The sequence below is a fragment of the Sebastes fasciatus genome, chromosome 16 (genome assembly GCF_043250625.1).
Source record: "Sebastes fasciatus isolate fSebFas1 chromosome 16, fSebFas1.pri, whole genome shotgun sequence".
NCBI lineage: Eukaryota > Metazoa > Chordata > Actinopteri > Perciformes > Sebastidae > Sebastes > Sebastes fasciatus.
The window spans coordinates 9,750,845-9,893,301 of NC_133810.1; the positions used below are offsets into that span (position 1 = coordinate 9,750,845).

Genomic DNA, 142,457 nt, shown 5'->3' on the forward strand with positions numbered 1-142,457 from the left:
GACCAGATCTAGGTAGAGTAAGTCCCAGTAAAACACTGGGTAGATAAGACCAGATCTAGATAGAATAAGACCAGATCTGGGTAGGACCAGGTCTGGGTAGAATTGGACCAACCTTGGTAGAATAAGATCAGAGATGGTTAAAATAAGACCCAGTTAAACACTGGGTAGAATAAGACCAGATCTGGGTAGAATAGGACCAGATCTGGAGAGAATAGAGCTGGATCTAGGAGGAATAAGACCAGATCTCTGTAGAATAGGACCAGATCTGGGCAGAATAAGACCAGCTGACTGGGGAGATTTACTTCCTTTGAGCTTTGTAACTTTGCAGACCTTTTACATGCACAAGAAACTATACAACACACTACAGGAAAAGCACAAAAGCATAATACATCCCCTTAAATTTACAATGATTTGAAACAGAGAAAGGCAGCAAATGGTCACATTTGAGAGATTGGAACCAGATCATGTTTGTCATTTTCCTTGATCAATAATTTAAACAATTAATGGACTGAATGTTGTCTTCTTACACCCTCAGCTGGAGCGCTCCTGCGTCCCACAGAACCTCGCTTCCACCTCGATCTCGACAGGACAGAGCCGTGGTCATCATCCTCGTCTTCCCCGAGACCGTCGCCCTTCCTGCCGGAGGCCTCGGGGCTCGGCAGCCGCTCCCACGGTGCCACCCCAGAGAGGAGGGGCTCACCCCTGCCAGACTGCAGCGGGTCACTGGGAGGCTCTCTGGAGGACGACATCGGGGGGATCCGACAGAGGCCGAGAGGGGAGCGGGCACCAGACGACCTCAGCGGCTCCCCACGCCGAGGCCTCCAGAAGTACCTGTCCCGTTTTGACGATGCCATGAAACTGCGGACTCAGCTGGCCAATGAGCAGCCGGCCCAGGAAGGAGGCTCTGAGGCGGAGGAGTTTGACCCCTTCAGAATCTTCCGGCTCATCGGCAGCGTCCTCCTCGCTGTGTTTGTCCGGGTTTTTGTCTGCAAGTTTCTGGTGAGTCATTTTGACGTTTATTGTTTTTATCTCTGAGCATTTACTCCAACTTAACCTGTACCGATATAGATTACAGTTTTTAGTCATTACTTGAAAATAAAAGCTCAAGTGTCACGACATTTTCTGTTGCTTTTTCCATGATTGTACATTTTGTGAGAATGTCACACATTATGTGCTGTTGCAATCTGATTTATTACATTTAATAATAATGCATCTGACTACCAGAAACATGATATTGTTCTGTGTCATTCTTTTCATTCCAGTCAATATTTGCCCCATTTCTGACCCTGGAACTGGCCTACATGGGGTTGTCCAAATACTTTCCAAAGGTGAGTTTGTATTAGATATTTTATGATCCTTCTCCCATTGTTAGAGACTCAAATTCAACATATATGCAGAGAGTGAGACTTGGATGCATTCGTATATATATTTTAGCTGATTTCCAAGAAGTAATGATCGACGTAAAGAGATACTTTGGAGGTGCTGGGGTGGAATATTTAAAGCAGTGGCATGCATGATTTAGATGAAGGTTAAGTAAGGTTCTGTTGTAATTATGGTTGGTTAACAATCCACTTTTTATTTCATTTATTTAATTTCCAGTTTCTCACAAGATTAGGCATGAGTTTTGACATCTTGGGATGGGACGATAAAGGATTTTATCTCAAATCGCAATAAATAAATAAAGGGAAAATAATCATTAGTTGCCATGCGTCATAGTGTCTTTGCGTTATACTCCTGTTGCTCCAGGTAGAGAAGAAGGCCCAGACCACTGTGCTGACCGCTGCCCTGTTGCTGTCCGGCATCCCCACTGAGGTCATCAACCGCTCCATGGACACCTACAGGAGGATGGGTGACGTCTTCGCCGACCTCTGCGTTTACTTCTTCACCTTCATCCTCTCGCACGAGATCCTGTTGCTGTATGGCTCAGAGACTCCCTGATGCACTAGGAGGATCTCGGGAACCAGTGTGTTATTTATTATTTAAAGATTACATAGTCTCGCTTTAAATAACTGATTCACTGAAAAGCCGATAGAGAATAATATTGAATTATCGCCCGGAGTCCTTCTACATCCTAATAATCTCCAAAGATGGTGCATAAGCTGGGCAGGGTGTCATGTTCTCAGCTGTTATGATGCGGACTTTAGAGGAAGTTGATCTCCCAATTAGTATACAGCATTATGAATATCTGTTTTTCATATTAGTCAGCCCTGCAGTGTGTCCGGCAGGGTTGGAGTTAGTGCATTTTCAGGTTATGCCATTCAAAACCCTGAATCTAACACTCCCATAACTCTGATAGCCAGCTGGATAACGGCAGCCTTTTAGGGTAAAGCTTCATAGAATTTGTAAAAAAAACAAACACTACTTGACTTAAAATGTAAGTAAATTGACGACAACTTTGAAGTGAGGAGGTTTATCGAGGCTCTTGATCCGTCACGATTGACAGTCGATGACGGGAGTATCACCAGGAGTGACAGAGGCAGGTGGTTTCTGTTCCCCTCATCGCCTCTGCACTTCAGGCAGTAGACGAACTTGAGGCTTTGCAGTTGTGTCACAAATAGCAACCTCATGGAGGTCCAACAAAAAGTTTCCTTTTAAACAAAAGTGTAATCACATAGAGGTTTTGCACCATTTGAAAAAGGTGTGTTCTAGGATTAGTTTCTGACTTTATTCTCAGGATTCTGACTTAAATCTCTGAATTATTTCTTCTTTTTTTCATGAATTATGTGATTAAACTTGAGATCTGACTTTTTTTTCCACATATGGTCCTCTTCTCTGCCATCAGTTAGCAAGAAAAGTAGAGTACTGTGGATACAGAAAATAAATTAGTATGAATTGATTGAGGACAAATGACACATTTTTTTGCATCCCCTCAAAATTCAAACTTTGTTATTTGTAGGTCCCAAAGACATGGCTTTAGTTAGTTAGAGATTAAAAAAGATAGTTTGAGTATTTAACAGTATCCAGTTCCTGACGATTTAGTTAGTGTCTTAGGAACTTGAACTCTTCTTTTATGACTCATATGTGTTTGTGTGGTGGCAGATTTCCTCATAGGCAGTGCTTTAAGTCATATTTTCTGTTGTCATCCAGCGCTCAGAAGGGTCCACCCGTGTTATGAACAAGTTTTCTCCCTTTCGTTTTTAAGTTGTGAAGTCAGAAGAAGCATTTAGTCCTTGAATGTGGAGTGTATTATTTTGCACGGCTTATGAGCTTAAAACGCAGTAAACTTCATACAGTATATGTACGTAATTAAAAGTGTGATGAACGGGAATGTTTTGGGGTTTTACTAGAAAGTACTGCTGCAGATCTATGTGGGGCAGAGGGTGTTTATACGCTTCTTTGTGTTGAGTAATTCTGGTGACGTGTCCTGCTTTGCTTTGTTCGAGCCTCATTCATACATAACTTCATATATACTCTCTGTGCTGTAGTGTCCTCTCTCCAGACTTTCAATTTCATCCAAATTAATTTATTAATGTAAATTTTTTTTTTTCCCTTGTAAATTAATTGGTGTGATTTATCCTACAACTTGTCTGACCTACTTGATTGTTTTTGATAAAGTTTACAAAATAACCGTTTTTTGTGGCTCTCACAGTAGCTTCAGTAACAAATTCAGTGTTGACATGATGTAAACAGTTTCTGATTCAAGACATATACAGGAATGAATAACCGGACAATTAAATACCAAATAAATACAACTTGTGTGACATACTCTGTTTTGACTCTCACTTTATTTCTTTACAGGAACAGTGCACATTAATAAACATTTTTGAAAACCTACTTTCCTGTGATATTTAGACCATCCTTTAGAAAAGCCTTGATTTGAGCTAATCGGTACTTTATATATTTATCTGCCTATAGGGCCCATGCGGAGATCTCTATGTCACTATTTCCCAATTCATTATCAAAATGTTCCTAGTTTGAGGAGGATTTACAGCAGGGGCTAATTCAGTATTATTGTTTCACATGTAATGTAATTTTGCATACATTTTACGTATCAATCTATCTATCTATCTATCTATCTATCTATCTATCCATTTATCTATCTATCTATCTATCCATCTATCTATCTATCAATCTATCTATCTATCTATCCGTTTATCTATCTATCTATCTATCCATCTATCCATTTATCTATCTATCTATCTATCCATTTATCTATATCTATCTATCCATTTATCTATCTATCTATCTATCTATCTATCTATCTATCTATCTATCTATCTATCCATCTATCTATCTACAGTATCTATATCTATCTAAGAAAAAAAATGTAACTTTATATTAAGACTATATCTTCTTCAAAAAACAAAAAGGCTACTGAAATGATGACTTTGTGCTCCCATTTTAATGTTTTTACTTAAGTTACTATTATTTTATTTACATTAACCTCTGGCATATTTTGTGTTTTGTTATTTTATTTATTTATTTTTATATATTTTATATTTTATCCCTTAATTTCCTTATGTATTGTTTATCAATGTATTGATTGAATTGTTCTTTGTACTGTTTACAAATATAAAATAAAGACTATTGAAAAAATTAAATTAAATTAAAAAAAAGTTCTGACCTTGATGTGTGAAGTAATTTTGATGGCACTACATTTTATAAAAGTGAATTTATTGAATATTTTTCTCTTTCAAAATTAAAAAGAATTATGCAATATAATATTTTTTCCAAACTAAGTGTTGTAGTACAACCATGAGGAGATAGTTGATGTGTGAAGTAATTTGGGTAGCACTACACTTTATAAAAGTGAATTTATTGAATATTTTTCCCATTAAAAATTAAAAAGAATTATGCGATATAATATTTTTTCCAAACTAAATGTTGTAGTACAACTATGAGGAGATAATTGATGTGTGAAGTAATTTTGATGGCAGTACATTTTATAAAAGTGAATTTATTTAATATTTTTCCCTTTAAAAATTCACCAAAATTATGCAAAAGCATATTTTTCCAAATTAAATGTTGTAGTACAACTATGAGGAGATAATTGATGTGTGAAGTAATTTTGATGGCAGTACATTTTATAAAAGTGAATTTATTTAATATTTTTCCCATTAAAAATTCACCAAAATTATGCAAAAGCATATTTTTCCAAATTAAATGTTGTAGTACAACTATGAGGAGATAATTGATGTGTGAAGTAATTTTGATGGCATTACGCTGCATAATACTGAAGTTATTGAATATTTACATTACATTTTGTAGATGATCCCTAGTGTTGTAGTTCTGACCTCCCACCACGTGGTGTCGCACTACTAAGCTCGTCACAGCACCAGTTAGTGAACTTTAACCGTCGCAGTTTTTGTGACGCGCAGGTTGAAAGACACAAACAAGCGTTCATCGCACAGCAGTCGTTTCTGTTTCTGTCTGTGAGCTCATTTAACTTCTTCTTTTATCAGATATAACCTCGTGGAAACAGCAATGGGACGTGAGTCGAGGTATGTTCGAAATATCTGGTTAATTTGGTGGTTTTAATCTGAACTTTTAAGCTTAACTTCGATTCGCCTGCTAGATACAACATACAGATGCTAATGCTAACAAACCAACAACCACGTTAGTCTCATAAAGCTCCTGGATAGATCAATTAACACGTGTTTCATTAATGTAGGGGGTTTTATTCTGGGGGAAATCTGCAGCAGCTTTTGGAGGTGGCCACAACATAAATAAATATATTTTTTTATTTTTTTATTTTTAATTGTTATCATATATGCTAAGTTTATTCATGCAATTAATCAATCAATGTGTATTGCTTTCTGTATTGATTGTGTTCTATCTTTTTGGGGGGGAAAAACTCAATAAATATATTGTTTAAAAAAAGAAATAAGAAAATTGCAACTGTGGTTTGACAGAAATAAATTGTCATTAAATTTGGAAATAAGACTAAATTTATGTTGTATGGAAACCCCAAAAAATAGACAAAACAAGTACAAATGAGTGAATATTGAAAGAGTATATGTAAATACATTCCTGGGTGTAATACTGGACCACAAAATCTGCTGGAAACCTCAGATAAATTATGTAAGAACAAAGCTGGCAAAGAGTTTTAGGGAAAACAAGACACATACTGGACCATAAATCACTGCACATTATGTATTCTTCACTTGTATCACCATATCTGTGGAAGTTTGAGGTGTAACACTTATAAAAGCAACTAACAACCATTATGCATACTACAAAAGAGAGCAATCAGGATAGTAGATAATGTGGGATATAGGGAACACACCAACACACTGTTTTTTAAAGTCACATGCATTGAAATTCATGGATTTGGTCAAATTTAAAACCGCAATAATTATGTTCAAAGCAAGACATAAGCTGTGGAATATATGAATAATGTATTAATTTTGTTCTGGGGAAAATCTGCAGCAGCTTTTGGAGGTGGCCACAACAGAAATAAGAAAATTGCAACGGTGGTTTGACAGAAATAAATTGTCATTAAATTTGGAAATAAAACTAAATTTATGTTATTTGGAAACCAAAAAAATAGACAAAACAAGTACAAATGGTAATAGATGATGTGAATATTGAAAGAGTATATGCAAATACATTTCTGGGTGTAATACTGGACCACAAAATCTGCTGGAAACCTCAGATAAATTATTAATAGTGTCAAATCAGAGAGAGAGAGAGAAATAAATAAAACTGGGATAGTTTATATATTATATTATCATTCTATGATATATCCTTTTCAGACACTATTACTCTTGCTTTGTTGGTTATTATTTTGTATCTGTTTTTATTTATTTTTATGTTCGAAATAAAGTCTTTCATTCATTCAATGTAGTTTGAGGTCAACAGTTTGTCAGCTAACGTGTTTTTCTTTTGCTGTTTGTGTCCTCAGACACTACAGGAAGCGCTCCGCTTCTCGGGGAAGGTCAGGCAGCCGATCAAAGAGTCGCTCCCCGGACAAACGCTCCAAGAAGGACGAGCGAGACCGGAACAGGAGGGAGAGGTCACGGAGCCGGGGGGAACGCCGCAGGTCCCGGTCCAGAGACAGAAAAAGAGCCAGGTGGGTGTTAGCGTCTGCAGCTGTTTACATGTAAAGGAACCAAACAGAACAAGAAGAGGCATGGAGGAGAATAAGTTTGCTACAGCACCCATCAAAACTACATTATGGAGCTTGTACCTCATCTACCACAGTTCTGAATACCGGTGCTCCACAAGGTTGCTGTCTCAGTCCCTTACTGTGTAGTCTGTACACATATGACTGTGTGGCTAAACATCATACAAAAAGCATTGTGAAATTTGCAGATGATACAACAGTGATAGGGCTCATTACTAATAACAATGAGATGGCATACAGGGACGAAGTGAGGAACCTGACCATGTGGTGTCACAACAACAATCTGTCCCTGAATGCGGAGAAAACTAAGGAGCTTATAATTGACATCAGCTTCAAGTTCCTAGGCATCCATATTTCTGACTCCCTCTCCTGGTCGCTGCACATCAGTTGTGTCATAAAAAGGGCACAACAGAGACTTTATTTTTTGAGGTGTTTAAAGAAACATGGTATGTCCACAAAAACCCTCAACGTCTACCGGTCCACAATAGAAAGCATCTTAACTGCATGCATACTGGTATGGTTTGGTAACATTACATCATATGACAACAAACTCCTGATGACGCCAGTGAAAACAGCATCTAAAATTATTGGATCACCATTACCACAGTTACAGGACATTTTCACCACTCGCTGCAGGAAGAAAGCACTTTGTATCATGCAGGACACAAGTCATCCAGCATATACTCTTTTCTCTTATCTCCTTTCAGGGTAGCACCTAAAGAGCATTAGAGCTCGGACCTCTTGCCTCAGAGACAGTTTTTACCCTCAGGCGGTCAGACTACTGAACAGTAGCACTAAATGACTGCAGAGCTGTGGATTGTTTTATGGATGTTTTTAGGTTGTTTTATAATTTTATTTTCAGGTATTGTCTTATTTATTGTAGTATTTATCTAGTGTACTATTTATAGATTTTAAGGGCTGAGAGAGAGCCAGGGTAAAATGCATTTCATTGCATTTCACTGTACACTGTACTTTTAAATGCATATGACAAATAAACTTGGAAATTGAAACTTGTACCTGTCATAATGATAACATGATGTTTGTGTTAATTGCAGTTCAAATTGTAAAGGGAAATCCCACAGTAGGTTGGACCTGTGTTGTGTTTTCAATGGACAAATCAGTTTAACCTCAAATCACAATTAAACAACTGCAGTTTATTTTAGCAGGGTCTGATCTAGTTTGAGCTCTAACAATGCATGCTTTCGGTCATAGTTTGAAATCACTTTAGATAATGAAATGGACCAAGTGTGAAAATGTTCATAGAAGTGAAAAAGACTAATATTTTCCTCCCTCTTGTCTTGTGTGTTTTCATGTCATATGTTTGCCTTGGCTGTCCAGGCGCTCCAGGAGCAGAGAGAGGAGGAGGTCCAGAAGCCGAGACAGGAGGAGGTCGGGCAGCAGGAGCCGAGCACGGAGGTCCCGATCTGGTAGCCCCAGCAAGAGCAGGAGGCCAGATGAAAAGTGAGACTTCTTGAAAAACATATCAAACATCTCCAGACATAGCTGACAGCTCTGGTAATCAAAACCATGCTACTGTTTTTCTTCTTTTCCTTATTGTCATCTTCCCTACAGGTCAAGGAGCAAGGAGAAAGACAGTGTTGATCCTTTATCTGAAAAGAAAAAGATTAAAGAGGAGAAAGAGGATGAGAAGATTGAGGATGTAAGTTCAATATATTCAGTTTCTTGCTAACCTCTAAAAAGTCCCTACATAGTAGATGAGGCAGTGTTTCTGATCTTTCCTTTGTGTCCATGCAGCAAGACTTTGACCAGAACAAGCTGGAGGAGGAGATGAGGAAGAGGAAGGAGCGTGTGGAGAAGTGGAGGGAAGAGCAGAGGAAGAAGGCCATCGAAAACATTGGAGAGATCAAGAAAGAACTGGAGGAGATGAAGCAGGGCAAGAAGTGGAGCCTGGAGGATGATGAGGGTGAGGAAGCCCCGTTGAACATAACCGACACAGTTTGATCCCCCACGTGTTTTTTTTGTTGTAGAGAAATATGGTGTCTAAATGAGAATCTAAATTCTTTTAACTCCCAAAAATGTACCAAAACTACCCCCTCTCCAGGGATTATTTTTAATTGTTAATTGAACCATTGACTACAAGTTGATGTGATGTTTTACTAGTAAGTATAGAATTTCATAATGGATTCTACCGTTTTTAAAAATAACTATTTGTATTGTGAAAATGTTGGTATTTTATACTTGATAAATAATTAATTCAATCAATTCAAAGACCTTAGCTTTAGCGCTGCAGAGCCTTATAACTGACTCCTCATTTCAGATGACGACGAGGATATTTCAACTCCGATGGAGGGAGACGATGACGAAGATGGGGATGGGAAGGGGGAGATAAAAGAGAAGGAGATAAAGGAGGAGAAGAAAGAGGAGGAGGAGGAGGAGAAGGAGGAGAAGAAGGAGACTCCCATAGAGCAGCTGGCCGAGGAGGACGACGTGGATCCTCTGGACGCCTACATGGAGGAGGTGAAACAGGAGGTGAAGAAGTTCAACATGGGAGGGATGAAAGGAAATGATAAGGTGAGTCCGAGGGGAAAATACTGCATCACTTACGCCTGGAGGCAACTCCTCCGATGTTTAATGTTGTCAGGGTTATGACTAGAAATGTTCCGATTCCGATACTATTTTTTCCTTCCCGATTCTGATACCTGAACTTGCGGTATCGGCCGATACCGCAATCCCATACCAGCGTGATAAAAAAATATATATATATATATAGTTATTATTATTATTTAACAGTTGTTTACTACTGACCATGTATGGATCTGATATGATTACTGTCTTTGCTGTATGGCCTGGCTCAGGTTAAACCCTTTGTAAAACATGAACAAATACATACAGAGAATGAATGCAATAGAACTTTCTTTTATTATTCAGTTTATCAGTTACAAAGAACATAAATAAATTAAGCTAGGAATAAATAACTAATAATTCAGTATTCTCTTAGCTGTCTCCTCAGTGGAAAGCCTGTGTGCTAATTTGTCCTGCAGAGAAGCCTTACACCCTGTACATATTGCCATTTTACTTGTTGAATTTTCCACTGTGAAATGTTGCCATATAGCTGACATTTTCCTCGCTCTGACTACCGTTACACTCTCCACTAGCAGTGGAGCACTGTTGTTGTTTGCTATCGTCACGTGACAAACTACCTGCAATCGGTTCTTCCTCACTGCTCTAAAACATTAGTTGCCAGTGGCACAGCACAGTGAAGGCAAAGAAGAATTTATTTCCGGTTAAACAAGTTGATTTATTTCTGGGTTAATAAATTATGTAATCGGATCGGTGCATAGACTGGTGTACTCGCCGATACCACTCTAATTATGACGTATTTTTGACGTTAATGGACAATTTAGCTAAAAGTTAAAGGGGCTTTAAATGATGTATGTTGACTTCTATTATTATAGTTGTTAACATCCATTTGTCTACTAGTGTTGGACTGCATGTCGTCTTTGTGGGTGTTTTCTTCCTCTGTTTTGTCAGATGACCTGCATGTATTTTTCAACAGAAAGGATCAATGACAGTAACCAAAGTGATGACAGTTGTTAAAACCAAGAAAGGACCCAACACTCACAAGAAGAAGGGTGAGCTGATGGAGAATGACCAGGATGCTATGGAAGTGAGTTGTTTTTATAATGTTTTTGAACTCTCATCAATGTCTTGTGTGTGAGGGAGGTCACACTTAAATATGCATTTCTTCAATACTGATGGCCTTTCTTTCATCAGCTAAAAGTTCTCCTAATTCACCCAAACAACCCTGCTCTTCTGTCAGATTTAAATCACATACCCATAAAACAATATTTCAGTTTTCGTGGTGATTTAAATACAGATTCTGCTTTAGACTCTCATCAGGCAAAAAGCTTGACAATTTCATCAAGTTTTTCTCGATGGGACACACTGCTTACTATCCAAAATGTCACTGTTTTACAGTACTCATCAGAGGAGGAGGAAGTGGATCTGCAGACGGCTCTGACCGGCTTCCAGACCAAACAGAGGAAGATCCTGGAGCCTGTTGACCATGGGAAGATCCAGTACGAGTCATACCGCAGAAACTTCTATGTGGAGGTCCCTGAACTCGCCAGGATGACTCCAGAAGGTCAGTAAACCGAACACGGGAGATGGAGATTCAGTCAAAGAACGTATATTGCTAAGAAGTGAAAGTCAAATGTTCAGTGGCCGCCGCCGCATGCGGTGTTGTCAGCCCATCTGTATTACCTGAGAACTTCTATTACTGCCTTGTACTATTCAGAATATGTGTCTTTGTAAACCTTCACTACCCATCTAACATCTTCCTGATTGGCTGTTTTTTAATCAACACAGATGTGAACTCGTACAGGCTGGAACTGGAAGGCATTAACGTTAAAGGGAAGGGCTGTCCCAAACCCATCAAGACCTGGGTGCAGTGTGGAGTGTCTATGAAGATCCTCAGCGCAATGAAGAGGTGAGTCGGCTGGTGTGACGGGCTAGGCAACGTTTTGAGGGCAATTAAGTCATTTAGCAATGGTCTTGCTAATGGAACATGAGAAAAGAAGATGATCACTTTGGCAGTCGGTTTTAGTGTAAAATGTCTCGAGCACTAATTCCAGTTCATGTTTTTTAAATGTGAAATAAAGTAATTCATATTCAGCTGGACATGAAAATGCAGGTAATGCAGCTGTATCGATACACGTCTGTTAAAACACTTGCATTTGAACAGTGTGTGCGTGAACCTTTTAAACAGTATAACCACTCGTATCCCATTTAGTCTGCCCTTTGAAATGTATATAAAACATAATGGCATTTTTTTTCTTTCTCAGATCAGTAGAAAATCATATTCAGATTGTACATGACTCTTGAATCTTTCTGAACAGAAACCGACACTTCATATTTGTAATCATTTCTTTCTCACAAATGTACCCAGGCACAGCTACGACAAGCCCACCCCCATCCAGGCCCAGGCCATCCCTGCCGTCATGTCGGGCAGAGACCTCATTGGCATCGCTAAGACCGGCAGCGGGAAAACCATAGCCTTCCTACTGCCCATGTTCCGACACATCATGGACCAGAGGCCCCTGGAGGAGTCTGAAGGACCAATCTGTAAGGAATAGATCATTTTCTACTTTAAAGTCCCCATGAAATGGAAGGGATTTAAATCAAGTAACTCGTATTTGATTGGGCTGCTAAAAAGTGGGCGGGCTTAGAGTTTAGCTAAGAGTAGTTTAGCAGCAAAACTCCACCAGTCGTTTTGCATCGTCATCCGGTGGACGTTCACTGCATGTATTGCCGCGCTGCAGTGACACAGAGTCGGTTGAAAATAGGCAAAGTTTCCCTTGAATGAATTAGACCCACATTGTTTTGGAAATGAAAACACATCTTTTCCTGTCTCTCTCCATAAAGAGTGCTCCAGGGATGGTGTATTTTTGTAGGCCAACAAGGAAGTTAGCATTGCCCTGGTTCCCTTGACAAAAAGCCAATGGGATTTTTCCATTGGATTTTGGATTATTGCAGAAAATAAACTCTGTGGCAAGGAAACGTTTATGATACTTACACGTTTTGTTCAGCAGGATAATCTCCTCAAATGAGCACCACTTTTATGACTTTTGAAGTGTGAATGTGAGTGGGATATTTACTGATATATTTTATGTCGTAGAACAAAGCGTTAAAATCTCTTCAGCTTGTGTTAACCACAGACCTCTATTGCTCTGTTAGCTACTTCGATCAAAGAACGTGTATTGATTCGATCCACAAACGATTGGCCAGCTAGTCACCCAAAGTCTCATTTGATTGGATGAATTTTTGTAAATGCCCCAAAGTGCAGGATGAGTCATCATTGAAACCGTTTACAGGAAGAGAAAAGACCGATTTTAATGTTAAAATACTCTCATACTGTTTTGTTTTTTAAAACATATTTGGCATATAACAAGAGCTAAATTATCACAGGATTAAAACTGTGAAAATGTATTTTTCATGTCATGGGGACTTTAAACTTTAGGCATCACTCATTTACAGAAATGTTTCGTATTTATATTGACTATATTCAAATTGAATAACTGAAGAAAGTAAGGACTGGGACTGTGGGAAGTGGAGATGAGATGAGATTCAAATGTAGGTCAAAGGAAGACTAAAATAGGACCCATTTCCACTTTGGGATAATAACCCACTGGCTGTTATGCTTGCACAGCATTTCTAATTAATCATTTATAAGCCATATGAACGGTCATTAAAGTCAGGTTTCCCCCGGTTAATGTTCTTGGCAAAAACGTTACGTGGTGCTCCAAATAATAAAAAAAGATAAAAACCTGTTCTCTGTTCTCATCCTGTTTTTGTCCCTCTCCCACAGCTGTAATCATGACTCCTACCAGAGAGCTGGCTCTGCAGATCACCAAGGAGTGTAAGAAGTTCTCTAAACCGCTGGGACTCAGGGTGGTGTGTGTTTATGGAGGCACAGGCATCAGCGAACAGGTAAACACACACTAATGTTACGGGTTCACGTCAAGGGCTTTAATTGGCTTACAATTATACACTTAGAATGATTTGATTTTTCAATTAAAGTCCATCTAACACATCAGCAAACTAGGGGTAAATACTGCACAGTAATACACAATGTCATTGTCGTGGTGCAGTCCTTAATAAATGATCTAACCAGAAGGCAGAAAAATATTATGCATGTTATGTGATTCATCACACACAACTGGACTTCAGGTCCCTCATTCATTTCCCGTTTTTTCTCCTTTTGCCCATCTATAGTTTCACTAACAGGGTTAAAGAGCAACTCCACTCTTGGCAGAAAAAAAAACTCTGAGGTTGCTCTCTTATTTTGTTGTTTCTTGCTCTCCTTTCATTGAGTATATTTAAGTCCTCGGTACGATATCCAGAGCATTAATATAGCAGTGAACAACTATTTACTATGTAAAGATATAGAGGAGTATTGTCTACCTGAGCAGAGAATGAAGTCTCAATCTCTCTCTGTGTGTGTGTGTGTGTGTGTGTGTGTGTGTGTGTGTGTGTTTTTGTGTGTGTTTGTTGACATAGCCGGGCCGGCCCTTTTAGTGCATTTGAGTTTGCCCCACTGGCTTGCTCACAGCTGTCCCTCTGCACTGAGCTCATACGGCGATTACAGCTGATAAAGGTGTCCCGACCGACGGTGGCATTGCGGAAGCGTAGCACCCACGCTCCTGTTCCTCCCCAGGTTAACACTGTTAGCAGTGTTGCTGTCGTTTCCACATTTAGCGCCGTCAGCTGTCAATAGAAATGCTCCCAATCTCGCATTTAGCACTGTTAAAATGTTTTCACTTATTATTTGGCTATAACCTGAGAGTTGCGTACGTTCCTAAATACCTCAAAGGAGAACTTCGACATTTTGGGAAATATGCTTCTTCACTTTCTTGCAGAGAGTTATATGAAAAGATCTCTACCACTCTTCTCCTGTATAGTAAATATGAAGCTACCATTAGCTGTTTAACTTAGTTAGTTGATCTACTGTAACTCATTCTGTAAGCACTATTATTTTTGGACAACTGTTGAACTTTGAACGTTGCATTAAAACTTTCAGTTGTTTTTGGCTTCCAGATTGCTGAGCTGAAGAGAGGAGCCGAGATCATCGTGTGCACACCGGGGAGAATGATTGACATGTTGGGGGCCAACAGCGGTGAGTTAATTCACTTTGACCCTCTCACTTCTTTATTCTTATAGGATGTCAGTGCAAATATGCATTTTTTGATGCCTTGTGAGCTTTTTGTTAATTACCTTGCATGGAATAAATGTTACAATATGATAAAGCACATAATTAACCAAGTCAGTACCACTTACTAAACTGTTGAAATTATTTGACCACCCGTGGGATCAGTCATATCTGCAAGGCAGTGGTGCGTTTCCTGAAGATCAGGGCAAGTACAGGTAGGTGGACCTGGTGCTGCCTCCGTGGTTCTTCAAACTCCAAGCCAGAGACGATCAAAATGTTTGATAAGTGTGTTGTAACGTGGGTGTATCAGGATGTGTAATTATGTTATATTAAATGAGAGTAGTCTGAAGGCTCAACCAGGGTTCTACAGTGTTGTTGTTTTCATAAATATATTCATATGCATCTTGATATTCAAAGCACAGAGAGAGATTTTCCAGTTATTTTCACAGATCACACATCCGTAATATCTCACCCGTCTCCCTATTATTTTTAATTTGGAGCTCCTGTGGCTTCTGGGAATAAATATCACCGTAGAGCCCTGTACAGCACTGAGCATTTGCATACAAATGTAAAGAAATACTGGAAATGTGTTTAGAAAGCAGTAGTTGTTATATTTGCTGACACTTTTGTGCATTGTGTAAATCCTTTCTGAGCAGTAATTATAATAGAAGGGTTTTTTGTTGTTTCCACACATGCGAGGTAATCTGTAATATGTTTCCCTTGTAGGTGAAAAGGCGCTTGGTCAGATAATGCTTGATGGGGCTCCATCTCTTGTATTGTATCTTGAGGTTTTCTGACTTTTACAGGTCCCTCATGCCCCTAAGATGGTACGCAAGACCAGAGACTACCAAAAAAAACGTTTAAAAATATAAATAAAATAAAACCCTGGCCACTTGAAACTAGTCCACAGAACAATCTGCTGAAGTTTGGATGACTTGTTTTTATCATCAATTAATGTCAAGTAGTCTTAACCTGAAAAATGTCTCTGTGTTTAGATTAGTTTCATGTTTTTTTTGAAGAAGGCAGAATGCGTATGAGGACTGGATTTTCTTGACGTTAACTGTTTTCCCTCATGCTCCCCTCCTTTGGTGTGTAGGTCGAGTCACCAACCTGCGCAGAACTACATATGTGGTGTTGGATGAAGCAGACAGGATGTTTGACATGGGCTTTGAGCCACAGGTGGGTATCTCCGAGATTTATATGTTAGAATTAGGGCTGTCAATCAATTAAAGAATCATTTGTGATTAATTGCAAATTAACATTTTTTTATCTGTTCAAAATGAACCTTAAAGGGAGATTTGTCAAGTATTTACTGTAATACTCTCATCAACATGGGAGTGGACACATATGCTTGCTTTATGCAAATGTATGTATATATTTATTATTGGAAATCAATTGACAACTCATAACAATGACAAATATTGTCCAGAATCCCTCACAGGTACTGCATTTAGCATAAAAAATATGCTCAAATCATAACATGGAAGTTATGTTAGTGTGCTGACTTAACTATGACTTACCCAAAACTGAATGTGATTATCATAAAGTGGGCATTTCTGTAAAGGGGAGACTCTTTGGTACCCATAAAACCCATTTTCATTCACATATCCTAAGGTCAGAGGTCAAGGGGGGGTCCCTTTGAAGATGGCCATGCCAGTTTTTCCTCGCCAACATTTAGCACAAGTTTGGAGCGTTATTTAACCTCCTTCGGATTCCTTAGGTGTTCTACTTTCATATGATACCAGTATCATCACTCAGCTTTAAAAACGAGCCCGCTACAACCTAGTTGTGCAAGTTGCTTTAATGCGTTAAAGAAAATTAGTGGTGTTTAAACGAAATTCACTAACCTTCAGGTGTCCGTGGTTCCCCTACCAGGTGATGCGTATTGTGGACAACGTGCGTCCAGACCGTCAGACGGTCATGTTTTCGGCCACCTTCCCCAGAGCGATGGAGGCGCTGGCTCGGAGGATCCTGGCCAAGCCAATTGAGGTCCAGGTGGGAGGCCGCAGTGTCGTCTGCTCTGATGTGGAACAACATGTGGTAAGTCATCTACGTTTCATCTCTATTCATTGAAAATTGTTCATGTAAAGGGCACGTTTGGCTTCTTAGTCTTTGTCTCCTTTACTTTAGTTTTTGTTAGATTGTCCTAATGGTAATCCAGTCCAAATCTGACCCCTCATCTCTCACCGTCTCCCTCTCTGCTTGTCTTTTTGTTACTGTAGCTGGTGATTGATGAGGACAAGAAGTTCCTGAAGTTGCTGGAGATTTTGGGTCACTACCAGGAGAAGGGCTCGGTCATCATCTTTGTGGACAAACAGGAGCATGCAGACGCACTTTTAAAAGACCTGATGAAGGCCTCATACCCCTGCATGTCACTGCACGGAGGTAGGGAGTCACATTTGGGATGCACTGATTACCACTTGGTGATAGTTGGATATCTTTAGGGGCTCTTCATATTTTGTGTATAAAACTGCGTGGTAAACACCAGCCATGCCAGTTTCATCTTTTTATCCATTGTGCTTGTGAGGTTGTCCACTGCCAGCCAAATAGGGTCAGTGTGTCCTCATATTAAGTCTCAAGTATGAATGTTTCTGATTCATGCGTTACCATTACAACTCATGTCTAGTATTTGCTCTTTCATATATTCCTTTCCTGTCGTCCTCTCAGGAATTGACCAGTACGACAGAGACAGCGTCATCAACGACTTTAAAAATGGAGCATGTCGTCTGATGGTGGCCACCTCTGTGGCAGCCAGAGGCCTGGATGTCAAGCAGCTGATCCTGGTGGTCAACTACAACTGTCCCAACCACTATGAGGACTACGTCCACAGGGCCGGACGCACAGGCCGAGCAGGCAACAAGGTCAGTTACTTAAAGGGCGGGTCCATCTGCATTTATTTGTTTTTTTCAAATGCAAACACCCACTCAGCCGTTGCAAAAAACAGCAACGTAGGCTAATAGGTAAGCTAATAAATAAGGTTATGAATAATGTGAACGCTAGCACTAATGAGTCAAAGTCAGCTGTGCCAAGTTTGGAAATAACTGAAAGGGTTAGTCTGGATTTTTTTGATGTGGGGTTGTATGTATACTCCACATTCTGCAAGGTAAAATGATTGGCTTTGAAGAGAGCGGCTGTGGACGACAGCAGCAAAAAAACATATTTTAGCCACCTGAAAAAGTAAATTTCAGTTCAAGTGCACGTTATATTTAGATTATTTTCACCGCTTTATCTCGCCATCAGACAGCCCTTTCTGACGGGGAACGGAAGACGTTATATCGCAATCTTCAAGACCAAACCAGACTCCATTCACAAAAACATATCGGGACTGGAAAAGTCGGATCGGTGCATCCCTAGTTAGCTCTCAGTTAATGGCTTTAATATCTTATGGAAGTTTATATCTTTACACGTCTCTACATCTTGTTCCTTCTTCTAGGGTTTCGCCTACACCTTCATCACAGAGGATCAGGTTCGCTATGCTGGGGATATCATCAGAGCTTTGGAGCTGTCCGTTTCTCCTGTCCCACCTGAACTGGAGCAGCTCTGGGCCTCCTTCAAAGACCAACAGAAAGCGGTAAGATGAGGGAAAGCAAATCTGAATTAGCAAGTAGACTCAATTAGGTAATCTAGAAACTTGTCAATAATAGAAATTATTGTACTGCTTTAAAAATGGTCTGTGTGAGAATTAAATCTAAACCCTTTTTCATCCCTGCAGGAGGGTAAGACCATTAAGAGCAGCAGCGGCTTCTCAGGAAAAGGCTTCAAGTTTGACGAGACAGAACACGCCTTGGCCAATGAGAGAAAGAAGTTGCAGAAAGCTGCTCTTGGACTGCAGGACTCTGATGATGAGGACGGAGCCCTGGATGTGAGTAATGTTTGAATTTCACTGTTGATTTAAAATGATCATTGAATTGGCAACATAGAACAAAATGCAGCACTCATCTCAATCATCTCCCCTTCTTTTCCTTCCTCCGCAGATTGAGGAGCAAATCGAGAGCATGTTCAACTCCAAGAAGAGGGTGAAGGATCTGTCTGCTCCCGGGTCGTCCGCCGGTCCTGCAGGAGCAGCTTCCAACGCAACATCTGTCCCCGGAGGGCTGCCGGGCGTCGGACCCACATCTGCTGGAAACATCCAGAAACTGGAGATGGCCAAGAGGCTGGCGCTCAAGATCAACGCTCAGAAGAACCTGGGCGCCGAGGCTCAGGTACGTCAAACAGAGAGGAAATGTGTTGATGCAGGTGTATCTGTCTTCACTGGCATGCCAGAGGAAGAATGGAAATGGAATCTTTACTTCTAAATGTTACATCTGTAAATCGTCACATATTGTTCTTAGTGTCTTTCAGCAAGTTGACCGTTTGTCAGTTTGACACCAGCATTTAGACTCATGCTGTAATAACATGTTCACTCCTAGACGTGACCTAAATTGAAAAAACATGAATCTTTAATTAATTCATTTTCACCATTTTTATTTGTACATATCACAATAACTACTGAAGTAAGATGCAAGTCATTGGTATCACAACATACAGTACTTATATCACCACCCTCAGGTTGTTGGTCCAGGTAGCCATAAACCTAATTAAAAGATACCTTAAGTTCTTTTGTATTCCTCTTAAAGGTGCAGTGTGTAACATTTAGGAGGATCTATTGGCAGAATGGAATATAATATTAATAAATATTTTTTCTTTAGTGTATAATCACCTGAAAAAAACAATCGTTGTGCTTTTGTTACCTTAGAATGAGCCGTTTATAACTACATAGGTGAGCAGGTCCTCTTCACAGGTCGTGTCTAGAAGGTACGCTTAGGTAGGCTTAGCATACGGGAGAAGTTTCAGTTGGTTGCAATCTGCAACCTCACCACTAGATACCGCCAGATCCTACACACTGCACCTTTTTAAACTTAAAACATGATAAAGCTCTTCATCTAATGCATTGTTTCTTTCATCATTTTCTGCCATTTATTTCATGTTTCTCTTGTGTTTTTTGTATTCTCTGGTCAGTTTGTTTCATGTGTTGTGTCAATATTCATTTCCTCCCCACATGGACCAAAAAAAGTCAAACTGGTTTTCTCTTCATATACAGGATGTGATGCAGCAGGCCACCAACGCCATCCTGCGGGGCGGCACCATCATGACACCCTCAGTGTCTGCCAAGACCATCGCGGAGCAGCTGGCGGAGAAGATCAATGCCAAGCTGAACTACACCCCCGTGGAGAAGCTGGAGGAGGAGCGGCAGGCGGCTGAACAGGCCGAGACCGTCAAGAGATACGAAGAGGAGCTGGAGATCAACGACTTCCCTCAGGTCAGCAGCCCACAGTGCAGTGTGTGCTGTACTAAAATATTCAGCAGATTCCCTTTTTTATTATTGATCTTTTGAGCTGATCTGCTTCATCGGGACTGTATGTGTGTGGTTTGATCACATTTAATTGACAAAGGTGGCAACACAAGCAAGTAAGTGACATCACTAGAGCTGCAACGATTAATCAATTAGTTATTTTATAGGTCTGTCAATTGATTCAAATAGTTAAATCACGATTAATCAGTTTTTATCTGTTCAAAATGTACCTTAAAAGGAGATGAGTCAAGTATTTAATACTCATCAGCATGGTAGTGGGCAAATATGCTTGCTTTATACAAATTTATTTCTATATTTATTATTGGAAAACAATGATAAATATTGTCCAGAAACCCTCACAGGTACAGCATTTAGCATAACAAATATGCTCAAATCATAACATGGCGAACTCAAGTCCAACAGGCAACAACAGCAAAGACAAAAGACTTCTTTTGGTAGCAATTATTTAAGAAAACTGCTTTTTTTGTTTTAATTTTTCCTTGCTGAAGAATCAAGCATCTTAAAGAATTTTAATTTTATTCTGAGAAATTGGTAAACTGTTTTTTAATTTGATGGAAACTGGTGTAAATAACAAAAGAATCTAGTAAAAAGTCTTATAAAACGTAACTCATTCTGTTCTTCCCCAGACGGCCAGGTGGAAGGTGACATCTAAAGAAGCTCTGCAGAGGATCGGTGAATACTCTGAAGCCGCCATCACCATCAGAGGAACATATTTCCCTCCAGGCAAGGAGCCCAAGGAGGGAGAACGCAAGATCTACCTGGCTATTGAAAGTATGTGTAATTATTTTTCATTGTTAATTCTTACACTTTCAAAATGCGACTCACACTCTTTCTTTTAGTGTCCTTTTAACTACCTCCGGGCTCTGAATCCACTCCTATTGTCTTGTGTTTTATAGAACTTTATATAAATGATGTGTTTGTTTTCTAGGTGCAAATGAATTGGCTGTGCAGAAAGCCAAAACGGAGATTACGCGGTTAATCAAGGAAGAGCTCATCAGATTAGTAAGTATCTTCTGCCTCTTGAAATCAATAACCAGTACTGGATCTCATGCTGATATCAGATTTTTAGAGCAGGAAACATAAAACATGGCAGGTTGTCTATGAAAGATGTCGCTTATTGTCTTTTCCTTTCCAGCAAAATTCCTACCAGCCGACAAGCAAAAGCCGGTACAAAGTGTTGTAGAGGAGGAACAAAGGCTCACTGGAGGAGTTTCCGTCTCTCAACAGTCCCCTGTCATCTCTACAGTTTCATCAAAGTGGTTAAGGAATATTTTAGTTTATATTTTTAATAATGTTCCCTTCAATTACCTAAGTTTAGTCTATGTTGTCATCCTTTTTTTTCCTGTTTCCTGTGATTTTATACCTACAGACCACAAATACCAAAATGTCTGATGCAGTTTTGACCTCCAGTGTCATTGAACCATCACAATCTGCTCTTTTAATGTTTTCTTTTAATGTTTTTTTTTTTTTTTTTTTGGTCAGATTTCACCTTGTTGTATGTACAAGCAACATCCCAACCATAATCTTTATGAGGAAATAGTCGGATGAAAGATGTTTTTACTTTTCCGCACAATAAAACGTGTTGCTAAGGAAATAAATTTGTCCAGCAGTTTGCATTAACAAATGTGGTAGATACTGTGTACTCATATGGAATGCAAATTAATTCAATATTAAATAAATAAATAAATACATACATAAATAAATAAATACGCCTATGAAATAAATCCTAAAATAAAATACATGAGGAAATAAATATTTAAATAAATGTAAATATAAATATATACATGAGCCAATATCGTTCAATAAATAAATAGTTTTAAAAAAAGGATGTTTTTCAAAGGAATTAAAAGAAAAAATTTCCTTTTTAAAATAAAATACCTCTATGTATATATCTATATTTACTAATTTATATATGTTTACATATATTTATTGCCTTGTTTATTTCAGGATTTTTTTTCTCAGGCATATTTAATTATTTAATATTGAATTAAATAGCATTCCATACATATTCTCCTCCCTACTGTTTTAATTATTCAATAGCCTCTCCTTTGTATATTATTCATCATTGTAGGAGAGCTGTTTGGTAAGCTTTGGAACTGGATTATGGCTCAATTTCAGGACAATGTCATTAAAGAAAAATAAAAAGCAGGGTTTTTTTGCAGCTTTTTTGGATGCAAATAACCAGTTTTGTGTATTTGATGAGCGGTTCAGGTTCAGAAGGGGTAGGAGAGGAATAAACCTCTTTGCATCCCCCTGTTTGGTGTTCTGCTCATCCCCTAGTTTGTAGTGATGGGAATTCAGGCTCTTTTCAGTGAGCCAGATCATTTGGCTCAGCTCACCAAGAAGAGTCCTCTTTCGGCTCCCAAACGGCTCTTCGTTTTACCACTTCTGCCTTTTATAATTCAGCCACATTTAGCGCTGTTTTGAGCTTTGATTAGTATGTGTGCACATATATATCACTTAAATTATTCAATATAATTATACCAAACCTTATAATTTCCTGAATACCATAACTTTACATGCTGCTTCGTTTCCGACTGTCACTCATCTTGTCTGCTATTCGCGCACCGACCGCACCGCGCTGCACTCCTCTCTCTTTCGCTCCTCCTCTTCCTCCTGCTCTGTACCTGTAGACCGTCAGTGGGCCACGCACCACCACCCCTCCCTGCTTGATGGTATTATGATCCTTGTCCGTCATCACCTGATTGGTCGCACGGACGTCAATAACTCAACATTCAGTCAGTGCATGGAGTGCATGTGGCGCGGAGAAGATCGTCCTATCTTTCTGCCTTGAATTAAAGGGACTGTTTGTAAGATTAAGAAATGCTTGTTAACAGCGACACCTGTGGCCGTTAAGTCAACAAAAGTCAGCGTAGGGCTCGCGCTTGCTCGCTCTACATAGACATGAACGACCATTGATCAAAACAGTGAGGCGACACACATCAGCTAAAACCACAATATCACTTTATTTCACCTGCTTGGCAGTAATGTTAGCTGACCAGACAAAAGTCTCTCCATGAATCGCTGCTGATCCTAGTGTCGGCTTTTCCTGCTTCAACCCAGGAGGCTGAAGCAGGAAAAGCCGACACTAGGATCAGAAGAGAAACGTTATCGTCTCCGACCGACAGCCGGAGGGAACAGGGGAGACACGGCACCCGGTCGGAGACGATAACGTTTCTCGCTGCGGAGCTCCGTCACTTCACAAGACACAGGAAACCTCTGTTGGTCTGGAGGAGCTGCAGCATTTATTTCCGCACAAACGTCCACTATACGTTCACTAGATATTCTCAGAGCTAAACTAACTCTTCTGCAGTGTGGAGTGTGCGCGCATAAACATGAGGTGGAGCGAGAACGAGCGCATGTGTGAGTGAAGGCAAGCAGGCAGAGGAGCAGAGTACAGCAGAGACTCCGGCCCTGGAGACCAAAGCTACGGTCTCCCCCGCGTACCACGACCGCCGCCAACGCTGTTTTGCAAGACATGCTTCACTAGATATAACTGAGGTTTTGGTGCTTCCGTGTAGTTTGTGTTGGAGTCTGAGTCTGAACAGCGTAGCCACATGCGAGCGCGCATGGGAAACCGACCCGGTAGATGTATACGTGTAAGAAGTTACAAACAGTCCCTTTAAAAGAGCAAAGCTCAAAGAGCCGGCTCGTTCGCGACATACACATCACTACTAGTTTGGTGTTCTGCGCATGCTCAGACTGCGCATCCCCGTCTTATTAAATATTTAATGGAAAATGGCTGCGTTTCTTATCCAAACCTCTGGAGCTGGGCGATAAAATAAAAAAACAAAACACCACACCGTCTAAACGGAACCATCTCGCGGTCTGGTTAACGTCCAACACACCGAAAAACAATCCTATGCGGTGATTTATCCGCCAGCTAGTCGACGTCCTGTCGACGTCTGAAAATGGATCGAGGGATGAAAGATCATTTCTCTCCTTAATAACCCTTTCTGCTCCCGAGAATCTGCGAAACAATCGAGGTACAGTAACCTTTAGAGCTAACGTTGGTGGCGGGAGGCTGTATTTAGATCAACTGTGGCCTAAATGTGAGCAATTTAATGGGATATCTGCACACTTTCCTGCCTCTTTCGTTCACATGTTTCGTCATCATTTGACGTTCTGTCGTTCTAGAATTTGAAATCCATGTGCATTTTTTTTTTTTTTGTGAATGAATATTACTACAGACTGTGTTTGTGATAGTAAAGTCCACACCTCCTCGCATCCTGGTGTCCTCTGCAGGAGATCTCATCATCAGCAGCCAGCAGCAGCCTGTCCTTTTGCCTCCTTCCAAGTATTTATAGCCTTTATAATTAGTTATGTGTTGCTGAAATTCAAGAGCAGCTATGTGTGTGTAAATAAATTGTGTTTATGTTGGAAGTAATGAAAGAGAAAGTAGTCCTCTCACTGTCCACATGGAGGTCAGAGGTCAGAGGTCAGGGTGAGCTGCAGACCCACAGACTTCAGCATCACTTTAATAAGGTTTATGCTTGTTCTCAAGGTGTTTAACCCAGACCCTTTTTTTATCTCCATAATTCATAATTTAGTTTGTTTATTCAAAATCTGAACATTATTTTTGACCATTTGACCTTTTTGACCCTTTTTTATTTTTTGGCTTGTGAAGAGTCAGAATGTAAAACAAACTAACTAAAGAAAACCGACCCTATTTATTTGGATTAGACACCCAGGCACGGAAAAAAACGTTATTCGTGCCAAAATGAGGCTACATTCAGCCGTTGGTGTTGTTACGGTAGACGGTACTATTGTGTATATGACAACAAGTAATGAAGGAGAAAGTAGTCCTTTCACTGCCTCCTCTACATGGAGGTCAGAGGTCAGGGTGAGCTGCAGACCAACAGACTTCAGCATCACTTTAATAAGGTTTATGCTTGTTCTCAAGGTGTTTAACCCAGCACTTTTTTATCTCCAAAATCATTACCCAACCTACATCACCTACCTCATAATTTAGTTTGTTTATTCAAAATCTGAAAAAAAATTCTTGACCATTTGACCTCTTTGACCCTTTTTTATTTTTTGGCTATTGAGGAGTCAGAATGTAAAACAAACTAACTAAAGAAAACCGACCCTATTTTATTGGTTTAGACACCCAGGCACGGGGAAAAACAGCATAATACAACAATGAGTGTGATCTTGGATCTGCGAACAATATATCAATATCTGCAACTCTTTCGTGTTCGTTAACATTTTAAACCCTTTTCTTCAAAACTGTTATCCGTGCCAAAACGAGGCTAAATTCAGCCGTTGGTGTTGTAACGGTAGACGGTACTATTGTGTATATGACAACAAGTAATGAAAGACAAAGTAGTCCTTTTACTGTCTCCTCCACATGGAGGTCAGAGGTCAGGGTGAGCTGCAGACCACCACACTTCAGCATCACTTTAATAGAGTGCTACAGAGCTAACAGAGTCCTAAAACCCAGAAATGAGTTAGCACTGTAATACTTCCGATTCCCTCGTCTGGAAGTCAATGGGTTTTTTGAATGGGTTTTTAATTTAGGTGCCTTAACACAAGATGAAGAGATTTTAACGTTTTGTTCTATGACATAAAGTACCTCAATAAATACCCCACGTACTTAATGTGTCTGGCTGTGTCTCAGACTTTCCCCCAGGAGACCGGTGTTGTATGTGAAACATAGTCATTTATTGTGTTTTCGTTTTGTTTTTAAGTCATTTTAAGCCAAACCATGATGTTATTTCCTACTGTTTAAAACTGCGACCGTAATCCGGGAGAAAATAGGTTTCCCTCAAAATGTATTTTGGTTATACAGTTTTGTTATATCGGGACGCAATTTTGTGGGAGATAGGGTTGCCACTTCTTATATACAGTCCATGGCAACACTTCACACCTTTTGTCGCTTGTTGAAGTTTGTTTTTTAAGTATGCAATGGACTCATTGTTGCCCCCTAGTGGCTGTTGGCTATTACGGCCACGGAGAAGGAGACAAAGAAGACGCAGCTCTAGAAAACTTAGTTGGACAAGTGACACAAAGCTGCGATTTATGCTTAATGAGAAGTGTTTCAAACTGTATTTTTTACACACATAGGCTAACCCTAGGCTTTCTTTAAACTATGCTTTAGGTTAGCTTCAAACCTAAGAAATATGAGGGGGCAAAGCTCTAAATGTGTTCAAGTTTCTTTTCTTTATGTAGGTCAAAATATTGACATCAATCTTTATTGCAGATTTGAAGATGTTTTGCAGTTCGTCTGTATGCTGTCTTCAGTTTAATTGTATTTCTTCCTGGTATTATACTACCCAGACAACACTGACTCAATGCAGAGATATTAGAGTCTGTGTGTTAATAAATAATACAGTTGCAACTTCTTTCCAACCCCCAGCAGAAGATGATGCGCCAGGTGACAAGCAGTGACTTCTGCATGAATAGCAGGCCGTCATGCCTAGCAGAGGACGGCCACCACCCCACGCCCCACTTTGACCTGTGCACCCAGGCCAACAAGTTTTACCCTCCTCCCCCTCCGTCAGCTCTTCAGATGACGCTGGCTCCCATGGTCTTACCCACCCAGAGCCACAAGGCCATGGTGTGCCAGAGACAGGACGTGCTCGGGGGCTCACCTGGAAAAATAACCAACGTTAAAGGCGCCGATCAAGCGCCGGAGGACGGCAAGAAGAAGAACAAGGCTGCCGGGAAGACGGGCAGACGCGGGAGGCCTTTGGGAACAACCAAGCTAGCCGGATACAGAACCAGCACAGGGCGACCCCTCGGCACCACCAGAGCTGCGGGGTTCAAGACGAGCCCGGGGAGGCCGCTGGGCACAACCAGAGCGGCGGGGTACAAGGTCAGCCCCGGACGGCCTCCTGGCAGCATTAAGGGCCTCTCTCGCCTCAACAAACTGGCTTATGGTAGCACCTGCAGCGGAGCGGCTTTCCCCTATCCGCTACCACACAAGGAAATCCTCTGTGAACCTTCCTGCAAAGAGAAAACAGCTAATGAGTAAAGGCTCTACGCTGTTTCCACTCACCCTCCATCAGTCGAATCAGACGCATCATGTGTACAGGTTTCCTGCCAGATATCGGGGGGTGGGGGGGGGGGGGGGGGGGGTGATTGTAATCTTTCCCAGTCTGCTGTGAGGCTGAGAGGAGGAGATTTTATTCGTGTGGGTGTCATCTGTGTGCCTGCCACCTGATCTAATACTGTTTCAGTGCTACTGCTGGAGATCTGCAGTGTGTGGAAGGTTTCACTACACATTGCCGAGGGGGAAAAACTACCAGATGTTCATTGAGCGAGGGGCTTTTATCTTTGTAACAACTGTGGTGGTAGGTCATGACAAGTTACATTTTTAGTGTACTTTATGTAGCATTTAACAACAAAACATTCATTTTAAAATGTTTTATTACTGTAAACAAAATGAGACCGTCGTGAGAAGATTGATAACAATTGTGTGAAATCTATTGGGCTGCTTTACAGCACAAATATGTAAAGCAGCTGCTTTACAGAGCATACAAATTGAACTTTGTTCATCACACTACAGTTTGAATTACATGTCGTTGGATACAGCGTGCTCCAGGGGTGACGTATTTTTGTAGGCGAACCAGGAAAGTTGGCATCGCGCTGGTTCTCTCGACAAAAAGACAATTTTTCCATTGAGTTTTGGATTAATGCAGAAAATGAGCTCTGTGGCAAACACACGTTTATGATACTTACATGTTTTGTTCAGCAAGATAATCTTCACTAATGATTTTTGAAGTGTGAATGCAATCGCCAGATGTAAAAAGTTAACACTAGGCTACAGAAGAACTACACAAGGGTTGCATGAGCGCCATTGACTTCCAGACGAGGGAACCAGAAATGCTAAAGTAAATGCAAACTCATTTCCAGGTTTTAGGACTCATTCCTACTCTATTCACTCCTGTTTTTAATCTTTAAACTAACACATGCAAATCAAGAAAAGAGGAGAGAGAGGCACACGTAGCAACATTGTCTTTGCAGCAGGAAGTGTGTTGGTCTTTAATTTAAAAAGCAAAATGTTACATGTACTGTAGCACCTTTTTATGTGTCACATTTGTGAAATGGGAGGCATCTCACTCTGGATTGGGGGTCAAGTGCCTTGCTCAGTGGCACTTCAGTGATAGATGTACAGATAATCCTCCAGGCTAACGGCACCCCAAAACGGAAATCCAATTAATCCAACTTCCTCCACTCGGCTGCAGAATTAACACGACTCCTGTTCACTCTCGTAATGTCACCTTGCGAAATGTCTACATATTATTTGCATGCAAATGTCATCAAAGTCAATTTACAGGTTGTTATCCAAGTTTTAAGTATTTTTTTGTATTTTTTTTTACTGAAAATATAAAACAAAAAAAATGCATTAACATTGACACCAACTCAGTTCACCTCCTGCTTTGCTAATAATCGACCAGGCCTCTCTTGCCTCAACAAACGGTGGTCTGCGGTTGGTTGAACAGTGTTTGTATGTATTGGTTTTGGATCACTCATCATTACAGTGAAATTTGAGTTAATTTAATGGTTCCCAAACTTTTTCACGTCAAGGACCTCTAAACTGACACAAATTAGACCACGGACCACCGTCTGAAAGGATTTATGCTTTAAAGGCCCTGACACACCAAGCCGACGGTCAGCCGTTGGACAGTTTGGGGCCGTCGGTGAGCGTCCGTCGGATGAGTTTTTGCGTTGTGTCTCGCACCGTCGGCTCTAGTCTGCCCGTGTTGGAGTTTTTTCAGCCGATTCAGCATGTTGAATCGTTGACGGCGTCCGTCGGTGAGAAAAACCACTCTGATTGGCTGTTCAGCTTAAACGAATCAGTGCACGAGAAGACAAAACGAACGTGAGGAAAGCAAGCCAACAAGTAAAGTCAAGAGGAAAAACACAGAAGGCTCCTCTCATTTTTCATCTCATCTGATCATCACACCGTTTTGTTTCATGTACGTATCATAACAGCGGCTTGTATATCCGCCGTACTCGGTCTTCCGGTTTCCCTTTTTGAATGACGAATACAGACTATCGCCACCTGCTGGTGTGGAGAGTTGTTTCCTCTCACGCAGGCGCGGAACGTACTCGGTAACTGGCCGTCGGCTGTAGTCTTTGCGGTGTGTTTGGGTGAAACTTTGTCGACCAAAACAAAGGCGACGTGAGGCGATGCAACAGGCGGCCTTCGTCTCCGCTAGTTCTCTGATGTCGGGGTCGGTGTGTCCCCAGCTTTAGTTGTTTTATTACAAGTGTATGAAAACCATGACCAAAATAATCATATATTATGTCATCGTGTTACTTATGGATGGAATTATAGTGAAATTAAATGATTTCCCTTTTAGCTGGGGACCCCCTGGGACCCTTTCAAGGACCCCTGGGGGTCCCCGGACCTCACTTTGAAAACCACCACACTAAAAGCCCTACTCACTGGTGGTGTCCCTGCAGAAACAGAATATTTGTTAGCTTATTCCTGGTAGAAATGTTTTTTCTACACAGATTTTTGACAGCTTGCCGAGGGCTGGGTGTCATTTAAAAGGTTTCAATACCAATACATGACATTAATGTTTAATTTTTCAGGAAATATCTGATCATAGATGAAATTAACAAAAATCTGAGCAGACATTCAATCCCAATTTTTGATGCTTGACAGTTTTTACAGACATATTTTGTTTTGTTCTCAAAAACTATTGAATTTTGACACCCAGATCTGTCTTTTTTATTTTGTGCTTACAAATCATCAAATCTGACCAAAAATTTGGGATTTTTGTTTTGATGTCCCAACTCATACAACAAAATCTGACCTAATCAGGTCATTTGTTTTTTTCACATTGATGGGCAAGTCTATCACCCAAAGAATTACTCTAAAACTCTTTAATGCTTTAATGTTACATTTGTCCTAAGGAAATCAAATATCAAATTACAAATCTTATCTGTAACACGAATGTGTTGCTGAATGCACTGACTATGATTGATATGGCCGTTAACATTGTAGTTATAAAACCAATTAACATTTATTTGATGTGATATTTGCGTGACAGACATTTACCCCCAACTAAAGCCTCAAATATCTTATATGTATTCTTGCTCACAGATAAATAATACTTAAGATACCTGTTTTATTTGCATTTGAATGCTGAATCATGAACAAATGAGACCATCACTGACGCCACTGCTCGCCTCTTTTCTGCAGTTTTACACTGTGAGCCACCAACACGTTCTCATCCTGACGTCACATACTGACGCTTTGTCAGACCTCTCGGCGTCAATTTGCAATCGAACACCGCTACCATGACAAAGCGTCGGTATTTGACGCCCTTGGAATGAGAACGGCCTGGAGCCACCAGGTCGTAGTTGGTGTAAATCTGCAGCAGGTGGCGCTGTTCCTCCAGAGCAAACAGCCAAAGCTGTAGGAGTTACACCAGAAGCAGAGGGAAGCCGTGAACGGGGCGTTGGAAAAATCACTTTCATTACTTTCATTGCCTTTAATACATATGAAGAGAAAAAGAACAACTAATAGCCACATTTGTTGAATGTTATGGAGCACTTAGAAACCACTATATCATCATCTCAATCATGGTCTCATTTGTTTACAGTGATCACACTAAAGTATAGGATTTTAGATGTTTTCATTTCTACATTGTAATTCAAGTTTTAATTTGAACAATGTCACCGTCTGTGTTTTTATGTTATTTATTATGTTTTTTTAGGTACGTTAGCCCTTCAGATCACTTGAGTGTGACTCCTGGGTAAGCTGGTGTTTTTGTGAAATGTAAAAACAATTTAGTGCAAACAGACAGAAATGGAAGATGAAGTAGTTTTATTGGTTTAATATTTGTCATTTCACAACATGCTTAATGCGCCGTAAATACAGTAGATCACACATAGTCAAATATGGTTTAGATCCAATATGACTGATATGCTATTTGACTACTTGTCACGGTATTCAAGTTTTATTATTTAAAATTTCAATCTTTGCCCTGATGAACATTCAGGTTTTTGGTATTATTGTTATTATTATTATTCTTATTATTATTATTTATTTACAGGCATTTCAAATCCTGAGAGTGAAGAAATAGTGTAGCTTCACTGAGTTGCTCTCTCACGGTGAAATATAAAATTGTTAAATTTGGTGCAATAATCTGTTGTATGTATGTATTGTACTGTGGAAACTTTGATACTATCACTTTTTATTATCGTTGTATTTTTATACCTGTGTACAAGGCCTTCTATCACTTGTTTTGTTCATGTGTGTAGTGTTAATAACAGGTTACAAACATCCTTTTCACCCTCCTTTACCAAAGAATATGACGTTATCTAACTGTAGGCTATTTGATTTTAAACATATTCCAACATCTCACAAAATAACCTTAGCATGAAAGTTACTGTGTAAAATGTAAATGAAAAAGCACTTGGACATCCACTATCCCATTAAAGATGGTATGATTGTTTGAATTAGTAAAAAAAAAAAAAACATTTTTAAATTGATTAAAATGCCAGTTTCTTGAATGCATTGTAAATTGCTATACATTAACGGTGTAAACTTAATTCCTTGCATCTTATCGTATTTAAATCATCTGTTATTCAACTTTGAAAGTATTTCTTGTTTATATATATAATTCTTATGTAGCCAAGTTTGATATTTAATAATTATTTAATACTTTTTTGTTGAGTTTATGGCTGACATATCGCCTGTTCGGTTTTATTTTCAGTGTTTGTGTTATTTTCTTTATTTTACTCATTTTGTTTTTAAGGCTCCAGATGAATATGATAATGTGGGATAAACATGCTGGCAGGATGCACTGTGAGCTGCGTAGTCCCTTTTTCACAGAAGACATTTTGACATGTCACGGTACGAAAAGCACAGTCGCTGTCGCACTGTCATGGCGTACTGAGACACTTGAATAGATCCTTAAAGTTACTCGTAACACCTGTCCTCCTCCTTTTATGATGAGTCAAAACATCTGCTGTGAAAAGCTGAAACATGTTTGTTTTTTTGTCCATATTCCAGGCTATCTACTCCTGTACTGAAAAGCACCTTGTCATGTAACAAATGTAAAAGAATGATTATTTTGTCAATCTTCAACAGCCACAGCTCCCATGAGGCGTTGACATTGTGCTATAGTGGAACAGTAACTACCACTAACTTCTGTTAATCCATGCAATCTCTCATTGAAGGGGTCCTGCTTCAACCTGTCAGGGTTTATTTCACAACAATGACCCACTAGCTGTACATTATCCCGCTTATAACACGGCTACTTCCGTAAGATTTCAGTCCTGGTTGATTTATAATTTCTATTTGAGTGAAATCAATGTAATTGTGCTCAGAGTTTAGCAGTCTGGAGTCTTTTTGTTGATACATGAACATAGAAATAGAGTAGAACATTTCTATTTCTATGTACATGAGCTTCAAGATTTCAGAATTGTGTGCATAGTTGCATTTTTTTGTGTGTATACAATGGAGAAAAACTGTTGGTGCCTTCAAATGGGGTCGTGTTTACCGTGTTCATGACCTTATTTCACGACCTTATTTCAGGCATTTAACTAAAAACCCATTGAAGTCCAGACGAGGGGACAGGAAGTGCTAAAATGCTAACTCATTTCAGAGTTTTAGGACTCATTCTTGAAGCACTCTATTCCCATGAAGGTCTTATGGGAAATGGTGTTTGGCAAAAGCAGCTAAAACAGGACTAATAAATAAATAATGATATTAAAGGGGAACTACGCCTATTTTACAAATTCATACATGTTATTCCTATGGTCTAAGACAGTCCAAAAAATATTAGTAAACATGAACAACTCTCTCCCAAACCCCAAAACCTAGAGTGATAACACTCAAACTTGTGATGTCATAGGGCTGCTCCATAGACAATGTATGGAAGACTGATTTTGTGGGCCAAGAGAATGTTTGTTTTCTTTTTTTTATACCCAAATGAGCTTTACTCTGTTGTAGTGTTGTCTGTTGTGAAACAGAAAATGTACCCGTATACTCAGTATCATCTGTAACATCTCTCCCCATTCATTGTCTATGGAGCAGCTCCACACTTTTTACCCTATGATATCGCAAATTTGAGTTTTAGAACTCTAGTTTTTGGATTTGTGAGAGAGTTGTTCATGTTTACTAATATTATTTTGGACCGTCTTAGACCATAGGAATAACATGTATGAATTTTGAAAATGGGCGTAGTTCCCCTTTAATATCAATGTTATCTGGACATATGGAGTGAACCACATTCGGCTGAGTAAGGCTGTGTTGTAACGGCTGGATTTTTATTAATTTGTATTACTACAAACTGTGTTTTTGATTGAGACTTTCTTTCCACTAGTAGTAGATATTCATGTTAATGGCACCGAGGCTAGCTGGGACAGGGGGAGTGGGACTCCTTCAAGCCTTGAGATGGTTAAAGCAGAAAATGAGCACCCTGATGGTCCGTGTACATCTGTTTCACTATGTAGCTTTGAGTTCTTATCTTAAATACGTTGTGAAATGTATGGACAAGATGTAAGAACGTATATGTTACAAAATAATATTTCTGTCTTGAATTTTGTTTACTTGAAGGAAGGCACTGACGTTTTGGATCTTGACCCTCTGAGGAGGACAAAATGTGGATTACCTAAAATAGACTCCATAATATGGTTTATTTATTGATATTCATGTCGTTATTAGCTGAAATATTTCAAGTTAAATCAGTGCACAGGAATTGATAATTTGTTACATTTCCTTTTTTTTCATTATTGTTTTTTGAGTGATTTTCTTCTCTCACCATCATCAGCATTAAATCAACACATGGTCTGTTGTCGGTAGATGATGATTTAAAAAAGATATTGCCTCACATTTTGAGTGTTTTTGAGACGACGTGAAGCCCAGTTATTCCTAAAGTGTGATTGGTGAAGCCTGTAAAGCTTTCTATAAGTCCCATTTTATTCCTGCATGATTGTTGTGGAATGTTCAAAAGTTGTGTAATAAATCTGAAAGTAAAACATTCTGCTGAAATATTGTCTTGAACATGATTTTCATTTACAAAAAAAAAGACCCCAACATTTTACAAATTTAAAATCATTCCAAAATTGTGTTGTTTCTGGTGAAATCCACCAGAAAGTGAAAGTTATTTTATTGCCTTCATTAATCTCCCTGTCTGTTACCAAAATATCTTGAAAACTGATTGATTAGAAAGAAATAAAGTAGGAAAAGGACAATTTTTTTTTTGATACTCGGACAGTGAAATGAAGAATATAGAATATAGATTAGTCAACAATTTATTTATTTATTTGTAGGATTTACAACATTGGTTTTCATTAATGTATCCAAATAATTGTTATCATGAAAGTACATTTGAATTCTTTCTTAAAAGAAAAAAAAGATTAATAAATTATTTTTCAAAAGGTTACATTTAAAATGATCCCAGTTTTCTGGTACTTGTAATTTTCTGGGTACATTAAAATAAAAGTTGCTATTTTAACAGCAGCACAGTATGCAGAAAGTAAACATTACATTATACAAATTATGAAGATGTGAAGATTTAGTACAACTAAAATTATTTTAAAAAGAAATTATATTACATTCATTTGACAGATGCTCAAAAATCCAAACCCAAATCCATTTATACATTTTTACATACATTACTGTTTTTTTTAATTTTGTAGTTTTTACATAATTAAGCCCATCATATAATAACCAAATTAAATTTTAAGTAGGACAAAAACAGATTTTTAATCAGACATTTTGCATATGCAAAGTCAACAATTTATTTATTTAGGCTATTTATTTGTTGGATTTTGAACATTAACCTTTTTTTAACCATGTAAAGACACTTGAATTCACTCTTAAAAAGATGATTAGCTATTTTTCAGAAGGATACGTTAAAAATTAGACCAGTTTTTCCTGTACATTTTGGGTACATTTACAAAAAAAAGGTGATGTGGTTTTGCAATATCAGTACATAGAAGAGTATGTAGAGTACTAAGAAGTAAACATGACTCTTTTTTAAAATCTATATTACATTCATTTTGCACAGTATACAGTATAAGGAAAATGTTTAGTAAAAATAACATAAGAATCAAATTTAACAAATAATCTCGATGTAGCAAATAAAAAAAACTTTTCATCATTTCATTGAATTAAAATAGAATAAAAAAGTCCCTTCCACTATGTTTGATCTCTGCAGTGCAGACACACCTCAACATTTACTGTACAGAGATGAATCACTCATTAAACTCTTGTCTACTTGAGCTCACACAACTCAGCAGTGCCTCCAACACCACCTGGAAGCCAAAATCCAGCATAGAGAGGCTGAGTGAACGTGGTCTGGACTCTGTGGAGGAGAGTCATGGTTTCAGAGACGCTGTAGTAAGACAGAGTACCTGCCCTGTGATCCAGGTAAACTCCTATTCTGGAGGACTGAGGGCCTGAGACGGAAGTACAAATATAGTTGTGTCTGAATGTATAACTACTACTGTAACAGTCTAATGACCAAGATTTGTCATTAAATCCAAATAGACATTCATTACTGGTGCTTGTTCTTTTAATATCCTTGTATGCAACTGCTATACAAACTCTCCCGCTCCATTTCACCTCCCAGTAACAGCGTCCAGTCAGACCCTCTCTACTCAGGACCTGGCTCCTTTTACCAAATCTGTCTTGGTGATTCAAATATAACTGTTCTCCTTTCATTAATGTTGCTTTTCTGTCCCTGTCAGTCAATGACAAACGTTTGTGTGCTGTATTTGGATCCAGTGTGATTTGACAAGAATATTTCATAAACTCAGCTCTGGTTCTGCGCTCTGCTTGTAAAACATCCACTCCAGTCACTGCCAGAGAGATCTTTCCCCACTCCTCACTCAGAACAGCCTGCAGTTTATCTCTGGCCTCTGACACCGCCGCTGTCACATCCTCAAAGGAGAGCAGAGGACAGATATCAATGCTGGGAACGTCTTTAGATTCGCTCAGACGTGACAGCGAGGGGTAGTTGTTTAGGAAATGGAGGTGATCCTCTGTGTGTGAGAGCGTCTCCAGCTCAGTGTCTTTCCTCCGCAGCTCAGTGATCTCCTGCTGCAGCTTCTCCTCAAGCTCTTTAGCTCGACTCACTTGAGTTGTCTGCTGGGATCTGATCTGCTGCTTCACTTCGGAGCTTCTTTTCTCAATGAGACGGATCAGCTCAGTGAAGATCTTCTCACTGTCTCTCACAGCTTCATCAGCAGAAAGATAGATAGCCTCCACCCTCTGCTGAAGCTCCTTCACGTCTTTCTCTCTGTCCTGGACTCTCTGTTGGACTTCTTGCCGACTCGCCCCGAGCTCCGTCTGCCTCTCAGTCCTCTCTGCTGCAGCGGAGACTGTGTCATGACCTTTATGATCATCCATGGAGCAGAGATAGCAGATGCACTTCTGATCGGTGCGGCAGAAAATCTTCATCACCTCGTCATGCTGAGAGCAGATGTTCTCCTGGAGCTTTAAAGTGGCCTCAACCAGCTTGTGTTTCTTTAATGGAGCTACATTGTAGTGATGCTGGAGGTGCTGCTCACAGTAAGAGGCCATACACACCAGACAGGACTTGAGGGCTTTCACCTTCATCCCAGAGCAGAAATCACAGGCCACGTCTCCAGGTCCAGCAGAGGAATGATCAGGTGAAGCAGCTTGAAGTCCTGCTTTCTTCAGTTCCTCCACAAACTCTGCTAACATGGTATTTTTCACCAGGACAGGCCTCGGTGTGAAGCTCTGCCTGCACTGAGGGCAGCTGTGTGTCTTCGTCTCATGCTCCTCACCCCAGTAGTCTTTAATACAGCTCATGCAGTAGCTGTGCCCACAGGGAATAGTCACCGGATCCTTTAGAAGATCCAGACAGATTGAACAGCTCAGTTTGTCTCGATCCAGAATCACTTGCTGCGCCATTTCTCCTCTAGACGACAGTGAATGTCTGAACGTTTCACTCTCTGTTACCAGATAAATGCTGTGCTCATTTCCTCAATGTTTGTCCACTGATCTGCAGTGTATGAGCGTTCCAGCTCTTACATTTGATCACATGGTGTTTGCACCCATCTGTAAATGGGCAGATCTGTGAAAGGGGAGGGAACGACAAGTCTGAGATGAATAGACTTTGAGCGGGAGGAGCCTTGTCTAACCGGTAAATAAAGTCTGGGTGGGGTTTGTAAAAGTTGTGCTTCATTCCAGGAAGAGGAGCGGTTTGAGTGTTGCTGTGTGTCTTTAGCCCTCAGTTATAGTCTGTCTTTCAGATTCAGAACTACAGAATTAAACTGGAAGACTTGCATTGTAATATATTACTACCACTACTACTATGATGAGTACACTATAAGTAAACATTAAATTATACCACTTATGTTCATGGAGATACTAAAATGACCTATTTTGTTTTAAACTTTGTGTTACATTCATTTGGCAGATGCACAAAAATCCAAATCAATTCATGTATTTTTACCTACATGACTCTTTTATTCATTTTGTAGTCTTTTATACAATTAAGCCCATTTATATAAAAAACAAATCCAATTGTAAGTGAACTGTACTCATATAGCACCTTGCATACACATGGAGAGATATTCTCCCACTATGCACCTTGGACATCTACAAAAAGATCTAAAATGAGATCATATCCATTGATGAATTTAAGGGCATTGTATTGAATGTGGTGATATGTGGCTGCCAGCATGTTAAACAGCTGTTCTTCAGTTTTATTGTGATTTTTTGTATATAATGTTTAATATGTTGTTTTTTAATGTGTTGTAATTTTATATGGCCGGCCAGGTCTTTCTTGTTAAAGAGATTTTTGATCTCAGTGGGAGTTCCTGGTAAAATAAAGGTAAAATAAAGTAAATAAAGAGATAGAGGTGGTTAAAATGAAATGTACCAGAAGTGGCATTTGCTGGCATCCACACTTGACACCAACAGAGACACACCAACACTAGCAACCCCTGAAAGAAAAAACTCTCTAACTCTACCTGCCTGGTAGGCCTAGCCTGAAAAAATAGTATGGAAAGAAATGAAAAATGAAATGAAATGATTTGTTATATCTGGATTTCCCTTCTCCCTCATTCTGTATAAAGACAAGACAATCATATTTTAAGTTGTTTTTTTCTGTCCAGTTTTATTACAGAGCAATATGCAGCACATAGGCGTGAATTTCTGCATTTCCTCGTAAATTAAAAGACACACCGGTTTAACAATAGATGCACTTTTTGCAATTGTGAAGGGGAAACTATTGAACATGTGATTTTAGATTGTTTTCATGCTACTTCTTTTTGGTTTGATTTACAGAATAACTTCTCTGTCATGTTATCACCTGGGCAGTTGAGTAGTTTCCCTGTGTTTCCTGTTTCCCTGTCCTTTTGTCTCCTGTGTGTTTTACCCTGTCAGTCTGGTCTGTCTGTCTGGAAGGAGGTGTGGCCATCTCCTCCTCCCTCTCCTGGGCGGTGGTTGCTGGAGCAGCTGACACTAATCATCAATCAAGACACACTCTGCAGTATATCAACCCTGGTCTTCCTGCGATTCATCGCCAGATCGTTATCGTCGCCACAGTGTGTGGTATACTTACCTGCCAGCTGCCTCCACTTCCTGCGATACCTACCTGCTCACTCTCCAACATCATTGCTTCTCCTCGGATCACAGTGGACTGGAAACACCATCGGGAGGAACACTGGAACCCCATTCCCCATGCTCCTCGCTTCCTTGAAGACTTTCAGTCTTTAATCCCAGCCACGTTGGACTCTGAGAAACCTTGCCCTGTCCACCATTTAAATGTATTATTTATTAATAAATTCTCATTGTTACATCTTTAAACCTTGACTAGTGTGTGCTGCTTTTGGGTCCACGTTTTGTTTCACCAGAACATAACATTCTCAAAACATTTGGAAAAAAATATCATTCTAACAAAGATTGAGGTATTATTCACTTTTAACAATCCCAGTGTTTCGGCAGAAGAAATTTACAAAATGAATTTGATTAATATCTTAGCAAAATATTATATCCATAAAATGATATGGCTTAAAAAAATATCCTCCTTTTATAAACATTACATTATACAAAATATGAAGATATGAAGATTTAGTCAAACTAAGATTATTTTAAAAATAAATTATATTACATTCATTTGGCAGATGCTCAAAAATCCAAACCAAAATACATTTATACATTTTTACATACATGACTTTTTATTAATTTTGTAGGTTTTTTTTACATAATCAAGCCCATTTATATAATAACCAAATTCAATTTTAAGTAGAAAAAAAAAAGATTTTTCGTCAGACATTTTGCATATGCAATATTTCCAATGCACAGAATATAGTGAAAATGTTTAGGATCCTAAATATAACATCAAACTTCAACAAACAAGATTGTTTAATCCCTATATATATAAAAAAGAAAGTATTTATTTTTCATTTAACACATTCTGCTGAAATATTGTCTTGACATGTTTTCTGTTTAAAAAAAAGCCAACGTTTTGGAGCTTATTTGTCTTCATTAATCTCCCCGTGCGTTTGTCTGTTACCAAAATATCTTGAAAAAAACTGATTAGTTGGACAGAAATTAAGTTGGAAAACAACAGATTTTTGTGAAAGAAAGAATATAGAGCGTATTGTCAGTGCAATTTTTAAAAAGAATATAAGTTTGTTGACATAATGGTGACAAGCCAACAATCTATTTATTTATTTAGGGTATTTATTTGTCGGATTTTGAACATTAACTTTTAATACATTTTTTTTAACCATGTAAAGACACTTGAATTCACTCTTAAAAAGAAAATTAGCTCTTTTTCAGAAGGGGTTACATTAACAAAAAAAGGTGATGTGATTTTGCAATATCAGTACAGACAACAGTATGTAGAGTACTAAAAAGTATAATCTCTATGTAGCAAATAAAAAAAAGTTTTCATCATTTCATTGAATTAAAATAGAAGAAAAAAGTCCCACCCACTATGTTTGATCTCTGCAGTGCAGACCCACCTCAACATTTACTGTACAGAGATGAATCACTCATTAAACTCTTGTCTACTCGAGCTCACACAGCTCAGCAGTGTCTTCAAGCCAAAATCCAGCATAGAGAGGCTGAGTGAACGTGGTCTGGACTCTGTGGAGGAGAGTCATGGTTTCAGAGACGCTGTAGTAAGACAGAGTACCTGCTCTGTGATCCAGGTAAACTCCTATTCTGGAGGACTGAGAGCCTGAGACGGAAGTAGAAATATTGTTGTGTCTGAATATATAATTACTACTGTTACAGTCTAATGACCAAGATTTGTCATTAAATCCAAATCCACATTCATTCACGGTGCCAGTTCTTCTAATATCCTTGTATGCAACTGCTATAAAAATTCTCCCGCTCTGTTTCACCTCCCAGTAACAGCGTCCAGTCAGACCCTCTCTACTCAGGACCTGGTACATTTCACAAAATCTATCTTGGTGATCCAAATATAACTGTTGTCCTTTCATTAATGTTGCTTTTCTGTCCCTGTCACTCAATGACAAATAGGTGTTTGCTGTATTTGGATCCAGTGTGATTTGACAAGAATATTTCATAAACTCAGCTCTGGTTCTGGGCTCTGCTTGTAAAACATCCACTTCAGTCACTGCCAGAGAGATCTTTCCCCACTCCTCACTCAGAACAGCCTGCAGTTTATCTCTGACCTCTGACACCGCCGCTGTCACATCCTCAAAGGAGCGCAGAAGACAGATATCAATGCTGGGAACGTCTTTAGATTCGCTCAGACGTGACAGCGAGGGGTAGTTGTTTAGGAAATGGAGGTGATCCTCTGTGCGTGAGAGCGTCTCCAGCTCAGTGTCTTTCCTCCGCAGCTCAGTGATCTCCTGCTGCAGCTTCTCCTCAAGCTCTTTAGCTCGACTCACTTGAGTTGTCTGGTGGGATCTGATCTGCTGCTTCACTTCGGAGCTTCTTTTCTCAATGAGACGGATCAGCTCAGTGAAGATCTTCTCACTGTCCCTCACAGCTTCATCAGCAGAAAGATTGATAGCCTCCAGCCTCTGCTGAAGCACCTTCACGTCTTTCTCTCTGTCCTGGACTCTCTGTTGGATTTCTTGCCGACTCGCCCCGAGCTCCTTCTGCTTCTCAGCCCTCTCTGCTGCAGCGGAGACTGTGTCATGACCTTTATGATCATCCATGGAGCAGAGATAGCAGATGCACTTCTGATCAGTGCGGCAGAAAATCTTCATCACCTCGTCATGCTGAGAGCAGATGTTCTCCTGGAGCTTTAAAGTGGCCTCAACCAGCTTGTGTTTCTTTAATGGAGCTACATTGTAGTGAGGCTGGAGGTGCTGCTCACAGTAAGAGGCCATACACACCAGACAGGACTTGAGGGCTTTCACCTTCATCCCAGAGCAGTAATCACAGGCCACGTCTCCAGGTCCAGCAGAGGAATGATCAGGTGAAGCAGCTTGAAGTCCTGCTTTCTTCAGTTCCTCCACAAACTCTGCTAACATGGTATTTTTCACCAGGACAGGCCTCGGTGTGAAGCTCTGCCTGCACTGAGGGCAGCTGTGTGTCTTCGTCTCATGCTCCTCACCCCAGTAGTCTTTAATACAGCTCATGCAGTAGCTGTGCCCACAGGGAATAGCCACCGGATCCTTTAGAAGATCCAGACAGATTGAACAGCTCAGTTTGTCTCGATACAGAATCACTTGCTGCGCCATTTCTCCTCTAGACGACAGTGAATGTCTGTAAGTTTCACTCTCTGTTTCCAGATAAATGCTGTGCTCATTTCCTCAATGTTTGTCCACTGATCTGCAGTGTATGAGCGTTCCAGCTCTTACATTTGATCACATGGTGTTTGCACCCATCTGTAAACGGGCAGATCTGTGAAAGGGGAGGGAACGACAAGTCTGAGATGAATAGACTTTGAGCCGTAGGAGCCTCGCCTTGCCAGTAAATAAAGTCTAGGTGGGGTTTGTAAAAGGTGTGCTTCATTCCAGGAAGAGGAGCGGTTTGAGCGTTGCTGTGTGTCTTTAGTCCTGTTATAGTCTGTCTTTTAGATACAGAACTACAGAATTAAATGGAAGACTTGCAATGTAATATATTACTACTACTACTACTATGATGAATACTAATAAGTTAACATTAAATTATACAAATTATGTTCATGGAGATACTAAAATTACCTATTTTGTTTTAAACTTTGTTTTATATTCATTTGACAGATGCACAAAAATCCAAATCCATTTATGTATTTTTACCTACATGACTCTTTTATTCATTTTGTAGTTTTTTATACAATTAAGCCCATTTATATAATAACGAAATCCAATTGTAAGTGAACTGTACTCATATAGCACCTTGCATACACATAGAGCGATATTCTCCCACTATGCACCTTGGACATCTACAAAAAGATCTAAAATGAGATCATATCCATTGACGAATTTAAGGGCATCATATTGAATGTGGTGATATGTGGTTACCAGCATGTTAAACAGCTGTTCTTCAGTTTTATGGTGAATTTTTGTATATAATGTTGAATATGTTGTATTTTAATGTGTTGTAATTTTATATGGCCGGCCAGGTCTCTCTTGTTTTTTTATCTCAATGGGAGTTCTTAGTAGAATAAAGGTAAAATAACATAAATAAAGAGAGAGGGGGGGTTAAAACGAAATGTACCAGAAGTGGCATTTGCTGGCATCCACACTTGACACCAACAGAGACACACCAACACTAGCAACCCCTGAAAGAAAAAACTCTCTAACTCTACCTGCCTGGTAGGCCTAGTCTGTAAAAATAGTATGGAAATGAATGAAAAATTAAATGAAATGATTTGTTATATCTGGATTTCCCTTCTCCCTCATTCTGTATAAAGACAAGACAATCATATTGTAAGTTATTTTTTTCTGTCTAGTTTTATTACAGAGCAATATGCAGCACATAGGCGTGAATTTCTGCATTTCCTCTTAAATTAAAAGAAACACCGGTTTAACAACAGATGCACTTTTTGCAATTGTGAAGGGGAAACTGTTGAACATGTGATTGTAGATTGTTTTCATGCTACTTCTTTTTGGTTTGATTTACAGAATAACTTCTCTGTCATGTTATCACCTGGGCAGTTGAGTAGTTTCCCTGTGTTTCCTCTGTTTCCCTGTCCTTTTGTCTCCTGTGTGTTTTACCCTGTCAGTCTGGTCTGTCTGTCTGGAAGGAGGTGTGGCCATCTCCTCCTCCCTCTCCTGGGCGGTGGTTGCTGGAGCAGCTGACACTAATCATCAATCAAGACACACTCTGCAGTATATCAACCCTGGTCTTCCTGCGATTCATCGCCAGATCGTTATCGTCGCCACAGTGTGTGGTATACTTACCTGCCAGCTGCCTCCACTTCCTGCGATACCTACCTGCTCACTCTCCAACATCATTGCTTCTCCTCGGATCACAGTGGACTGGAAACACCATCGGGAGGAACACTGGAACCCCATTCCCCATGCTCCTCGCTTCCTTGAAGACTTCCAGTCTTTAATCCCAGCCACGTTGGACTCTGAGAAACCTTGCCCTGTCCACCATTTAAATGTATTATTTATTAATAAATTCTCATTGTTACATCTTTAAACCTTGACTAGTGTGTGCTGCTTTTGGGTCCACGTTTTGTTTCACCAGAACATAACATTCTCAAAACATTTGGAAAAAAATATCATTCTAACAAAGATTGAGGTATTATTCACTTTTAACAATCCCAGTGTTTCAGCAGAAGAAATTTACAAAATGAATTTGATTCATATCTTAGCAAAATATTATATCCATAAAATGATATGGCTTAAAAAAATATCCTCCTTTTATAAACATTACATTATACAAAATATGAAGATATGAAGATTTAGTACAACTAAGATTATTTTAAAAATAAATTATATTACATTCATTTGGCAGATGCTCAAAAATTCAAACCCAAATACATTTATACATTTTTACATACATGACTGTTTTATTAATTTTGTAGTTTTTACATAATTAAGCCCATTCATATAACCAAATTCAACTTTGAGTAATACAAAAACTGATTTTTCGTCAGACATTTTGCATATGCAATATTTTCCTTGCACAGTATATAGGGAAAATGTTTAGTAGCCTAAATATAACATCAAACTTCAACAAACAAGATTGTTTAATCCCTATATATATAAAAAAGAAAGTATTTATTTTTCATTTAACACATTCTGCTGAAATATTGTCTTGACATGTTTTCTGTTGCAAAAAAAGCCAAAGTTTTGGAGCTTATTTGTCTTCATTAATCTCCCCGTGCGTTTGTCTGTTACCAAAATATCTTGAAAAAAACTGATTAGTTGGACAGAAATTTAGTTGGAAAAAGTCAACAATTTATTTATTTAGGCTATTTATTTGTCGGATTTTGAACATTAACTTTTAATAAAAAAAAATTAACCATGTAAAGACACTTGAATTTACTCTCAAAAAGATGATTAGCAATTTTTCAGAAAAAAATACATTTACAAAAAAAGGGTGATGTGATTTTACAATATCAGAACAGACAGCAGTATGTAGAGTACTAAAAACTAAACATTACTCTTTTTTAAAATCTATATTACATTCATTTTGCATATGCAATATTATCCATGCACAGTATATAAGGGAAATGTTTAGTAAATATAACATAATAATCGAATTTCAACAAACAATCTCTATGTAGCAAATAAAAAAAAGTTTTCATCATTTCATTGAATTAAAATAGAAGAAAAAAGTCCCACCCACTATGTTTGATCTCTGCAGTGCAGACACATCTCAACATTTACTGTACAGAGATGAATCACTCATTAAACTCTTGTCTACTTGAGCTCACACAGCTCAGCAGTGCCTCCAACATAAATATTTGGAATCCAAAATCCAGCATAGAGAGGCTGAGTGAACGTGGTCTGGACTCTGTGGAGGAGAGTCATGGTTTCAGAGACGCTGTAGTAAGATAGAGTACCTGCCCTGTGATCCAGGTAAACTCCTATTCTGGAGGACTGAGGGCCTGAGACGGAAGTAGAAATATTGTTGTGTCTGAATCTATAACTACTACTGTTACAGTCTAATGACCAAGATTTGTCATTAAATCCAAATCTACTTTCATTAATGGTGCCTGTTCTTCTAATATCCTTGTATGCAACTGCTATACAAACTCTCCCACTCCGTTTCACCTCCCAGTAACAGCGTCCAGTCAGACCCTCTCTACTCAGGACCTGCCACCATCCACCAAATCTGTCTTGGTGATCCAAATATAACTGGTTTCCTTTCATTAATGTTGCTTTTCTGTCCCTGTCACTCAATGACAAACGGTTGAATGCTGTATTTGGATCCAGTGTGATTTGACAAGAATATTTCATAAACTCAGCTCTGGTTCTGGGCTCTGCTTGTAAAACATCCACTTCAGTCACTGCCAGAGAGATCTTTCCCCACTCCTCACTCAGAACAGCCTGCAGTTTATCTCTGGCCTCTGACACCGCCGCTGTCACATCCTCAAAGGAGAACAGAGGACAGATATCAATGCTGGGAACGTCTTTAGATTCGCTCAGACGTGACAGCGAGGGGTAGTTGTTTAGGAAATGGAGGTGATCCTCTGTGTGTGAGAGCGTCTCCAGCTCAGTGTCTTTCCTCCGCAGCTCAGTGATCTCCTGCTGCAGCTTCTCCTCAAGCTCTTTAGCTCGACTCACTTGAGTTTTCTGCTGGGATCTGATCTTCTGCTTCACTTCAGAGCTTCTTTTCTCAATGAGACGGATCAGCTCAGTGAAGATCTTCTCACTGTCCCTCACAGCTTCATCAGCAGAAAGATTGATAGCCTCCACCCTCTGCTGAAGCACCTTCACGTCTTTCTCTCTGTCCTGGACTCTCTGTTGGACTTCTTGCCGACTCGCCCCGAGCTCCTTCTGCTTCTCAGCCCTCTCTGCTGCAGCGGAGACTGTGTCATGACCTTTATGATCATCCATGGAGCAGAGATAGCAGATGCACTTCTGATCAGTGCGGCAGAAAATCTTCATCACCTCGTCATGCTGAGAGCAGATGTTCTCCTGGAGCTTTAATGTGGCCTCAACCAGCTTGTGTTTCTTTAATGGAGCTACATTGTAGTGAGGCTGGAGGTGCTGCTCACAGTAAGAGGCCATACACGCCAGACAGGACTTGAGGGCTTTCACCTTCATCCCAGAGCAGAAATCACAGGCCACGTCTCCAGGTCCAGCAGAGGAATGATCAGGTGAAGCAGCTTGAAGTCCTGCTTTCTTCAGTTCCTCCACCAACTCTCTTAACATGGTACTTTTCACCAGGACAGGCCTCGGTGTGAAGCTCTGCCTGCACTGAGGGCAGCTGTGTGTCTTCGTCTCATGCTCCTCACCCCAGTAGTCTTTAATACAGCTCATGCAGTAGCTGTGCCCACAGGGAATAGTCACCAGGTCCTTTAGAAGATCCAGACAGATTGAACAGCTCAGTTTGTCTCGATCCAGAATCACTTGCTGCGCCATTTCTCCTCTAGACGACAGTGAATGTCTGTAAGTTTCACTTTCTTTTTCCAGATAAATGCTGTGCTCATTTCCTCAATGTTTGTCCACTGATCTGCAGTGTATGAGCGTTCCAGCTCTTACATTTGATCACATGGTGTTTGCACCCATCTGTAAACGGGCAGATCTGTGAAAGGGGAGGGAACGACAAGTCTGAAATGAATAGACTTTGAGCGGGAAGAGCCTCGCCTTGCCAGTAAATAAAGTCTGGGTGGGGTTTGTGAAAGTTGTGCTTCATTTCAGGAAGAGGAGCGGTTTGAGAGTTGCTGTGTGTCTTTAGTCCTCAGTTATAGTCTGTCTTTCAGATACAGAACTACAGAATTAACTGGAAGACTTGCAATGTAATATATTACTACCACTACTACTATGATGAGTACACTATAAGTAAACATTAAATTATACAAATTATGTTCATGGAGATACTAAAATGACCTATTTTTTTTTAAACTTTGTGTTACATTCATTTGGCAGATGCACAAAAATCCAAATCCATTCATGCATTTTTACCTACATGACTCTTTTATTCATTTTGTAGTTTTTTATATAATTAAGCCTATTTATATAAAAACCAAATCCAATTGTAAGTGAACTGTACTCATATAGCACCTTGCATACACATAGAGAGATATTCTCCCACTATGCACCTTGGACATCTACAAAAAGATTCAAAATGCACCAACACTAGCAACCCCTGAAAGAAAAAACTCTCTAACTCTACCTGCCTGGTAGGTCTAGCTTGTAAAAATAGTATGGACAAGAAATGAAAAATGAAATGAAATGATTTATTATATCTGGATATCCCTTCTCCCTCATTCTGTATAAAGACAAGACAATCATATTTTTTAAGTTATTTTTCTGTCCAGTTTTATTTCAGAGCAATATGCAGCACATAGGCGTGAATTTCTGCATTTCCTCTTAAATTAAGAGACACACCGGTTTAACAATAGATGCACTTTTTGCAACTGTGAAGGGAAACTATTGAACATGTGATTGTAGATTGTTTTCATGCTACTTCTTTTTGGTTTGATTTACAGAATAACTTCTCATAAACATTTTGAAAAAAATATCATTCTAACAAAGATTGAGATATTACTCACTTTTAACAATCTTTTTCGGAAGATGAAATTTACAATGAATTAGATTAATATCTTAGCAAAACATTATATCCATAAAATGATATGGCTTAAAAGAATATCCCCCTTTTATACTTTTAAAGATACTGATTTTAAAACATATTTGACTATGATTGAAAATTCTAAATTGGCAAAATCTATTAGATTGTTTAGACATTTCAAATTTATTCCAATTTGTTGTTGTTGTTTTTATTTTAATTTTATTTTCCTTACATTTTATTTGTTGTATAATGTATTTTATTTTTCTATTATTTTTCTATACTGTAAAATATATTCTTTGTAATGAAACATGAACAGGTTTATGTAACTATTGTATTGAACTTTCAAAAAATAAAAATATTAAATTGGTAAAAACTATTAGATTGTTTAGACATTTATTCCAATTTGTTGTTGTTGTTTTTATCTATCTTTTCCTTTCCTTACATTTTATTTGTTGTACAATGTATTTTATTTTTATATTATTTTGTATAGTGTAAAATATAGTTGCTGAATTTTTTGTAATGAAACATGAACATGTTTATGTAATTTTTGTATTGAACTTTAAAAAAATTAAAAATTTGAATTTGCATAAACTATTAGATTGTTGACATTTTAAATTTATTCCAATTTGTTGTTTTTATTTATCTTTTCCTTTCCTTACATTGTATTTGTTGTATAATGTATTTTATTTTTATATTATTTTTTTATACTGTAAAATATATTTTTTGTAATGAAACATGAACATGTTTATGTAACTATTGTATTGAACTTTCAAAAAAATAAAGTATGAAAAAAAAGACACACCGGAAGCTGTCTTACTTAATGGCCTGGAAGCAGAATCCCGAGGTGTAACATTTATTTTCCTCCGCCGGAGCTCGAAACATTCTTTCCTATGAGCCTAAAACCAGCAGCTCACATCCTATCAACCATCAACATGTCGTGATGACCGATCATAGGTGCACATAGCTAAATAAATAACAAACAATATGACGGGGATTTTTATTAAACTTACTTTATTATTCTCATTATATCATTCAGATTGTTTGAGGTTTTCTGCTGTGACCGCACAAAGTAAGAGACTGAGAGTTAATGCTAAACACTGCTGACTGTTATATCATGATATCATGCTGCTGACTGTTGTATCATGATATCATGCTGCTCACTGTTATATCATGATATCATGCTGCTGACTGTTATATCATGATATCATGCTGCTCACTGTTATATCATGATATCATGCTGCTGACTGTTATATCATGATATCATGCTGCTGACTGTTATATCATGATATCATGCTGCTGACTGTTATATCATGATATCATGCTGTTAACTGTTATATCATGATATCATGCTGCTCACTGTTATATCATGATATCATGCTGCTGACTGTTATATCATGATATCATGCTGTTAACTGTTATATCATGATATCATGCTGCTGACTGTTATATCATGATATCATGCTGCTGACTGTTATATCATGATATCATGCTGCTGACTGTTATATCATGATATCATGCTGTTATATCGTGATATCATGCTGCTGACTGTTATATCATGATATCATGCTGCTGGCTGTTATATCATGATATCATGCTGCTGACTGCATTACAATAAGTTAGTTTAGGAGTGTTTATTGGACAGGACATAGCTAGAGCTAATTCAACATTACTTAGATCATAACAACAAATCTTAAACAACACAAACTGAACACAATAACCTTCATGACGATAGGATTTATTACAGGGCTTTTGTGTTAGACTGCATTAGTTTTAGCTAGATGTACCTTTTATTAACTGGTAACTGAATGTACATGACTGGTTGACCTCTTCTAGCCTGATATTCAGACTGAATTACCTTTTAATTTCACTTCATTTGAATCACTCAACACATTTGAGATATGAGTTGTGATTTAGAGGTTTAGACCTTTTCAGTACATCTTCCTTTAGACTCACTCAGCAATTTTCAACTGGGAGGTAACCGTCAGCTTTTGGCAAAGAAAAGTAGAGTTGTTATTAGAAATAAGAGATAATCTTCAATTGATAGTTTCTGTTATATTTCCTTTTTTTTCATTTGTGTTTTTTGAGTGATTTTCTTCTCTCACCATCATCAGCATTAAATCAACACATGGTCTGTTGTCGGTAGATGATGATTTAAAAAAGATATTACCTCACATTTTGAGTGTTTTTGAGACGACGTGAAGCCCAGTTATTCCTAAAGTGTGATTGGCGAAGCCTGTAAAGCTTTCTATAAGTCCCATTTTATTCCTGCATGATTGTTGTGGAATGTTCAAAAGTTGTGTATTAAATCTGAAAGTAAAACATTCTGCTGAAATATTGTCTTGAACATGATTTTCATTTACAAAAAAAAGACCCCAACATTTTACAAATTTAAAATCATTCCAAAATTGTGTTGTTTCTGGTGAAATCCACCAGAAAGTGAAAGTTATTTTACTGCCTTCATTAATCACCCTGTGTGTTACCAAAATATCTTGAACACTGATTGATTAGAAATTAAGTAGGAAAATGACAGATTTTTTTTTTATACTCGGACAGTGAAATGAAGAATATAGAATATAGATAAGTCAACAATTTATTTATTTATTTGTAGGATTTACAACATTGGTTTTCATTAATGTATCCAAATAATTGTTATCATGAAAGTACATTTGAATTCTTTCTTTAAAAAAAAGATTACCAAACTATTTTTCAAAAGGTTACATTTAAAATGGTCCCAGTTTTCTGGTACTCGTACTTTTCTGGGTACATTAAAATAAAAGTTGCTATTTTAACAGCAGCACAGTATGCAGAAAGTAAACATTACATTATACAAATTATGAAGATATGAAGATTTAGCACAACTAAAATTATTTAAAAAATAAATCATATCACATTAATTTGACAGATGCTCAAAAATCCAAACCCAAATACATTTATACATTATTACATACATGACTGTTTTATTAATTTTGTAGTTTTTACATAATTAAGCCCATTAATATCATAACCACATTCAATTTTAAAAACTGATTTTTAGTCAGACATTTTGCATATGCAAAGTCAACAATTTATTTATTTAGGCTATTTATTTGTATGATTTTTAACATTAACTTTTTATATATTTTTTTAACCATGTATAGACACTTGAATTCACTCTTAAAAAGATGATTAGCTATTTTTCAGAAGGATACGTTCAACATTAGACCAGTTTTTCCTGTACTTTTTGGGTACATTTACAAAAAAAAGGTGATGTGATTTTACAATATCAGTACAGACAGCAGTATGTAGAGTACTAAAAAGTAAACATTAGTCTTTTAAAAAATCTATATTACATTCATTTTGCATATGCAATATTTTCCATGCACAGTATATAAGGGAAATGTTTAGTAAATATAACATCAGAATCAAATTTCGACAAATAATCTCGATGTAGCAAATAAAAAAAAGTTTTCATCATTTCATTGAATTAAAATAGAATAAAAAAGTCCCACCCACTATGTTTGATCTCTGCAGTGCAGACACATCTCAACATTTACTGTACAGAGATGAATCACTCATTAAACTCTCGTCTACTTGAGCTCACACAGCTCAGCAGTGCCTCCAACATAAATATTTGGAATCCAAAATCCAGCATAGAGAGGCTGAGTGAACGTGGTCTGGACTCTGTGGAGGAGAGTCATGGTTTCAGAGACGCTGTAGTAAGACAGAGTACCTGCTCTGTGATCCAGGTAAACTCCTATTCTGGAGGACTGAGGGCCTGAGACGGAAGTAGAAATATTGTTGTGTCTGAATGTATAACTACTACTGTCACAGCGTAATGACCAAGATTTGTCATTATATCCAAATACACATTCATTAATGGTGCCTGTTCTTCTAATATCCTTGTATGCAACTGCTATGTAAACGACCCCGCTCCATTTCACCTCCCAGTAACAGCGTCCAGTCAGACCCTCTCTACTCAGGACCTGTTCCCATTCACCAAATCTGTCTTGGTGATCCAAATATAACTGTTTTCCTATCATTACTGTTGCTTTTCTGTCCCTGTCACTCAATGACAAATTGTTGTGTGCTGTATTTGGATCCAGTGTGATTTGACAAGAATATTTCCTAAACTCAGCTGTGGTTCTGGGCTCTGCTTGTAAAACATCCACTTCAGTCACTGCCAGAGAGATCTTTCCCCACTCCTCACTCAGAACAGCCTGCAGTTTATCTCTGACCTCTGACACCGCCGCTGTCACATCCTCAAAGGAGTGCAGAGGACAGATATCAATGCTGGGAACGTCTTTAGATTCACTCAGACGTGACAGCGAGGGGTAGTTGTTTAGGAAATGGAGGTGATCCTCTGTGTGTGAGAGCGTCTCCAGCTCAGTGTCTTTCCTCCGCAGCTCAGTGATCTCCTGCTGCAGCTTCTCCTCAAGCTCTTTAGCTCGACTCACTGCTCACAGTAAGAGGCCATACACACCAGACAGGACTTGAGGGCTTTTACCTTCATCCCAGAGCAGAAATCACAGGTCACGTCTCCCGGTCCAGCAGAGGAATGATCAGGTGAAGCAGCTTGAAGTCCTGCTTTCTTCAGTTCCTCCACAACCTCTGCTAACATGGTATTTTTCACCAGGACAGGCCTCGGTGTGAAGCTCTGCCTGCACTGAGGGCAGCTGTGTGTCTTCTTCTCATGCTCCTCACCCCAGTAGTCTTTAATACAGCTCATGCAGTAGCTGTGCCCACAGGGAATAGCCACCGGATCCTTTAGAAGATCCAGACAGATTGAACAGCTCAGTTTGTCTCGATCCAGAATCACTTGCTGCGCCATTTCTCCTCTAGACGACAGTGAATGTCTGAACGACAAGTCTGAACTGAATAGACTTCAAGCAGGAAGAGCCTCGCCTTGCCAGTTAATAAAGTCTGGGTGGGGTTTGTAAAAGGTGTGCTTCATTCCAGGAAGAGGAGCGGTTTGAGAGTTGCTGTGTATCTTTAGCCCTCAGTTATAGTCTGTCTTTCAGATTCAGAACTACAGAATTAAATGGAAGACTTGCAATGTAATATATTACTACCACTACTACTATGACGAGTACTAATAAGTAAACATTAAATTATACAAATTATGTTCATGGAGATACTAAAATGACCTATTTTTTTAAACTTTGTGTTACATTCATTTGGCAGATGCACAAAAATCCAAATCCATTTATGTATTTTTACCTACATGACTCTTTTATTCATTTTGTAGTTTTTTATACAATTAAGCCCATTTATATAAAAACCAAATCCAATTGTAAGTGAACTGTACTCATATAGCACCTTGCATACACTTAGAGAGAGATTCTCCCACTATGCACCTTGGACATCTACAAAAAGATCTAAAATGAGATTGTATCCGTTGATGAATTTAAGGGCATCATATTGAATGTGGTGATATGTGGCTGCCAGCATGTTAAACAGCTGTTCTTCTGTTTTATTGTGAGTTTTTGTATATAATGTTTAATATATTGTATTTTAATGTGTTGTAATTTTATATGGCCGGCCAGGTCTCTCTTGTTTTTTAATCTCAGTGGGAGTTCTTAGTAGAATAAAGGTAAAATAACACAAATAAAGAGAGAGAGGGGGTTAAAATGAAATGTACCAGAAGTGGCATTTGCTGGCATCCACACTTGACACCAACAGAGACACACCAACACTAGCAACCCCTGAAAGAAAAACCTCTCTAACTCTACCTGCCTGGTAGGCCTAGCCTGTAAAAATAGTATGGAAAGAAATGAAAAATGAAATGAAATGTTTTGTTACATCTGGATTTCCCTTCTCCCTCATTCTGTATAAAGATATGCAAGACAATCATATTTTAAATTTTTTTTTTCTATCCAGTTTTTTTACAGAGCAATATGCAGCACATAGGTGTGAATTTCTGCATTTCCTTGTAAATTAAAAGACACACAGGTTTAACAATAGATGCACTCTTTGCAATTGTGTAGGGAAAACTGTTGAACATGTGATTGTAGATTGTTTTCATGCTACTTCTTTTTGGTTTGATTTACAGAATAACTTCTCAAAACATTTTGAAAAAATATCATACTAACAAAGATTGAGATATTACTCACTATTAACAATCTTTTTCGGAAGATGAAATTTACAATTAATTAGATTAATATCTTAGCAAAACATTATATCCATAAAATGAAATGGCTTAAAAGAATATCCTCCTTTTATAAACATTACATTATACAAACTATGAAGATATGAAGATTTAGTACAACTAAAATGACTTTAAAAATAAATTATATTACATTCATTTGGCAGATGCTCAAAAATCCAAACCCAAATACATTTATACATTTTTACATACATGACTGTTTTATTAATTTTGTAGTTTTTTTTTACATAATCAAGCCCATTCATATAATAACCAAATTCAATTTTTAGTAGAAAAAAAACTGATTTTTCGTCAGGCATTTTGCATTTGCAATATTTTCCATGCACAATATATAGTGAAAATGTTTAGTAGCCCTAATATAACATCAAACTTCAACAAACAAGATTGTTTAATCCCTATATATATAAAAAAGAAAGTATTTATTTTTCGTTTAACACATTCTGCTGAAATATTGTCTTGAAGTGGCAGTAGGCAACAATATTTTGGCATAATTTGGCAAAAATTCCATAATAACCTTTCAGCATAATGTAATTCAAGTGATCTGAGAGAAGGCTACACCTCTGCTTCTCCTCGTGGCTCTGTTTACAGGCTTTAGAAAATCTTGCCCGTGACGGCAGACTTTGACCAATCACAGGGCATTTCAGAGAGAGCGTTCCTATTGGCTGTTCCACAAAAGGAGATGCGCGTTCACGTCTGATCTCTGCAGATAGTGAAAGCCTCGGTCAATGGCGGAACAACCTACTGAAAAGCTTGCTATTCCAGCATTGGCAGCAACTGCCTACACCTCAAAACAACCCAAAAAAAGAAAGACAGACTTTCAAAAAGACAGTCCAAAAGAGAGTCCGACAATAAGCGGAATAAAACGCGTGTCAATATCGGCGAAGCGTTTCAGCGGTGGAGAGATCTCCGGGACAGCATCGGCCTCACGTTGGACTCTGAGCTAGCAGTTCTTCTCCTGGACAGGTAAGCTACTAACTTCGTTTTCCTGTAATATCTCAATGTTTTGTACTGATTTGTTTGTAGGTAGCTTTACCGTGAAAGCAGGCGATGAGTAGCCAGGTTGAATGTACGTTAGCCTTCTGCTAACCGTAGCCCGAGGCTTGCTGCGGCTAATTCAAGTCCATGTTTATGTTTATGTAGCTACTGTAGCTGGATCCTTGAATCACAGTCTGTCATCTCAAAGGGCTTTATAGACCCATACGTTTACTAAGAGAAAGAACGGACGGTAATTCCCATAGAATTGCCGCTATATAACGACACATCACAGTCAGTAGTACTCGATACAGTAACCTATATGAGTAGCGTTACTCATACAGTAACGTTACTCATACAGTAACCTATATGAGTAGCGTTACTCATACAGTAGCGTTACTCATACAGTAACGTTACTCATACAGTAACGTTACTCATACAGTAACCTATATGAGTAGCGTTCGGTTACTCATATAGCGTAGCGACAAGTCTGAGATGAATAGACTTTGAGCGGTAGGAGCCTTGTATAACCGGTAAATAAAGTATAGGTGGGGTTTGTAAAAGGTGTGCTTCATTCCAGGAAGAGGAGCGGTTTGAGAGTTGCTGTGTGTCTTTAGTCCTCAGTTATAGTCTGTCTTTCAGATTCAGAACTACAGAATTAAATGGAAGACTTGCAATGTAATATATTACTACCACTACTACTATGATGAGTACTAATAAGTAAACATTAAATTATACAAATTATGTTCATGGAGATACTAAAATGACCTATTTTTTAAACGTTGTGTTACATTCATTTGGCAGATGCACAAAAATCCAAATACATTCATGTATTTTTAAATACATGACTCTTAATAATTTTGTAGTTTTTTTATATAATTTAGCCCATTTATATAAAAAACAAATCCAGTTTTAAGTGAACTTTACTCATATAGCACCTTGCATACACATAGAGAGAGATTCTCCCACTATGCACCTTGGACATCTACAAAAAGATCTAAAATGAGATCATATCCATTGATGAATTTAAGGGCATTGTATTGAATGTGGTGATATGTGGTTACCAGCGTGTTAAACAGCTGTTTGTCAGTTTTCTTGTGAATTTTTGTATATAATGTTGAATATGTTGTATTTTAATGTGTTGTAATTTTATATGGCCGGCCAGGTCTCTCTTGTTTTTTAATCTCAATGGGAGTTCTTAGTAGAATAAAGGTGAAATAATATAAATAAAGAGAGAGAGGGGGTTAAAATTAAATGTACTAGAAGTGGCATTTGCTGGCATCCACACTTGACACCAACAGAGACACACCAACACTAGCAACCCCTGAAAGAAAAAAACTCTAACTCTACCTGCCTGGTAGGACTAGCCTGTAAAAATAGTATGGAAAGAAATGAAAAATGAAATGATTTGTTATATCTGGATTTCCCTTCTCCCTCATTCTGTATAAAGACAAGACAATCATATTTTATGTTATTTTTTTCTGTCCAGTTTTATTACAGAGCAATATGCAGCACATAGGCGTGAATTTCTGCTTTTCCTCGTAAATTTAAAGACACACCGGTTTAACAATACCACTTTTTGCAATTGTGAAGGGCAAACTATTGAACATGTGATTGTAGATTGTTTTCATGCTACTTTTTTGTTTGATTTACAGAATAACTTCTCAAAACATTTTGAAAAAAATATCATACTAACAAAGATTGAGATATTACTCACTTTTAACAATCACAGTTTTTTGGCAGAAGAAAATTACTAAATTAATTTGATTAAAGGGACTATTTGTAACTTTCAGAAATGCTTCTTAACAGCGACACCTGTGGCTGTGAAATCAACGAAAGTCAGCGTCGAGCTCGCGCTTGCTCGCTCTAAATATACCTGAACGAGCATCGCGCAAAACAGTGAGGCGACACACGTCAGCTAAAAGCACAATATCACTCTATATTTCAGCTGCTTGGCAGTAATGTTAGCTGACCAGACGAAGGTCTCTCCATGAACATGATTTAGATCTGATCCTAGTGTTGGCTTTTCCTGCCTAAGTGCAGGCTGATGCAGCGGAGCTCTGCAGCGTGTCTCCCTGCTCTCTCCGCCCGCAGCCGGAGAGAGCAGAGGAGACACCGGCACCCGGTCGGTAACGAGAGGGTAACATAACTCTCTGAAGAGCTCCATCACTTCACAAGACACAGGAAAGCTCTGTTGGTCTGGAGGAACTGCAGCATTTATTTCTGCACAAACGTCCCCTGTGCATTCACTAGATATTCTCAGAGCTAAACTCTTCTGCAGTGTGTAGTGAGCGCGCGTTCACGTCTAGAGGTGGAGCGAGACAGCGAGGACGCGCGCGCATTCTGAGTGAAGGAGAGCATGCAGCGGAGACGAGGCTCCAGCCACACGCGAGCGCGCATATGCGAACGCGCATGTGTGACGACCCGTTACATTTATGCGCGTACAAAGTTACAAATAGTCCCTTTAATATCTTAGCAAAATATATCAATGAAATTATATGGCTTAAAAGAATGTCCTCCTTTTATACTACGCAAAAACATTTAAAATGTATTCCAATTTGTTGTTTATATTTATATTTTCCTTTCCTTACATTGTATTTGTTGTATAATGTATTTTATTTTTATATTATTTTTTATACTGTAAAATATATTTGTTTAATTTTATGTAATGAAACATGAACATGTTTATGTAACTATTGTATTGAACTTTCAAAAAATAAAAATTTTAAATTGGCAAAATCTATTAGATTGTTTAGACATGTATTCCAATTTGTTGTTGTTTTTATTTATCTTTTCCTTTCCTTACATTGTATTTGTTGTAAAATGTATTTTATTTTTATATTTTTTTATACTGTAAAATATATTTTTTGTAATGAAACATGAACATGTTTATGTAATTATTGTATTAAACTTTAAAAAAAATAAAGTATGAAAAAAAAGACACACCGGAAGCTTTCTTACTTAATGGCCCGGAAGCAGAATCCCGAGGTGTAACATTTATTTTCCTCCGCCGGAGCTCGAAACATTCTTTCCTATGAGCCTAAAAACAGCAGCTCACATCGTACCAACCATCAACATGTCGTGATGACCGATCATAGGTGCACATAGCTAAATAAATAACAAACAATATGACGGGGATTTTTATTAAACTTACTTTATTATTCTCATTATATCATTCAGATTGTTTGAGGTTTTCTGCTGTGACCGCTCAAGGTAAGAGACTGAGAGTTAATGCTAAACACTGCTGACTGTTATATCATGATATCATGCTGCTGACTGTTATATCATGATATCATGCTGCTGACTGTTATATCATGATATCATGCTGTTATATCATGATATCATGCTGCTGACTGTTATATCATGATATCATGCTGTTATATCATGATATCATGCTGCTGACTGTTATATCATGATATCATGCTGTTATATCATGATATCATGCTGTTATATCATGATATCATGCTGTTATATCATGATATCATGCTGCTGACTGTTATATCATGATATCATGCTGTTATATCATGATATCATGCTGCTGACTGTTATATCATGATATCATGCTGTTATATCATGATATCATGCTGCTGACTGTTATATCATGATATCAGACTGCTCACTGTTATATCATGATATCAGACTGCTCACTGTTATATCATGATATCATGCTGCTGACTGTTATATCATGATATCATGCTGTTAACTGTTATATCATGATATCATGCTGCTGACTGTTATATCATGATATCATGCTGCTGACTGTTATATCATGATATCATGCTGCTGACTGTTATATCATGATATCATACTGTTATATCATGATATCATGCTGCTGACTGTTATATCATGATATCATGCTGCTGACTGTTATATCATGATATCATGCTGTTATATCATGATATCATGCTGCTGACTGTTATATCATGATATCATGCTGTTATATCATGATATCATGCTGCTGACTTATATCATGATATCAGACTGCTCACTGTTATATCATGATATCAGACTGCTCACTGTTATATCATGATATCATGCTGCTGACTGTTATATCATGATATCATGCTGTTAACTGTTATATCATGATATCATGCTGCTGACTGTTATATCATGATATCATGCTGCTGACTGTTATATCATGATATCATGCTGTTAACTGTTATATCATGATATCATGCTGCTGACTGTTATATCATGATATCATGCTGCTGACTGTTATATCATGATATCATGCTGCTGACTGTTATATCATGATATCATGCTGTTAACTGTTATATCATGATATCATGCTGCTGACTGTTATATCATGATATCATGCTGCTGACTGTTATATCATGATATCAGGCTGCTGACTGTTATATCATGATATCATGCTGCTGACTGTTATATCATTATATCATACTGTTATATCATGATATCATACTGCTGACTGTTATATCATGATATCATACTGTTATATCATGATATCATACTGCTGACTGTTATATCATGATATCATGCTGTTAACTGTTATATCATGATATCATGCTGCTGACTGTTATATCATGATATCATGCTGCTGACTGTTATATCATGATATCATGCTGCTGGCTGTTATATCATGATATCATGCTGCTGACTGCATTACAATAAGTTAGTTTAGGAGTGTTTATTGGACAGGACCTAGCTAGAGCTAATTCAACATTACTTAGATCATAACAACACATCTTAAACAACACAAACTGAACACAATAACTTTCATTAAGACAGGATTTATTACAGGGCTTTTGTATTAGACTGCATTAGTTTTAGCTAGATGTACCTTTTATTAACTGGTAACTGAATGTACTTGACTGGTTGACCTCTTCTAGCCTGATATTCAGACTGAATTACCTTTTAATTTCACTTCATTTGAATCACTCAACACATTTGAGATATGAGTTGTGATTTAGAGGTCTAGACCTTTTCAGTGCATCTTACTTTAGACTCACTCAGCAATTTTCTACTGGGAGTTAACCGTCAGCTTTTGGCAAAGAAAAGTAGAGTTGTTATTAGAAATAAGAGATAATCTTCAATTGATAGTTTCTGTTATATTTCCTTTTTTTTCATTATTGTTTTTTGAGTGATTTTCTTCTCTCACCATCATCAGCATTAAATCAACACATGGTCTGTTGTCGGTAGATGATGATTTAAAAAAGATATTACCTCACATTTTGAGTGTTTTTGAGACGACGTGCAGCCCAGTTATTCCTAAAGTGTGATTGGCGAAGCCTGTAAAGCTTTCTATAATTCCCATTTTATTCCTGCATGATTGTTGTGGAATGTTCAAAAGTTGTGTATTAAATCTGAAAGTAAAACATTCTGCCGAAATATTGTCTTGAACATGATTTTCATTGCAAAAAAAAGACCCCAACATTTTACAAATTTAAAATCATTCCAAAATTATGTTGTTTCTGGTGAAATCCACCAGAAAGTGGAAGTTATTTTATTGCCTTCATTAATCTCCCTGTGTGTTTGTCTGTTACCAAAATATCTTGAAAACTGATTGATTAGAAAGAAATTAAGTAGGAAAAGGACACCTTTTTTTTTTGATACTCGGACAGTGAAATGAAGAATATAGAATATAGATTAGTCAACAATTTATTTATTTATTTGTAGGATTTTTAACATTGATTTTCATTAATGTATCCAAATAATTGTTATCATGGAAGTACATTTGAATTCTTTCTTTAAAAAAAATGATTACCAAACTATTTTTCAAAAGGTTACATTTAAAATGATCCCAGTTTTCTGGTACTCGTACTTTTCTGGGTACATTAAAATAAAAGTTGCTATTTTAACAGCAGCACAGTATGCAGAAAGTAAACATTACATTATACAAATTATGAAGATATGAAGATTTAGTACCACTAAAATGATTTTGTAAAATAAATTACATTACATTCACTTGGCAGATGCTCAAAAATCCAAACCCAAATACATTTATACATTTTTACATACATGACTGTTTAATTCACTTTGTAGTTTTTACATAATTAAGCCCATGTATATAATAACCAAATTCAACTTTGAGTACAACAAAAATAGATTTTTCGTCAGACATTTTGCATATGCAATATTTTCCATGCACGGTATATAGTGAAAATGTTTAGTAGCCTAAATATAACATAAAAACTTCAACAAACAAGATTGTTTAATCCCTATATATATAAAAAAGAAAGTACTTATTTTTCATTTAACACATTCTGCTGAAATATTGTCTTGACATGTTTTCTTTTGCAAAAAAAGCCAAAGTTTTGGAGCTTATTTGTCTTCATTAATCTCCCCGTGTGTTTGTCTGTTACCAAAATATCTTGAAAAAAACTGATTTGTTGGACAGAAATTAAGTTGGAAAACAACTGATTTTTTTGAAAGGAAGAATATAGAGTGTGACAAGTCAACAATTTATTTATTTATTTAGGCTATTTATTTGTCGGATTTTGATTAAACATTAACCGTTATATATTTTTTTAACCATGCAAAGACACTTGAATTCACTCTTAAAAAGATGATTAGCTATTTTTCAGAAGGTTATGTTTAAATGGGTGTTTTTCCTTAATTTGTTTTGGGTACATTTACAAAAAAAAGGTGATGTGATTTTGCAATATCAGTACAGACAGTCTTTTTTTAACTTTATATACATAAATTTTGGATATGCAGTATTTTCATGCACAGTATATAAGGAACATGTTTAGTAAATATGACATGATAATAAAATTTCAACAAACAATCTCTATGTAGCAAATCAAAAAAAGTTTTCATCATTTCATTGAATTAAAATAGAAAAAAAAGTCCCACCCACTATGTTTGATCTCTGCAGTGCAGACACACCTCAACATTTACTGTACAGAGATGAATCACTCATTAAACTCTTGTCTACTTGAGCTCACACAGCTCAGCAGTGTCTCCAACATTATATGGAATCCAAAATCCAGCATAGAGAGGCTGAGTGAACGTGGTCTGGACTCTGTGGAGGAGAGTCATGGTTTCAGAGACGCTGTAGTAAGACAGAGTACCTGCTCTGTGATCCAGGTAAACTCCTATTCTGGAGGACTGAGGGCCTGAGACGGAAGTAGAAATATTGTTGTGACTGAATTTATAACTACTACTGTAACATTCTAATGACCAAGATTTGTCATTATATCCAAATCCACATTCTTCTCTTGTGCCTGTTCTTCTAATATCTTTGTATGCAACTGCTATACGAACGATCCCGCTCCGTTTCACCTCCCAATAACAGCGTCCAGTCAGACCCTCTCTACTCAGGACCTGCCACCTTTCTCTAAATTTGTCTTGGTGATCCAAATATAACTGATCTCCTTTCATTAATGTTGCTTTTCTGTCCCTGTCACTCAATGACAAACGGTTGTTTACTGTATTTGGATCCAGTGTGATTTGACAAGAATATTTCATAAACTCAGCTCTGGTTCTGGGCTCTGCTTGAGGCGGTAAAACATCCACTCCAGTCACTGCCAGAGAGATCTTTCCCCACTCCTCACTCAGAACAGCCTGCAGTTTATCTCTGGCCTCTGACACCGCCGCTGTCACATCCTCAAAGGAGCGCAGAGGACAGATATCAATGCTGGGAACGTCTTTAGATTCGCTCAGACGTGACAGCGAGGGGTAGTTGTTTAGGAAATGGAGGTGATCCTCTGTGTGTGAGAGCGTCTCCAGCTCAGTGTCTTTCCTCCGCAGCTCAGTGATCTCCTGCTGCAGCTTCTCCTCAAGCTCTTTAGCTCGACTCACTTGAGTTGTCTGCTGGGATCTGATCTGCTGCTTCACTTCGGAGCTTCTTTTCTCAATGAGACGGATCAGCTCAGTGAAGATCTTCTCACTGTCTCTCACAGCTTCATCAGCAGAAAGATTGATAGCCTCCACCCTCTGCTGAAGCACCTTCATGTCTTTCTCTCTGTCCTGGACTCTCTGTTGGATTTCTTGCCGACTCGCCCCGAGCTCCGTCTGCTTCTCAGCCCTCTCTGCTGCAGCGGAGACTGTGTCATGACCTTTATGATCATCCATGGAGCAGAGATAGCAGATGCACTTCTGATCAGTGCGGCAGAAAATCTTCATCACCTCGTCATGCTGAGAGCAGATGTTCTCCTGGAGCTTTAAAGTGGCCTCAACCAGCTTGTGTTTCTTTAATGGAGCTACATTGTAGTGAGGCTGGAGGTGCTGCTCACAGTAAGAGGCCATACACGCCAGACAGGACTTGAGGGCTTTCACCTTCATCCCAGAGCAGAAATCACAGGCCACGTCTCCAGGTCCAGCAGAGGAATGATCAGGTGAAGCAGCTTGAGGTCCTGCTTTCTTCAGTTCCTCCACAACCTCTGCTAACATGGTATTTTTCACCAGGACAGGCCTCGGTGTGAAGCTCTGCCTGCACTGAGGGCAGCTGTGTGTCTTCTTCTCATGCTCCTCACCCCAGTAGTCTTTAATACAGCTCATGCAGTAGCTGTGCCTACAGGGAATAGCCACCGGATCCTTTAGAAGATCCAGACAGATTGAACAGCTCAGTTTGTCTCGATCCAGAATCACTTGCTGCGCCATTTCTCCTCTAGACGACAGTGAATGTCTGTAAGTTTCACTCTCTGTTACCAGATAAATGCTGTGCTCATTTCCTCAATGTTTGTCCACTGATCTGCAGTGTATGAGCGTTCCAGCTCTTACATTTGATCACATGGTGCTTGCACCCATCTGTAAACGGGCAGATCTGTGAAAGGGGAGGGAACGACAAGTCTGAGCTGAATAGACTTTGAGCGGGAGGAGTCTTGTCTAACCGGTAAATAAAGTCTAGGTGGGGTTTGTAAAAGTTGTGCTTCATTCCAGGAAGAGGAGCGGTTTGAGCGTTGCTGTGTGTCTTTAGTCCTCAGTTATAGTCTGTCTTTTAGATACAGAACTACAGAATTAAATGGAAGACTTGCAATGTAATATATTACTACCACTACTACTATGATGAGTACTAATAAGTTAACATTAAATTATACAAATTATGTTCATGGAGATACTAAAATGACCTATTTTCTTAAACTTTGTTTTATATTCATTTGACAGATGCACAAAAATCCAAATCCATTTATGTATTTTTACCTACATGACTCTTTTATTCATTTTGTAGTTTTTTATACAATTAAGCCCATTTATATAATAACGAAATCAAATTGTAAGTGAACTGTACTCATATAGCACCTTGCATACACATAGAGCGATATTCTCCCACTATGCACCTTGGACATCTACAAAAAGATCTAAAATGAGATCATATCCATTGACGAATTTAAGGGCATCATATTGAATGTGGTGATATGTGGTTACCAGCGTGTTAAACAGCTGTTCTTCAGTTTTATTGTGATTTTTTGTATATAATGTTGAATATGTTGTATTTTAATGTGTTGTAATTTTATATGGCCGGCCAGGTCTCTCTTGTTTTTTTTTATCTCAATGGGAGTTCTTAGTAGAATAAAGGTAAATTAACATAAATAAAGAGAGAGGGGTGGTTAAAATGAAATGTACCAGAAGTGGCATTTGCTGGCATCCACACTTGACACCAACAGAGACACACCAACACTAGCAACCCTTGAATGAAAAAACTCTCTAACTCTACCTGCCTGGTAGGCCTAGCCTGTAAAAATAGTATGGACAAGAAATGAAAAATTAAATTAAATGTTTTGTTATATCTGGATTTCCCTTCTCCCTCATTCTGTATAAAGACAAGACAATCATATTGTAAGTTATTTTTTTCTGTCCAGTTTTATTACAGAGTAATATGCAGCACATAGGCGTGAATTTCTGCATTTCCTCTTAAATGAAAAGACACACCGGTTTAACAATAGATGCACTTTTTGCAATTGTGAAGGGAAAACTGTTGAACATGTGTTTGTAGATTGTTTTCCTGCTACTTCTTTTTGGTTTGATTTACAGAATAACTTCTCTGTCATGTTATCACCTGGGCAGTTGAGTAGTTTCCCTGTGTTTCCTCTGTTTCCCTGTCCTTTTGTCTCCTGTGTGTTTTACCCTGTCAGTCTGGTCTGTCTGTCTGGAAGGAGGTGTGGCCATCTCCTCCTCCCTCTCCTGGGCGGTGGTTGCTGGAGCAGCTGACACGAATCATCAATCAAGACACACTCTGCAGTATATCAACCCTGGTCTTCCTGCGATTCATCGCCAGATCGTTATCGTCGCCACAGTGTGTGGTATACTTACCTGCCAGCTGCCTCCACTTCCTGCGATACCTACCTGCTCACTCTCCAACATCATTGCTTCTCCTCGGATCACAGTGGACTGGAAACACCATCGGGAGGAACACTGGAACCCCATTCCCCATGCTCCTCGCTTCCTTGAAGACTTCCAGTCTTTAATCCCAGCCACGTTGGACTCTGAGAAACCTTGCCCTGTCCACCATTTAAATGTATTATTTATTAATAAATTCTCATTGTTACAACTTTAAACCTTGACTAGTGTGTGCTGCTTTTGGGTCCACGTTTTGTTTCACCAGAACATAACATTCTCAAAACATTTGGAAAAAAATATCATTCTAACAAAGATTGAGGTATTATTCACTTTTAACAATCCCAGTGTTTCGGAAGAAGAAATTTACAAAATGAATTTGATTAATATCTTAGCAAAATATTATATCCATAAAATGATATGGCTTAAAAACATATCCTCCTTTTATAAACATTACATTATACAAAATACGAAGATATGAAGATTTAGTAACACTACGATTATTTTAAAAATAAATTATATTACATTAATTTGGCAGATGCTCAAAAATCCAAACCCAAATACATTTATACATTTTTACATACATGACTTTTTATTAATTTTGTAGGTTTTTTTTACATAATCAAGCCCATTTATATAATAACCAAATTCAATTTTAAGTAGAAAAAAAAAAGATTTTTGTCAGACATTTTGCATATGCAATATTTTCCATGCACAGAATATAGTGAAAATGTTTAGGATCCTAAATATAACATCAAACTTCAACAAACAAGATTGTTTAATCCCTATATATAAAAAAAAGAAAGTATTTATTTTTCATTTAACACATTCTGCTGAAATATTGTCTTGACATGTTTTCTGTTGCAAAAAAAGCCAAAGTTTTGGAGCTTATTTGTCTTCATTAATCTCCCCGTGCGTTTGTCTGTTACCAAAATATCTTGAAAAAAACTGATTAGTTGGACAGACATTAAGTTAGAAAACAACAGATTTTTGTGAAAGGAAGAATATAGTGTGACAAGTCAACAATTTATTGATTTAGGCTATTTATTTGTCGGATTTTGAACATTAACTTTTAATAAAAAAAAATTAACCATGTAAAGACACTTGAATTCACTCTCAAAAAGATGATTAGCAATTTTTCAGAAAAAATTACATTTACAAAAAAAGGTGATGTGATTTTACAATATCAGTACAGACAGTCTTTTTTTTTTAACTTTGTATTACATTCATTTTGCATATGCAATATTTTCCATGCACAGTATATAAGGAAAATGTTTATTAAATATAACATAAGAATCAAATTTCAACAAATAATCTCTATGTAGCAAATGAAAAAAAGTTTAATCATTTCATTGAATTAAATAGAATAAAATAGTCCCACCCATTACGTTTGATCTCTACAGTGCAGACACACCTCAACATTTACTGTACAGAGATGAATCACTCATTAAACTCTTTTCTACTTGAGTTCACACAGCTCAGCAGTATCTCCAACATAAATATTTGGAAACCAAAGTCCAGGATAGAGAGGCTGAGTGAACGTGGTCTGGACTCTGTGGAGGAGAGCCATGGTTCCAGAGACGCTGTAGTAAGACAGAGTACCTGCTCTGTGATCCAGGTAAACTCCTATTCTGGAGGACTGAGGGCCTGAGACGGAAGTAGAAATATTGTTGTGTCTGAATGTATAACTACTACTGTCACATTCTAATGACCAAGATTTGTCATTACATCCAAATCCACATTCTTCTCTTGTGCCTGTTCTGCTAATATCCTTGTATGCAACTGCTATACGAACGTACCCGCTCCATTTCACCTCCCAGTAACAGCGTCCAGTCAGACCCTCTCTACTCAGGACCTGCCTCCATTCACAAAATCTGTCTTGGTGATCCAAATATAACCGGTTTCCTTTCATTAATGTTGCTTTTCTGTCCCTGTCACTCAATGACAACCAGATGTGTGCTGTATTTGGATCCAGTGTGATTTGACAAGAATATTTCATAAACTCAGCTCTGGTTCTGGGCTCTGCTTGTAAAACATCCACTTCAGTCACTGCCAGAGAGATCTTTCCCCACTCCTCACTCAGAACAGCCTGCAGTTTATCTCTGACCTCTGACACCGCCGCTGTCACATCCTCAAAGGAGCGCAGAGGACAGATATCAATGCTGGGAACGTCTTTAGATTCGCTCAGACGTGACAGCGAGGGGTAGTTGTTTAGGAAATGGAGGTGATCCTCTGTGTGAGAGAGCGTCTCCAGCTCAGTGTCTTTCCTCCGCAGCTCAGTGATCTCCTGCTGCAGCTTCTCCTCAAGCTCTTTAGCTCGACTCACTTGAGTTGTCTGATGGGATCTGATCTGCTGCTTCACTTCGGAGCTTCTTTTCTTAATGAGACGGATCAGCTCAGTGAAGATCTTCTCACTGTCCCTCACAGCTTCATCAGCAGAAAGATTGATAGCCTCCACCCTCTGCTGAAGCACCTTCACGTCTTTCTCTCTGTCCTGGACTCTCTGTTGGGCTTTCACCTTCATCCCAGAACAGTAATCACAGGTCACGTCTCCAGGTCCAGCAGAGGAATGATCAGGTGAAGCAGCTTGAGGTCCTGCTTTCTTCAGTTCCTCCACAACCTCTGCTAACATGATATTTTTCACCAGGGCAGGCCTTGGTGTGAAGCTCTGCCTGCACTGAGGGCAGCTGTGTGTCTTCTTCTCATGTTCCTCACCCCAGTAGTCTTTAATACAGCTCATGCAGTAGCTGTGCCCACAGGGAATAGCCACCGGATCCTTTAGAAGATCCAGACAGATTGAACAGCTCAGTTTGTCTCGATCCAGAATCACTTGCTGCGCCATTTCTCCTCTAGACAACAGTGAATGTCTGTAAGTTTCACTCTCTGTTTCCAGATAAAGGCTGTGATCATTTCCTCGATGTTTGTCCACTGATCTGCAGTGTATGAGCGTTGCAGCTCTTACATTTGATCACATGGTGTTTGCACCCATCTGTAAACGGGCAGATCTGTGAAAGGGGAGGGAACGACAAGTCTGAACTGAATAGACTTTGAGCGGGAGGAGCCTCGCCTTGTCAGTAAATAAAGTCTAGGTGGGGTTTGTAAAAGTTGTGCTTCATTTCAGGAAGTGGAGCAGTTTGAGCGTTGCTGTGTGTCTTTAGTCCTCAGTTATAGTCTGTCTTTCAGATACAGAACTACAGAATTAACTGGAAGACTTGCAATGTAATATATTACTACCACTACTACTATGATGAGTACTAATAAGTAAACATTAAATTATACAAATTATGTTCATGGAGATACTAAAATGACTATTTTTTAAACTTTGTGTTACATTCATTTGGCAGATGCACAAAAATCCAAATCCATTTATGTATTTTTACATACATGACTCTTTTATTCATTTTGTAGTTTTTTTATATAATTAAGCCCATTTATATAAAAACCAAATCCAATTGTAAATGAACTGTACTCATATAGCACCTTGCATACACATAGAGAGATATTCTCCCACTATGCACCTTGGACATCTACAAAAAGATCTAAAATGAGATCATATCCATTGATGAATTTAAGGGCATTGTATTGAATGTGGTGATATGTGGCTGCCAGCATGTTAAACAGCTGTTCGTCAGTTTTATTGTGATTTTTTGTATATAAAGTTGAATATGTTGTATTTTAATGTGTTGTAATTTTATATGGCCGGCCAGGTCTTTCTTGTTTTTTTTTTATCTTAATGGGAGTTCTTAGTAGAATAAAGGTGAAATAACATAAATAAAGAGAGAGATGGGGTTAAAATGAAATGTACCAGAAGTGGCATTTACTGGCATCCACACTTGACACCAACAGAGACACACCAACACTAGCAACCCCTGAAAGAAAAAACTCTCTAACTCTACCTGCCTGGTAGGCCTAGCCTGTAAAAATAGTATGGAAAAGAAATGAAAAATTAAATGATTTGTTATATCTGGATTTCCCTTCTCCCTCATTCTGTATAAAGACAAGACAATCATATTTTAAGTTCTTTTTTCTGTCCAGTTTTATTACAGAGCAATATGCAGCACATAGGCGTGAATTTCTGCATTTCCTCTTAAATTAAAAGACACACCGGTTTAACAATAGATGCACTTTTTGCAATTGTGAAGGGGAAACTATTGAACATGTGTTTGTAGATTGTTTTCATGCTACTTCTTTTTGGTTTGATTTACAGAATAATTTCTCATAAACATTTTGAAAAAAATATCATTCTAACAAAGATTGAGGTATTACTCACTTTTAACAATCTTTTTTTCGGAAGATGAAATTTACAATGAATTAGATTAATATCTTAGCAAAACATTATATCCATAAAATGATATGGCTCAAAAGAATATCCTCCTTTTATACTTTTAAAGATACTGATTTTAAAACATATTTGACTATGATTGAAAATTCTAAATTGCCAAAATCTATTAGATTGTTTAGACATTTATTCCAATTTGTTGTTGTTGATTTTATTTATCTTTTCCTTTCTTTACATTGTATTTGTTGTATAATGTATTTTATTTTATATAATTTTTTTATACTGTAAAATATATTTGCTGATTTTTCTGTAATGAAACATGAACATGTTTATGTAACTATTATATTGAACTTTCCAAAAAAAATAAAGTATGAAAAAAAACAGACACACCGGAAGCTGTCTTACTTAATGGCCCGGAAGCAGAATCCCGAGGTGTAACATCTGCTAACTGCATTTTATGTCACAAAGCTAGCTCGTTGTTATAATGTTGTGATACAGGGTTTTAGTTGATTGATGCACTCATGGTAAATAACATCAACACTGAATTAAAACATACTTGTAAGGATGAACAATAAGTTAGTTTAAGAGTGTTTATTGGACAGGACCTAGCTAGAGCTAATTCAACATTACTTAGATCATAACAACATATCTTAAACAACACAAACTGAACACAATAACCTTCATGAAGATAGGATTTATTACAGGGCTTTTGTGTTAGACTGCATTAGTTTTAGCTAGATGTACCTTTTATTAACTGATAACTGAATGTACATGACTGGTTGACCTCTTCTTGACGTCTTCATGGTCTGTTGTCGGTAGATGATGATTTAAAAAAGATATTACCTCACATTTTGAGTGTTTTTGAGACGACGTGCAGCCCAGTTATTCCTAAAGTGTGATTGGTGAAGCCTGTAAAGCTTTCTATAATTCCCATTTTATTCCTGCATGATTGTTGTGGAATGTTCAAAAGTTGTGTAATAAATCTGAAAGTAAAACATTCTGCTGAAATATTGTCTTGAACATGATTTTCATTTACAAATAAAAAGACCCCAACATTTTACAAATTTAAAATCATTCCAAAATTGTGTTGTTTCTGGTGAAATCCACCAGAAAGTGGACGTTATTTTATTGCCTTCATTAATCTCCCTGTCTGTTACCAAAATATCTTGAAAACTGATTGATTAGAAAGAAATTAAGTAGGAAAAGGACAATTTTTTTTTGATACTCGGACAGTGAAATGAAGAATATAGAATATAGATTAGTCAACAATTTATTTATTTATTTGTAGGATTTACAACATGGATTTTCATTAATGTATCCAAATAATCGTTATCATGAAAGTACATTTGAATTCTTTCTTAAAAAAAAAGATTACTAAACTATTTTTCAAAAGGTTACATTTAAAATGATCCCAGTTTTCTGGTACTCGTACTTTTCTGGGTACATTAAAATAAAAGTTGCTATTTTAACAGCAGCACAGTATGCAGAAAGTAAACATTACATTATACAAATTATGAAGATGTGAAGATTTAGTACAACTAAAATTATTTAAAAAATAAATCATATTACATTCATTTGGCAGATGCTCAAAAATACAAACCCAAATACATTTATACATTTTTACATACATGACTGTTTTATTAATTTTGTAGTTTTTACATAATTAAGCCCATTAATATAATAACCAAATTCAATTTTAAGTAGAACAAAAACTGATTTTTAGTCAGATATTTTGCATATGCAAAGTCAACAATTTATTTATTTAGGCTATTTATTTCTAGGATTTTTCTACATTAACTTTTTATATATTTTTATAACCATGTAAAGACACTTGAATTCACTCTTAAAAAGATGATTAGCTATTTTTCAGAAGGATACGTTAAAAATTAGACCAGTTTTTCCTGTACTTTTTGGGTACATTTACAAAAAAAAGGTGATGATATTTTACAATATCAGTACAGACAGCAGTATGTAGAGTAATAAAAAGTAAACATGACTCTTTTTTTAAATCTATATTACATTCATTTTGCATATGCAATATTTTCCATGCACAGTATATAAGGGAAATGTTTAGTAAATATAACATCAGAATCAAATTTCGACAAATAATCTCTATGTAGCAAATAAAAAAAAGTTTTCATCATTTCATTGAATTAAAATAGAAGAAAAAAGTCCCACCCACTATGTTTGATCTCTGCAGTGCAGACACACCTCAACATTTACTGTACAGAGATGAATCACTCATTAAACTCTTGTCTACTTGAGCTCACACAACTCAGCAGTAGCTCCAACACCATTTAGAAGCCAAAATCCAGCATAGAGAGGCTGAGTGAACGTGGTCTGGACTCTGTGGAGGAGAGTCATGGTTTCAGAGACGCTATAGTAAGACAGAGTACCTGCCCTGTGATCCAGGTAAACTCCTATTCTGGAGGACTGAGGACCTGAGATGGAAGTATAAATATTGTTGTGTCTGAATTTATAACTATCACTGAAACATTTGATTGACCAAGATTTGTCATTTAATCCAAATCCATATTCTTCTCTTCTGCCTGTTCTTCTAATATCCTTGTATGCAACTGCTATACAAACTTTCCCGCTCCATTTCACCTCCCAGTAACAGCGTCCAGTCAGACCCTCTCTACTCAGGACCTGCCTCCATTCACAAAATCTGTCTTGGTGATCCAAATATAACCGGTTTCCTTTCATTAATGTTGCTTTTCTGTCCCTGTCACTCAATGACAACCAGATGTGTGCTGTATTTGGATCCAGTGTGATTTGACAAGAATATTTCATAAACTCAGCTCTGGTTCTGGGCTCTGCTTGTAAAACATCCACTTCAGTCACTGCCAGAGAGATCTTTCCCCACTCCTCACTCAGAACAGCCTGCAGTTTATCTCTGACCTCTGACACCGCCGCTGTCACATCCTCAAAGGAGCGCAGAGGACAGATATCAATGCTGGGAACGTCTTTAGATTCGCTCAGACGTGACAGCGAGGGGTAGTTGTTTAGGAAATGGAGGTGATCCTCTGTGTGAGAGAGCGTCTCCAGCTCAGTGTCTTTCCTCCGCAGCTCAGTGATCTCCTGCTGCAGCTTCTCCTCAAGCTCTTTAGCTCGACTCACTTGAGTTGTCTGATGGGATCTGATCTGCTGCTTCACTTCGGAGCTTCTTTTCTTAATGAGACGGATCAGCTCAGTGAAGATCTTCTCACTGTCCCTCACAGCTTCATCAGCAGAAAGATTGATAGCCTCCACCCTCTGCTGAAGCACCTTCACGTCTTTCTCTCTGTCCTGGACTCTCTGTTGGGCTTTCACCTTCATCCCAGAACAGTAATCACAGGTCACGTCTCCAGGTCCAGCAGAGGAATGATCAGGTGAAGCAGCTTGAGGTCCTGCTTTCTTCAGTTCCTCCACAACCTCTGCTAACATGATATTTTTCACCAGGGCAGGCCTTGGTGTGAAGCTCTGCCTGCACTGAGGGCAGCTGTGTGTCTTCTTCTCATGTTCCTCACCCCAGTAGTCTTTAATACAGCTCATGCAGTAGCTGTGCCCACAGGGAATAGCCACCGGATCCTTTAGAAGATCCAGACAGATTGAACAGCTCAGTTTGTCTCGATCCAGAATCACTTGCTGCGCCATTTCTCCTCTAGACAACAGTGAATGTCTGTAAGTTTCACTCTCTGTTTCCAGATAAAGGCTGTGATCATTTCCTCGATGTTTGTCCACTGATCTGCAGTGTATGAGCGTTGCAGCTCTTACATTTGATCACATGGTGTTTGCACCCATCTGTAAACGGGCAGATCTGTGAAAGGGGAGGGAACGACAAGTCTGAACTGAATAGACTTTGAGCGGGAGGAGCCTCGCCTTGTCAGTAAATAAAGTCTAGGTGGGGTTTGTAAAAGTTGTGCTTCATTTCAGGAAGTGGAGCAGTTTGAGCGTTGCTGTGTGTCTTTAGTCCTCAGTTATAGTCTGTCTTTCAGATACAGAACTACAGAATTAACTGGAAGACTTGCAATGTAATATATTACTACCACTACTACTATGATGAGTACTAATAAGTAAACATTAAATTATACAAATTATGTTCATGGAGATACTAAAATGACTATTTTTTAAACTTTGTGTTACATTCATTTGGCAGATGCACAAAAATCCAAATCCATTTATGTATTTTTACATACATGACTCTTTTATTCATTTTGTAGTTTTTTTATATAATTAAGCCCATTTATATAAAAACCAAATCCAATTGTAAATGAACTGTACTCATATAGCACCTTGCATACACATAGAGAGATATTCTCCCACTATGCACCTTGGACATCTACAAAAAGATCTAAAATGAGATCATATCCATTGATGAATTTAAGGGCATTGTATTGAATGTGGTGATATGTGGCTGCCAGCATGTTAAACAGCTGTTCGTCAGTTTTATTGTGATTTTTTGTATATAAAGTTGAATATGTTGTATTTTAATGTGTTGTAATTTTATATGGCCGGCCAGGTCTTTCTTGTTTTTTTTTTATCTTAATGGGAGTTCTTAGTAGAATAAAGGTGAAATAACATAAATAAAGAGAGAGATGGGGTTAAAATGAAATGTACCAGAAGTGGCATTTACTGGCATCCACACTTGACACCAACAGAGACACACCAACACTAGCAACCCCTGAAAGAAAAAACTCTCTAACTCTACCTGCCTGGTAGGCCTAGCCTGTAAAAATAGTATGGAAAAGAAATGAAAAATTAAATGATTTGTTATATCTGGATTTCCCTTCTCCCTCATTCTGTATAAAGACAAGACAATCATATTTTAAGTTCTTTTTTCTGTCCAGTTTTATTACAGAGCAATATGCAGCACATAGGCGTGAATTTCTGCATTTCCTCTTAAATTAAAAGACACACCGGTTTAACAATAGATGCACTTTTTGCAATTGTGAAGGGGAAACTATTGAACATGTGTTTGTAGATTGTTTTCATGCTACTTCTTTTTGGTTTGATTTACAGAATAATTTCTCATAAACATTTTGAAAAAAATATCATTCTAACAAAGATTGAGGTATTACTCACTTTTAACAATCTTTTTTTCGGAAGATGAAATTTACAATGAATTAGATTAATATCTTAGCAAAACATTATATCCATAAAATGATATGGCTCAAAAGAATATCCTCCTTTTATACTTTTAAAGATACTGATTTTAAAACATATTTGACTATGATTGAAAATTCTAAATTGCCAAAATCTATTAGATTGTTTAGACATTTATTCCAATTTGTTGTTGTTGATTTTATTTATCTTTTCCTTTCTTTACATTGTATTTGTTGTATAATGTATTTTATTTTATATAATTTTTTTATACTGTAAAATATATTTGCTGATTTTTCTGTAATGAAACATGAACATGTTTATGTAACTATTATATTGAACTTTCCAAAAAAAATAAAGTATGAAAAAAAACAGACACACCGGAAGCTGTCTTACTTAATGGCCCGGAAGCAGAATCCCGAGGTGTAACATCTGCTAACTGCATTTTATGTCACAAAGCTAGCTCGTTGTTATAATGTTGTGATACAGGGTTTTAGTTGATTGATGCACTCATGGTAAATAACATCAACACTGAATTAAAACATACTTGTAAGGATGAACAATAAGTTAGTTTAAGAGTGTTTATTGGACAGGACCTAGCTAGAGCTAATTCAACATTACTTAGATCATAACAACATATCTTAAACAACACAAACTGAACACAATAACCTTCATGAAGATAGGATTTATTACAGGGCTTTTGTGTTAGACTGCATTAGTTTTAGCTAGATGTACCTTTTATTAACTGATAACTGAATGTACATGACTGGTTGACCTCTTCTTGACGTCTTCATGGTCTGTTGTCGGTAGATGATGATTTAAAAAAGATATTACCTCACATTTTGAGTGTTTTTGAGACGACGTGCAGCCCAGTTATTCCTAAAGTGTGATTGGTGAAGCCTGTAAAGCTTTCTATAATTCCCATTTTATTCCTGCATGATTGTTGTGGAATGTTCAAAAGTTGTGTAATAAATCTGAAAGTAAAACATTCTGCTGAAATATTGTCTTGAACATGATTTTCATTTACAAATAAAAAGACCCCAACATTTTACAAATTTAAAATCATTCCAAAATTGTGTTGTTTCTGGTGAAATCCACCAGAAAGTGGACGTTATTTTATTGCCTTCATTAATCTCCCTGTCTGTTACCAAAATATCTTGAAAACTGATTGATTAGAAAGAAATTAAGTAGGAAAAGGACAATTTTTTTTTGATACTCGGACAGTGAAATGAAGAATATAGAATATAGATTAGTCAACAATTTATTTATTTATTTGTAGGATTTACAACATGGATTTTCATTAATGTATCCAAATAATCGTTATCATGAAAGTACATTTGAATTCTTTCTTAAAAAAAAAGATTACTAAACTATTTTTCAAAAGGTTACATTTAAAATGATCCCAGTTTTCTGGTACTCGTACTTTTCTGGGTACATTAAAATAAAAGTTGCTATTTTAACAGCAGCACAGTATGCAGAAAGTAAACATTACATTATACAAATTATGAAGATGTGAAGATTTAGTACAACTAAAATTATTTAAAAAATAAATCATATTACATTCATTTGGCAGATGCTCAAAAATACAAACCCAAATACATTTATACATTTTTACATACATGACTGTTTTATTAATTTTGTAGTTTTTACATAATTAAGCCCATTAATATAATAACCAAATTCAATTTTAAGTAGAACAAAAACTGATTTTTAGTCAGATATTTTGCATATGCAAAGTCAACAATTTATTTATTTAGGCTATTTATTTCTAGGATTTTTCTACATTAACTTTTTATATATTTTTATAACCATGTAAAGACACTTGAATTCACTCTTAAAAAGATGATTAGCTATTTTTCAGAAGGATACGTTAAAAATTAGACCAGTTTTTCCTGTACTTTTTGGGTACATTTACAAAAAAAAGGTGATGATATTTTACAATATCAGTACAGACAGCAGTATGTAGAGTAATAAAAAGTAAACATGACTCTTTTTTTAAATCTATATTACATTCATTTTGCATATGCAATATTTTCCATGCACAGTATATAAGGGAAATGTTTAGTAAATATAACATCAGAATCAAATTTCGACAAATAATCTCTATGTAGCAAATAAAAAAAAGTTTTCATCATTTCATTGAATTAAAATAGAAGAAAAAAGTCCCACCCACTATGTTTGATCTCTGCAGTGCAGACACACCTCAACATTTACTGTACAGAGATGAATCACTCATTAAACTCTTGTCTACTTGAGCTCACACAACTCAGCAGTAGCTCCAACACCATTTAGAAGCCAAAATCCAGCATAGAGAGGCTGAGTGAACGTGGTCTGGACTCTGTGGAGGAGAGTCATGGTTTCAGAGACGCTATAGTAAGACAGAGTACCTGCCCTGTGATCCAGGTAAACTCCTATTCTGGAGGACTGAGGACCTGAGATGGAAGTATAAATATTGTTGTGTCTGAATTTATAACTATCACTGAAACATTTGATTGACCAAGATTTGTCATTTAATCCAAATCCATATTCTTCTCTTCTGCCTGTTCTTCTAATATCCTTGTATGCAACTGCTATACAAACTTTCCCGCTCCATTTCACCTCCCAGTAACAGCGTCCAGTCAGACCCTCTCTACTCAGGACCTGCCACCATTTACCAAATCTGTCTTGGTGATCCAAATATAACTGTTCTCCTTTCATTAATGTTGCTTTTCTGTCCCTGTCACTCAATGACAAATTGTTGTGTGCTGTATTTGGATCCAGTGTGATTTGACAAGAATATTTCATAAACTCAGCTGTGGTTCTGGGCTCTGCTTGTAAAACATCCACTTCAGTCACTGCCAGAGAGATCTTTCCCCACTCCTCACTCAGAACAGCCTGCAGTTTATCTCTGACCTCTGACACCGCCGCTGTCACATCCTCAAAGGAGCGCAGAGGACAGATATCAATGCTGGGAACGTCTTTAGATTCACTCAGACGTGACAGCGAGGGGTAGTTGTTTAGGAAGTGGAGGTGATCCTCTGTGCGTGAGAGCGTCTCCAGCTCAGTGTCTTTCCTCCGCAGCTCAGTGATCTCCTGCTGCAGCTTCTCCTCAAGCTCTTTAGCTCGACTCACTTGAGTTGTCTGATGGGATCTGATCTGCTGCTTCACTTCGGAGCTTCTTTTCTCAATGAGACGGATCAGCTCAGTGAAGATCTTCTCACTGTCTCTCACAGCTTCATCAGCAGAAAGATTGATAACCTCCACCCTCTGCTGAAGCACCTTCACGTCTTTCTCTCTGTCCTGGACTCTCTGTTGGATTTCTTGCCGACTCGCCCCGAGCTCCTTCTGCTTCTCAGCCCTCTCTGCTGCAGCGGAGACTGTGTCATGACCTTTATGATCATCCATGGAGCAGAGATAGCAGATGCACTTCTGATCGGTGCGGCAGAAAATCTTCATCACCTCGTCATGCTGAGAGCAGATGTTCTCCTGGAGCTTTAAAGTGGCCTCAACCAGCTTGTGTTTCTTTAATGGAGTTGCATTGTAGTGAGGCTGGAGGTGCTGCTCACAGTAAGAGGCCATACACACCAGACAGGACTTGAGGGCTTTTACCTTCATCCCAGAGCAGTAATCACAGGTCACGTCTCCAGGTCCAGCAGAGGAATGATCAGGTGAAGCAGCTTGAGGTCCTGCTTTCTTCAGTTCCTCCACAACCTCTGCTAACATGGTATTTTTCACCAGGACAGGCCTCGGTGTGAAGCTCTGCCTGCACTGAGGGCAGCTGTGTGTCTCCTTCTCATGCTCCTCACCCCAGTAGTCTTTAATACAGCTCATGCAGTAGCTGTGCCCACAGGGAATAGCCACCGGATCCTTTAGAAGATCCAGACAGATTGAACAGCTCAGTTTGTCTCGATCCAGAATCACTTGCTGCGCCATTTCTCCTCTAGACGACAGTGAATGTCTGAACGACAAGTCTGAACTGAATAGACTTCAAGCAGGAAGAGCCTCGCCTTGCCAGTTAATAAAGTCTGGGTGGGGTTTGTAAAAGTTGTGCTTCATTCCAGGAAGAGGAGCGATTTGAGAGTTGCTGTGTATCTTCAGCCCTCAGTTATAGTCTGTCTTTCAGATTCAGAACTACAGAATTAAATGGAAGACTTGCAATATAATATATTACTACCACTACTACTATGATGAGTACTAATAAGTAAACATTAAATTATACAAATTATGTTCATGGAGATACTAAAATGACCTATTTTTTTAAACTTTGTGTTACATTCATTTGGCAGATGCAAAAAAATCCAAATCCATTTATGTATTTTTACATACATGACTGTTATATTGATTTTGTAGTTTTTTATACAATTAAGCCCATTTATATAAAAACCAAATCCAATTGTAAGTGAACTGTACTCATATAGCACCTTGCATACACATAGAGAGAGATTCTCCCACTATGCACCTTGGACATCTACCAAAAGATCTAAAATGAGATTGTATCCGTTGATGAATTTAAGGGCATCATATTGAATGTGGTGATATGTGGTTACCAGCATGTTAAACAGCTGTTCTTCTGTTTTATTGTGAGTTTTTGTATATAATGTTTAATATGTTGTATTTTAATGTGTTGTAATTTTATATGGCCGGCCAGGTCTCTCTTGTTTTTTTATCTCAATGGGAGTTCTTAGTAGAATAAAGGTAAAATAACACAAATAAAGAGAGAGAGGGGGTTAAAATGAAATGTACCAGAAGTGGCATTTGCTGGCATCAACACTTGACACCAACAGAGACACACCAACACTAGCAACCCCTGAAAGAAAAACCTCTCTAACTCTACCTGCCTGGTAGGCCTAGCCTGTAAAAATAGTATGGAAAGAAATGAAAAATGAAATGAAATGTTTTGTTATATCTGGATTTCCCTTCTCCCTCATTCTGTATAAAGATATGCAAGACAATCATATTTTAAATTATTTTTTTCTATCCAGTTTTATTACAGAGCAATATGCAGCACATAGGCGTGAATTTCTGCATTTCCTTGTAAATTAAAAGACACACAGGTTTAACAATAGATGCACTTTTTGCAATTGTGTAGGGAAAACTGTTGAACATGTGATTGTAGATTGTTTTCATGCTACTTCTTTTTGGTTTGATTTACAGAATAACTTCTCAAAACATTTTGAAAAAATATCATACTAACAAAGATTGAGATATTACTCACTATTAACAATCTTTTTCGGAAGATGAAATTTACAATTAATTAGATTAATATCTTAGCAAAACATTATATCCATAAAATGAAATGGCTTAAAAGAATATCTTCCTTTTATAAACATTACATTATACAAACTATGAAGATATGAAGATTTAGTACAACTAAAATGACTTTAAAAATAAATTATATTACATTCATTTGGCAGATGCTCAAAAATCCAAACCCAAATACATTTATACATTTTTACATACATGACTGTTTTATTAATTTTGTAGTTTTTTTTTACATAATCAAGCCCATTCATATAATAACCAAATTCAATTTTTAGTAGAAAAAAAACTGATTTTTCGTCAGGCATTTTGCATTTGCAATATTTTCCATGCACAATATATAGTGAAAATGTTTAGTAGCCCTAATATAACATCAAACTTCAACAAACAAGATTGTTTAATCCCTATATATATAAAAAAGAAAGTATTTATTTTTCGTTTAACACATTCTGCTGAAATATTGTCTTGAAGTGGCAGTAGGCAACAATATTTTGGCATAATTTGGCAAAAATTCCATAATAACCTTTCAGCATAATGTAATTCAAGTGATCTGAGAGAAGGCTACACCTCTGCTCCTCCTCATGGCTCTGTTTACAGGCTTTAGAAAATCTTGCCCGTGACGGCAGACTTTGACCAATCACAGGGCATTTCAGAGAGAGCGTTCCTATTGGCTGTTCCACAAAAGGAGATGCGCGTTCACGTCTGATCTCTGCAGATAGTGAAAGCCTCGGTCAATGACGGAACAACCTACTGAAAAGCTTGCTATTCCAGCATTGGCAGCAACTGCCTACTAGTGATGGCGAGATGAAGCCTCATGAAGCTTTGAAGCTTTCCAGCAAATTGGTTCGGAAAAGGGTTCATTGCTCGAGGCTTCATGTGCTCACGAAACCACCTGGTGGTCAAAGAGTGTAAAACAGACAAATATGATCTTAACCATGTGATAAGATAAGATATTCCTTTATTAGTCCCGCAGTGGGGACATTTGCAGTGTACAGCAGCAAAGGGGATAGTGCAAGAAACAAGATGCATAAGCTAACACAGTAAAAAAGAGCTAAACAAAGTGTAACAAAATATGAACCAAGTATAAAGATTGGAAGTATAAAAATAGGAGTCTATACAGTATTGACAATAAACAGACTATTAACAAAATTGCACAAGTGGAAAATGATATTGCACAGTGAGAATTAAATGAAAATCCACCTGAAAATATCAGGTTATTGTCAGTTTGTCAGTTTTTGGTGTGTAAGTGCTCTACTGGGATCAGTGCTGGTTGTGGTCTACTGGGAACACAGATCTGTGATATACTGTATTTTGCGCCAGTAAAGGCTTTTGGGAATGACTATAAACAATGAAAAAAAATCTATTACCATGTAATCAATTTATATATATATATATATATATATATATATATGTATATATATATATATATATATATATATATATCATATTTAATAAAATGTCTATTTAGTAAGTATATTATGAGTATATAAGATACATGGATAATAAACTGTAATTGTTTTGTGAGTAATGCATCTTATGTGTGCAAACCAATCCTAAATTAATAATTGCATTGTAGTGGAGTGTAATATAATATAATAATTGCAGGAGGGTTAATATTAGTGTTCTGTGTCACTTCTGGAAAGCGGCATTGGTTGAACCAGTGAAGATCTGAAACACTTCATGAACCAGTGGGCGGTACGGCCGGGCAGCGAGGCTTCGGATGTCATCAATGACGTCATTGGTCTAAAACGATACAAGCCTCGATACACGCATCGCAGGAAACTTCCTGGATTACTCGACACACGCTCCGAAGCCTCGGCACAGCACGTAACATCACTACTGCCTACACCTCAAAACAACCCAAAAAAAGAAAGACAGACTTTCAAAAAGACAGTCCAAAAGAGAGTCCGACAATAAGCGGAATAAAACACGTGTCAATATCGGCGAAGCGTTTCAGCGGTGGAGAGATCTCCGGGACAGCATCGGCCTCACGTTGGACTCTGAGCTAGCAGTTCTTCTCCTGGACAGGTAAGCTACTAACTTCGTTTTCCTGTAATATCTAAATGTTTTGTACTGATTTGTTTGTAGGTAGCTTTACCGTGAAAGCAGGCGATGAGTAGCCAGGTTGAATGTACGTTAGCCTTCTGCTAACCGTAGCCCGAGGCTTGCTGCGGCTAATTCAAGTCCATGTTTATGTTTATATAGCTACTGTAGCTAGATCCTTGAATCACAGTCTGTCATCTCAAAGGGCTTTACAGACCCATACGTTTACTAAGAGAAAGAACGGACGGTAATTCCCATAGAATTGCCGCTATATAACGACACATCAGTCAGTAGTACTCGATACAGTAACCTATATGAGTAGCGTTACTCATACAGTAACGTTACTCATACAGTAACGTTACTGTATGAGTAACGTTACTCATACAGTAACGTTACTCATACAGTAACGTTACTCATACAGTAGCGTTACTCATACAGTAACGTTACTCATACAGTAACGTTACTCATACAGTAACCTGTATGAGTAACGTTAGGTTACTCATATAGCGTAGCGACAAGTCTGAGATGAATAGACTTTGAGCGGTAGGAGTCTTGTCTAACCGGTAAATAAAGTCTAGGTGGGGTTTGTAAAAGTTGTGCTTCATTTAAGGGAGAGGAGAAGTTTGAGAGTTGCTGTGTGTCTTTAGTCCTCAGTTATAGTCTGTCTTTCAGATACAGAACTACAGAATTAAATTGGAAAACTTGCAATGTAATATATTACTACCACTACTACTATGATGAGTACTAATAATTAAACATTAAATTATACCACTTATGTTCATGGAGATACTAAAATGACCTATTTTTTTAAACTTCGTGTTACATTCATTTGGCAGATGCACAAAAATCCAAATACATTCATGCATTTTTACATACATGACTGTTATATTAATTTTGTAGTTTTTACATAATTAAGCCCATTTATATAAAAAACAAATCCAATTCTAAGTGAACTGTACTCGTATAGCACCTTGCATACACATAGAGAGAGATTATCCCACTATGCACCTTGGACATCTACAAAAAGATTCAAAATGCACCAACACTAGCAACCCCTGAAAGAAAAAACTCTCTAACTCTACCTGCCTGGTAGGACTAGCCTGTAAAAATAGTATGGAAAAGAAATGAAAAATGAAATGAAATGATTTGTTATATCTGGATTTCCCTTCTCCATTCTGTATAAAGACAAGACAATCATATCTTAAGTTATTTTTTCTGTCCAGTTTTATTACAGAGCAATATGCAGCACATAGGCGTGAATTTCTGCATTTCCTCTTAAATTAAAAGACACACCGGTTTAACAATAGATGCACTTTTTGCAATTGTGAAGGGAAAACTGTTGAACATGTGATTGTAGATTGTTTTCATGCTAATTCTTTTTTGTTTGATTTACAGAATAATTTCTCATAAACATTTTGAAAAAAATATCATAATAAACAAAGATTGAGATATTACTCACTTTTAACAATCCCAGTTTTTCGGCAGATGAAATTTACAAAATGAATTAGATTAATATCTTAGCAAAACATTATATCCATAAAATGATATGGCTTAAAAGAATATCCCTCTTTTATACTTTTAAAGATACTGATTTTAAAACATATTTGACTATGATTGAAAATTCCAAATTGCCAAAATCTATTAGATTGTTTAGACATTTATTCCAATTTGTTGTTGTTGTTTTTATTTATATTTTCCTTTCCTTACATTGTATTTGTTGTATAATGTATTTTATTTTTATATTATTTTTTATACCGTAAAATATATTTGCTGAATTTTCTGTAATGAAACATGAACATGTTTATGTAACTATTATATTGAACTTTCCAAAAAAAATAAAGTATGAAAAAAAACAGACACACCGGAAGCTGTCTTACTTAATGGCCCGGAAGCAGAATCCCGAGGTGTAACATCTGCTAACTGCATTTTATGTCACAAAGCTAGCTCGTTGTTATAATGTTGTGATACAGGGTTTTAGTTGATTGATGCACTCATGGTAAATAACATCAACACTGAATTAAAACATACTTGTAAGGATGAACAATAAGTTAGTTTAGGAGTGTTTATTGGACAGGACCTAGCTAGAGCTAATTCAACATTACTTAGATCATAACAACACATCTTAAACAACACAAACTGAACACAATAACCTTCATGAAGACAGGATTTATTACAGGGCTTTTGTGTTAGACTGCATTAGTTTTAGCTAGATGCACCTTTTATTAACTGGTAACTGAATGTACATGACTGGTTGACCTCTTCTAGCCTGATATTCAGACTATTACCTTTTAATTTCACTTCATTTGAATCACTCAACACATTTGAGATATGAGTTGTGATTTAGAGGGTTAAACCTTTTCAGTGCATCTTCCTTTAGACTCACTCAGCGATTTTCAACTGGGAGGTAACCGTCAGCTTTTGGAAAAGGAAAGTAGAGTTGCCATTAGAAATAAGAGATAATCTTCAATTGATAGTTTCTGTTATATTTCCTTTTTTTTCATTATTGTTTTTTGAGTGATTTTCTTCTCTCACCATCATCAGCATTAAATCAACACTTGGTCTGTTGTCGGTAGATGATGATTTAAAAAAGATATTACCTCACATTTTGAGTGTTTTTGAGACGACGTGCAGCCCAGTTATTCCTAAAGTGTGATTGGTGAAGCCTGTAAAGCTTTCTATAAGTCCCATTTTATTCCTGCATGATTGTTGTGGAATGTTCAAAAGTTGTGTAATAAATCTGAAAGTAAAACATTCTGCTGAAATATTGTCTTGAACATGATTTTCATTTGCAAAAAAAAGACCCCAACATTTTACAAATTTAAAATCATTCCAAAATTGTGTTGTTTCTGGTGAAATCCACCAGAAAGAGGAAGTTATTTTATTGCCTTCATTAATCTCCCTGTGTGTTTGTCTGTTACCAAAATATCTTGAAAACTGATTGATTAGAAAGAAATTAAGTAGGAAAAGGACAATGTTTTTTTTTATACTCGGACAGTGAAATGAAGAATATAGAATATAGATAAGTCAACAATTTATTTATTTATTTGTATGATTTACAACATTGATTTTCATTAATGTATCCAAATAATTGTTATCATGAAAGTACATTTGAATTCTTTCTTAAAAGAAAAAAATTACTAAACTTTTTTTCAAAAGGTTACATTTAAAATGATCCCAGTTTTCTGGTACTCGTACTTTTCTGGGTACATTAAAATAAAAGTTGCTATTTTAACAGCAACACAGTATGCAGAAAGTAAACATTACATTATACAAATTATGAAGATGTGAAGATTTAGTACAACTCAAATTATTTTAAAAATAAATCATATTACATTCATTTGACAGATGCTCAAAAATCCAAACCCAAATACATTTATACATTATTACATACATGACTGTTTTATTAATTTTGTAGTTTTTACATAATTAAGCCCATTAATATAATAACCAAAATCAATTTTAAGTAGAACAAAAACAGATTTTTAGTCAGACATTTTGCATATGCAAAGTCAACAATTTATTTATTTAGGCTATTTATTTTTAGAATTTTTAACATTAACTTTTTATATATTTTTTTAACCATGTAAAGACACTTGAATTCACTCTTAAAAAGATGATTAGCTATTTTTCAGAAGGATACGTTCAACATTAGACCAGTTTTTCCTGTACTTTTTGGGTACATTTACAAAAAAAGGTGATGTGATTTTACAATATCAGCACAGACAGCAGTATGTAGAGTACTAAAAAGTAAACATGACTCTTTTTTAAAAATCTATATTACATTCATTTTGCACAGTATACAGTATAAGGAAAATGTTTAGTAAAAATAACATCAGAATCAAATTTCAACAAATAATCTCTATGTAGCAAATAAAAAAAAGTTTTCATCATTTCATTGAATTAAAATAGAATAAAAAAGTCCCACCCACTATGTTTGATCTCTGCAGTGCAGACACATCTCAACATTTACTGTACAGAGATGAATCACTCATTAAACTCTTGTCTACTTGAGCTCACACAACTCAGCAGTGTCTCCACCACTATAACTTGGAAGCCAAAATCCAGCATAGAGAGGCTGAGTGAACGTGGTCTGGACTCTGTGGAGGAGAGTCATGGTTCCAGAGACGCTGTAGTAAGACAGAGTACCTGCCCTGTGATCCAGGTAAACTCCTATTCTGGAGGACTGAGGGCCTGAGACGGAAGTAGAAATATCGTTGTGTCTGAATGTATAACTACTACTGTAATATTCTAATAACCAAGATTTGTCATTATTTCCAAATCCACATTTTTCTTTGGTGCCCTTTCTGCTAATATCCTTGTATGCAACTGCTATATAAACTCTCCCGCTCCATTTCACCTCCCAGTAACAGCGTCCAGTCAGACCCTCTCTACTCAGGACCTGCCACCTTTCATCAAATCTGTCTTGGTGATCCAAATATAACTGGTTTCCTTCCATTAATGTTGCTTTTCTGTCCCTGTCACTCAATGACAAATTGTTGTGTGCTGTATTTGGATCCAGTGTGATTTGACAAGAATTTTTCATAAACTCAGCTCTGGTTCTGGGCTCTGCTTGTAAAACATCCACTTCAGTCACTGCCAGAGAGATCTTTCCCCACTCCTCACTCAGAACAGCCTGCAGTTTATCTCTGACCTCTGACACCGCCGCTGTCACATCCTCAAAGGAGTACAGAGGACAGATATCAATGCTGGGAACGTCTTTAGATTCGCTCAGACGTGACAGCGAGGGGTAGTTGTTTAGGAAATGGAGGTGATCCTCTGTGTGTGAGAGCGTCTCCAGCTCAGTGTCTTTCCTCCGCAGCTCAGTGATCTCCTGCTGCAGCTTCTCCTCAAGCTCTTTAGCTCGACTCACTTGAGTTGTCTGCTGGGATCTGATCTGCTGCTTCACTTCGGAGCTTCTTTTCTTAATGAGACGGATCAGCTCAGTGAAGATCTTCTCACTGTCTCTCACAGCTTCATCAGCAGAAAGATTGACAGCCTCCACCCTCTGCTGAAGCACCTTCACGTCTTTCTCTCTGTCCTGGACTCTCTGTTGGATTTCTTGCCGACTCGCCCCGAGCTCCGTCTGCTTCTCAGCCCTCTCTGCTGCAGCGGAGACTGTGTCATGACCTTTATGATCATCCATGGAGCAGAGATAGCAGATGCACTTCTGATCGGTGCGGCAGAAAATCTTCATCACCTCGTCATGCTGAGAGCAGATGTTCTCCTGGAGCTTTAAAGTGGCCTCAACCAGCTTGTGTTTCTTTAATGGAGCTACATTGTAGTGAGGCTGGAGGTGCTGCTCACAGTAAGAGGCCATACACACCAGACAGGACTTGAGGGCTTTCACCTTCATCCCAGAGCAGTAATCACAGGTCACGTCTCCAGGTCCAGCAGAGGAATGATCAGGTGAAGCAGCTTGAGGTCCTGCTTTCTTCAGTTCCTCCACAACCTCTGCTAACATGGTATTTTTCACCAGGACAGGCCTCGGTGTGAAGCTCTGCCTGCACTGAGGGCAGCTGTGTGTCTCCGTCTCATGCTCCTCACCCCAGTAGTCTTTAATACAGCTCATGCAGTAGCTGTGCCCACAGGGAATAGCCACCGGATCCTTTAGAAGATCCAGACAGATTGAACAGCTCAGTTTGTCTCGATCCAGAATCACTTGCTGCGCCATTTCTCCTCTAGACGACAGTGAGTGTCTGTAAGTTTCACTCTCTGTTTCCAGATAAATGCTGTGCTCATTTCCTCAATGTTCGTCCACTGATCTGCAGTGTATGAGCGTTCCAGCTCTTACATTTGATCACATGGTGTTTGCACCCATCTGTAAATGGGCAGATCTGTGAAAGGGGAGGGAACGACAAGTCTGAGATGAATAGACTTTGAGCGGGAGGAGTCTTGTCTAACCGGTAAATAAAGTCTGGGTGGGGTTTGTAAAAGGTGTGCTTCATTCCAGGAATAGGAGCGGTTTGAGCGTTGCTGTGTGTCTTTAGTCCTCAGTTATAGTCTGTCTTTCAGAGTCAGAACTACAGAATTAAATGGAAGACTTGCAATGTAATATATTACTACCACTACCACTATTATGAGTACTAATAAGTTAACATTAAATTATACCACTTATGTTCATGGAGATACTAAAATGACCTATTTTCTTAAACTTTGTTTTATATTCATTTGACAGATGCACAAAAATCCAAATCCATTTATGTATTTTTACCTACATGACTCTTTTATTCATTTTGTAGTTTTTTATACAATTAAGCCCATTTATATAAAAACCAAATCCAATTGTAAGTGAACTGTACTCATATAGCACCTTGCATACACATAGAGAGATATTCTCCCACTATGCACCTTGGACATCTACAAAAAGATCTAAAATGAGATCATATCCATTGATGAATTTAAGGGCATTGTATTGAATGTGGTGATATGTGGCTGCCAGCGTGTTAAACAGCTGTTCTTCAGTTTTATTGTGAATTTTTGTATATAATGTTGAATATGTTGTATTTTAATGTGTTGTAATTGTATATGGCCGGCCAGGTCTCTCATTTTTTTTATCTCAATGGGAGTTCTTAGTAGAATAAAGGTAAAATAACATAAATAAAGAGAGAGAGGGGGTTAAAATGAAATGTACCAGAAGTGGCATTTGCTGGCATCCACACTTGACACCAACAGAGACACACCAACATTAGCAACCCCTGAAAGAAAAAACTCTCTAACTCTACCTGCCTGGTAGGCCTAGCCTGTAAAAATAGTATGGACAAGAAATGAAAAATTAAATTAAATGTTTTGTTATATCTGGATTTCCCTTCTCCCTCATTCTGTATAAAGACAAGACAATCATATTTTAAGTTATTTTTTTCTGTCCAGTTTTATTACAGAGCAATATGCAGCACATAGGCGTGAATTTCTGCATTTCCTCTTAAATTAAAAGACACACCGGTTTAACAATAGATGCACTTTTTGCAATTGTGAAGGGGAAACTGTTGAACATGTGATTGTAGATTGTTTTCATGCTACTTCTTTTTGGTTTGATTTACAGAATAACTTCTCTGTCATGTTATCACCTGGGCAGTTGAGTAGTTTCCCTGTGTTTCCTCTGTTTCCCTGTCCTTTTGTCTCCTGTGTGTTTTACCCTGTCAGTCTGGTCTGTCTGTCTGGAAGGAGGTGTGGCCATCTCCTCCTCCCTCTCCTGGGCGGTGGTTGCTGGAGCAGCTGACACTAATCATCAATCAAGACACACTCTGCAGTATATCAACCCTGGTCTTCCTGCGGTTCATCGCCAGATCGTTATCGTCGCCACAGTGTGTGATCTATTTCGACCTCACTCTGACCGTCACCACGGTCTTCACCTTGAATGAAGCCATTCTTCTTCCTATCTGCGAGACCATAATATCAACAAAGTCATGTGACTGACCTTAAGAGGCTGGCCGTAGGTTATAAAGCAACCGGAAAACCATGCCTCTTCCTCTTTGCCTTTCTCGCCTCATCGGAGACCGGTAAGTATGTCGGGAAGCCAATAATCCGTCACTTTAGTGTGCAGGTGCCTTGTGTCCCTGAGGATTTCTGTGGTTTTTCCCGGGAGTTCTGTATGTAACTCTTTGTTTGTTGCAGGTAAGATAAATGATATCACCTGCGGCTGATTACCCCATAGCCTGTTTGGCGTTTTTGCGTAAGTTGGCGTTTGGGTGAGTAGCTTTGCTTATTCTCCTCTCGGAAGCAGTTGCAGAGTTACTGCTTTCAGCTGTTTCGCAAGTTAAGTTTTCTGTTTCACTCTTCGTACACGTGCGTACACGAGTGGTGTTCTTTATTTAAATAGTGGAGCGCCGATAACTGGCCCACTGAGTGTTATAGCTCACCCGGTAGAGCGGACGCTCTTACCGCGGTAGGCCGGGGTTCGAATTCACCTTCGGCATATTTTATTTAGCCAAGGATTTTGCCTTGCATTCCCCTTGGGTTTAAAAGGGCGTTTTCATTTCCCCTTAAACCTCTGTGCGCAGTAGGTGGGTTTGGTTAATTGTTCCCCCTTGTACGTCCGCGTACAGGAAAGGGGTGATTTTTAGTTCTTATGAGCAGTATTTTTGTTTATACCTTTGAGCCAGTGAGTGCATATATCCCCATTGACTACTGTTCGCAGCAGGAGGGGTTAATTTGAGATACCTCTAGTACAGCTGAGTTTACCACTGACAGCTGCCTGGTACTATTATGGCTCCCCAGACTTGTCGGTTCTGTGGGGCAGCCATGGACATTCGCGACGGTCACCGTGAGTGTCCGTCTTGTTTGGGCATGGCGCATTTAATGGATGACGTTGATTGCCCATGTCCAGCAGCCATTGATCTGCCTCTGGAGGAAAGGGCCCGAAGGGCTAGGCTTGAGGGGCATTCCCAACACACTGCGGCAGCTGCTCCCCCTAGTAGGGAACGAGAGCGTCGCACGGAAAACCGCTCCCGCAAGCGTAAAACAGGGACAGTCCCAGGGGCAGGGAAAAAAACGTGCCACAGAGACTAACTCTCCGCCACTGCAGAGTCCAGCCCCACCTGTAGATGGGGCAGGGGGGCAGGAGGATACTCAGTGTCAAATCCTGGCCGCCATTCGTGGTCTGGCAGACAGGGTGAGTAGAATGGAAGCTCAGAGAGCAGCTCCACTGACTGCGGCTTGTTCGGAGGGGATCTCCCCTAGGGACTTGCCGGCATATGAAGAACATCAGACAGATCACCCTGATGCTATATCACTTTATGCTCAGGGTTCTCTCTTGGACGAGGGTCACCCAGAGATTGCTGAAGAGTCACATTGCCTTAGCCTATCTCACACAGGTGAGTCTGCGTCCGTAGACGATGGTACTGGCGATTCCGTTCCCAGTGATGTGTTTTCAAAGGTTTTGAGTGCGGCTAAGATTATGGGCCTTTCAATTCCAATTGAAGCCCCTAGCTCATCGGAGGGAGTCTGGGCTGGCATCTCGCAGTCTCGCCCCTCAGTGACTATTCCTGCAGCCGAGGATTATTGTCAGATGTTAAGGTCACCACACTGTCCTCGTAAGGAGTGCAAGAAGACAGACCACTTGGTTTGTAGGTCCTATAATGCAGCCGCCGGCGCAGCGCGTGCAGGAAATGCACTCGCTCTCTTGTTAGCAGCGCTCAGAAGGAGCGCTAGTGCGGGTGATCAGGACACCAGAAACCTGATAGATGCGGCCCTGTCCACACACTCTCAGCTTACTCGTGACATCGGTTCCGCTATGTCGTCAGCCATGATGGCCGACAGATCTGGCTAGCTCAGACAACCCTCCCCGAGAACATCAGGAAGGAGCTTACCAACATGCCGGTGGTACCAGGTAGAGTCTTTCACTCTGACTCCCAGAGTGTCTTGGAGAAAGCTGAACAGTCTCTGCGTACTCGAGAGAGCGTGCAGCGCACATTCAGTCGGCCTGCAGCGACGAGGCAGAGACCAACGGGCCAGCAGCACCAATTCCAGGCTGCCTGGGGTCATCCAGAGCCCTGGATGCGTGGCAGGCGCCAGGGCTCAGGTGCACAAGGTTCGGGTGATGCTGCAGGAAGACTGCGACGGCAGCATCAAGGGTTTCAGCCCCGGCCTACAGCAAGAGGGGCCCCTCAAAGGAGACGCCCCCCCAAGGGTCCAGGGACCCAGGGGGCCTCTGCATAGGAGGGGTGGGGCAGCCGCCAAGGTTCACTCCCAGCTACGCCTGGACAGCTGGGAGAAGGAAGTCTCAGACCCCTGGGTAGTGGCTACTGTTGCAAGGGGTTACAGAATTCAATTTCGGCGGCGGCCCCCACCTTTTTCCAGGGTCCAGATAACGTTGGTCAAGGACCCAGTCCAGGCAAAAGTTCTGTCCGAGGAGATTGCAATCCTCCTTCAGAAGAAAGTAATTGCGAAGGTAAGGCCCAGCGAACAGCAAGCTGGCTTTTATTCAACATATTTCCTTGTTCCCAAAAAGGATGGTGGGATACGTCCCATCCTGGACCTCCGGCGCCTAAATACTTACATAAAGGTTTTGCCGTTCAGAATGCTGCACACATGGCACATTCTAGAGTCGATAGAGCAAGGGGAATGGTTCACCACTATCGATCTAAAAGACGCGTACTTCCACGTCCCCATTTGTCGGGCACATTGGCAGTTTCTACGGTTCGCATTTCAAGGGCAAGCTTACGAGTTCAAGGTCCTTCCGTTTGGTCTCTCCCTTTCTCCGAGAGTTTTCACCCGAGTGGTAGCAGCCGCTCTGTCACCACTCCAGAGGGCAGGCTTAAAGATCCTGCCATACCTGGACGACTGGCTGGTCTGCGCTTCATCTCGCGAACAGGTCATGCAGCATACCGAGAGGGTCTTAGCTCATGTCCAATCCCTTGGTTTCAGGGTGAACTTAAAGAAAAGCAACCTCGAACCGAGGCAGGAAACAGTATTCTTGGGACTTTGCCTGAACTCACTTATGATGAAGGCGTCTCTTACCCCTCAGAGGGTTGCGAGAATCCTAACGGTCTTGCGTATCTTCCGACTGGGCAAACGCCTACAGTTGGTTCACTTTCAGAGACTGCTGGGGTTGATATCAGCAGCAGTGTTGGGGATTCCGCTGGGCCTGCTCAGGGCTCGGCCCCTACAGCGGTGGCTGAATGCGTTCAACCTCCATCCACGGAGGGACAGGCATGTGAAGCTCAGAGTGACTCAGTCATGTCAGAGAGCTCTGAGCCCATGGAGGGACCACAAGTTGCTCACACAAGGTGTACCCTTGGGCAATCTACCTTCAAGGAGGACTTTGGTGTCCACAGATGCCTCCATGACAGGCTGGGGAGCAGTCTGGGAGGGCAGAATGGCAAGAGGTGTTTGGAAACCTCCATGGGACACCGAACACATCAATGTGCTCGAGCTGAGGGCTGTGCATCTGGCTCTCAGGGCCTTTCTCCCATTCATACGCGGCAGGTATGTCCTGGTGAAGTCGGACAGCTCTGCCGCAGTTTACCATGTCAATCATCAAGGAGGCACGAAGTCTCTGCGATGCCTCAAGGTTGCACAGAGGCTTCTGCCTTGGGCTTTTCCACGTCTGGCCTCGCTAAAGGCTGTCTATGTACCAGGGGTGCTGAATCGGGCTGCAGACCTCCTCTCCAGATCGGGGCCTCTCCCGGGGGAATGGAGACTACACCCAGAGGTGGTGGCGAGTTTGTCGACTCAATTTGGCATGGCTCAGGTAGATCTGTTCGCATCCAAGGAGACAGCCCATTGCCAGCTGTGGTTTTCCCTGAGGCCTCCAGGCGGTCCTCTGGGCCTGGATGCTCTGTCTCACGAGTGGCCGAAGGGGTTACTGTACGCTTTTCCCCCACTACCATTGATTCCTCATGTGTTGGACAGAATCAACCGGGGGCACTACAAGGTTCTGTTGGTAGCCCCACGGTGGCCGGGGAAACATTGGTTTCCGGCCCTCCTTCGCCTGGTTCACGGCCGACCTTGGCCCTTGCCACTCAGGGCGGACCTTCTGTCCCAGGCGGGAAGAAAAATTTGGTATCCCAAGCCAGCTGTTATGCAGCTGTGGGCTTGGCCCCTTCTCAGTCCGTCTCTCATGACCTGAGTGACGCTGTTCAGGAGACCATAGATAATGCTAGAGCACCCTCCACACGCTACAATTACAAGCAAAGGTGGAAGTTGTTCTCATCGTGGTGCCACCATAAAGGGGCAGATCCCGTCACCTGCCCGGTGGCTTTGGTACTTGACTTCCTCCAGTCGCTGCTGGATGCAGGTAGGGCAGCTAGCACCCTGAGGGGCTACACTGCGGCTATTTCTACTTTCCATGACACACTGGGGGGTCTTTCGGTAGGGAAGCACCCCATAGTGTCCCAGTTTCTGAAAGGTGCTAACCGTCTGCGCCCAGGCAGGAGTTTACGGGCTCCATCATGGGACCTACCTTTGGTGTTGAGGTCCTTGGCTACAGCCCCATACGAACCACTGGAACAGTCAGATTTTAAGTTTCTGTCACACAAGACTGCATTCCTTTTGGCCATTTGCTCTGCCAAGAGGGTGAGCGAGCTACACGCACTGTCTGTGAGCAGCGAGTGCTTGAGGTGGAGAGCAGAATATGCAGGGGTGTCCCTGTGGCCGAACCCGTTCTTCCTCCCTAAAGTGGTAAGCCCTCAGACAGTGAATCAGGCTATTGAAATGGAAACATTCCAACCTGATCCATCTTGCCAAGAGGGAGCGGCTCTTCATACATTGTGTCCAGTAAGGGCACTGAAGGCCTATGTTGATCGTACTCGGACGCTGAGGCAGGCACACACTCAGCTGTTCGTTTGTTATGGGGGCAAGAAGTTTGGTCACCCCCTGTCTAAGCAGCGTCTGTCCCACTGGTTGGTGAAGACAATTTCTCAGGCTTACTCTAACCAAGATTTCCCAGTCCCAGAAGGTCTGGTGGCCCACTCCACACGCAGTGTGGCCACTTCATGGGCAGCTCTAAAGGAAGTTGCTGTTGGGGACATTTGTGCAGCAGCATCATGGAGTACTCCATGCACGTTTGCAAGGTTTTATAGAGTCAATGTGACGTCTACGGCAATTGGCTCCACAGTTCTTATGTCGGCCGCCGAGCATGTTGGTGAGGCGGTGGAATCTTCCGTTCCTCGCGACAATGTTGATATTAGTCATCCAAGGTGAAGACCGTGGTGACGGTCAGAGTGAGGTCGAAATAGATCGTAAGTTATGTCCATAACTATGGATCTATGAGACCGAAGGATGACCGTCACCATCTCTTGTCGCTCAGAACGGGCTGAGGCGTTCCAGGCAGGAGGAAGAGGCATGGTTTTCCGGTTGCTTTATAACCTACGGCCAGCCTCTTAAGGTCAGTCACATGACTTTGTTGATATTATGGTCTCGCAGATAGGAAGAAGAATGGCTTCATTCAAGGTGAAGACCGTGGTGACGGTCATCCTTCGGTCTCATAGATCCATAGTTATGGACATAACTTACGGTATACTTACCTGCCAGCTGCCTCCACTTCCTGCGATACCTACCTGCTCACTCTCCAACATCATTGCTTCTCCTCGGATCACAGTGGACTGGAAACACCATCGGGAGGAACACTGGAACCCCATTCCCCATGCTCCTCGCTTCCTTGAAGACTTTCAGTCTTTAATCCCAGCCACGTTGGACTCTGAGAAACCTTGCCCTGTCCACCATTTAAATGTATTATTTATTAATAAATTCTCATTGTTACAACTTTAAACCTTGACTAGTGTGTGCTGCTTTTGGGTCCACGTTTTGTTTCACCAGAACATAACATTCTCAAAACATTTGGAAAAAAATATCATTCTAACAAAGATTGAGGTATTATTCACTTTTAACAATCCCAGTGTTTCAGCAGAAGAAATTTACAAAATGAATTTGATTCATATCTTAGCAAAATATTATATCCATAAAATGATATGGCTTAAAAAAATATCCTCCTTTTATAAACATTACATTATACAAATTATGAAGATATGAAGATTTAGTACAACTAAGATTATTTTAAAAATAAATTACATTATATTCATTTGGCAGATGCTCAAAAATCCAAACCAAAATACATTTACACATTTTTACATACATGACTTTTTATTAATTTTGTAGTTTTTTTTTACATAATCAAGCCCATTTATATAATAACCAAATTCAATTTTATGTAGAAAAAAAACTGATTTTTCGTCAGACATTTTGCATATGCAATATTTTCCAAACACAGAATATAGTGAAAATGTTTAGTAGCCAAAATATAACATCAAACTTCAACAAACAAGATTGTTTAATCCCTATCTATATAAAAAAGAAAGTATTTATTTTTCATTTAACACATTCTGCTGAAATATTGTCTTGATATGTTTTCTGTTGCAAAAAAAGCCAAAGTTTTGGGGCTTATTTGTCTTCATTAATCTCCCCGTGTGTTTGTCTGTTACCAAAATATCTTGAAAAAAACGGATTAGTTGGACAGAAATTAAGTTGGAAAACAACAGATTTTTGTGAAAGGAAGAATATAGAGTTTTACAAGTCAACAATTTATTTATTTATGGTATTTATTTGTCGGATTTTGAACATTAACTTTTAATAAAAAAAATTTAACCATGTAAAGACACTTGAATTCACTGTCAAAAAGATGATTAACAATTTTTCTGAAAAAATTACATTTACAAAAAAAGGTGATGTGATTTTGCAATATCATTACAGACAGCAGTATGTAGAGTACTAAAAACTAAACATTACTCTTTTAAAATCTATATTACATTCATTTTGCATATGCAATATTTTCCATCCACAGTATATAAGGAAATGTTTAGTAAATATAACATAAGAATCAAATTTCAACAAACAATCTCTATGTAGCAAATAAAATCATTTCATAGAATAGAAAAGTCCCACCCACTATGTTTGATCTCTGCAGTGCAGACACACCTCAACATTTACTGTACAGAGATGAATCACTCATTAAACTCTTGTCTACTTGAGTTCACACAACTCAGCAGAGACTCCAGCACCACTTAGAAGCCAAAATCCAGGATAGAGAGGCTGAGTGAACGTGGTCTGGACTCTGTGGAGGAGAGTCATGGTTTCAGAGATGCTGTAGTAAGACAGAGTACCTGCCCTGTGATCCAGGTAAACTCCTATTCTGGAGGACTGAGGGCCTGAGACAGAAGTAGAAATATTGTTGTGTCTGAATTTATACCTACTACTGTCACATTGTAATGACCAAGATTTGTCATTATATCCAAATAGACATTCATTAAAGGTGCTTGTTCTTTTAATATCCTTGTATGCAACTGCTATAAAAATTCTCCCGCTCCATTGCACCTCCCAGTAACAGCGTCCAGTCAGACCCTCTCTACTCAGGACCTGGCTCCTTTCACCAAATCTGTCTTGGTGATCCAAATATAACTGTTTTCCTTCCATTAATGTTGCTTTTCTGTCCCTGTCACTCAATGACAAACGGTTGTTTGCTGTATTTGGATCCAGTGTGATTTGAGAAGAATATTTCATAAACTCAGCTCTGGTTCTGGGCTCTGCTTGTAAAACATCCACTTCAGTCACTGCCAGAGATCTTTCCCCACTCCTCACTCAGAACAGCCTGCAGTTTATCTCTGGCCTCTGACACCGCCGCTGTCACATCCTCAAAGGAGCGCAGAGGAGAGATATCAATGCTGGGAACGTCTTTAGATTCGCTCAGACGTGACAGCGAGGGGTAGTTGTTTAGGAAATGGAGGTGATCCTCTGTGTGTGAGAGCGTCTCCAGCTCAGTGTCTTTCCTCCGCAGCTCAGTGATCTCCTGCTGCAGCTTCTCCTCAAGCTCTTTAGCTCGACTCACTTGAGTTGTCTGATGGGATCTGATCTGCTGCTTCACTTCGGAGCTTCTTTTCTTAATGAGACGGATCAGCTCAGTGAAGATCTTCTCACTGTCTCTCACAGCTTCATCAGCAGAAAGATTGATAGCCTCCACCCTCTGCTGAAGCTCCTTCACGTCTTTCTCTCTGTCCTGGACTCTCTGTTGGATTTCTTGCCGACTCGCCCCGAGCTCCGTCTGCCTCTCAGTCCTCTCTGCTGCAGCGGAGACTGTGTCATGACCTTTATGATCATCCATGGAGCAGAGATAGCAGATGCACTTCTGATCGGTGCGGCAGAAAATCTTCATCACCTCGTCATGCTGAGAGCAGATGTTCTCCTGGAGCTTTAAAGTGGCCTCAACCAGCTTGTGTTTCTTTAATGGAGCTACATTGTAGTGATGCTGGAGGTGCTGCTCACAGTAAGAGGCCATACACACCAGACAGGACTTGAGGGCTTTCACCTTCATCCCAGAGCAGAAATCACAGGCCACGTCTCCAGGTCCAGCAGAGGAATGATCAGGTGAAGCAGCTTGAAGTCCTGCTTTCTTCAGTTCCTCCACTAACTCTGCTAATATGGTACTTTTCACCAGGACAGGCCTCGGTGTGAAGCTCTGCCTGCACTGAGGGCAGCTGTGTGTCTTCTTCTCATGATCCTCACCCCAGTAGTCTTTAATACAGCTCATGCAGTAGCTGTGCCCACAGGGAATAGTCACCGGCTCCTTTAGAAGATCCAGACAGATTGAACAGCTCAGTTTGTCTCGATCCAGAATCACTTGCTGCGCCATTTCTCCTCTAGACGACAGTGAATGTCTAAGTTTCACTCTCTGTTTCCAGATAAATGCTGTGCTCATTTCCTCAATGTTTGTCCACTGATCTGCAGTGTATGAGCGTTCCAGCTCTTACATTTGATCACATGGTGTTTGGACCCATCTGTAAACGGGCAGATCTGTGAAAGGGGAGGGAACGACAAGTCTGAGATGAATAGACTTTGAGCGGGAGGAGTCTTGTATAACCGGTAAATAAAGTCTAGGTGGGGTTTGTAAAAGTTGTGCTTCATTCCAGGAAGAGGAGCGGTTTGAGAGTTGCTGTGTATCTTCAGCCCTCAGTTATAGTCTGTCTTTCAGATTCAGAACTACAGAATTAAATGGAAGACTTGCAATGTAATATATTACTACCACTACCACTATGATGAGTACTAATAAGTAAACATTAAATTATACAAATTATGTTCATGGAGATACTAAAATGACCTATTTTCTTAAACTTTGTTTTATATTCATTTGACAGATGCACAAAAATCCAAATCCATTTATGTATTTTTACCTACATGACTCTTTTATTCATTTTGTAGTTTTTTATACAATTAAGCTCATTTATATAATAACGAAATCCAATTGTAAGTGAACTGTACTCATATAGCACCTTGCATACACATAGAGAGAGATTCTCCCACTATGCACCTTGGACATCTACAAAAAGATCTAAAATGAGATCATATCCATTGATGAATTTAAGGGCATTGTATTGAATGTGGTGATATGTGGCTGCCAGCATGTTAAACAGCTGTTCTTCAGTTTTATTGTGAATTTTTGTATATAATGTTGAATATGTTGTATTTTAATGTGTTGTAATTTTATATGGCCGGCCAGGTCTCTCTTGTTTTTTAATCTCAATGGGAGTTCTTAGTAGAATAAAGGTAAAATAACATAATTAAAGAGAGAGAGGGGGTTAAAATGAAATGTACCAGAAGTGGCATTTGCTGGCATCCACACTTGACACCAACAGAGACACACCAACACTAGCAACCCCTGAAAGAAAAAACTCTCTAACTCTACCTGCCTGGTAGGCCTAGCCTGTAAAAATAGTATGGACGAAAAATAAAATTATTTGTTATATCTGGATTTCCCTTCTCCCTCATTCTGTTATGTTCTGGTTTACAACAATAGCTTGAACTCAAAATACAGACACAGATTCAATTCTTTAAAGGTGAACAAAGAATATTTATTCACAAAGAATAATAAATGTTCAATGAACAGAGCTAATTGGTTCCTGGTGGTCCGCAATATGCAGAAACAAAGTCAATACTTAATATACGGAACGGGGCACGGGGAGGGGGTGTCCAGAAATCCTTCCGGAGGAACAGAATAATCCACAACAGCTCCGAGCGGTGGAATGGCGTCAGAGTGAAATGGCAGGAATTAACTACAGCAGGGTTCCAGGTTGAGGAGGAGCAGAGTGCAGGAGTGAGCAGGCAGGTTGGAAGCAGCCACAGCTGGCAGGTGAACAGACCTGAGCACAGAGCAAAAACGAGGTAAGTCCAAAACAAGAGCAACAGCAAAGACAAGAGCAAAAAACTAGGGAGCCTGATTTAGTTAAATACCACTGAGGGCGACGGAACGATCTGGCGATGACTGGCAGGAAAACCGGGGTAGATATACTGCAGAGGTGTGTGTTGATTGGATAATTGCTGTCAGCTGCTCCAGCAGTGCCTGCCCAGGAGAAGGAGGAGGAGGAGGAAGGCCACACCTCCCAACACACTGACAGACTAGACAAACCAGGGGAAAACACACAAGAGACAAAAGGGCAGGGAAACAGAGGAAACAAAAGGAAACACTAGACTGCCAAAGTGAAATCATGACACATTCTGTATAAAGACATGCATGACAATCATATTTTAAGTTCTTTTTTCTGTCCAGTTTTATTACAGAGCAATATGCAGCACATAGGCGTGAATTTCTGCATTTCCTCGTAAATTAAAAGAAACACCGGTTTAACAATAGATGCACTTTTTGCAATTGTGAAGGGAAAACTGTTGAACATGTGTTTGTAGATTGTTTTCATGCTACTTCTTTTTGGTTTGATTTACAGAATAATTTCTCATAAACATTTTGAAAAAAATATCATTCTAACAAAGATTGAGATATTACTCACTTTTAACAATCTTTTTCGGAAGATGAAATTTACAATGAATTAGATTAATATCTTAGCAAAACATTATATCCATAAAATGATATGGCTTAAAAGAATATCCCTCTTTTATACTTTTAAAGATACTTATTTTAAAACATATTTGACTATGATTAAAAATTCTAAATTGGCAAAATCTATTAGATTGTTTAGACATTTATTCCAATTTGTTGTTGTTGTTTTTATTTATCTTTTCCTTTCCTTACATTGTATTTGTTGTATAATGTATTTTATTTTTTATATTATTTTTTTATACCGTAAAATATATTTGCTGAATTTTCTGTAATGAAACATGAACATGTTTATGTAACTATTATATTGAACTTTCCAAAAAAATAAAGTATGAAAAAAAAAAACAGACACACCGGAAGCTGTCTTACTTAATGGCCCGGAAGCAGAATCCCGAGGTGTAACATCTGCTAACTGCATTTTATGTCACAAATCTAGCTCGTTGTTATAATGTTGTGATACAGGGTTTTAGTTGATTGATGCACTCATGGTAAATAACATCAACACTGAATTAAAACATACTTGTAAGGATGAACAATAAGTTAGTTTAGGAGTGTTTATTGGACAGGACCTAGCTAGAGCTAATTCAACATTACTTAGATCATAACAACATATCTTAAACAACACAAACTGAACACAATAACCTTCATGAAGACAGGATTTATTACAGGGCTTTTGTGTTAGACTGCATTAGTTTTAGCTAGATGTACCTTTTATTAACTGGTAACTGAATGTACATGACTGGTTGACCTCTTCTAGCCTGATATTCAGACTGAATTACCTTTTAATTTCACTTCATTTGAATCACTCAACACATTTGAGATATGAGTTGTGATTTAGATATCTAGACCTTTTCAGTGCATCTTCCTTTAGACTCACTCAGCAATTTTCAACTGGGAGGTAACCGTCAGCTTTTGGCAAAGAAAAGTAGAGTTGTTATTAGAAATAAGAGATAATCTTCAATTGATAGTTTCTGTTATATTTCCTTTTTTTTCATTATTGTTTTTTGAGTGATTTTCTTCTCTCACCATCATCAGCATTAAATCAACACATGGTCTGTTGTCGGTAGATGATGATTTAAAAAAGATATTACCTCACATTTTGAGTGTTTTTGAGACGACGTGAAGCCCAGTTATTCCTAAAGTGTGATTGGCGAAGCCTGTAAAGCTTTCTATAAGTCCCATTTTATTCCTGCATGATTGTTGTGGAATGTTCAAAAGTTGTGTAATAAATCTGAAAGTAAAACATTCTGCTGAAATATTGTCTTGAACATGATTTCCATTTGCAAAAAAAAGACCCCAACATTTTACAAATTTAAAATCATTCCAAAATTGTGTTGTTTCTGGTGAAATCCACCAGAAAGTGAAAGTTATTTCATTGCCTTCATTAATCTCCCTGTGTGTTTGTCTGTTACCAAAATATCTTGAAAATTGATTGATTAGAAAGAAATTAAGTAGGAAAAGGACAGATTTTTTTTTGATATTCGGACAGTGAAATGAAGAATATAGAATATAGATTAGTCAACAATTTATTTATTTTTTTAGGATTTACAACATTGATTTTCATTAATGTATCCAAATAATTGTTATCATGAAAGTACATTTGAATTCTTTCTTAAAAAAAAAGATTACTAAACTATTTTTCAAAATGTTACATTTAAAATGATCCCAGTTTTCTGGTACTCGTACTTTTTGGGTACATTAAAATAAAAGTTGCTATTTTAACAGCAGCACAGTATGCAGAAAGTAAACATTACATTATACAAATTATGAAGATATGAAGATTTAGTACAACTAAAAATATTTTTAAAAGAAATTATATTACATTCATTTGACAGATGCTCAAAAATCCAAACCCAAATACATTTATACATTATTACATACATGACTGTTTTATTAATTTGGTAGTTTTTACATAATTAAGCCCATGTATATAATAACCAAATTCAATATTAAGTAGGACAAAAACTGATTTTTAGTCAGACATTTTGCATATGCAAAGTCAACAATTTATTTATTTAGGCTATTTATTTTTAGGATTTTTAACATTAACTTTTTATATATTTTTTTAACCATGTAAAGACACTTGAATTCACTCTTAAAAAGATGATTAGCTATTTTTCAGAAGGATACGTTTAAAATTAGACCAGTTTTTCCTGTACTTTTTGGGTACATTTACAAAAAAAGGTGATGTGATTTTGCAATATCAGTACAGACAGCAGTATGTAGAGTACTAAGAAGTAAACATGACTCTTTTTTAAAATCTATATTATATTCATTTTGCACAGTATACAGTATAAGGAAAATGTTTAGTAAATATAACATAAGAATCAAATTTCAAAAAACAATCTCTATGTAGCAAATAAAAAAAACTTTTCATCATTTCATTGAATTAAAATAGAAGAAAAAAGTCCCACCCACTATGTTTGATCTCTGCAGTGCAGACACACCTCAACATTTACTGTACAGAGATGAATCACTCATTAAACTCTTGTCTACTTGAGCTCACACAGCTCAGCAGTGGCTCCAACAACATTTAGAATCCAAAATCCAGCATAGAGAGGCTGAGTGAACGTGGTCTGGATTCTGTGGAGGAGAGTCATGGTTTCAGAGACGCTGTAGTAAGACAGAGTACCTGCTCTGTGATCCAGGTAAACTCCTATTCTGGAGGACTGAGGGCCTGAGACGGAAGTAGAAATATTGTTGTGTTCGAAATCATAACTACTACTGTAACAGTCTAATGACCAAGATTTGTCATTACATCCAAATCCACATTCTTCTCTTGTGCCTGTTCTTCTAATATCCTTGTATGCAACTGCTATACAAACTCTCCCGCTCCATTTCACCTCCCAGTAACAGCGTCCAGTCAGACCCTCTCTACTCAGGACCTGCTCCCATTCATCAAATCTGTCTTGGTGATCCAAATATAACTGTTCTCCTTCCATTAATGTTGCTTTTCTGTCCCTGTCACTCAATGACAAATCGTTGTTTGCTGTATTTGGATCCAGTGTGATTTGACAAGAATATTTCATAAACTCAGCTCTGGTTCTGGGCTCTGCTTGAGGCAGTAAAACATCCACTTCAGTCACTGCCAGAGAGATCTTTCTCCACTCCTCACTCAGAACAGCCTGCAGTTTATCTCTGACCTCTGACACCGCCGCTGTCACATCCTCAAAGGAGCGCAGAGGACAGATATCAATGCTGGGAACGTCTTTAGATTCGCTCAGACGTGACAGCGAGGGGTAGTTGTTTAGGAAATGGAGGTGATCCTCTGTGTGTGAGAGCGTCTCCAGCTCAGTGTCTTTCCTCCGCAGCTCAGTGATCTCCTGCTGCAGCTTCTCCTCAAGCTCTTTAGCTCGACTCACTTGAGTTGTCTGCTGGGATCTGATCTGCTGCTTCACTTCGGAGCTTCTTTTCTCAATGAGACGGATCAGCTCAGTGAAGATCTTCTCACTGTCTCTCACAGCTTCATCAGCAGAAAGATTGATAGCCTCCACCCTCTGCTGAAGCACCTTCACGTCTTTCTCTCTGTCCTGGACTCTCTGTTGGACTTCTTGCCGACTCGCCCCGAGCTCCGTCTGCCTCTCAGCCCTCTCTGCTGCAGCGGAGACTGTGTCATGACCTTTATGATCATCCATGGAGCAGAGATAGCAGATGCACTTCTGATCGGTGCGGCAGAAAATCTTCATCACCTCGTCATGCTGAGAGCAGATGTTCTCCTGGAGCTTTAAAGTGGCCTCAACCAGCTTGTGTTTCTTTAATGGAGCTACATTGTAGTGAGGCTGGAGGTGCTGCTCACAGTAAGAGGCCATACACACCAGACAGGACTTGAGGGCTTTCACCTTCATCCCAGAACAGTAATCACAGGTCACGTCTCCAGGTCCAGCAGAGGAATGATCAGGTGAAGCAGCTTGAAGTCCTGCTTTCTTCAGTTCCTCCACAACCTCTGCTAACATGGTATTTTTCACCAGGACAGGCCTCGGTGTGAAGCTCTGCCTACACTGAGGGCAGCTGTGTGTCTTCGTCTCATGCTCCTCACCCCAGTAGTCTTTAATACAGCTCATGCAGTAGCTGTGCCCACAGGGAATAGTCACCGGATCCTTTAGAAGATCCAGACAGATTGAACAGCTCAGTTTGTCTCGATCCAGAATCACTTGCTGCGCCATTTCTCTTCTAGACGACAGTGAATGTCTGTAAGTTTCACTCTCTGTTTCCAGATAAATGCTGTGCTCATTTCCTCAATGTTTGTCCACTGATCTGCAGTGTATGAGCGTTCCAGCTCTTACATTTGATCACATGGTGTTTGCACCCATCTGTAAACGGGCAGATATGTGAAAGGGGAGGGAACGACAAGTCTGAACTGAGCGGGAGGAGCCTCGCCTTGCCAGTAAATAAAGTCTGGGTGGGGTTTGTAAAAGTTGTGCTTCATTTCAGGAAGAGGAGCGGTTTGAGAGTTGCTGTTCTTCTTCTTCTTCTTCTTTGGTGTTTATTGGCGGTTGGCAAACCATCTTAGAGGTGCATTACCGCCACCATCTGGACTGGAGTGTGGAACAGAAGATTGTGCAGAAACAAAATAGAACTAAAAACAAAAAATTAAATAAATAAAAAAATGATAATGAAAACTCTAGATTCTTTTAACTAAATCAGTTTTTCTCAAAAACTGAATAATTTCACTGTATATATTATCTGCTTTATTCCCCAATAGACCTGACACTGAAAAGTCGTGATGTTTTGCCTTCCTTAATGTCTGAAAAAGGTGATTCCTCTGGATAGTGTAATTACTGCAGTGTATCAGTACGTGTTCAACAGTTTCTGGCTGGTTACAGTGTGTACATTTCCCAGTTGGGTGTTTGCCTATTCGATATAATGTTTGATTAAGACCTGTATGTCCGATTCTTAGTCGAGTGATGATATTTTCTTCCCTTCTTTTCCAGCCCACCTTTCTCCCTGCTCCAACATGTTTCTGTATATTGTACATATGCCTTCCAGTTTCCTGATCATCCCAATACTCCTGCCATACTTTTTGTGCATAGTTCTTGATGAATGGTTTAGCCTCAGCTTTACTTAATGGAATTTGTAATTCTATATTCTTAATTCTTAGTGTTTGTTTGGCCAGAATGTCTACACCAACATGAGCAGGAACCCATATGAATCGTGTACCTGTGCCTTTTATTTCCATCCTATACATAATGAGAAATATTTCATTAATTAAATCCGTTCTGACTGATGATCTACCAGATCCTATGCTTGTGAGTGCTGAAAAACTGTCAGATGCAATAACGGTGTTTTTTATTTCCCTCTCCTCTATCCACTGCAGGGCCAATAATATTGCCAATATTTCTGTAGTATATACTGACACATAATTTGATACTCGTTTCTCACTCACCGGGATATAAACTGCTGCACCTGCACACCCTGTCTCAGGATCTTTGGAACCGTCTGTAAATAAGAACACGGAGTCTGTGAAGTGCTGATCCAAATAATTCTGGACTATGCGCCATGCTGGAATTTTCTTTGACTTCTCCTTCAATTCCTGCTGTATATTGAGGTCAACATTTGGTAATGGGAATAACCAGGGAGGAATGGAGGAAACTGAAACTGTAGAGCAATATTGGAATTGACATAACCCTATGTTTTCTGCCTTTGCATCACCTACCCACCCAAAGCTTATGAAGTTTGTTTCATTATGTTCCCAGCAGTCTATCAAAACACTTTTGGTAGGGTGAGTTTCATAATGCCCCTGAAGATTAACCCAGTATGCCAGCATTAATTTTATTCTTCTAATCCGTAGGGGCATTTCTCCCACTTCCACTTGCATTGCTGATACCGGAGATGTTCTGAATGATCCACTAATGATTCTCAAAGCCTGAGCTTGCAGTACATCTAATTTCTTGAGGTTTGATTCTGCTGCTGACATGTAAGCTACACACCCATAGTCAAGGACAGATCTCATGAGAGCCCAGTATATATGTTGTAAAGATGCTCTACTTGCTCCCCACTCCTGTCCTGTCAAACAACGCAGTATATTGATGACTTTTTTACATTTGCTCCTGATTTTATCTAAATGAATGTTCCATGTGAGCTTTTCATCAAACCAAATCCCCAGAAATCGAACAGCTTTGACTTGCTCCAGAGGTTGATCATACAGTTTTAGGGAAATGGGTGCGATTTTACGCCGTTTTAAGAAACAAATAACTTGTGTTTTTGCTACTGATAACTTGAATCCCCATTTGTTTGCCCATTTCTCCACCTCAGCTATTGCAGCTTGCATTTTCTTATTAACAAATGATACATTGCGGCCTCTTATCCAAAGAGCTCCGTCATCCGCGTACATAGACTTTCCTATATTTTGCTCAACCTGAGAAAATATATCATTGATCATTATATTGAATAATAACGGACTACATACACTACCTTGTGGAGTTCCATTATCTACTGTATATGAATTTGAATATTCTGCATCTACTCTTACCTGTATTTTCCTGTCAAATAAAAAGTCCTTCACCCAATTATATGCTCTACCACCAATTCCCAATGAATTCAATTTCATGAGTAACCCTTCTTTCCAGAGCATATCATATGCTTTTTCCACATCAAAGAAGATAGCTAATACTACTTCTTTGTTGGTCTGTGCTTTCCTGATGTCTGACTCTAAGCATAAGACAGAGTCCATAGTATTGCGACCCCTACGGAACCCACTTTGATGTGGAGATAAAAGAGCTTTACTTTCCAGGAAATATGTTAATCTCTCTGTAACCATTTGCTCCATAATTTTACATAAATGAGAGGTTAGGGCAATAGGTCTGTAACTATATGGATCTGATGGGTCTTTCCCTGGTTTTAGAATAGGCACTATTACGGCTTGTTTCCACACTGAAGGAAGTTGTCCAGTTTCCCAAACTCTGTTATACAGTCTTAAAACAGTGACCAGAGTGTTATCTGCCATGTTCTCTAACATTTTATAGCATACGCCATCTTTACCAGGTGTGGTCTGACGTGCACAAGTTATTGCTCTTCTCAATTCAAACATACTAAAAGGCAGGTCTATTGGATCTTCTGATGTCTCTTTTTTCTCTAATATTTTAGATTTCTCCAATAAAACTATTTCTACAGCGCCTGGCCTCATCTGTTAGGTTGTCGGAGCTGTGAACTTTCCTGAATGTTTGCGCCAGAAGTTCAGCCTTTTCTAGGTTGCTGACAGCCATTTGATCCCCATTATTCATCACTGGTAATTTATAACTCCTTCTGATCCCTCCCATTCTCCTGATCATGCCCCAGACATCTGAAAGCTGTACTTCTCTTCCTATACTGCTACAATATTGCCTCCAAAATGTGCGTTTTGGGGTTCTTATTGTTTTCCTTACTATTGCCTGTGCCCTTTTATACTGGATCAAAGCATCCTGTGAATGAAGTTTTTTGAGTTCCCTAAATGCTTTATTTCTGTTTTTTATGGCTTTGCTACATTCGCTATTCCACCAAGGTACATTCTTAATACGTTTAGTTCCTGTACTCTTTGGGATTGTTTCCTCAGCAGACTGAATTATTTCATTAACTAGTTCACCATTAAATATGTTTACATCCATTTGATAATCTTCTTTAATTCCCTCACATCTCGTTGCACTTATCTCTTGGTAAGCAGCCCAATTAGCATTTTCCAACTTCCATCTAGGAATTTTCTTTCCCTTATCAAAATAAATTTTTACACCAACTTTAGTCACTACGGGGTAGTGATCGCTGCCCATTGTAGTATGCTTTATTACTTTCCATGTGCTTACACCTGCTAAAGTACTATTTACAAATGTTAGGTCAAGTGCTGCTTCTGTGTTTTGAGTGCAATTATACCGTGTTCCCTCCCCATTATTAATACACACCAAACAGTGATCATCTATAAATTCTTCTACAACTACACCATTAGCATCTGTGCTATTGCTCCCCCACAATGAATTATGTGAATTAAAATCCCCACACCATATTACATTATTTTGCAATGATCCCCCTACATCCTCCAATATACCTTGACTTAATTTCCCGCATGGATTATAAAAGTTAATTATATCTATATCACCTCTGTCAGTCCACACCTTAACAACAATTGATTCATGCTCAGTGTTTACATGCATTATCTTGTAACTCATTTCATTCTGTATGAATGTTGCAACTCCTCCACCATTACCAGATTCCCTATCCCTTCTAACTACAGAATATCCCTTTACAACAAAATCCCACTGTGGTTTCAACCATGTCTCTTGTATACATATTACATTAGGTTTATTTTGTAATTTATCAATGTACTTCTTAAACTCCTGTCCATTTGCTATTAAGCTTCTCGCATTCCATTGTAGCAGAATTAGCACCATTAAGAGGATCCAGCCCATGTTTGTGCGGATTGTGTATCTTCATTCAGAATGTCTCTAACTGTTTCCCATTGTAACCCATTTACTTCAAGGTACTTCTCAGCTGATCTTACAATTATTTTAATCCTTTCATTGCGACTTTTTGACTGTGCCGAACAGTTGATTATTTCTACCATAAAGAGCACAAAGTCACTTTTTCTGACTAGCAGAGTTTCCTCCTTCAACTTATCGCATCCTGCACATTTTACAACATCTTCATTCACAGTGTTATTTTGCTTTGTCACCTTTATTCCTCCTGAAACCTTCTTTGCTGCCTCTGCATAGCTGATTCCCTGATACACCTTGACTCTCTGCACCTCTGCCGCTCTTTTGCTAACCTCACATCCACCGTACGCTGAGCTATGTTCTCCACCGCAATTGCAGCATTTCAGCTTTGCTCCCTGGGCACATTTGCCATACTCATGTTCTCCTCCACATCTTCCACACCTTTGGTGTCCTTTACACACAGCCGCCACATGTCCAAATCGTTGACACTTAAAGCATCTGAGTGGTGGGGGAATATACAGCCTGACATCATAGCACATATATCCAATGAAGATTTTTTCGGGAAGTTTTTCCTCCTCAAAAGTGATCAGCACTGAGAGACTGTCACTTTTAATGCCATTTCTGTTTGATTTCATGCGTTTGACTTCACTTACTTTTGCATTAGTTATGTTTGCTTTAACGTCGTCATCTGTTACACTTACTGGGATCCCTGAGATGACTCCCTTGACTAGTTTTTTGTCACCAGCTAGGGAACATTGTACTTTTTTGCCATTTATTTTGTTCATCCTGATTGCTCGCCCTTGTTGTCCTCCATCCTTGCACATAATTAACAGTGATCCGTTTCTTAACACTTTAGCACTTTTTATTTCTCCGATTTCTTTACATATTGATCTGGTAAGTTGTATTGGATTCCACTCTCCAAAAGAAGCCCCTTCTTGCGCCAGTTTAATGATTACCTTATAATCATCTCTCCTCCTCTCTGTTACAGCTTCTCTGCCAACAGAATCACTATCATCCGATTTATTATTTGGATTCTTTTTACGTTTCTTTTTCCGAGCAATATCCCACTCTCCGTAGCTCCCGCCACCTAATTCCATCTCGCCTAACTCGCTTCCTGATCCGTCACTTCCCTCTGCCATCTCCTGTCCAGTCACAGCCCAGTGTTGCCAACCGCCTCTCCTCCTGCTGCTGCTCTTTGCCCGACTCCCTTTCCGCCCATCCAGCTCCTGGGTGGGGTTTGTGGAAGTTGTGCTTCATTTCAGGAAGTGGAGCGGTTTGAGCGTTGCTGTGTGTCTTTAGTCCTCAGTTATAGTCTGTCTTTCAGATTCAGAACTACAGATTTAAACTGGAAGACTTCCAATGTAATATATTACTACCACTACTACTATGATGAGTACTAATAAGTAAACATTAAATTATACTACTTATGTTCATGGAGATACTAAAATGACCTATTTTGTTTTAAACTTTGTGTTACATTCATTTGGCAGATGCACAAAAATCCAAATCCATTCATGTATTTTTATATACATGACTGTTATATTAATTTTGTAGTTTTTTATATAATTAAGCCCATTTATATAAAAACAAATCCAGTTTTAAGTGAACTGTACTCATATAGCACCTTGCATACACATAGAGAGAGATTCTCCCACTATGCACCTTGGACATCTACAAAAAGATCTAAAATGAGATCATATCCATTGATGAATTTTAGGGCATTGTATTGAATGTGGTGATATGTGGCTGCCAGCATGTTAAACAGCTGTTCGTCAGTTTTATTGTGAATTTTTGTATATAATGTTGAATATGTTGTATTTTAATGTGTTGTAATTTTATATGGCCGGCCAGGTCTCTCTTGGTAAAGAGATGTTTGATCTCAGTGGGAGTTCCTGGTAAAATAAAGTAAATAAAGAGAGAGAGGGGGTTAAAATGAAATGTACCAAAAGTGGCATTTGCTGGCATCCACACTTGACACCAACAGAGACACACCAACACTAGCAACCCCTGAAAGAAAAAAACTCTCTAACTCTACCTGCCTGGTAGGACTAGCCTGTAAAAATAGTATGGAAAGAAATGAAAAATGAAATGAAATGATTTGTTATATCTGGATTTCCCTTCTCCCTCATTCTGTATAAAGACAAGACAATCATATTGTAAGTTATTTTTTCTGTCCAGTTTTATTACAGAGCAATATGCAGCACATAGGCGTGAATTTCTGCATTTCCTCTTAAATTAAAAGACACACCGGTTTAACAATAGATGCACTTTTTGCAATTGTGAAGGGGAAACTATTGAACTTGTGTTTGTAGATTGTTTTCATGCTACTTCTTTTTGGTTTGATTTACAGAATAACTTCTCATAAACATTTTGAAAAAAATATCATAATAAACAAAGATTGAGATATTACTCACTTTTAACAATCTTTTTCAGAAGATGAAATTTACAATGAATTAGATTAATATCTTAGCAAAACATTATATCCATAAAATGATATGGCTTAAAAGAATATCCCTCTTTTATACTTTTAAAGATACTTATTTTAAAACATATTTGACTATGATTAAAAATTCTAAATTGCCAAAATCTATTAGATTGTGAAGACATTTATTCCACTTTGTTGTTGTTGTTTTTATTTATCTTTTCCTTTCCTTACATTGTATTTGTTGTATAATGTATTTTATTTTATATAATTTTTTTATACTGTAAAATATATTTTCAGATTTTTTTTGTAATGAAACATGAACATGTTTATGTAACTATTATATTGAACTTTCAAAAAAAAAATAAAGTATGAAAAAAAACAGACACACCGGAAGCTGTCTTACTTAATGGCCCGGAAGCAGAATCCCGAGGTGTAACATCTGCTAACTGCATTTTATGTAACAAAGCTAGCTCGTTGTTATAATGTTGTGATACAGGGTTTTAGTTGATTGATGCACTCATGGTAAATAACATCAACACTGAATTAAAACATACTTGTAAGGATGAACAATAAGTTAGTTTAGGAGTGTTTATTGGACAGGACCTAGCTAGAGCTAATTCAACATTACTTAGATCATAACAACACATCTTAAACAACACAAACTGAACACAATAACCTTCATGAAGACAGGATTTATTACAGGGCTTTTATATTAGACTGCATTAGTTTTAGCTAGATGCACCTTTTATTAACTGGTAACTGAATGTACATGACTGGTTGACCTCTTCTAGCCTGATATTCAGACTATTACCTTTTAATTTCACTTCATTTGAATCACTCAACACATTTGAGATATGAGTTGTGATTTAGAGGTTTAGACCTTTTCAGTGCATCTTCCTTTAGACCAGTGGTCTCAAACTCAATTTACCTGGGGGCCGCTGGAGGCAGAGTCTGGGTGAGGCTGGGCCGCATCAGGTATTCCACAAAAAAAGCTTTGTTAAAAAAAAAACAATCTTCTCAAACGTCATTATTAACAGTTCTTTAACTTGAATGGGTTCTTCTGAACATGAACGGTTCTTCTGAACACGAACTGTCCTGAACATGAATGGAACATTGAAGAACATGAACGGTTCTTCTGAACATGGCCTATTGCGTCTCCCACTTTTCCTGAAATTGTCTGTGCTCGTCACCAACCTTTCTCTTCACTGCAGGCTTTGAAAAAGACATGATTGGGGCTGTGTGACAAGATATATATTCATTCCACTTGGTGTCACTCCGCAATAAAGTTGTGCCTGCTGTGTTTGTGTTGCTCTGCAATTACACCACCAAACCGCTAGTTGGCGGCGGCGTCTCTATGAGTTTCCTTCTTCTTCTTCTTCTTCTTGTACTACAAACAGAAACTGAGCGGAGTTGGAGCTAATAACTGTTGAACCACAGAACTTTTACTGACATTACTGGAACGCCGAAAAGAGAAAATATATCTGAGTGGATTTGTGTGAACAAACATTGAAAAGATGGAGGCAGAGAGAAGTAGAACTTTCTGTGGTTGTCCGGGGTCCTGGCCGCTCAGCATCGCTGAGCGACTGGACCAATCACAGCTGTTGCGGTCTGCGTCGCCGCGACGTGTAGTTACATTTCTGGAGAGGTGCACGTCAGGTTACGGCGTCGATTCAACGCAGAAGTATAAATCAAGCTTTAATCAAGCTTATGCGATGTTACACGGGCGCCGCCATAGTTGTTGTGAAATGTTTCTCTGCTTGCATCAAGCCCGGCCGATTGCCCGCCCCCGGGAGCCATATACCCCGCTGTGATTGGTAGGTTCGTTCAGCTCGGGCTCGCGCAACAAAGGGACCTTCCACGGCAAACTGCCATTCACATAAAACTTGCGGGCCGAGGGCGCCTGGTTAGCTCAGTTGGTAAAGCGGGCGCCCATGTAACAAGACTTGGTCCTGACCGCGGCGGCCCGGGTTCGAATCCGGCCTGTGGCCCTTTCCGCATCCACTCTCTCTCTCCCCCCTTTCCAAGACTCTATCCACTGTCCTGTCAATAAAAATGCCCCCAAAAAAAAAACTTTATAAAAAAAAAAAAAAAAAAAATTTGCGGGCCGCACTAACATTAAACTTTCATATCAAGGTGGGGGCCACAAAATATCGTCTTGCGGGCCGCAATTGGCCCGCGGGCCGCGAGTTTGAGACCCCTGCTTTAGACTCACTCAGCAATTTTCAACTGGAAGGTAACCGTCAGCTTTTGGCAAAGAAAAGTAGAGTTGTTATTAGAAATAAGAGATAATCTTCAATTAATAGTTTCTGTTATATTTCCTTTTTTTCATTATTGTTTTTTGAGTGATTTTCTTCTCTCACCATCATCAGCATTAAATCAACACATGGTCTGTTGTCGGTAGATGATGATTTAAAAAAGATATTACCTCACATTTTGAGTGTTTTTGAGACGACGTGCAGCCCAGTTATTCCTAAAGTGTGATTGGCGAAGCCTGTAAAGCTTTCTATAATTCCCATTTTATTCCTGCATGATTGTTGTGGAATGTTCAAAAGTTGTGTATTAAATCTGAAAGTAAAACATTCTGCTGAAATATTGTCTTGAACATGATTTTCATTTGCAAAAAAAAGACCCCAACATTTTACAAATTTAAAATCATTCCAAAATTGTGTTGTTTCTGGTGAAATCCACCAGAAAGTGGAAGTTATTTCATTGCCTTCATTAATCTCCCTGTGTGTTTGTCTGTTACCAAAATATCTTGAAAACTGATTGATTAGAAAGAAATGAAGTAGGAAAAGGACAGATTTTTTTTTGATACTCGGACAGTGAAATGAAGAATATAGAATATAGATAAGTCAACAATTTATTTATTTTTTTAGGATTTACAACATTGATTTTCATTAATGTATCCAAATAATTGTTATCATGAAAGTACATTTGAATTCTTTCTTAAAAAAAAAGATTACTAAACTATTTTTCAAAATGTTACATTTAAAATGATCCCAGTTTTCTGGTACTCGTACTTTTTGGGTACATTAAAATAATAGTTGCTATTTTAACAGCAACACAGTATGCAGAAAGTAAACATTACATTATACAAATTATGAAGATGTGAAGATTTAGTACAACTGAAAATATTTTTAAAAGAAATTATATTACATTCATTTGGCAGATGATCAAAAATACAAACCCAAATACATTTACACATCTTTACATACATGACTGTTTTATTAATTTTGTAGTTTTTACATAATTAAGGCCATTCATATAATAACCAAATTCAATTTTAAGTTGAACAAAAACAGATTTTTAGTCAGACATTTTGCATATTCTAAGTCAACAATTTATTTATTTAGGCTATTTATTTGTAGGATTTTGAACATTAACTTTTTATATATTTTTTTAACCATGTAAAGACACTTGAATTCACTCTTAAAAAGATGATTAGCAATTTTTAAGAACGATACGTTCAAAATTAGACCAGTTTTTCCTGTACTTTTTGGGTACATTTACAAAAAAAAGTGATGTGATTTTACAATATCAGTACAGACAGCAGTATGTACAGTACTAAAAAGTAAACATTACACCCTTTTTAAATCTATATTACATTCATTTTGCATATGCAATATTTTCCATGCACAGTATATAAGGGAAATGTTTAGTAAATATAACATAAGAATCAAATTTCAACAAACATGAATAGAATAAAAAAAGTCACACCCACTATGTTTGATCTCTGCAGTGCAGACACACCTCAACATTTACTGTACAGAGATGAATCACTCATTAAACTCTTGTCTACTTGAGCTCACACAGCTCAGCAGTGTCTCCAACACTATATGGAAGCCAAAATCCAGCATAGAGAGGCTGAGTGAACGTGGTCTGGACTCTGTGGAGGAGAGTCATGGTTTCAGAGACGCTGTAGTAAGACAGAGTACCTGCCCTGTGATCCAGGTAAACTCCTATTCTGGAGGACTGAGGGCCTGAGACGGAAGTAGAAATATTGTTGTGACTGAATGTATAACTACTACTTTTACATTCTAATGACCAAGATTTGTCATTCCATCCAAATCCACATTCATTCACGCTGCCTGTTCGTTTAATATCCTTGTATGCAACTGCTATAAAAACTCTCCCACTCCGTTTCACCTCCCAATAACAGCGTCCAGTCAGACCCTCTCTACTCAGGACCTGCCACCATTCACCAAATCTGTCTCGGTGATCCAAATATAACTGTTTTCCTTTCATTAATGTTGCTTTTCTGTCCCTGTCACTCAATGACAAATTGTTGTGTGCTGTATTTGGATCCAGTGTGATTTGACAAGAATATTTCATAAACTCAGCTCTGGTTCTGGGCTTTGCTTGAGGCGGTAAAAACATCCAGGCTGCACGGTGGTGCAGTGGTTAGCACTGGCGCCTCACAGCTAGAGGGTTGCAGGTTCGAATCTGGCTTGGGACCCTTCTGTGTGGAGTTTGCATGTTCTCCCCGTGTTAGCGTGGGTTTTCTCCGGGTACTCCGGTTTCCTCCCACAGTCCAAAGACATGCAGGTTAGGTTAATTGTTGACTCTAAATTGCCCGTGGGTGTGAATGTGAGCGTGTCTGTCTCTATGTGTCAGCCCTGCGATGGACTGGCGACCTGTCCAGGGTGTACCCCGCCTTCGCCCAATGTCGGCTGGGATCGGCTCCAGCCCCCCCGCGACCCCTAACGGGATAAGCGGTTGCAGATGGATGGATGGTAAAACATCCACTTCAGTCACTGCCAGAGAGATCTTTCCCCCCTCCTCACTCAGAACAGCCTGCAGTTTATCTCTGGCCTCTGACACCGCCGCTGTCACATCCTCAAAGGAGCGCAGAGGACAGATATCAATGCTGGGAACGTCTTTAGATTCGCTCAGACGTGACAGCGAGGGGTAGTTGTTTAGGAAATGGAGGTGATCCTCTGTGTGTGAGAGCGTCTCCAGCTCAGTGTCTTTCCTCCGCAGCTCAGTGATCTCCTGCTGCAGCTTCTCCTCAAGCTCTTTAGCTCGACTCACTTGAGTTGTCTGCTGGGATCTGATCTGCTGCTTCACTTCGGAGCTTCTTTTCTCAATGAGACGGATCAGCTCAGTGAAGATCTTCTCACTGTCTCTCACAGCTTCATCAGCAGAAAGATTGATAGCCTCCACCCTCTGCTGAAGCACCTTCACGTCTTTCTCTCTGTCCTGGACTCTCTGTTGGATTTCTTGCCGACTCGCCCCGAGCTCCGTCTGCCTCTCAGTCCTCTCTGCTGCAGCGGAGACTTTGTCATGACCTTTATGATCATCCATGGAGCAGAGATAGCAGATGCACTTCTGATCAGTGCGGCAGAAAATCTTCATCACCTCGTCATGCTGAGAGCAGATGTTCTCCTGGAGCTTTAAAGTGGCCTCAACCAGCTTGTGTTTCTTTAATGGAGCTACATTGTAGTGAGGCTGGAGGTGCTGCTCACAGTAAGAGGCCATACACACCAGACAGGACTTGAGGGCTTTCACCGTCATCCCAGAGCAGAAATCACAGGTCACGTCTCCAGGTCCAGCAGAGGAATGATCAGGTGAAGCAGCTTGAGGTCCTGCTTTCTTCAGTTCCTCCACAAACTCTGCTAATATGGTATTTTTCACCAGGACAGGCCTCGGTGTGAAGCTCTGCCTGCACTGAGGGCAGCTGTGTGTCTTCTTCTCATGCTCCTCACCCCAGTAGTCTTTAATACAGCTCATGCAGTAGCTGTGCCCACAGGGAATAGTCACCGGATCCCTTAGAAGATCCAGACAGATTGAACAGCTCAGTTTGTCTCGATCCAGAATCACTTGCTGCGCCATTTCTCCTCTAGACGACAGTGAATGTCTGTAAGTTTCACTCTCTGTTTCCAGATAAATGCTGTGCTCATTTCCTCAATGTTTGTCCACTGATCTGCAGTGTATGAGCGTTGCAGCTCTTACATTTGATCACATGGTGTTTTCACCCATCTGTAAATGGGCAGATCTGTGAAAGGGGAGGGAACGACAAGTCTGAGATGAATAGACTTTGAGAAGCCTTGTCTAACCGGTAAATAAAGTATAGGTGGGGTTTGTAAAAGTTGTGCTTCATTCCAGGAAGAGGAGCGGTTTGAGCGTTGCTGTGTGTCTTTAGTCCTCAGTTATAGTCTGTCTTTCAGATTCAGAACTACAGATTTAAACTGGAAGACTTCCAATGTAATATATTACTACCACTACTACTATGATGAGTACACTATAGGTAAACATTAAATTATACCACTTATGTTCATGGAGATACTAAAATGACCTATTTTTTTAAACTTTGTGTTACATTCATTTGGCAGATGCACAAATATCGAAATACATTTATGTATTTTTATATACATGACCCTTTTATTCATTTTGTAGTTTTTTATACAATTAAGCCCATTTATATAAAAACCAAATCCAATTTCAAGTGAACTGTACTCATACAGCACCTTGCATACACATAGAGAGATATTCTCCCACTATGCACCTTGGACATCTACAAAAAGATCTAAAATGAGATCATATCCATTGATGAATTTAAGGGCATTATATTGAATGTGGTGATATGTGGTTACCAGCGTTTTAAGAAGCTGTTCGTCAGTTTTATTGTGAGTTTTTGTATATAATGTTTAATATGTTGTATTTTAATGTGTTGTAATTTTATATGGCCGGCCAGGTCTCTCTTGTTTTTTAATCTCAGTGGGAGTTCTTAGTAGAATAAAGGTAAAATAACACAAATAAAGAGAGAGAGGGGGTTAAAATGAAATGTACCAGAAGTGGCATTTGCTGGCATCCACACTTGACACCAACAGAGACACACCAACACTAGCAACCCCTGAAAGAAAAAACTCTCTAACTCTACCTGCCTGGTAGGCCTAGCCTGTAAAAATAGTATGGAAAGAAATGAAAAATGAAATGAAATGTTTTGTTATATCTGGATTTCCCTTCTCCCTCATTCTGTATAAAGATATGCAAGACAATCATATTTTAAATTATTTTTTTCTATCCAGTTTTATTACAGAGCAATATGCAGCACATAGGCGTGAATTTCTGCATTTCCTTGTAAATTAAAAGACACACAGGTTTAACAATAGATGCACTTTTTGCAATTGTGTAGGGAAAACTGTTGAACATGTGATTGTAGATTGTTTTCATGCTACTTCTTTTTGGTTTGATTTACAGAATAACTTCTCAAAACATTTTGAAAAAATATCATACTAACAAAGATTGAGATATTACTCACTTTTAACAATCTTTTTCGGAAGATGAAATTTACAATTAATTAGATTAATATCTTAGCAAAACATTATATCCATAAAATGAAATGGCTTAAAAGAATATCCTCCTTTTATAAACATTACATTATACAAACTATGAAGATATGAAGATTTAGTACAACTAAAATGACTTTAAAAATAAATTATATTACATTCATTTGGCAGATGCTCAAAAATCCAAACCCAAATAAATTTATACATTTTTACATACATGACTGTTTTATTAATTTTGTAGTTTTTTTTTACATAATCAAGCCCATTCATATAATAACCAAATTCAATTTTTAGTAGAAAAAAAACAGATTTTTCGTCAGGCATTTTGCATTTGCAATATTTTCCATGCACAATATATAGTGAAAATGTTTAGTAGCCCTAATATAACATCAAACTTCAACAAACAAGATTGTTTAATCCCTATATATATAAAAAAGAAAGTATTTATTTTTCGTTTAACACATTCTGCTGAAATATTGTCTTGAAGTGGCAGTAGGCAACAATATTTTGGCATAATTTGGCAAAAATTCCATAATAACCTTTCAGCATAATGTAATTCAAGTGATCTGAGAGAAGGCTACACCTCTGCTCCTCCTCATGGCTCTGTTTACAGGCTTTAGAAAATCTTGCCCGTGACGGCAGACTTTGACCAATCACAGGGCATTTCAGAGAGAGCGTTCCTATTGGCTGTTCCACAAAAGGAGATGCGCGTTCACGTCTGATCTCTGCAGATAGTGAAAGCCTCGGTCAATGACGGAACAACCTACTGAAAAGCTTGCTATTCCAGCATTGGCAGCAACTGCCTACTAGTGATGGCGAGATGAAGCCTCATGAAGCTTTGAAGCTTTCCAGCAAATTGGTTCGGAAAAGGGTTCATTGCTCGAGGCTTCATGTGCTCACGAAACCACCTGGTGGTCAAAGAGTGTAAAACAGACAAATATGATCTTAACCATGTGATAAGATAAGATATTCCTTTATTAGTCCCGCAGTGGGGACATTTGCAGTGTACAGCAGCAAAGGGGATAGTGCAAGAAACAAGATGCATAAGCTAACACAGTAAAAAAGAGCTAAACAAAGTGTAACAAAATATGAACCAAGTATAAAGATTGGAAGTATAAAAATAGGAGTCTATACAGTATTGACAATAAACAGACTATTAACAAAATTGCACAAGTGGAAAATGATATTGCACAGTGAGAATTAAATGAAAATCCACCTGAAAATATCAGGTTATTGTCAGTTTGTCAGTTTTTGGTGTGTAAGTGCTCTACTGGGATCAGTGCTGGTTGTGGTCTACTGGGAACACAGATCTGTGATATACTGTATTTTGCGCCAGTAAAGGCTTTTGGGAATGACTATAAACAATGAAAAAAAATCTATTACCATGTAATCAATTTATATATATATATATATATATATATATATATATATATATATCATATTTAATAAAATGTCTATTTAGTAAGTATATTATGAGTATATAAGATACATGGATAATAAACTGTAATTGTTTTGTGAGTAATGCATCTTATGTGTGCAAACCAATCCTAAATTAATAATTGTATTGTAGTGGAGTGTAATATAATATAATAATTGCAGGAGGGTTAATATTAGTGTTCTGTGTCACTTCTGGAAAGCGGCATTGGTTGAACCAGTGAAGATCTGAAACACTTCATGAACCAGTGGGCGGTACGGCCGGGCAGCGAGGCTTCGGATGTCATCAATGACGTCATTGGTCTAAAACGATACAAGCCTCGATACACGCATCGCAGGAAACTTCCTGGATTACTCGACACACGCTCCGAAGCCTCGGCACAGCACGTAACATCACTACTGCCTACACCTCAAAACAACCCAAAAAAGAAAGACAGACTTTCAAAAAGACAGTCCAAAAGAGAGTCCGACAATAAGCGGAATAAAACACGTGTCAATATCGGCGAAGCGTTTCAGCGGTGGAGAGATCTCCGGGACAGCATCGGCCTCACGTTGGACTCTGAGCTAGCAGTTCTTCTCCTGGACAGGTAAGCTACTAACTTCGTTTTCCTGTAATATCTCAATGTTTTGTACTGATTTGTTTGTAGGTAGCTTTACCGTGAAAGCAGGCGATGAGTAGCCAGGTTGAATGTACGTTAGCCTTCTGCTAACCGTAGCCCGAGGCTTGCTGCGGCTAATTCAAGTCCATGTTTATGTTTATGTAGCTACTGTAGCTGGATCCTTGAATCACAGTCTGTCATCTCAAAGGGCTTTACAGACCCATACGTTTACTAAGAGAAAGAACGGACGGTAATTCCCATAGAATTGCCGCTATATAACGACACATCACAGTCAGTAGTACTCGATACAGTAACCTATATGAGTTACTCATACAGTAACGTTACTCATACAGTAACGTTACTCATACAGTAGCGTTACTCATACAGTAGCGTTACTCATACAGTAACGTTACTCATACAGTAGCGTTACTCATACAGTAACGTTACTCATACAGTAGCGTTACTCATACAGTAGCGTTACTCATACAGTAGCGTTACTCATACAGTAACGTTACTCATACAGTAACGTTACTCATACAGTAGCGTTACTCATACAGTAGCGTTACTCATACAGTAACGTTACTCATACAGTAGCGTTACTCATACAGTAGCGTTACTCATACAGTAACGTTACTCATACAGTAGCGTTACTCATACAGTAACGTTACTCATACAGTAACGTTACTCATACAGTAACCTATATGAGTAGCGTTACTCATACAGTAGCGTTACTCATACAGTAGCGTTACTCATACAGTAACGTTACTCATACAGTAACCTATATGAGTAACGTTAGGTTACTCATATAGCGTAGCGACAAGTCTGAGATGAATAGACTTTGAGCGGTAGGAGCCTTGTCTAACCGGTAAATAAAGTCTAGGTGGGGTTTGTAAAAGTTGTGCTTCATTTAAGGGAGAGGAGAAGTTTGAGAGTTGCTGTGTGTCTTTAGTCCTCAGTTATAGTCTGTCTTTCAGATACAGAACTACAGAATTAAATTGGAAAACTTGCAATGTAATATATTACTACCACTACTACTATTATGAGTACTAATAAGTAAACAATAAATTATACAAATTATGTTCATGGAGATACTAAAATGACCTATTTTTTTAAACTTCGTGTTACATTCATTTGGCAGATGCACAGAAATCCAAATACATTCATGCATTTTTACATACATGACTGTTATATTAATTTTGTAGTTTTTACATAATTAAGCCCATTTATATAAAAAACAAATCCAATTCTAAGTGAACTGTACTCATATAGCACCTTTCATACACATAGAGAGATATTATCCCACTATGCACCTTGGACATCTACAAAAAGATTCAAAATGCACCAACACTAGCAACCCCTGAAAGAAAAAACTCTAACTCTACCTGCCTGGTAGGACTAGCCTGTAAAAATAGTATGGAAAAGAAATGAAAAATGAAATGAAATGATTTGTTATATCTGGATTTCCCTTCTCCATTCTGTATAAAGACAAGACAATCATATCTTAAGTTATTTTTTTCTGTCCAGTTTTATTACAGAGCAATATGCAGCACATAGGCGTGAATTTCTGCATTTCCTCGTAAATTAAAAGACACACCGGTTTAACAATAGATGCACTTTTTGCAATTGTGAAGGGGAAACTATTGAACATGTGATTGTAGATTGTTTTCATGCTAATTCTTTTTTGTTTGATTTACAGAATAATTTCTCATAAACATTTTGAAAAAAATATCATTCTAACAAAGATTGAGATATTACTCACTTTTAACAATCCCAGTTTTTCGGCAGATGAAATTTACAAAATGAATTAGATTAATATCTTAGCAAAACATTATATCCATAAAATGATATGGCTTAAAAGAATATCCCTCTTTTATACTTTTAAAGATACTGATTTTAAAACATATTTGACTATGATTAAAAATTCTAAATTGCCAAAATCTATTAGATTGTTTAGACATTTATTCCAATTTATTGTTGTTGTTTTTATTTATCTTTTCCTTTCCTTACATTGTATTTGTTGTATAATGTATTTTATTTTTATATTATTTTTTATACCGTAAAATATATTTGCTGAATTTTCTGTAATGAAACATGAACATGTTTATGTAACTATTATATTGAACTTTCCAAAAAAAATAAAGTATGAAAAAAAACAGACACACCGGAAGCTGTCTTACTTAATGGCCCGGAAGCAGAATCCCGAGGTGTAACATCTGCTAACTGCATTTTATGTCACAAAGCTAGCTCGTTGTTATAATGTTGTGATACAGGGTTTTAGTTGATTGATGCACTCATGGTAAATAACATCAACACTGAATTAAAACATACTTGTAAGGATGAACAATAAGTTAGTTTAGGAGTGTTTATTGGACAGGACCTAGCTAGAGCTAATTCAACATTACTTAGATCATAACAACATATCTTTAACAACACAAACTGAACACAATAACCTTCATGAAGACAGGATTTATTACAGGGCTTTTGTGTTAGACTGCATTAGTTTTAGCTAGATGTACCTTTTATTAACTGGTAACTGAATGTACATGACTGGTTGACCTCTTCTAGCCTGATATTCAGACTATTACCTTTTAATTTCACTTCATTTGAATCACTCAACACATTTGAGATATGAGTTGTGATTTAGAGGTTAAGACCTTTTCAGTGCATCTTCCTTTAGACTCACTCAGCAATTTTCAACTGGGAGGTAACCGTCAGCTTTTGGCAAAGAAAAGTAGAGTTGTTATTAGAAATAAGAGATAATCTTCAATTGATAGTTTCTGTTATATTTCCTTTTTTTTCATTATTGTTTTTTGAGTGATTTTCTTCTCTCACCATCATCAGCATTAAATCAACACATGGTCTGTTGTCGGTAGATGATGATTTAAAAAAGATATTACCTCACATTTTGAGTGTTTTTGAGACGACGTGAAGCCCAGTTATTCCTAAAGTGTGATTGGTGAAGCCTGTAAAGCTTTCTATAAGTCCCATTTTATTCCTGCATGATTGTTGTGGAATGTTCAAAAGTTGTGTAATAAATCTGAAAGTAAAACATTCTGCTGAAATATTGTCTTGAACATGATTTTCATTTACAAATAAAAAGACCCCAACATTTTACGAATTTAAAATCATTCAAAAATTGTGTTGTTTCTGGTGAAATCCACCAGAAAGGGAAAGTTATTTTACTGCCTTCATTAATCTCCCTGTGTGTTACCAAAATATCTTGAAAACTGATTGATTAGAAAGAAATTAAGTAGGAAAAGGACAGAATTTTCTTTTGATACTCGGACAGTGAAATGAAGAATATAGAATATAGATTAGTCAACAATTTATTTATTTATTTGTAGGATTTACAACATTGATTTTAATTAATGTATCCAAATAATTGTTATCATGAAAGTACATTTGAATTCTTTCTTAAAAAAAAATTATTACTAAACTATTTTTCAAAAGGTTACATTTAAAATGATAACAGTTTTCTGGTACTCGTACTTTTCTGGGTACATTAAAATAAAAGTTGCTATTTTAACAGCAGCACAGTATGCAGAAAGTAAACATTACATTATACAAACTATGAAGATGTGAAGATTTAGTACAACTAAAAATATTTTAAAAATAAATCATATTACATTCATTTGGCAGATGCTCAAAAATCCAAACCCAAATACATTTATACATTATTACATACATGACTGTTTTATTAATTTTGTAGTTTTTACATAATTAAGCCCATTAATATAATAACCAAATTCAATTTTAAGTAGAACAAAAACTGATTTTTAGTCAGACATTTTGCACATGCAAAGTCAACAATTTATTTATTTAGGCTATTTATTTATAGGATTTTGAACATTAATTTTTTATATATTTTTTTAACCATGTAAAGACACTTGAATTCACTCTTAAAAAGATGATTAGCTATTTTTCAGAAGGATACGTTAAAAATTAGACCAGTTTTTCCTGTACTTTTTGGGTACATTTTAAAAAATAGATGATGTGATTTTGCAATATCAGTACAGACAGCAGTATGTAGAGTACTAAAAAGTAAACATTAAAAAATGTTTACCATTATATTACATTAATTTTGCATATGCAATATTTTCCATGCACAGTATATAAGGAAAATGTTAAGTAAATATAACATAAGAATCAAATTTCAACAAACAATCTCTATGTAGCAAATAAAATCATTTCATTGAATTAAAATACAATACAAAAGTCCCACCCACTATGTTTGATCTCTGCAGTGCAGACACATCTCAACATTTACTGTACAGAGATGAATCACTCATTAAACTCCTGTCTACTTGAGCTCACACAGCTCAGCAGCGTCTCCATCATTTCTTGGAAGCCAAAATCCAGCATAGAGAGGCTGAGTGAACGTGGTCTGGACTCTGTGGAGGAGAGTCATGGTTTCAGAGACGCTGTAGTAAGACAGAGTACCTGCCCTGTGATCCAGGTAAACTCCTATTCTGGAGGACTGAGGGCCTGAGACGGAAGTAGAAATATTGTTGTGTTTGAATATATAACTACTACTGTCACAGTCTAATGACCAAGATTTGTCATTACATCCAAATCCACATTCTTCTCTTGTGCCTGTTCTGCTAATATCCTTGTATGCAACTGCTATACAAACTTTCCCGCTCCGTTTCACCTCCCAGTAACAGCGTCCAGTCAGACCCTCTCTACTCAGGACCTGCCACCTTTCATCAAATCTGTCTTGGTGATCCAAATATAACTGTTTTCCTTTCATTATTGTTGCTTTTCTGTCCCTGTCACTCAATGACAAATGGTTGTGTGCTGTATTTGGATCCAGTGTGATTTGAGAAGAATATTTCATAAACTCAGCTCTGGTTCTGGGCTCTGCTTGTAAAACATCCACTTCAGTCACTGCCAGAGAGATCTTTCCCCACTCCTCACTCAGAACAGCCTGCAGTTTATCTCTGGCCTCTGACACCGCCGCTGTCACATCCTTAAAGGAGTACAGAGGACAGATATCAATGCTGGGAACGTCTTTAGATTCGCTCAGACGTGACAGCGAGGGGTAGTTGTTTAGGAAATGGAGGTGATCCTCTGTGTGTGAGAGCGTCTCCAGCTCAGTGTCTTTCCTCCGCAGCTCAGTGATCTCCTGCTGCAGCTTCTCCTCAAGCTCTTTAGCTCGACTCACTTGAGTTGTCTGCTGGGATCTGATCTGCTGCTTCACTTCGGAGCTTCTTTTCTTAATGAGACGGATCAGCTCAGTGAAGATCTTCTCACTGTCTCTCACAGCTTCATCAGCAGAAAGATTGATAGCCTCCACCCTCTGCTGAAGCACCTTCACGTCTTTCTCTCTGTCCTGGACTCTCTGTTGGATTTCTTGCCGACTCGCCCCGAGCTCCTTCTGCTTCTCAGCCCTCTCTGCTGCAGCGGAGACGGTGTCATGACCTTTATGATCATCCATGGAGCAGAGATAGCAGATGCACTTCTGATCAGTGCGGCAGAAAATCTTCATCACCTCGTCATGCTGAGAGCAGATGTTCTCCTGGAGCTTTAAAGTGGCCTCAACCAGCTTGTGTTTCTTTAATGGAGCTACATTGTAGTGAGGCTGAAGGTGCTGCTCACAGTAAGAGGCCATACACACCAGACAGGACTTGAGGGCTTTCACCTTCATTCCAGAGCAGTAATCACAGGCCACGTCTCCAGGTCCAGCAGAGGAATGATCAGGTGAAGCAGCTTGAAGTCCTGCTTTCTTCAGTTCCTCCACAACCTCTGCTAACATGGTATTTTTCACCAGGACAGGCCTCGGTGTGAAGCTCTGCCTGCACTGAGGGCAGCTGTGTGTCTTCTTCTCATGCTCCTCACCCCAGTAGTCTTTAATACAGCTCATGCAGTAGCTGTGCCCACAGGGAATAGTCACCGGATCCCTTAGAAGATCCAGACAGATTGAACAGCTCAGTTTGTCTCGATCCAGAATCACTTGCTGCGCCATTTCTCTTCTAGACGACAGTGAATGTCTGTACGTTTCACTCTCTGTTACCAGATAAATGCTGTGCTCATTTCCTCAATGTTTGTCCACTGATCTGCAGTGTATGAGCGTTCCAGCTCTTACATTTGATCACATGGTGTTTGCACCCATCTGTAAACGGGCAGATCTGTGAAAGGGGAGGGAACGACAAGTCTGAGATGAATAGACTTTGAGCGGGAAGAGCCTTGCCTTGCCAGTAAAGAAAGTCTGGGTGGGGGGTTTGTGAAAGTTGTGCTTCATTTCAGGAAGAGCAGCGGTTTGAGAGTTGCTGTGTGTCTTTAGTCCTCAGTTATAGTCTGTCTTTCAGATTCAGAACTACAGAATTAAAATGGAAGACTTGCAATGTAATATATTACTACCACTACTACTATGATGAGTACTAATAAGTAAACATTAAATTATACAAATTATGTTCATGGAGATACTAAAATGACCTATTTTTTTTAAACTTTGTGTTACATTCATTTGGCGGATGCACAAAAATCGAAATCCATTTATATATTTTTATATACATGACCCTTTTATTCATTTTGTAGTTTTTTATATAATTAAGCCCATTTATATAAAAAACAAATCCAATTGTAAGTGAACTGTACTCATATAGCACCTTGCATACACATAGAGAGAGATTCTCCCACGATGCACCTTGGACATCTACAAAAAGATCTAAAATGAGATCATATCCATTGATGAATTTAAGGGCATCATATTGAACGTGGTGATATGTGGTTGCCAGCATGTTAAACAGCTGTTCGTCAGTTTTCTTGTGAATTTTTGTATATAATGTTGAATATGTTTCTATTTTAATGTGTTGTAATTTTATATGGATGTCCAGGTCTCACTTGTTAAAGAGATTTTTGATCTCAGTGGGAGTTCCTGGTAAAATAAAGGTAAAATAAAGTAAATGAAGAGAGAGAGGGGGTTAAAATGAAATGTACCAGAAGTTGCATTTGCTGGCATCCACACTTGACACCAACAGAGAAAAGCTGCCTGTTTTTTTCCTGCTGCTGGTAATTAGTTGGGGGATACCAACAACACCAAATAACCTATTTAAATAGATACTGATTCATATAAATAATTCAACACACATGAATCAGTTTAACTACACAAAAAAAGTATTTCTGCCTGAAAACCAATACAGGTCATTTGACGTTATGCTGTACGAATCATTGAATTAAATATCAATTAATCACACAAGGTAACAGAATTCCTGGCTTTCTTTACACTTTTTAATAAGCCTACAATATTTTAACTAACGTTCATATTTATTTTTCTCTCCAACTCTACCTGCCTGGTAGGACTGGTCTGTAAAAATAGTATGGAAAAGAAATGAAAAATTAAATGAAATGATTTGTTATATCTGGATTTCCCTTCTCCCTCATTCTGTATAAAGACAAGACAATCATATTTTAAGTTACTTTTTCTATCCAGTTTTATTACAGAGCAATATGCAGCACATAGGCGTGAATTTCTGCATTTCCTTGTAAATTAAAGACACACCGGTTTAACAATAGATGCACTTTTTGCAATTGTGAAGGGAAAACTGTTGAACATGTGATTGTAGATTGTTTTCATGCTACTTCTTTTTGGTTTGATTTACAGAATAACTTCTCTGTCATGTTATCACCTGGGCAGTTGAGTAGTTTCCCTGTGTTTCCTGTTTCCCTGTCCTTTTGTCTCCTGTGTGTTTTACCCTGTCAGTCTGGTCTGTCTGTCTGGAAGGAGGTGTGGCCATCTCCTCCTCCCTCTCCTGGGCGGTGGTTGCTGGAGCAGCTGACACTAATCATCAATCAAGACACACTCTGCAGTATATCAACCCTGGTCTTCCTGCGATTCATCGCCAGATCGTTATCGTCGCCACAGTGTGTGGTATACTTACCTGCCAGCTGCCTCCACTTCCTGCGATACCTACCTGCTCACTCTCCAACATCATTGCTTCTCCTCGGATCACAGTGGACTGGAAACACCATCGGGAGGAACACTGGAACCCCATTCCCCATGCTCCTCGCTTCCTTGAAGACTTCCAGTCTTTAATCCCAGCCACGTTGGACTCTGAGAAACCTTGCCCTGTCCACCATTTAAATGTATTATTTATTAATAAATTCTCATTGTTACAACTTTAAACCTTGACTAGTGTGTGCTGCTTTTGGGTCCACGTTTTGTTTCACCAGAACATAACATTTGGAAAAAAATATCATTCTAACAAAGATTGAGGTATTATTCACTTTTAACAATCCCAGTGTTTCGGCAGAAGAAATTTACTAAATGAATTTGATTAATATTTTAGCAAAATATATCCATAAAATGATATGGCTTAAAAAAAATCCTCCTTTTATAAACATTACATTATACAAAATCTGAAGATTTAGTACAACTAAGATTATTTTAAAAATAAATTATATTACATTCATTTGGCAGATGCTCAAAAATCCAAACCCAAATACATTTACACATTTTTACATACATGACTTTTTATTAATTTTGTAGTTTTTTTTTTTTACATAATCAAGCCCATTTATATAATAACCAAATTCAATTTTAAGTAGAAAAAAAGATTTTTCGTCAGACATTTTGCATATGCAATATTTTCCATGCACAGAATATAGTGAAAATGTTTAGGATCCTAAATATAACATCAAACTTCAACAAACAAGATTGTTTAATCCCTATATATATAAAAAAGAAAGTATTTATTTTTCATTTAACACATTCTGCTGAAATATTGTCTTGACATGTTTTCTGTTGCAAAAAAAGCCAACATTTTTAAGGCTTATTTGTCTTCATTAATCTCCCCGTGTGTTTGTCTGTTACCAAAATAAACCTTGAAAAAAAACTGATTAGTTGGACAGAAATTTATTTGGAAAACAACAGATTTTTGTGAAAGGAAGAATATAGAGTTTGACAAGTCAACAATTTATTTATTTAGGCTATTTATTTGTCGGATTTTTAACATTAACTTTTTATATTTTTTTTTAACCATGTAAAGACACTTGAATTCACTCTTAAAAAGATGATTAGCTATTTTTCAGAATTTTTTTTATTTTTTCAAAAAAAGGTGATGTGATTTTGCAATATCAGTACAGACATCAGTGTGTAGAGTACTAAAAAGTAAACATTACTCTTTTTTAAAATCTATATTACATTCATTTTGCATATGCAATATTTTCCATGCACAGTATATAAGGAAAATGTTTATTAAATATAACATAAGAATCAAATTTCAACAAATAATCTCTATGTAGCAAATGAAAAAAAGTTTAATCATTTCATTGAATTAAATAGAATAAAAAAGTCCCACCCACTATGTTTGATCTCTGCAGTGCAGACACACCTCAACATTTACTGTACAGACATGAATCACTCATTAAACTCTTGTCTACTTGAGCTCACACAGCTCAGCAGTGTCTCCAAAATAAATATTTGGAAACCAAAGTCCAGGATAGAGAGGCTGAGTGAACGTGGTCTGGACTCTGTGGAGGAGAGTCATGGTTTTAGAGACGCTGTAGTAAGACAGAGTACCTGCTCTGTGATCCAGGTAAACTCCTATTCTGGAGGACTGAGGGCCTGAGACGGAAGTACAAATATTGTTGTGTCTGAATGTATAACTACTACTGTTACATTCTAATGACCAAGATTTGTCATTACATCCAAATCCACATTCTTCTCTGGTGCCTGTTCTTCTAATATCCTTGTATGCAACTGCTATACGAATGATCCCACTCCATTTCACCTCCCAGTAACAGCGTCCAGTCAGACCCTCTCTACTCAGGACCTGCCTCCATTCACAAAATCTGTCTTGGTGATCCAAATATAACTGTGTTCCTTGCGTGAATGTTGCTTTTCTGTCCCTGTCACTCAATGACAACCAGATGTGTGCTGTATTTGGATCCAGTGTGATTTGACAAGAATATTTCATAAACTCAGCTGTGGTTCTGGGCTCTGCTTGTAAAACATCCACTTCAGTCACTGCCAGAGAGATCTTTCCCCACTCCTCACTCAGAACAGCCTGCAGTTTATCTCTGACCTCTGACACCGCCGCTGTCACATCCTCAAAGGAGTACAGAGGACAGATATCAATGCTGGGAACGTCTTTAGATTCACTCAGACGTGACAGCGAGGGGTAGTTGTTTAGGAAATGGAGGTGATCCTCTGTGTGTGAGAGCGTCTCCAGCTCAGTGTCTTTCCTCCGCAGCTCAGTGATCTCCTGCTGCAGCTTCTCCTCAAGCTCTTTAGCTCGACTCACTTGAGTTGTCTGCTGGGATCTGATCTGCTGCTTCACTTCGGAGCTTCTTTTCTTAATGAGACGGATCAGCTCAGTGAAGATCTTCTCACTGTCTCTCACAGCTTCATCAGCAGAAAGATTGATAGCCTCCACCCTCTGCTGAAGCACCTTCACGTCTTTCTCTCTGTCCTGGACTCTCTGTTGGGCTTTCACCTTCATCCCAGAGCAGTAATCACAGGCCACGTCTCTAGGTCCAGCAGAGGAATGATCAGGTGAAGCAGCTTGAAGTCCTGCTTTCTTCAGTTCCTCCACAACCTCTGCTAACATGATATTTTTCACCAGGACAGGCCTCGGTGTGAAGCTCTGCCTGCACTGAGGGCAGCTGTGTGTCTTCGTCTCATGCTCCTCACCCCAGTAGTCTTTAATACAGCTCATGCAGTAGCTGTGCCCACAGGGAATAGCCACCGGATCCTTTAGAAGATCCAGACAGATTGAACAGCTCAGTTTGTCTCGATCCAGAATCACTTGCTGCGCCATTTCTCCTCTAGACGACAGTGAGTGTCTGTACGTTTCACTGTTTCCAGATAAATGCTGTGCTCATTTCCTCAATGTTTGTCCACTGATCTGCAGTGTGTGAGCGTTCCAGCTCTTACATCTGATCACATGGTGTTTGCACCCATCTGTAAACGGGCAGATCTGTGAAAGGGGAGGGAACGACAACTCTGAACTGAATAGACTTTGAGCGGGAGGAGCCTCGCCTTGCCAGTAAATAAAGTCTGGGTGGGGTTTGTAAAAGTTGTGCTTCATTCCAGGAAGAGGAGCGGTTTGAGCGTTGCTGTGTGTCTTTAGTCCTCAGTTATAGTCTGTCTTTCAGATTCAGAACTACAGAATTAAACTGGAAGACTTCCAATGTAATATATTACCACTACTACTATGATGAATACTAATAAGTAAACATTAAATTATACAAATTATGTTCATGGAGATACTAAAATGAACTATTTTCTTAAACTTTGTGTTACATTCATTTGGCAGATGTGTTGTGCCCCTTAAACAGGGGAAATAGTGAGAGAGAAGGATGAATGAATCACACGCAGCTCTTCCCTTCACTCGTCTCTGTATTGAGTTACATTTGAAATGTAATGCAATGTAAACAAAACTCATACATTTAAACATCTGAACTCAGTTTCTGGACCACAGTAATCATGGCTTAATTACATTTTTAACTTTCTCTAAACCATTTAAATTATCTTTTTAACTGCTTCTAAATGTTCTTAATTTAAATACAGCATGAAGTCTCTCTTATGAAATGTATTTTAACCTTTTAGCTTTTTAACTTTTTTAGACACATGAATTCACCTTTAAATGTTATAAAATCAACAACTGCATACACATATATGAATGTAACAGCCTAGCTTAAATGCCGACGACAAAGTAAACAGACTCTACGACGGGACCACGATGCATCCGACAGCTAGCTTACATAGCAACAGCGTTAGCTAGAAACTTTCAAACACAATACAGAGTACAAAATGTGCACTTTTCCTCTCTAATGAACAACAACGACGTATAACGAATTCTTAACAACATGTGTTTACAACGTTATAGTGCTTTGTGGACGTTATTTACCTTAAACAGGGGAAATAGTGAGAGAGAAGGATGAATGAATCACACGCAGCTCTTCCCTTCACTCGTCTCTGTATTGAGTGAGGAAGAGGAGCGCGATCCCCCTACTGGAGCCCCGAGGCATTACCAACAGATCAACGCAAAATCAACCCACACACACAAGGATCTGCATCACCTATCTGCATTATTCCTCTTTCTGTTTCACTGCATATGTGCTGCATAGTCTCTACAGTGACCAGTGTTGATGCATATTTACATCCAAAAATTAAATGACATGTCCTGAAAATGATACAGTAATAACTGAGACAACAAAGAAATTAGCTTTTCTCTAAATAAATGAATTATGCCTGAAAAATTAATTATTCTTGCCTGTCACAGATGCACAAAAATCCAAATCCATTTATGTATTTTTACCTACATGACTCTTTTATTCATTTTGTAGTTTTTTATATAATTAAGCCCATTTATATAAAAACCAAATCCAATTGTAAGTGAACTGTACTCATATAGCACCTTGCATACACATAGAGAGAGATTCTCCCACTATGCACCTTGGACATCTACAAAAAGATCTAAAATTAGATCATATCCATTGATGAATTTAAGGGCATTGTATTGAATGTGGTGATATGTGGTTACCAGCGTGTTAAACAGCTGTTCTTCTGTTTTATTGTGATGTTTTGTATATAATGTTGAATATGTTGTATTTAATGTGTTGTAATTGTCTCTCTTGTTTTTTTTATCTCAATGGGAGTTCTTAGTAGAATAAAGGTAAAATAACATAAATAAAGAGAGAGAGGGGGTTAAAATGAAATGTACCAGAAGTGGTATTTGCTGGCATCCACACTTGACACCAACAGAGACACACCAACACTAGCAACCCCTGAAAGAAAAAACTCTCTAACTCTACCTGCCTGGTAGGCCTAGCCTGTAAAAATAGTATGGAAAAGAAATGAAAAATGAAATGATTTGTTATATCTGGATTTCCCTTCTCCCTCATTCTGTATAAAGACAAGACAATCATATTGTAAGTTATTTTTTTCTGTCCAGTTTTATTACAGAGCAATATGCAGCACATAGGCGTGAATTTCTGCATTTCCTCTTAAATTAAAAGACACACCGGTTTAACAATAGATGCACTTTTTGCAACTGTGAAGGGGAAACTATTTAACATGTGTTTGTAGATTGTTTTCATGCTACTTCTTTTTGGTTTGATTTACAGAATAACTTCTCAAAACATTTTGAAAAAATATCATTCTAACAAAGATTGAGATATTACTCACTTTTAACAATCTTTTTCGGAAGATGAAATTTATAATGAATTAGATTACTCTCTTAGCAAAACATTATATCCATAAAATGATATGGCTTAAAAGAATATCCCTCTTTTATACTTTTAAAGATACTGATTTTAAAACATATTTGACTATGATTGAAAATTCTAAATTGGCAAAAACTATTAGATTGTTTAGACATTTATTCCAATTTGTTGTTGTTGTTTTTATTTATCTTTTCCTTTCCTTACATTGTATTTGTTGTATAATGTATTTTATTTTTATATTATTTTTTATACCGTAAAATATATTTGCTGAATTTTTTGTAATGAAACATGAACATATTTATGTAACTATTATATTGAACTTTCCAAAAAAATAAAGTATGAAAAAAAACAGACACACCGGAAGCTGTCTTACTTAATGGCCCGGAAGCAGAATCCCGAGGTGTAACATCGTCTAACTGCATTTTATGTCACAAAGCTAGCTCGTTGTTATAATGTTGTGATACAGGGTTTTAGTTGATTGATGCACTCATGGTAAATAATATCAACACTGAATTAAAACATACTTGTAAGGATGAACAATAAGTTAGTTTAGGAGTGTTTATTGGACAGGACCTAGCTAGAGCTAATTCAACATTACTTAGATCATAACAACACATCTTAAACAACACAAACTGAACACAATAACCTTCACGAAGACAGGATTTATTACAGGGCTTTTGTGTTAGACTGCATTAGTTTTAGCTAGATGTACCTTTTATTAACTGGTAACTGAATGTACATGACTGGTTGACCTCTTCTAGCCTGATATTCAGACTATTACCTTTTAATTTCACTTCATTTGAATCACTCAACACATTTGAGATATGAGTTGTGATTTAGAGGTCTAGACCTTTTCAGTGCATCTTCCTTTAGACTCACTCAGCGATTTTCAACTGGAAGGTAACCGTCAGCTTTTGGCAAAGAAAAGTAGAGTTGTTATTAGAAATAAGAGATAATCTTCAATTGATAGTTTCTGTTATATTTCCTTTTTTTTCATTATTGTTTTTTGAGTGATTTTCTTCTCTCACCATCATCAGCATTAAATCAACACATGGTCTGTTGTCGGTAGATGATGATTTAAAAAAGATATTACCTCACATTTTGAGTGTTTTTGAGACGACGTGCAGCCCAGTTATTCCTAAAGTGTGACTGGCGAAGCCTGTAAAGCTTTCTATAATTCCCATTTTATTCCTGCATGATTGTTGTGGAATGTTCAAAAGTTGTGTAATAAATCTGAAAGTAAAACATTCTGCTGAAATATTGTCTTGAACATGATTTTCATTTGCAAAAAAAAGACCCCAACATTTTACAAATTTAAAATCATTCCAAAATTGTGTTGTTTCTGGTGAAATCCACCAGAAAGTGGAAGTTATTTTATTGCCTTCATTAATCTCCCTGTGTGTTTGTCTGTTACCAAAATATCTTGAAAACTGATTGATTAGAAAGAAATGAAGTAGGAAAAGGACACATTTTTTTTGTTGATACTCGGACAGTGAAATGAAGAATATAGAATATAGATTAGTCAACAATTTATTTATTTATTTGTAGGATTTTTAACATTTATTTTCATTAATGTATCAAAATAATTGTTATCATGAAAGTACATTTGAATTCTTTCTTTAAAAAAAAGATTACCAAACTATTTTTCAAAAGGTTACATTTAAAATGATCCCAGTTTTCTGGTACTCGTACTTTTCTGGGTACATTAAAATAAAAGTTGCCTATTTTAACAGCAGCACAGTATGCAGAAAATAAACATTACATTATACAAATTATGAAGATATGAAGATTTAGTACCACTAAAATTATTTTAAAGAGAAATTATATTACATTCATTTGGCAGATGCTCAAAAATCCAAACCATCCAAATACATTTATACATTTTTACATACATGACTGTTTAATTCACTTTGTAGTTTTTACATAATTAAGCCCTTGTATATAATAACCAAATTCAACTTTGAGTAGTACAAAAACATATTTTTCGTCAGACATTTTGCATATGCAATACTTTCCATGCACAGTATATACTGAAAATGTTTAGTAGCCTAAATATAACATCAAACTTCAAGAAACAAGATTGTTTAATCCTTATATATATAAAAAAGAAAGTATTTATTTTTCATTTAACACATTCTGCTGAAATATTGTCTTGATATGTTTTCTGTTGCAAAAAAAGCCAAAGTTTTGGAGCTTATTTGTCTTCATTAATCTCCCCGTGTGTTTGTCTGTTACCAAAATATCTTGAAAAAAACTGATTAGTTTGACAGAAATTTAGTTGGAAAACAACAGATTTTTGTGAAAGGAAGAATATAGAGCGTATTGTCAGTGCAATTTTTAAAAAGAATATAAGTTTGCTGATATAATGGTAACAAGTCAATAATTTATTTAGGGTATTTATTTGTCGGATTTTGTACATTAACTTTTAATATTTTTTTTTTAACCATGTAAAGACGCTTGAATTCACTCTTAAAAAGATGATTAGCTATTTTTCAGAAGGGGTTACATTTACAAAAAAAGGTGATGTGATTTTACAATATCAGCACAGACAGCAGTATGTAGAGTACTAAAAAGTAAACATTAGTCTTTTTTAACTTTATATTACATTAATTTTGGATATACAATATTGTCCATGCACAGTATATAAGGAACATGTTTAGTAAATATAACATAAGAATCAAATTTCAACAAACAATCTCTATGTAGCAAATAAAATCATTTCATTGAATTAAAATAGAAGAAAAAAGTCCCATCCACTATGTTTGATCTCTGCAGTGCAGACACACCTCAACATTTACTGTACAGAGATGAATCACTCATTAAACTCTTGTCTACTTGAGCTCACACAGCTCAGCAGTGCCTCCATCACCATATCGAAACCAAAATCCAGCATAGAGAGGCTGAGTGAACGTGGTCTGGACTCTGTGGAGGAGAGTCATGGTTCCAGAGATGCTGTAGTAAGACAGAGTACCTGCTCTGTGATCCAGGTAAACTCCTATTCTGGAGGACTGAGGGCCTGAGACGGAAGTAGAAATATTGTTGTGAAGGAATATATAACTACTACTGTCACATTCTAATGACCAAGATTTGTCATTTAATCCAAATCCACATTCATTAAAGATGCCTTTTCTTCTAATATCCTTGTATGCAACTGCTATACAAACTCTCCCACTCCGTTTCACCTCCCAGTAACAGCGTCCAGTCAGACCCTCTCTACTCAGGACCTGACTACATATATCAAATCTGTCTTGGTGATCCAAATATAACTGGTTTCCTATCATTACTGTTGCTTTTCTGTCCCTGTCACTCAATGACAAACGTTTGTATGCTGTATTTGGATCCAGTGTGATTTGACAAGAATATTTCATAAACTCAGCTCTGGTTCTGGGCTCTGCTTGTAAAACATCCACTTCAGTCACTGCCAGAGAGATCTTTCCCCACTCCTCACTCAGAACAGCCTGCAGTTTATCTCTGACCTCTGACACCGCCGCTGTCACATCCTCAAAGGAGCGCAGAGGACAGATATCAATGCTGGGAACGTCTTTAGATTCGCTCAGACGTGACAGCGAGGGGTAGTTGTTTAGGAAATGGAGGTGATCCTCTGTGTGTGAGAGCGTCTCCAGCTCAGTGTCTTTCCTCCGCAGCTCAGTGATCTCCTGCTGCAGCTTCTCCTCAAGCTCTTTAGCTCGACTCACTTGAGTTGTCTGCTGGGATCTGATCTGCTGCTTCACTTCGGAGCTTCTTTTCTTAATGAGACGGATCAGCTCAGTGAAGATCTTCTCACTGTCTCTCACAGCTTCATCAGCAGAAAGATTGATAGCCTCCACCCTCTGCTGAAGCACCTTCACGTCTTTCTCTCTGTCCTGGACTCTCTGTTGGACTTCTTGCTGACTCGCCCCGAGCTCCTTCTGCCTCTCAGCCCTCTCTGCTGCAGCGGAGACTGTGTCATGACCTTTATGATCATCCATGGAGCAGAGATAGCAGATGCACTTCTGATCAGTGCGGCAGAAAATCTTCATCACCTCGTCATGCTGAGAGCAGATGTTCTCCTGGAGCTTTAAAGTGGCCTCAACCAGCTTGTGTTTCTTTAATGGAGCTAAATTGTAGTGAGGCTGGAGGTGCTGCTCACAGTAAGAGGCCATACACACCAGACAGGACTTGAGGGCTTTCACCTTCATCCCAGAGCAGTAATCACAGGTCACGTCTCCAGGTCCAGCAGAGGAATGATCAGGTGAAGCAGCTTGAAGTCCTGCTTTCTTCACATCCTCCACAAACTCTGCTAATATGGTATTTTTCACCAGGACAGGTCTCGGTGTGAAGCTCTGCCTGCACTGAGGGCAGCTGTGTGTCTTCGTCTCATGCTCCTCACCCCAGTAGTCTTTAATACAGCTCATGCAGTAGCTGTGCCCACAGGGAATAGCCACCGGATCCTTTAGAAGATCCAGACAGATTGAACAGCTCAGTTTGTCTCGATCCAGAATCACTTGCTGCGCCATTTCTCCCCTAGACGACAGTGAATGTCTGTAAGTTTCACTCTCTGTTACCAGATAAATGCTGTGCTCATTTCCTCAATGTTTGTCCACTGATCTGCAGTGTATGAGCGTTGCAGCTCTTACATTTGATCACATGGTGTTTGCACCCATCTGTAAACGGGCAGATCTGTGAAAGGGGAGGGAATGACAAGTCTGAGCTGTATAGACTTTGAGCGGGAGGAGCCTTGCCTTGCCAGTAAATAAAGTCTGGGTGGGGTTTGTGAAAGTTGTGCTTCATTTCAGGAAGTGGAGCAGTTTGAGAGTTTCTGTGTGTCTTTAGTCCTCAGTTATAGTCTGTCTTTCAGATACAGATGTAATATATTACTACCACTACTACTATGATGAGTACTAATAAGTAAACATTAAATTAGACAAATTATGTTCATGGAGATACTAAAATGACCTATTTTCTTAAACTTTGTTTTATATTCATTTGGCAGATGCACAAAAATCCCAATCCATTTATGTATTTTTACATACATGACTCTTTTATTCATTTTGTAGTTTTTTATATAATTAAGCCCATTTATATAAAAACCAAATCCAATTTTAAGTGAATTGTACTCATATAGCACCTTGCATACACATAGAGCGATATTCTCCCACTATGCACCTTGGACATCTACAAAAAGATCTAAAATGAGATCATATCCATTGATGAATTTAAGGGCATTGTATTGAATGTGGTGATATGTGGTTACCAGCTTGTTAAACAGCTGTTCTTCTGTTTTATTGTGAATTTTTGTATATAATGTTGAATATGTTGTATTTTAATGTGTTGTAATTTTATATGGCCGGCCAGGTCTCTCTTGTTTTTTAATCTCAATGGGAGTTCTTAGTAGAATAAAGGTAAAATAACATAAATAAAGAGAGAGAGGGGGTTAAAATTAAATGTACCAGAAGTGGCATTTGCTGGCATCCACACTTGACACCAACAGAGACACACCAACACTAGCAACCCCTGAAAGAAAAAACTCTCTAACTCTACCTGCCTGGTAGGCCTAGCCTGTAAAAATAGTATGGACAAGAAATGAAAAATGAAATGATTTGTTATATCTGGATTTCCCTTCTCCCTCATTCTGTATAAAGACAAGACAATCATATTGTAAGTTATTTTTTTCTGTCCAGTTTTATTACAGAGTAATATGCAGCACATAGGCGTGAATTTCTGCATTTCCTCTTAAATTAAAAGACACACCGGTTTAACAATAGATGCACTTTTTGCAACTGTGAAGGGGAAACTGTTGAACATGTGTTTGTAGATTGTTTTCATGCTACTTCTTTTTGGTTTGATTTACAGAATAACTTCTCTGTCATGTTATCACCTGGGCAGTTGAGTAGTTTCCCTGTGTTTCCTCTGTTTCCCTGTCCTTTTGTCTCCTGTGTGTTTTACCCTGTCAGTCTGGTCTGTCTGTCTGGAAGGAGGTGTGGCCATCTCCTCCTCCCTCTCCTGGGCGGTGGTTGCTGGAGCAGCTGACACTAATCATCAATCAAGACACACTCTGCAGTATATCAACCCTGGTCTTCCTGCGATTCATCGCCAGATCGTTATCGTCGCCACAGTGTGTGGTATACTTACCTGCCAGCTGCCTCCACTTCCTGCGATACCTACCTGCTCACTCTCCAACATCATTGCTTCTCCTCGGATCACAGTGGACTGGAAACACCATCGGGAGGAACACTGGAACCCCATTCCCCATGCTCCTCGCTTCCTTGAAGACTTCCAGTCTTTAATCCCAGCCACGTTGGACTCTGAGAAACCTTGCCCTGTCCACCATTTAAATGTATTATTTATTAATAAATTCTCATTGTTACAACTTTAAACCTCGACTAGTGTGTGCTGCTTTTGGGTCCACGTTTTGTTTCACCAGAACATAACATTCTCAAAACATTTGGAAAAAAATATCATTCTAACAAAGATTGAGGTTTTATTCACTTTTAACAATCCCAGTGTTTCAGCAGAAGAAATTTACAAAATGAATTTGATTAATATCTTAGCAAAATATTATATCCATAAAATGATATGGCTTAAAAAAATATCCTCCTTTTATAAACATTACATTATACAAAATATGAAGATATGAAGATTTAGTACAACTAAGATTATTTTAAAAATAAATTATATTACATTCATTTGGCAGATGCTCAAAAATCCAAACCAAAATACATTTACACATTTTTACATACATGATTTTTTATTAATTTTTTGTAGCTTTTTTTACATAATCAAGCCCATTTATATAATAACCAAATTCAATTTTAAGTAGAAAAAAACTGATTTTTCGTCAGACATTTTGCATATGCAATATTTTCCATGCACAGAATATAGTGAAAATGTTTAGGATCCTAAATATAACATCAAACTTCAACAAACAAGATTGTTTAATCCCTATATATAAAAAAAAAGAAAGTATTTATTTTTCATTTAACCCATTATGCTGAAATATTGTCTTGACATGTTTTCTGTTGCAAAAAAGGCCAGAATTTTGGGGCTTATTTGTCTTCATTAATCTCCCCGTGCATTTGTCTGTTACCAAAATATCTTCAAAAAAACTGATTAGTTGGACAGAAATTAAGTTGGAAAACAACAGATTTTTGTGAAAGGAAGAATATAGAGTTTGACAAGTCAACAATTTATTTATTTAGGCTATTTATTTGTTGGATTTTGAACATTAACTTTTAATAAAAAAAAAAATAACCATGTAAAGACACTTGAATTCACTCTCAAAAAGATGATTAGCAATTTTTCAGAACAAATTACATTTACAAAAAAATGTGATGTGATTTTACAATATCAGTACAGACAGTCTTTTTTAACTTTGTATTACATTCATTTTGCATATGCAATATTTTCCATGCACAGTATATAAGGAAAATGTTTAGTAAATATAACATAAGAATCAAATTTCAACAAAAAATCTCTATGTAGCAAATAAAAAAAACGTTTCATCATTTCATTGAAATAAAATAGAAAAAAAAGTCCCACCCACTATGTTTGATCTCTGCAGTGCAGACACATCTCAACATTTACTGTACAGAGATGAATCACTCATTAAACTCTTGTCTACTTGTGCTCACACAGCTCAGCAGTGCCTCCAAAATAAATATTTGGAAACCAAAATCCAGGATAGAGAGGCTGAGTGAACGTGGTCTGGACTCTGTGGAGGAGAGTCATGGTTTCAGAGACGATGTAGTAAGACAGAGTACCTGCCCTGTGATCCAGGTAAACTCCTATTCTGGAGGACTGAGGGCCTGAGACGGAAGTAGAAATATTGTTGTGTCTGAATGTATAACTACTACTGTAACATTCTAATGACCAAGATTTGTCATTATATCCAAATACACATTCATTACTGGTGCCTGTTCTTTTAATATCCTTGTATGCAACTGCTATACAAACCATCCCGCTCCATTTCACCTCCCAGTAACAGCGTCCAGTCAGACCCTCTCTACTCAGGACCTGCCACCTTTCATCAAATCTGTCTTGGTGATCCAAATATAACTGTTCTCCTTCCATTAATGTTGCTTTTCTGTCCCTGTCACTCAATGACAAATAGGTGTTTGCTGTATTTGGATCCAGTGTGATTTGACAAGAATATTTCATAAACTCAGCTCTGGTTCTGGGCTCTGCTTGTAAAACATCCACTTCAGTCACTGCCAGAGAGATCTTTCCCCACTCCTCACTCAGAACAGCCTGCAGTTTATCTCTGGCCTCTGACACCGCCGCTGTCACATCCTCAAAGGAGCGCAGAGGAGAGATATCAATGCTGGGAACGTCTTTAGATTCGCTCAGACGTGACAGCGAGGGGTAGTTGTTTAGGAAATGGAGGTGATCCTCTGTGTGTGAGAGCGTCTCCAGCTCAGTGTCTTTCCTCCGCAGCTCAGTGATCTCCTGCTGCAGCTTCTCCTCAAGCTCTTTAGCTCGACTCACTTGAGTTGTCTGCTGGGATCTGATCTGCTGCTTCACTTCGGAGCTTCTTTTCTCAATGAGACGGATCAGCTCAGTGAAGATCTTCTCGCTGTCTCTCACAGCTTCATCAGCAGAAAGATTGATAGCCTCCACCCTCTGCTGAAGCACCTTCACGTCTTTCTCTCTGTCCTGGACTCTCTGTTGGATTTCTTGCCGACTCGCCCCGAGCTCCTTCTGCTTCTCAGCCCTCTCTGCTGCAGCGGAGACTGTGTCATGACCTTTATGATCATCCATGGAGCAGAGATAGCAGATGCACTTCTGATCGGTGCGGCAGAAAATCTTCATCACCTCGTCATGCTGAGAGCAGATGTTCTCATGGAGCTTTAAAGTGGCCTCAACCAGCTTGTGTTTCTTTAATGGAGTTGCATTGTAGTGAGGCTGGAGGTGCTGCTCACAGTAAGAGGCCATACACACCAGACAGGACTTGAGGGCTTTTACCTTCATCCCAGAGCAGTAATCACAGGCCACGTCTCCAGGTCCAGCAGAGGAATGATCAGGTGAAGCAGCTTGAAGTCCTGCTTTCTTCAGTTCCTCCACAACCTCTGCTAACATGGTATTTTTCACCAGGACAGGCCTCGGTGTGAAGCTCTGCCTGCACTGAGGGCAGCTGTGTGTCTTCGTCTCATGCTCCTCACCCCAGTAGTCTTTAATACAGCTCATGCAGTAGCTGTGCCCACAGGGAATAGTCACCGGATC

The 142,457-nt window shown here is 38.3% G+C and overlaps 18 protein-coding genes and 1 long non-coding RNA gene across 22 annotated transcripts in view; 4 read left to right on the forward strand and 15 right to left on the reverse strand.

Annotated features, from left to right (window-relative positions):
* The window catches only part of camlg (calcium modulating ligand), a 4,613-nt gene extending 908 nt beyond the window's left edge, over positions 1-3,705 (forward strand). Inside the window, exons 2-4 of the mRNA XM_074610847.1 lie at positions 536-999; positions 1,263-1,328; positions 1,747-3,705. Of these exons, the coding sequence (XP_074466948.1) occupies positions 536-999; positions 1,263-1,328; positions 1,747-1,938 (722 nt within the window). The 3' untranslated portion in view covers positions 1,939-3,705. The remainder of the gene's footprint in view (positions 1-535; positions 1,000-1,262; positions 1,329-1,746) is intronic.
* A 1,588-nt stretch (positions 3,706-5,293) lies between these two features.
* Positions 5,294-22,254, forward strand: ddx46 (DEAD (Asp-Glu-Ala-Asp) box polypeptide 46). Its single transcript, XM_074611218.1, has 23 exons — positions 5,294-5,441; positions 6,845-7,012; positions 8,405-8,527; positions 8,639-8,726; positions 8,822-8,990; positions 9,345-9,598; positions 10,584-10,694; positions 11,006-11,171; positions 11,396-11,516; positions 11,976-12,151; positions 13,395-13,516; positions 14,624-14,702; positions 15,832-15,914; positions 16,611-16,775; positions 16,958-17,120; positions 17,403-17,596; positions 18,169-18,306; positions 18,448-18,597; positions 18,710-18,937; positions 19,816-20,034; positions 20,715-20,859; positions 21,017-21,090; positions 21,224-22,254. The coding sequence occupies exons 1-23, from the start codon at positions 5,425-5,427 to the stop codon at positions 21,269-21,271; spliced, it is 3,201 nt and encodes a 1,066-aa protein (XP_074467319.1). The 5' UTR covers positions 5,294-5,424; the 3' UTR covers positions 21,272-22,254.
* Positions 22,255-23,945: 1,691 nt separating this feature from the next.
* LOC141752941 (UPF0461 protein C5orf24 homolog) lies at positions 23,946-27,235 on the forward strand. Of its 2 annotated transcripts, none has more exons than XM_074611227.1 (2): positions 23,946-24,074; positions 26,447-27,235. In XM_074611227.1, the coding sequence occupies exon 2, from the start codon at positions 26,453-26,455 to the stop codon at positions 27,062-27,064; it is 612 nt and encodes a 203-aa protein (XP_074467328.1). In that variant the 5' UTR covers positions 23,946-24,074; positions 26,447-26,452; the 3' UTR covers positions 27,065-27,235. The 2 variants fall into 2 exon arrangements, with proteins under 2 accessions (XP_074467328.1, XP_074467327.1); XM_074611226.1 differs by having other exon boundaries at positions 26,450-27,235.
* On the reverse strand, positions 25,088-25,465 carry LOC141752942 (uncharacterized). Its single transcript, XR_012590368.1, has 2 exons — positions 25,337-25,465; positions 25,088-25,304 (listed from the first exon to the last, which is right to left on the reverse strand). It is a non-coding gene; the product is annotated as an uncharacterized LOC141752942 (long non-coding RNA).
* Positions 27,236-35,190: 7,955 nt separating the features above from the next.
* On the reverse strand, positions 35,191-36,940 carry LOC141752939 (tripartite motif-containing protein 16-like). The gene has a single exon (XM_074611224.1). It carries the CDS (start codon positions 36,938-36,940, stop codon positions 35,276-35,278), a length of 1,665 nt encoding a protein of 554 aa, XP_074467325.1. The 3' UTR covers positions 35,191-35,275.
* Positions 36,941-40,050: 3,110 nt separating this feature from the next.
* On the reverse strand, positions 40,051-41,703 carry LOC141752940 (tripartite motif-containing protein 16-like). Its single transcript, XM_074611225.1, has 2 exons — positions 41,461-41,703; positions 40,051-41,169 (listed from the first exon to the last, which is right to left on the reverse strand). Exons 1-2 carry the CDS (start codon positions 41,701-41,703, stop codon positions 40,051-40,053), a joined length of 1,362 nt encoding a protein of 453 aa, XP_074467326.1.
* Positions 41,704-44,358: 2,655 nt separating this feature from the next.
* Positions 44,359-46,514, reverse strand: LOC141752938 (tripartite motif-containing protein 16-like). Its single transcript, XM_074611223.1, has one exon. The coding sequence runs from the start codon at positions 46,489-46,491 to the stop codon at positions 44,824-44,826; it is 1,668 nt and encodes a 555-aa protein (XP_074467324.1). The 5' UTR covers positions 46,492-46,514; the 3' UTR covers positions 44,359-44,823.
* A 4,615-nt stretch (positions 46,515-51,129) lies between these two features.
* Positions 51,130-63,339, reverse strand: LOC141752936 (E3 ubiquitin/ISG15 ligase TRIM25-like). 2 transcript variants are annotated; one of them, XM_074611220.1, is made up of 2 exons: positions 62,310-63,339; positions 51,130-51,869 (listed from the first exon to the last, which is right to left on the reverse strand). In XM_074611220.1, the coding sequence occupies exons 1-2, from the start codon at positions 63,318-63,320 to the stop codon at positions 51,828-51,830; spliced, it is 1,053 nt and encodes a 350-aa protein (XP_074467321.1). In that variant the 5' UTR covers positions 63,321-63,339; the 3' UTR covers positions 51,130-51,827. The 2 variants fall into 2 exon arrangements, with proteins under 2 accessions (XP_074467321.1, XP_074467320.1); XM_074611219.1 differs by lacking the exon at positions 51,130-51,869 and having other exon boundaries at positions 61,650-63,320.
* Positions 63,340-66,408: 3,069 nt separating this feature from the next.
* Positions 66,409-78,287, reverse strand: LOC141752937 (tripartite motif-containing protein 16-like). Its single transcript, XM_074611222.1, has 2 exons — positions 76,896-78,287; positions 66,409-66,749 (listed from the first exon to the last, which is right to left on the reverse strand). The coding sequence occupies exons 1-2, from the start codon at positions 78,265-78,267 to the stop codon at positions 66,454-66,456; spliced, it is 1,668 nt and encodes a 555-aa protein (XP_074467323.1). The 5' UTR covers positions 78,268-78,287; the 3' UTR covers positions 66,409-66,453.
* Positions 67,953-72,909, reverse strand: LOC141752500 (tripartite motif-containing protein 16-like protein). The gene is made up of 2 exons (XM_074610498.1): positions 71,670-72,909; positions 67,953-67,999 (listed from the first exon to the last, which is right to left on the reverse strand). The coding sequence occupies exons 1-2, from the start codon at positions 72,907-72,909 to the stop codon at positions 67,953-67,955; spliced, it is 1,287 nt and encodes a 428-aa protein (XP_074466599.1).
* Positions 78,288-85,574: 7,287 nt separating the features above from the next.
* Positions 85,575-87,307, reverse strand: LOC141752944 (tripartite motif-containing protein 16-like). The gene has a single exon (XM_074611228.1). The coding sequence runs from the start codon at positions 87,305-87,307 to the stop codon at positions 85,640-85,642; it is 1,668 nt and encodes a 555-aa protein (XP_074467329.1). The 3' UTR covers positions 85,575-85,639.
* Positions 87,308-89,935: 2,628 nt separating this feature from the next.
* LOC141752572 (uncharacterized) lies at positions 89,936-93,202 on the forward strand. The gene is made up of 2 exons (XM_074610604.1): positions 89,936-90,870; positions 90,988-93,202. The coding sequence occupies exons 1-2, from the start codon at positions 89,936-89,938 to the stop codon at positions 93,200-93,202; spliced, it is 3,150 nt and encodes a 1,049-aa protein (XP_074466705.1).
* Positions 93,203-95,639: 2,437 nt separating this feature from the next.
* Positions 95,640-97,774, reverse strand: LOC141752946 (tripartite motif-containing protein 29-like). Its single transcript, XM_074611231.1, has one exon. It carries the CDS (start codon positions 97,751-97,753, stop codon positions 96,671-96,673), a length of 1,083 nt encoding a protein of 360 aa, XP_074467332.1. The 5' UTR covers positions 97,754-97,774; the 3' UTR covers positions 95,640-96,670.
* Positions 95,640-104,130, reverse strand: LOC141752945 (tripartite motif-containing protein 16-like). Of its 2 annotated transcripts, none has more exons than XM_074611230.1 (2): positions 102,666-104,130; positions 95,640-96,316 (listed from the first exon to the last, which is right to left on the reverse strand). In XM_074611230.1, exons 1-2 carry the CDS (start codon positions 104,107-104,109, stop codon positions 96,255-96,257), a joined length of 1,506 nt encoding a protein of 501 aa, XP_074467331.1. In that variant the 5' UTR covers positions 104,110-104,130; the 3' UTR covers positions 95,640-96,254. The 2 variants fall into 2 exon arrangements, with proteins under 2 accessions (XP_074467331.1, XP_074467330.1); XM_074611229.1 differs by having other exon boundaries at positions 95,640-96,074; positions 102,424-104,130.
* Positions 104,131-114,562: 10,432 nt separating this feature from the next.
* On the reverse strand, positions 114,563-116,599 carry LOC141752947 (tripartite motif-containing protein 16-like). The gene is made up of 2 exons (XM_074611233.1): positions 115,507-116,599; positions 114,563-115,140 (listed from the first exon to the last, which is right to left on the reverse strand). Exons 1-2 carry the CDS (start codon positions 116,597-116,599, stop codon positions 114,563-114,565), a joined length of 1,671 nt encoding a protein of 556 aa, XP_074467334.1.
* A 7,470-nt stretch (positions 116,600-124,069) lies between these two features.
* On the reverse strand, positions 124,070-126,075 carry LOC141752948 (tripartite motif-containing protein 16-like). The gene has a single exon (XM_074611234.1). The coding sequence runs from the start codon at positions 126,052-126,054 to the stop codon at positions 124,390-124,392; it is 1,665 nt and encodes a 554-aa protein (XP_074467335.1). The 5' UTR covers positions 126,055-126,075; the 3' UTR covers positions 124,070-124,389.
* Positions 126,076-129,346: 3,271 nt separating this feature from the next.
* LOC141752951 (tripartite motif-containing protein 16-like protein) lies at positions 129,347-130,772 on the reverse strand. Its single transcript, XM_074611237.1, has one exon. The coding sequence runs from the start codon at positions 130,745-130,747 to the stop codon at positions 129,467-129,469; it is 1,281 nt and encodes a 426-aa protein (XP_074467338.1). The 5' UTR covers positions 130,748-130,772; the 3' UTR covers positions 129,347-129,466.
* Positions 130,773-135,351: 4,579 nt separating this feature from the next.
* Positions 135,352-137,775, reverse strand: LOC141752950 (tripartite motif-containing protein 16-like). The gene has a single exon (XM_074611236.1). It carries the CDS (start codon positions 137,753-137,755, stop codon positions 136,091-136,093), a length of 1,665 nt encoding a protein of 554 aa, XP_074467337.1. The 5' UTR covers positions 137,756-137,775; the 3' UTR covers positions 135,352-136,090.
* Positions 137,776-140,424: 2,649 nt separating this feature from the next.
* The window catches only part of LOC141752949 (tripartite motif-containing protein 16-like), a 2,120-nt gene continuing 87 nt past the window's right edge, over positions 140,425-142,457 (reverse strand). Inside the window, exon 1 of the mRNA XM_074611235.1 lies at positions 140,425-142,457. This exon is cut by the window's right edge and continues 87 nt beyond it. Coding sequence (XP_074467336.1) covers positions 140,856-142,457 — 1,602 coding nt within the window. The 3' untranslated portion in view covers positions 140,425-140,855.

What these genes read in the sequence shown, in the direction of transcription:
- ddx46 (XM_074611218.1), top strand. An exon ending in TCAAAGACCAACAGAAAGCG is followed by an intron (nt 18,307 to 18,447) that starts GTAAGATGAGGG and finishes TCATCCCTGCAG; the next exon opens with GAGGGTAAGACCATTAAGAG. An exon ending in ATGAGGACGGAGCCCTGGAT is followed by an intron (nt 18,598 to 18,709) that starts GTGAGTAATGTT and finishes CTTCCTCCGCAG; the next exon opens with ATTGAGGAGCAAATCGAGAG.
- LOC141752941 (XM_074611227.1), top strand. Translation starts at nt 26,453, where the DNA reads ATGATGCGCCAGGTGACAAGCAGTGACTTCTGCATGAATAGCAGGCCG.
- LOC141752939 (XM_074611224.1), bottom strand. Translation starts at nt 36,940, where the DNA reads ATGGCGCAGCAAGTGATTCTGGATCGAGACAAACTGAGCTGTTCAATC.
- LOC141752940 (XM_074611225.1), bottom strand. Translation starts at nt 41,703, where the DNA reads ATGGCGCAGCAAGTGATTCTGTATCGAGACAAACTGAGCTGTTCAATC. An exon ending in TTGTGGAGGAACTGAAGAAA is followed by an intron (nt 41,170 to 41,460) that starts GCAGGACTTCAA and finishes TGCTCCATGGAT; the next exon opens with GATCATAAAGGTCATGACAC.
- LOC141752938 (XM_074611223.1), bottom strand. Translation starts at nt 46,491, where the DNA reads ATGGCGCAGCAAGTGATTCTGGATCGAGACAAACTGAGCTGTTCAATC.
- LOC141752936 (XM_074611219.1), bottom strand. Translation starts at nt 63,320, where the DNA reads ATGGCGCAGCAAGTGATTCTGGATCGAGACAAACTGAGCTGTTCAATC.
- LOC141752500 (XM_074610498.1), bottom strand. Translation starts at nt 72,909, where the DNA reads ATGGCGCAGCAAGTGATTCTGGATCGAGACAAACTGAGCTGTTCAATC. An exon ending in TTACCTGGATCACAGGGCAG is followed by an intron (nt 68,000 to 71,669) that starts GTACTCTGTCTT and finishes CCCCTTTCACAG; the next exon opens with ATCTGCCCGTTTACAGATGG.
- LOC141752937 (XM_074611222.1), bottom strand. Translation starts at nt 78,267, where the DNA reads ATGGCGCAGCAAGTGATTCTGGATCGAGACAAACTGAGCTGTTCAATC. An exon ending in CAAGGATATTAGAAGAACAG is followed by an intron (nt 66,750 to 76,895) that starts GCAGAAGAGAAG and finishes TTAGCAGAACAG; the next exon opens with GCACAAGAGAAGAATGTGGA.
- LOC141752944 (XM_074611228.1), bottom strand. Translation starts at nt 87,307, where the DNA reads ATGGCGCAGCAAGTGATTCTGGATCGAGACAAACTGAGCTGTTCAATC.
- LOC141752572 (XM_074610604.1), top strand. Translation starts at nt 89,936, where the DNA reads ATGACGTTGATTGCCCATGTCCAGCAGCCATTGATCTGCCTCTGGAGG. An exon ending in GACATCGGTTCCGCTATGTC is followed by an intron (nt 90,871 to 90,987) that starts GTCAGCCATGAT and finishes TCTGACTCCCAG; the next exon opens with AGTGTCTTGGAGAAAGCTGA.
- LOC141752946 (XM_074611231.1), bottom strand. Translation starts at nt 97,753, where the DNA reads ATGGCGCAGCAAGTGATTCTGGATCGAGACAAACTGAGCTGTTCAATC.
- LOC141752945 (XM_074611229.1), bottom strand. Translation starts at nt 104,109, where the DNA reads ATGGCGCAGCAAGTGATTCTGGATCGAGACAAACTGAGCTGTTCAATC.
- LOC141752947 (XM_074611233.1), bottom strand. Translation starts at nt 116,599, where the DNA reads ATGGCGCAGCAAGTGATTCTGGATCGAGACAAACTGAGCTGTTCAATC. An exon ending in GGCAGTGACTGAAGTGGATG is followed by an intron (nt 115,141 to 115,506) that starts TTTTACCATCCA and finishes CAGCCTGGATGT; the next exon opens with TTTTACCGCCTCAAGCAAAG.
- LOC141752948 (XM_074611234.1), bottom strand. Translation starts at nt 126,054, where the DNA reads ATGGCGCAGCAAGTGATTCTGGATCGAGACAAACTGAGCTGTTCAATC.
- LOC141752951 (XM_074611237.1), bottom strand. Translation starts at nt 130,747, where the DNA reads ATGAGCTGTATTAAAGACTACTGGGGTGAGGAGCATGAGACGAAGACA.
- LOC141752950 (XM_074611236.1), bottom strand. Translation starts at nt 137,755, where the DNA reads ATGGCGCAGCAAGTGATTCTGGATCGAGACAAACTGAGCTGTTCAATC.